Source organism: Engystomops pustulosus, chromosome 4, assembly GCF_040894005.1.
Source record: "Engystomops pustulosus chromosome 4, aEngPut4.maternal, whole genome shotgun sequence".
Taxonomy (NCBI): domain Eukaryota; kingdom Metazoa; phylum Chordata; class Amphibia; order Anura; family Leptodactylidae; genus Engystomops; species Engystomops pustulosus.
This window is the reverse complement of record NC_092414.1, coordinates 490,415-618,428: the sequence shown is the minus strand read 5'-3', so window position 1 is coordinate 618,428 and position 128,014 is coordinate 490,415. Positions and strand designations below refer to the sequence as shown.

At 47.0% G+C, this 128,014-nt stretch overlaps 1 protein-coding gene across 1 annotated transcript; it reads left to right on the top strand.

The window, feature by feature from the left end:
• The first annotated feature begins 36,517 nt into the window (after nucleotides 1-36,517).
• Nucleotides 36,518-102,554, top strand: LOC140125882 (solute carrier organic anion transporter family member 1C1-like). The gene is made up of 15 exons (XM_072144763.1): nucleotides 36,518-36,623; nucleotides 41,452-41,580; nucleotides 76,385-76,526; nucleotides 76,600-76,732; nucleotides 76,814-76,929; nucleotides 77,017-77,166; nucleotides 77,364-77,462; nucleotides 77,591-77,797; nucleotides 83,083-83,247; nucleotides 86,000-86,195; nucleotides 86,271-86,436; nucleotides 100,124-100,308; nucleotides 100,954-101,018; nucleotides 101,102-101,219; nucleotides 101,303-102,554. Exons 2-15 carry the CDS (start codon nucleotides 41,467-41,469, stop codon nucleotides 101,472-101,474), a joined length of 2,028 nt encoding a protein of 675 aa, XP_072000864.1. The 5' UTR covers nucleotides 36,518-36,623; nucleotides 41,452-41,466; the 3' UTR covers nucleotides 101,475-102,554.
• The last annotated feature ends 25,460 nt before the right edge of the window (nucleotides 102,555-128,014 follow it).

The following is a 128,014-nucleotide window of genomic DNA, read 5'->3' as shown; positions in this document are numbered from 1 at the left end:
ACAAAACACGATGAAACAGGAGCCAGAAAACAACACTTAGTGCCAAAATAATAAACGCCCCCGTTTTGTAGAGAGTGATGGTGGTGACCTATATAGAAGCATAACGGAGAGACAAGGGTCACTCCTATAGTGTAGCACCAACAGATTAAAGAAAGCGTAGAATTGAAACTACTAACCTGAAAAGGTCACGTAATCGTGCACAACTCCGAACGCTGTTGTCCGAGTTCTTGAAAAAAACTAAAAGTGGCCAGGAGAGGGCTGGTTAAAAAAAAATAAAGTCCGACTTACCTTCCGGTGCCCTCCGGTATCCAGTGCTGCTGTCACTCAGGTCCGGGCACCATGTAAACAAACATGGCCGCCGGAGCAGCGCTGGACTCAGCTTCCGTCCGGCCGTGGCCTGGCACGCCTACCCATCCCTATTCACAGCATTGTGTATGGGGGCTGGAAGGTTGTCGGGTCCGGCCGGAAGCTGAGTCCAGCGCTGCTCCGGCGGCCACGTTTGTTTACATGGCGCCCGGAACGGAGTGACAGCAGCACTGGATACCGGAGGGCACCGGAAGGTAAGTAGATCTTTATTTTTTTTTAAACACTTTTTTTTTAAACAGCCCTCTCCTTGCCACTTTTAGTTTTTTTCAAGAACTCGGACAACCCCTTTAATTGTCCTCCTGCTGCCTCACTCGTGAGAATTTTCCTTCTCCGGATTGAAAACAGCTCCCAATTTTGTATTAATATTCCAAAAGGTTTTCTTGTGAACCCTGAATGGCGCTGGGGGACCATGATGGGAAGTTTAAGAATGGTTTATTTTACGAAATAGATTTACATAAAAAAAATAATAAGAAAAAATCGCAGATTACAAAAGGTTTACAGACATTATGAATACACCAGCAGTGTGTACTATGTGCAGGGTGTGTACTATGTGCCGGGGTGTACTATGAGCAGGGGGTGTACTATGTGCAGGGGGTGTACTATGTGCAGTGTCCTGTGTACTATGTACAGTGTCCTGTGTACTATGTGCCAGGGTGTGTACTATGTGCAGTGTCCTGTGTACTATGTGCAGAGTGTGTACTATGTGCAGGGGGTGTGCTATGAGCAGGGTGTGTACTATGTGCAGTGTCCTGTGTACTATGTGCAGAGTGTGTACTATGTGCAGGGGGTGTACTATGAGCAGGGGGTGTACTATGTGCAGTGTGTACTATGTACAGTGTCCTGTGTACTATGTGCAGGGTGTGTACTATGTGCAGTGTCCTGTGTACTATGTGCAGGGTGTACCATGTGCAGGGGGTGTACTATGTGCAGGGGGTGTACTATGTGCCGGGGTGTACTATGTGCAGGGGGTGTGTACTATGTGCAGGAGGTGTGTACTATGTGCAGGAGGTGTGTAATATGAGCAGGGGGTGTACTATGTACAGGGGGTGTACTATGAGCATGGGGTGGACTATGTGCAGGGTATGTACCATGTGCAGGGGTGTGTGCTATGTTCACTGTGCACTATGTGCAGGAAGTATACTATGTGCAGTGTCCTGTGTACTATGTAGCGAGGTGTATTATGTGCAGGGTGTACACTATGTGCAGTGTCCTGTGTACTATGTGCAGTGTCCTGTGTACAATGTGCCGGGGTGTACTATGTGCGGGGTGTACACTATGAGCAGGGTCCTGTGTACTATGTGCCGGGCTGTACTATGTGCAGGGTGTGTACTATGTGCAGTGTGTACTATGTGCAGTGTCCTGTGTACTATGTACAGGGGGTGTACTATATGCAGGTCTTGTGTACTATGTGCTGGGTCCTGTGTACTATGTGCAGGGAATGTACTATGTGCAGTGTCCTGTGCATTATGTGCCAGGGTGTACTATGTGCAGTGTGTGTAATATCTGCAGGGTGTACTATGTGCAGTGTGTACTATGTGCAGGGTGTGTACTATGTGCAGGGTGTACTATGTGCAGGGTCCTGTGTACTATGTGCAGGGTGTCCTGTGTACTATGTGCAGGGTCCTTTGTTCTATGTGCAGGGAGTGTACTATGTGCAGTGTCCTGTGTACTATGTGCAGTGTGTACTATGTGCAGGGTGTGTACTATTTGCAGGGTGTGTACTATGTGCAGGAGGTGTGTACTATGTGCAGGGGGTGTGTACTAGGTGCAGGGGTTGTACTATGTGCAGGTCTTGTGTACTATGTGCAGGGTCCTGTGTGCTATGTGCAGGGAATGTACTATGTGCAGTGTCCTGTGCATTATGTGCCAGGGTGTACTATGTGCAGTGTGTACTATGTGCAGGGTGTGTACTATGTGCAGGGGGTGTATACTATGTGCAGGGGGTGTATACTATGTGCAGGGGGTGTATACTATGTGCAGGGTGTGTACTATGTGCAGGGTGTGTACTATGTGCAGGGTGTACACTATGTGCAGTGTCCAGTGTACTATGTGCCGGGCTGTACTATGTGCAGGGTGTGTACTCTGTGCAGTGTGTACTATATGCAGTGTCCTGTGTACTATGTGCAGGGGGTGTACTATATGCAGGTCTTGTGTACTATGTGCAGGGAATGTACTATTTGCAGTGTCCTGTGTATTATGTGCCAGGGTGTACTATGTGCAGTGTGTGTAATATCTGCAGGGTGTACTATGTGCAGTGTGTACTATGTGCAGGGTGTGTACTGTGTGCAGGGTGTACTATGTGCAGGGTCCTGTGTACTATGTGCAGGGGGTGTACTATGCACAGGGGGTGTGTACTATGTGCAAGGGGTGTGTACTAGGTGCAGGGGGTGTACTATGTGCAGGGGATGTACTATGTGCAGGTCCTAAGTACTATGTGCAGGGTCCTGTGTACTATGTGCAGGGAATGTACTATGTGCAGTGTCCTGTGTACTATGTGCAGGGGGTTTACTATGTGCAGGGGGTTGTCTTCTATGTGCCGGGGGTGTACTATGAGCAGGGTGTGTGTACTATGTGCAGTGTGTACTATGTGCAGGGTGTGTACTATGTGCAGTGTCCTGTGTACTATGTGCAGGGTGTGTACTATGTGCAGTGTCTTGTGTACTATGTGCAGGGTGTACTATGTGCAGGGTGTGTACTATGTGCAGTGTCCTGTGTACTATGTGCAGGGTGTGTACTATGTGCAGTGTCCTGTGTACTATGTGCAGTGTGTACTATGTGCAGTGTGTACTATGTGCAGTGTCCTGTGTACTATGAGCAGTTTCCTGTGTACTATGTGCAGGGGTCCTGTGTACTATGTGCAGGGTCCTGTATACTATGTGTAGTGTGTACTATGTGCAGTGTGTACTATGTGTAGTATGTACTATGTGCAGTGTGTACTATGTGCAGTGTCCTGTGTACTATGTGCAGGGGGTGTTCTATTTACAGGGTCCTGTGTACTATGTGCAGTGTGTACTATGTGTTGTGTGTACTATGTGCAGTGTTCTGTGTACTATATGTAGTGTCCTGGGTACTATGTGTAGTGTCCTGTGTACTATGTGCAGTGTGTACTATGTGCAGGGTCCTGTGTACTATGTGCAGTGTCCTGTGTACTATATGTAGTGTCCTGTGTACTATGTGCAGTGTGTACTATGTGCAGGGTCCTGTGTACTATGTGCAGTGTCCTGTGTACTATGTGCAGGGTCCTGTGTACTATGTGCAAGGGGTGTACTATGCGCAGGGTGTGTAGGGATGTGTAGTGTGTACTATGTGCAGTGTCCTGTGTACTATGTGCAGTGTGTACTATGTGCAGTGTCCTGTGTACTATATGTAGTGTCCTGTGTACTATGTGTAGTGTGTACTATGTGCAGTGTGTACTATGTGTAGTGTGTACTATGGGCAGTGTCCTGTGTACTATGTGCAGGGTCCTGTGTACTATGTGCAGGGTCCTGTGTACTATGTGCAGGGGGTGTACTATGTGCCGGGGTGTACTATGAGCAGGGGGTGTACTATGTGCAGCGGGTGTGTACTATGTGCAGTGTCCTGTGTACTATGTGCAGGTGGTGTACTATGTGCAGGGGGTGTACTATGTGCAGGGGGTGTACTATGTGCAGGGGGTGTGTACTATGAGCAGGAGGTGTGTACTATGTGCAGGAGGTGTGTAATATGAGCAGGGGGTGTACTATGAGCAGGGGGTGGACTATGTGCAGGGTATGTACCATGTGCAGGGGTGTGTGCTATGTTCACTGTGCACTATGTGCAGGGGGTATACTATGTGCAGTGTCCTGTGTACTATGTAGCGAGGTGTACTATGTGCAGGGTGTACACTATGTGCAGTGTACTATGTACAGTGTGTAATTTGTGCAGTGTGTACTATGTGCAATGTGCAGTTTGTACTATGTGCAGGGGTCCTGTGTACTATGTGCAATGTGTAGTTTGTACTATGTGCAGTGTCCTGTGTACTATGTGCAGTGTCCTGTGTACTATGTTCAGTGTGTACTATGTGCAGTGTGTACTATGTGCAGTGTCCTGTGTACTATGTGCAGTGTGTACTATGTGCAGGGTCCTGTGTACTATGTACAGTGTGTAATTTGTGCAGTGTGTACTATGTGCAAGGTCCTGTGTACTATGTGCAGGGTCCTGTGTACTATGTGCAGGGGTCCTGTGTACTATGTGCAGTGTCCTGTGTACTATGTGTAGTGTGTACTATGTGCAGGGGTCCTGTGTACTATGTGCAGGGTCCTGTGTACTATGTGCAATGTGTAGTTTCTACTATGTGCAGTGTCCTGTGTACTATGTGCAGTGTCCTGTGTACTATGTTCGGTGTGTACTATGTGTAGTGTGTACTATGTGCAGTGTCCTGTGTACTATGTGCAGTGTGTACTATGTGCAGGGTCCTGTGTACTATGTACAGTGTGTAATTTGTGCAGTGTGTACTATGTGCAGGGTCCTGTGTACTATGTGCAGGGTCCTGTGTACTATGTGCAGAGGTCCTGTGTACTATGTGCAGTGTCCTGTGTACTATGTGTAGTGTGTACTATGTGCAGGGGTCCTGTGTACTATGTGCAGGGGTCCTGTGTACTATGTGCAGTGTCCTGTGTACTATGTGCAGTGTGTACTATGTGCAGGGTCCTGTGTACTATGTACAGTGTGTAGTTTTTGCAGTGATTACTATGTGCAGTGTGTAATTTGTGCAGTGTGTACTATGTGCAATGTTCAGTTTGTACTATGTGCAGTGTGTACTATGTGCAGTGTCCTGTGTACTATGTGCAGTGTGTACTATGTGCAGGGTCCTGTGTACTATGTACAGTGTGTAATTTGTGCAGTGTGTACTATGTGCAGGGTCCTGTGTACTATTCCTGTGTACTATATGCAGTGTCCTGTGTACTATGTGCAGTGTCCTGTGTACTATGTGCAGTGTCCTGTGTACTATGTGCAGGGTCCTGTGTACTATGTGCAGGGGTCCTGTGTACTATATGCAGTGTCCTGTGTACTATGTGCAGGGTCCTGTGTACTATGTGCAGGGGTCCTGTGTACTATATGCAGTGTCCTGTGTACTATGTGTAGTGTGTACTATGTGCAGTGTCCTGTGTGCTATGTGCAGGGTCCTGTGTGCTATGTGCAGGGTCCTGTGTACTATGTGCAGGGTCCTGTGTACTATGTGCAGGGGTCCTGTGTACTATATGCAGTGTCCTGTGTACTATGTGTAGTGTGTACTATGTGCAGTGTCCTGTGTACTATGTGCAGTGTGTACTATGTGCAGTGTCCTGTGTACTATATGTAGTGTCCTGTGTACTATGTGTAGTGTGTACTATGTGCAGTGTGTACTATGTGTAGTGTGTACTATGGGCAGTGTCCTGTGTACTATGTGCAGGGTCCTGTGTACTATGTGCAGGGTCCTGTGTACTATGTGCAGGGGGTGTACTATGTGCCGGGGTGTACTATGAGCAGGGGGTGTACTATGTGCAGCGGGTGTGTACTATGTGCAGTGTCCTGTGTACTATGTGCAGGTGGTGTACTATGTGCAGGGGGTGTACTATGTGCAGGGGGTGTACTATGTGCAGGGGGTGTGTACTATGAGCAGGAGGTGTGTACTATGTGCAGGAGGTGTGTAATATGAGCAGGGGGTGTACTATGAGCAGGGGGTGGACTATGTGCAGGGTATGTACCATGTGCAGGGGTGTGTGCTATGTTCACTGTGCACTATGTGCAGGGGGTATACTATGTGCAGTGTCCTGTGTACTATGTAGCGAGGTGTACTATGTGCAGGGTGTACACTATGTGCAGTGTACTATGTACAGTGTGTAATTTGTGCAGTGTGTACTATGTGCAATGTGCAGTTTGTACTATGTGCAGGGGTCCTGTGTACTATGTGCAATGTGTAGTTTGTACTATGTGCAGTGTCCTGTGTACTATGTGCAGTGTCCTGTGTACTATGTTCAGTGTGTACTATGTGCAGTGTGTACTATGTGCAGTGTCCTGTGTACTATGTGCAGTGTGTACTATGTGCAGGGTCCTGTGTACTATGTACAGTGTGTAATTTGTGCAGTGTGTACTATGTGCAAGGTCCTGTGTACTATGTGCAGGGTCCTGTGTACTATGTGCAGGGGTCCTGTGTACTATGTGCAGTGTCCTGTGTACTATGTGTAGTGTGTACTATGTGCAGGGGTCCTGTGTACTATGTGCAGGGTCCTGTGTACTATGTGCAATGTGCAGTTTCTACTATGTGCAGTGTCCTGTGTACTATGTTCGGTGTGTACTATGTGTAGTGTGTACTATGTGCAGTGTCCTGTGTACTATGTGCAGTGTGTACTATGTGCAGGGTCCTGTGTACTATGTACAGTGTGTAATTTGTGCAGTGTGTACTATGTGCAGGGTCCTGTGTACTATGTGCAGGGTCCTGTGTACTATGTGCAGAGGTCCTGTGTACTATGTGCAGTGTCCTGTGTACTATGTGTAGTGTGTACTATGTGCAGGGGTCCTGTGTACTATGTGCAGGGGTCCTGTGTACTATGTGCAGTGTCCTGTGTACTATGTGCAGTGTGTACTATGTGCAGGGTCCTGTGTACTATGTACAGTGTGTAGTTTTTGCAGTGATTACTATGTGCAGTGTGTAATTTGTGCAGTGTGTACTATGTGCAATGTTCAGTTTGTACTATGTGCAGTGTGTACTATGTGCAGTGTCCTGTGTACTATGTGCAGTGTGTACTATGTGCAGGGTCCTGTGTACTATGTACAGTGTGTAATTTGTGCAGTGTGTACTATGTGCAGGGTCCTGTGTACTATTCCTGTGTACTATATGCAGTGTCCTGTGTACTATGTGCAGTGTCCTGTGTACTATGTGCAGTGTCCTGTGTACTATGTGCAGGGTCCTGTGTACTATGTGCAGGGGTCCTGTGTACTATATGCAGTGTCCTGTGTACTATGTGCAGGGTCCTGTGTACTATGTGCAGGGGTCCTGTGTACTATATGCAGTGTCCTGTGTACTATGTGTAGTGTGTACTATGTGCAGTGTCCTGTGTGCTATGTGCAGGGTCCTGTGTGCTATGTGCAGGGTCCTGTGTACTATGTGCAGGGTCCTGTGTACTATGTGCAGGGGTCCTGTGTACTATATGCAGTGTCCTGTGTACTATGTGTAGTGTGTACTATGTGCAGTGTCCTGTGTACTATGTGCAGTGTGTAATTTGTGCAGTGTGTACTATGTGCAGTGTGTACTATGTGCAGTGTCCTGTGTGCTATGTGCAGGTCCTGTGTACTATGTGCAGTGTGTACTATGTGCAGGGTCCTGTGTGCTATGTGCAGGGGGTGTGTACTATGTGCAGGGTCCTGTGTACTATGTGCAGGGGGTGTACTATGTGCAGGGTCCTGTGTACTATGTGCAGGGTCCTGTGTACTATGTGCAGGGTCCTGTGTACTATGTGCAGGGTCCTGTGTACTATGTGCAGTGTGTACTATGTGCAGGGTCCTGTGTACTATATGTAGTGTCCTGTGTACTATATGCAGTGTGTCCTGTGTACTATGTGCAGGGTCCTGTGTACTATGTGTAGTGTGTACTATGTGCAGTGTGTACTATGTGCAGTGTGTACTATGTGCAGGGTCCTGTGTACTATAAGCAGTGTTTACTATGTGCAGGGTCCTGTGTACTATGTGCAGTGTGTACTATGTGCAGGGTCCTGTGTACTATATGTAGTGTCCTGTGTATTATATGCAGTGTGTCCTGTGTACTATGTGCAGGGTCCTGTGTACTATATGTAGTGTGTACTATGTGCAGTGTGTACTATGAGCAGTGTGTACTATGTGCAGTGTGTACTATGTGTAGTGTTTTCTATGTGCCGTGTGTTCTATGTGCAGTGTGTACTATGTGTAGTGTGTACTATGTGTAGTGTGTACTATGTATATTGTGTACTATGTGCAGTGTGTACTATGAGCAGTGTGTACTATGTGCAGTGTGTACTATGTGTAGTGTTTTCTATGTGCCGTGTGTTCTATGTGTAGTGTGTACTATGTGTAGTGTGTACTATGTGTAGTGTGTACTATGTATAGTGTGTACTATGTGCAGTGTGTACTATGAGCAGTGTGTACTATGTGCAGTGTGTACTATGTGTAGTGTTTTCTATGTGCCGTGTGTTCTATGTGTAGTGTGTACTATGTGTAGTGTGTACTATGTGCAGTGTGTACTATGTATAGTGTGTACTATGTGCAGTGTGTACTATGTGCAGTGTATTTCTCCTTATTTCTCTGTATTTAAATGATCTATTGAAGGTTCTCCTTCTGATGTTCCTAGTTCTTCAGTGACGATATTTCTTGGTGTAGGACACACGATCATCTAGTCGTACTCATGGATTGATAGTCAGAGTTACTGTGATTTGGGAATAACATCTTCAGGCCGATCTTCAATTCAAAGTTTTTGACCCCATTTTGTCAGTTCCCCAGAGGTCCAGTTATAGATCGGGTTATGTGGTGCTGACAGGACATAGACATGGAATGGCATCGGGAGACAAAACCTCTGCCCACTCCGCGTGAATGGACCCAACCTGCAGAGATCAAAACGAACCCTCTTTTATAGGAGAGGGGTCACCCCCGGTTACCAGGAAGGGAGCGTCCACGAAATCTAAGCCAAGAGCCGTCACAAAATTCCCATTGACAAACTTAACAGCAGACAAATGACTGGATTCCAGGTCACAAAACCTTAAAAACCGGTACGGGAAATACTTGTGCACCAAACAAAGGAGGAAGAGCCGCCATGACCTCACATACACCAGTTATGGCTACAAGGGGCACCGTAACCCTATGCACATGAGCTCTGAGTGGCTACACCTGCATCCCCAATGCATCACAGCACCTGGTCACCTAGTGGTTAAGTTCTTTGTTCCGTCCATCCTAATCAATAGTCACTCATGAGTGGCCACCACCCTTGGAACGTGCACACGAGGACATAACAGGCGGCTTTAGGTCTATATTTTTATGGATACAGAAATCCTTACTACACACAGGTCACATAAATGTCGGTCAGATATCCTCTTCATCCAGGGCAGAGGGTTCTCAGCCTTGTTTTCTTGGGCAGCAGCCGGTGCACAGCAGCTTCCATGACCCTGTGCGTGTGCCAGCGCTCGTACAGGGGAACGGGACGGCGGAGGAGCAGAGAAGGGTCTCTTCATGTTTCCTTCTTTCCTCCACCGTCCCATTCCCCTCTATGAGCGCCGTCTCGTGCACGCCAGAGGTAAGTATGAATATGTAATGAGCCGTTCCAATTCCCTGGAACAGTAAACAGCTTTTATTCTTCTTCTTCTCCTGGAGTTTTCCTGCCTTTGTTCAGAATCACAACTAATCCGGAAACGGCTTCAGACGCTATTTATCAGGACTTTCACTTACTCGCCAATTTCCATATAAACACCTGAAAATCGGTGGCCTTAAATATCCCATTATCACGTGGTTAGGTAGGTCAAATCTCATAGTTTCATAGTTTATACGGTTGAAAAAAGACACTTGTCCATCAAGTTCAACCAAGGAAGGGTAGGGAATGGATGAGGAAGGGATTTAGGGAAAACAATCCTATATAGCATAACAATCAATGTTATTTAGGTGTGAAAAGGCATCTAGACCCTTCTTGAAGCTCACTGCTGTCCCTGCTGTGACCAGCGCCTGAGCTCTCTGCTGTCCCTGCTGTGCTCTGCTCCTGAGCTCTCCGCTGTCCCTGGTGTGACCAGCGCCTGAGCTCTCTGCTGTCCCTGCTGTGCTCTGCTCCTGAGCTCTCCGCTGTCCCTGGTGTGACCAGCGCCTGAGCTCTCCGCTGTCCCTCCTGTGCTTTGCTCCTGAGCTCTCTGCTGTCCCTTCTGTGACCAGTGCCTGAGCTCTCTGCTGTCCTTGCTGTGACCAGCGCCCGAGCTCTCTGCTGTCCCTGCTGTGACCAGCACCTGAGCTCTCTGCTGTCCCTGCTGTGCTCTGCTCCTGAGCTCTCTGCTGTCCCTGCTGTGACCAGCGCCTGAGCTCTCTGCTGTCCCTGCTGTGACCAGCGCCTGAGCTCTCTGCTGTCCCTGCTGTGACCAGCGCCTGAGCTCCGCTATTCCACAGATTGACAGTTCTCATAGTAAAAAAGCCCTGTCGCCTCCGTTGATTAAACCTTGTTTTCTCCAGATGGAGACAGTGCCCCCCTCGTCTTTTGATTTGATCTAATCTGAAACAACTTACCACCATATTTTTTGTATGGACCATTCATATATTTAAATAAATTAATCATGTCCCCTCGTAGTCGTCTCTTTTCCAGACTAAATAAATCTAGTTGTTTTAATCTTTCCTCATAACTGAGACCCTCCATACCCCTTATCATTTCTGTGGCTCTTCGTTGAACCCTCTCCAGCTCCAGGGCATCCTTTTTATGGACCGGTGCCCAGAACTGGACAGCATATTCCAGGTGTGGCGGAACCAGTGCCATGTATAGTGGTAATATTACATCCCTATCACGAGAGTCCAGACCACTTTTGATACATGACATGATCCTACTAGCTTTAGAGGCAGCTGATTGACATTGCATGCTGTTATTCAATTTATGATCTACTAGTACCCCCAGGTCCTTCTCAACAAGGGACTCTCCCAGATTTACTCCCCCAAGGACATATTTTGCCTTTGGATTATTGGCCCCCAGGTGCATAACATTACATTTATCCACATTAAACCTCATTTGCAAGTGGATGACCAAACATTCAGTTTGTCCAAGTCACCCTGCAGCCTATGAACATCCTCCATAGACTGTATTACACTACACAGTTTGGTGTCATCTGCAAAAATAGACACTTCCCCACAATGGAAGTTAAGCTTACAGGCCTGTAATTGCCTGGCGAAGTTCTAGAGCCCTTTTTATATATTGGCACCACATTTGCCTTGCGCCAGTCACTTGGCACCACACCAGACATTACGGAATCCCTGAAGAATCCTCAAAATGTTTGTGATCCCCAAGATTAGCTACCTAATGCAGACCCTTCCCGCATTCCTACCCAACACACATCTTTACCACGGTGAGGCTACTTCTTCTCTGTTACCTCTGGAAAGAGACAGACCCCAGGCTTTCCCAAGCCATTATTTGGAGTGGGTTCCCTGACATCTACGCCTGTATGAATGGCTGCAGGAGGCTTTACAGGGGGCAGGAGACAAGACTGGTGGCATCGCTCACCTTGTCTTCTCCCAACAATCGGAAAGGGGATTCATTATAGACAGTGGGGCTCATTTACTAAGGGCCCGATTCGCGGTTTCCCTACGTGTTACCTGAATATTTCCGATTTGCGCCGATTTCCCCTGAATTGCCCTGGGATTTTGGTGCACGCAATCGAATTGTGGCGCATCGGCGCTGGCATGCACGCAACAGAAATCGGGGGGGCGTGGCCAAACAAAAACCCGACGGATTCGTAAAAAACGCCGAATTTTAAAAAAAATCTGTTGCGGATCGCGAATGGACCGGGTAAGTAAATGAGCCCCAATGACTTTCCCCCAGTCCTCAGCTGTCCACTCCCTGTACCTTTTGCAGGACCTATCAGTCTGTCCCGGATGTTTTTTTCTGGAGAAAAGTGGCTTCTTTGCTGCCCTCTTGGACACCAGGCCTTGCACCAAGAGTCTCCGCAATCCCACAGTGTGTGCAGATGAACTCACACCTGCCTGCTGCCTGTCCCTTGGGACTAAAGTCAGTGGACTCCCTGGACCACCGCGGGGGATAAAGATGCTAGCCGCAACCCAGGAGTGGACTCCTGGTCTTCGCCAGAGCCACTAGGTCACTCCACGGGTCCGAGTAGGCCCGTTGTGGCAGCCAAGGTAGGGACACAGGGCAGGTAGGACCGAGAACGTCCAGGCGGCTGCACTTAGGAAAATAATATGATGTGCAGTCACGCTATCATTCACACCCTTTCATGTATTCACATGCCTCTGATGACACGATACCCATATAATGGGATCGTAGAAACGCGTCAGGCGTAGAATGTGTTAGGCAGATTAGGATTGCTGACTGATCAAGGCATAGTCAGTATCCAATGTATAATCAATACTCGAGTGCTAAGATCTAAAACGGAAGTGATATGTAGCACCACTTTCACTTTATGTTAGCACTTTAGTTCATTGTGTGTACGGGCACCTAAGAGGAGCGTTTTTTTTACAAGCTATTTTTACAAGTATCCCGCTGGCCGCCGCACATGATGAATTAGTCAACACTACACAATAGCACTTTATTTCAGTGTGCAACCTTTGTTCTGATATATACACTGAAAGCCTGAAATTATCAGTCTTTGGCTGAAGAGTGGCCTTCATTTTAATATTTGTAATAAAAGCTTAATTTTAAGTGTTCTTATTTCAGGCAGACAAAAGGACCACGGGAAGGCAGGACCATGGGATGGCAGGACCTTGGGATGGCAGGACCTCGGGATGGCAGGACCTCGGATGGATGGCTGGCAGGACACTGGACCGCCAAAGGATAACCGGACTGCCACAGGATTAAAGGACCGCCACAGGATTAGAGGACAGGATCCGCAACATGGATCGCGGAGGCACCTGCACCACGACTCCGGACCAGGGTCGGGCAGCACATGGGTGCATCCGCGATCCGAGACATGAATCGCAGAGTCACCCGTGACAGTACCCCACCCCACCCCCTTAGGACCCCTCTTCTCTTCTTCTTCAGCCCGCTGTTCTTCTTTCTTCACCTCCTCCAATTTTTCTTGGTGATGAGACACCTTAGGAGGAGAGCAGGCACCGAGAAGACTTGGGAAGCCGCAGGCTGGGTCGGGTCTTGGCACAATGGAGCGGAGACTCTGGAGCGGCCTCAGGGGAGGCCGGTGGAGACTCTGGAGCGCCTAGAGGCCGGTGGAGACTCTGGAGCGGCCTCAGGGGAGGCCGGAGCAGCTGTGGGAGGCTGCAGAGTCACCAGAGCAGCCGTGGGAAGCTGCGGAGTCACCGCTGCGGCTTCTGGAAAAGCCGGAGCAGTCTGGCAAGCTGCGGAGGCTGAGGCGACTTCTGGAGAGCCACTGGAGCAGCACTGGCAAGCTGCGGTGGCTGGAGCGCCACTGGAGCAGCTCTAGGAAGATGCAGAGTCGCTGGAGCAGCTCTGGGGAGCTGTGGAGTCGCTGGAGCAGCTTTGGGAAGCTGCGGAGCCACTGGAGCAGCTCTGGGAAGCTGGGGAGGCTGAGGCCGCTGGAGCAGCTTTGGGAAGCTACAGAGGCTGAGGCGCCGCTGGAACAGCTCTGGGAAGCTACAGAGGCTGAGACGCCGCTGGAGCAGCTCGGGGAAACTGCGGAGGCTTAGGCACTACTGGAACAGCTCTAGGAAGCTGCAGAGTCACGGTAGCAGCTCTAGGAAGCTTCAGAGTCACAGGAGCAGCTCTGGGAAGTTTCAGAGTCACGGGAGAAGCTCTGGGAGGCTGTGGAGACAGGCGAGGTAGCCGAACTTAAGACGGTTCAAACCTGGACTGTATTTTTGCCAGGAACTTGGTATGGGAGACCATGTCGGGGTCACCAGTCTCCCATAGAGGAGTAGCCCAGGCCACGGCCTCTCCAGAGAGCAAACAATAGACGAACACCACCTTAGAGCGTTCGGTGGGGAACTGGGAGGACATCAGTTCAAGATGCTGCAAACACTGGGAAACGAATCTCCTGCAAAATTTGGGATAGCCATCAAATTTGTCAGGCAAAAAATTTTTGGGTGCCAGAAAACATAGCGGGGTGACTGAAGCAACGGGAGGAATTGCAGGAGCCTGCTGTGGGAGGCAATCATCCGAAGAGTGGCAGCAAGTTTGTCCAAGAGTTCCTTTTGGGCAGCAATCTCTTGGGAATGCTGGGCAATTGCGCTGGGGAAGTCACCCAGTAGCAGGTACAGATCCTTGGGACTGTCCAGGGCTTTTGTAGGATACAAGACCTTGGCGGAGTCCATGGACGGATGTTACTGTCACAGTCTATGGGAATAGTCCCTCGGGACTAAAGTCTGTGGACTCCCTGGACCACCACAGGGGATAAAGATGCTAGCCGCAACCCGGGAGCATAGTCTAAGTGGACTCCTGGTCTTCGCCAGAGCCACCAGGTCTCTCCACGGGGCCGACTAGGCCCGCAGTGGCAGCCAAGGTAGGGACACAGGGCAGGCAGGACCACGGGAAGGCAGGACCATGGGAAGTAAGGACCACAGGATGGCAGGACCTCAGGATGGCAGGACCGCGGGATGGAAGGACCTCAGAATGGCAGGACCTTGGATGGATGGCTGGCAGGACACCAGACCGCCACAGGATAACCGGACCGCCACAAGATTACAGGACCGCCACAGGATAACAGGACCGCCACAGGACATGGGAACACCACAGAAACACCACAGGATCATGGGGACACCACAGGAACACCACGGGAACACCGCAGAAACACAGGAACGCGGAGGCATCTGGAAACGCTCGGGAGGCTTTCTCTTCAGCAGAAAGACCTGAAGATCCAGCAGGGGATGCTGGGAGGCGCCAGGCTACATAGCAGAGCCGGGATGCCAGCGCCAATAAGAAGGACGCTGGCCCTTTAAATTCTTGGAGAGTCGGGTGTGAGCGCCAAAGTGAGCAGGGATGCGCACTAGCTCGTCCAACAGCAGGAGCGCTGCCATACGGGCCGGAGCCAGGAGATGTAAGTATCGAGCTGGGGAAGCGGGGACAGCAGCAGCAGGCAGCGAAACACGGGTGCACCCGCGATCCGAGACATGGATCATGGGGTCATCCGTGACACTGCTATTCCTGAGCAAGCTCTGCACTGCTGGTAGCCCCATCCCCAAGCTGAAAGACTTGGAAGAGACGGTCCTGGCGCTTGCTGGTCCTTCTTGGGCGCCTGGAGCCTTTTTGGTAACTATGGAGCCTCTCTCCTTGGATTCCTTGAAGAAGCGATAGATTGGTGACTGAGGTGCAATCTTTCTAGCTGCGATACTCTTCCCTGTTGGGCCAGGTTTGTGAAGTTCAATGATGACTGTACGTGTTTCTGTAGAGATAACCATGGGTAACAGAAGAGAAACAATGATGCCAAGCACCAGCCTCCTTGTAAAGTGTCCAGTTGTCACAGGCACCCCCGCGATCCATACCACGGATCGCGGGTGCACCCGTGCCTCTCTCCGCCCCCCTGGCCCGCTCCCGACCGGACTAGGTCCCGCGCAGCCCCGCTCCCTAGGAAGCGCGCACAGCAGTGTCTCCAGATTTAAAGGGCCAGCGCGCAGGTGATTTCCGCTGGTCACTTCCTGTTCTGTATTTAACCCTATGACTCCAATCATTCCCTGCCAGATCTTTCTGTGTATTCCATGGTGAAAGCTCCCCTGCAATATTCCTGCGTTCCTGCGTTTTCTGCATTACCTGTGTCGCTCCGTGTTGCCGTGTTACCTGAGTTCCTCCGTGTTGCTGTATTCCAGTGTCCCTCCTGCCTGTTCTCCCGTTCCCTCCTGCCTGGACCTCCCGTTGCTGATCCCAGATTCGGACTTGACCTTGCATCTCTGCCGTCTGCCCTGACCTTCTGCTTGGACCTGACCACTAGACTATCATCCACTAAGGGCTAGTCGCACCTGTGGAACGACCTGGTGGTATCCAGCCGCAGCAAGTCCAACCCGCTTTGTGGCGGACTCTGGTGAAAACCAGGTGCCAGTTAGACTCCGGTCCCAGGTGTAGGCTAGTACCATCTCCCGCGGTGGTCCAGAGGATCCACTGATCCTGACACCAGGGGTGTGATTGTTACTTAATCCTGACAGATTGTCCCCAGCCCTGTCCCCATCAGCCCCCGCACCTGTGTTACTGGGGACATCACTGACACCATGTTACCTGCTCCTATTATACTGCCCAGTGGTGATTGTTACTTACACATGACACATTGTCCCCAGCCCTGTCCCCATCAGCCCCCGCACCTGTGTTACTGGGGACATCACTGACACCATGTTACCTGCTCCTATTATACTGCCCAGTGGTGATTGTTACTTACACATGACACATTGTCCCCAGCCCTGTCCCCATCAGCCCCCGCACCTGTGTTACTGGGGACATCACTGACACCATGTTACCTGCTCCTATTATACTGCCCAGTGGTGATTGTTACTTACACATGACACATTGTCCCCAGCCCTGTCCTCATCAGCCCCCGCACCTGTGTTACTGGAGACATCACTGACACCATGTTACCTGCTCCTATTATACTGCCCAGTGGTGATTGTTACTTACACATGACACATTGTCCCCAGCCCTGTCCCCATCAGCCCCCGCACCTGTGTTACTGGAGACATCACTGACACCATGTTACCTGCTCCTATTATACTGCCCAGTGGTGATTGTTACTTACACATGACACATTGTCCCCAGCCCTGTCCCCATCAGCCCCCGCACCTGTGTTACTGGAGACATCACTGACACCATGTTACCTGCTCCTATTATACTGCCCAGTGGTGATTGTTACTTACACATGACACAATGGGGGTCATTTACTAAGGGGCCGATTCGCGTTTTCCCGACGTGTTACCCGAATATTTCCGATTTGCGCCGCTTGTACATGAATTGCCCCGGGTTTTTGGCGCACGCGATCGGATTGTGGCGCATCGGGGCCGGCATGCGCGCGACAGAAATCGGGGGGGCGTGGCCGAACGAAAACCCGACGTATTCGGAAAAACCGCCGCATTTAAAAACCGAAAATGTGTCGCTTGGGGAGCGCTCACCTTCACCTTCTATGGGATGGTGCATTCCGGGGCGTTAAGATTATTTTCGGCGCTGCAGCGCCACCTGGTGGACGGCGGAGGAACTACCATCTTAAATCCCAGCCGGACCCGAATCCTGTGCAGAGAACGCGCCGCTGGATCGCGAATGGGCCGGGTAAGTAAATGTGCCCCATTGTCCCCAGCCCTGTCCTCATCAGCCCCCGCACCTGTGTTACTGGAGACATCACTGACACCATGTTACCTGCTCCTATTATACTGCCCAGTGGTGATTGTTACTTACACATGACACATTGTCCCCAGCCCTGTCCCCATCAGCCCCTGCACCTGTGTTACTGGAGACATCACTGACACCATGTTACCTGCTCCTATTATACTGCCCAGTGGTGATTGTTACTTACACATGACACATTGTCCCCAGCCCTGTCCTCATCAGCCCCCGCACCTGTGTTACTGGAGACATCACTGACACCATGTTACCTGCTCCTATTATACTGCCCAGTGGTGATTGTTACTTACACATGACACATTGTCCCCAGCCCTGTCCCCATCAGCCCCTGCACCTGTGTTACTGGAGACATCACTGACACCATGTTACCTGCTCCTATTATACTGCCCAGTGGTGATTGTTACTTACACATGACACATTGTCCCCAGCCCTGTCCCCATCAGCCCCCGCACCTGTGTTACTGGAGACATCACTGACACCATGTTACCTGCTCCTATTATACTGCCCAGTGGTGATTGTTACTTACACATGACACATTGGGGGTCATTTACTAAGGGCCCGATTCGCGTTTTTCCGACGTGTTACCCGAATATTTCCGATTTGCGCCGCTTGTACATAAATTGCCCCGGGTTTTTGGCGCACGCGATCGGATTGTGGCGCATCGGGGCCGGCATGCGCGCGACAGAAATCGGGGGGGCGTGGCCGAACGAAAACCCGACGTATTCGGAAAAACCGCCGCATTTAAAAACCGAAAATGTGTCGCTTGGGGAGCGCTCACCTTCACCTTCTATGGGATGGTGCATTCCGGGGCGTTAAGATTATTTTCGGCGCTGCAGCGCCACCTGGTGGACGGCGGAGGAACTACCATCTTAAATCCCAGCCGGACCCGAATCCTGTGCAGAGAACGCGCCGCTGGATCGCGAATGGGCCGGGTAAGTAAATGTGCCCCATTGTCCCCAGCCCTGTCCCCATCAGCCCCCGCACCTGTGTTACTGGAGACATCACTGACACCATGTTACCTGCTCCTATTATACTGCCCAGTGGTGATTGTTACTTACACATGACACATTGTCCCCAGCCCTGTCCCCATCAGCCCCTGCACCTGTGTTACTGGAGACATCACTGACACCATGTTACCTGCTCCTATTATACTGCCCAGTGGTGATTGTTACTTACACATGACACATTGTCCCCAGCCCTGTCCCCATCAGCCCCCGCACCTGTGTTACTGGAGACATCACTGACACCATGTTACCTGCTCCTATTATACTGCCCAGTGGTGATTGTTACTTACACATGACACATTGTCCCCAGCCCTGTCCTCATCAGCCCCCGCACCTGTGTTACTGGGGACATCACTGACACCATGTTACCTGCTCCTATTATACTGCCCAGTGGTGATTGTTACTTACACATGACACATTGTCCCCCAGCCCTGTCCTCATCAGCCCCCGCACCTGTGTCACTGGAGACATCACTGACACCATGTTACCTGCTCCTATTATACTGCCCAGTGGTGATTGTTACTTACACATGACACATTGTCCCCAGCCCTGTCCCCATCAGCCCCCGCACCTGTGTTACTGGAGACATCACTGACACCATGTTACCTGCTCCTATTATACTGCCCAGTGGTGATTGTTACTTACACATGACACATTGTCCCCAGCCCTGTCCCCATCATCCCCCGCACCTGTGTTACTGGAGACATCACTGACACCATGTTACCTGCTCCTATTATACTGCCCAGTGGTGATTGTTACTTACACATGACACATTGTCCCCAGCCCTGTCCCCATCAGCCCCCGCACCTGTGTTACTGGAGACATCACTGACACCATGTTACCTGCTCCTATTATACTGCCCAGTGGTGATTGTTACTTACACATGACACATTGTCCCCAGCCCTGTCCCCATCATCCCCCGCACCTGTGTTACTGGAGACATCACTGACACCATGTTACCTGCTCCTATTATACTGCCCAGTGGTGATTGTTACTTACACATGACACATTGTCCCCAGCCCTGTCCCCATCAGCCCCTGCACCTGTGTTACTGGAGACATCACTGACACCATGTTACCTGCTCCTATTATACTGCCCAGTGGTGATTGTTACTTACACATGACACATTGTCCCCAGTCCTGTCCCCATCAGCCCCCGCACCTGTGTTACTGGAGACATCACTGACACCATGTTACCTGCTCCTATTATACTGCCCAGTGGTGATTGTTACTTACACATGACACATTGTCCCCAGCCCTGTCCTCATCAGCCCCCGCACCTGTGTTACTGGGGACATCACTGACACCATGTTACCTGCTCCTATTATACTGCCCAGTGGTGATTGTTACTTACACATGACACATTGTCCCCCAGCCCTGTCCTCATCAGCCCCCGCACCTGTGTCACTGGAGACATCACTGACACCATGTTACCTGCTCCTATTATACTGCCCAGTGGTGATTGTTACTTACACATGACACATTGTCCCCAGCCCTGTCCCCATCAGCCCCCGCACCTGTGTTACTGGAGACATCACTGACACCATGTTACCTGCTCCTATTATACTGCCCAGTGGTGATTGTTACTTACACATGACACATTGTCCCCAGCCCTGTCCCCATCAGCCCCCGCACCTGTGTTACTGGAGACATCACTGACACCATGTTACCTGCTCCTATTATACTGCCCAGTGGTGATTGTTACTTACACATGACACATTGTCCCCAGTCCTGTCCCCATCAGCCCCCGCACCTGTGTTACTGGAGACATCACTGACACCATGTTACCTGCTCCTATTATACTGCCCAGTGGTGATTGTTACTTACACATGACACATTGTCCCCAGCCCTGTCCCCATCAGCCCCCGCACCTGTGTTACTGGAGACATCACTGACACCATGTTACCTGCTCCTATTATACTGTCCAGTGGTGATTGTTACTTACACATGACACGTTGTCCCCAGCCCTGTCCCCATCAGCCCCTGCACCTGTGTTACTGGAGACATCACTGACACCATGTTACCTGCTCCTATTATACTGCCCAGTGGTGATTGTTACTTACACATGACACATTGTCCCCAGTCCTGTCCCCATCAGCCCCTGCACCTGTGTTACTGGAGACATCACTGACACCATGTTACCTGCTCCTATTATACTGCCCAGTGGTGATTGTTACTTACACATGACACATTGTCCCCAGTCCTGTCCCCATCAGCCCCCGCACCTTTGTTACTGGGGACATCACTGACACTATGTTACCTGCTCCTATTATACTGCCCAGTGGTGATTGTTACTTACACATGACACATTGTCCCCAGTCCTGTCCCCATCAGCCCCTGCACCTGTGTTACTGGGGACATCACTGACACCATGTTACCTGCTCCTATTATACTGCCCAGTGGTGATTGTTACTTACACATGACACATTGTCCCCAGTCCTGTCCCCATCAGCCCCTGCACCTGTGTTACTGGAGACATCACTGACACCATGTTACCTGCTCCTATTATACTGCCCAGTGGTGATTGTTACTTACACATGACACATTGTCCCCAGCCCTGTCCCCATCAGCCCCCGCACCTGTGTTACTGGAGACATCACTGACACCATGTTACCTGCTCCTATTATACTGCCCAGTGGTGATTGTTACTTACACATGACACATTGTCCCCAGCCCTGTCCCCATCAGCCCCCGCACCTGTGTTACTGGGGACATCACTGACACCATGTTACCTGCTCCTATTATACTGCCCAGTGGTGATTGTTACTTACACATGACACATTGTCCCCAGCCCTGTCCCCATCAGCCCCTGCACCTGTGTTACTGGAGACATCACTGACACCATGTTACCTGCTCCTATTATACTGCCCAGTGGTGATTGTTACTTACACATGACACATTGTCCCCAGCCCTGTCCCCATCAGCCCCCGCACCTGTGTTACTGGAGACATCACTGACACCATGTTACCTGCTCCTATTATACTGCCCAGTGGTGATTGTTACTTACACATGACACATTGTCCCCAGCCCTGTCCCCATCAGCCCCCGCACCTGTGTTACTGGAGACATCACTGACACCATGTTACCTGCTCCTATTATACTGCCCAGTGGTGATTGTTACTTACACATGACACATTGTCCCCAGCCCTGTCCCCATCAGCCCCCGGCACCTGTGTTACTGGAGACATCACTGACACCATGTTACCTGCTCCTATTATACTGCCCAGTGGTGATTGTTACTTACACATGACACATTGTCCCCAGCCCTGTCCCCATCAGCCCCCGCACCTGTGTTACTGGGGACATCACTGACACCATGTTACCTGCTCCTATTATACTGCCCAGTGGTGATTGTTACTTACACATGACACATTGTCCCCAGCCTTGTCCCCATCAGCCCCAGCACCTGTGTTACTGGAGACATCACTGACACCATGTTACCTGCTCCTATTATACTGCCCAGTGGTGATTGTTACTTACACATGACACATTGTCCCCAGCCCTGTCCCCATCAGCCCCTGCACCTGTGTTACTGGGGACATCACTGACACCATGTTACCTGCTCCTATTATACTGCCCAGTGGTGATTGTTACTTACACATGACACATTGTCCCCAGCCCTGTCCCCATCAGCCCCCGCACCTGTGTTACTGGAGACATCACTGACACCATGTTACCTGCTCCTATTATACTGCCCAGTGGTGATTGTTACTTACACATGACACATTGTCCCCAGCCCTGTCCCCATCAGCCCCCGCACCTATGTTACTGGGGACATCACTGACACCATGTTACCTGCTCCTATTATACTGCCCAGTGGTGATTGTTACTTACACATGACACATTGTCCCCAGCCCTGTCCCCATCAGCCCCTGCACCTGTGTTACTGGGGACATCACTGACACCATGTTACCTGCTCCTATTATACTGCCCAGTGGTGATTGTTACTTACACATGACACATTGTCCCCAGCCCTGTCCCCATCAGCCCCCGCACCTGTGTTACTGGAGACATCACTGACACCATGTTACCTGCTCCTATTATACTGCCCAGTGGTGATTGTTACTTACACATGACACATTGTCCCCAGCCCTGCCCCCATCAGCCCCCGCACCTGTGTTACTGGAGACATCACTGACACCATGTTACCTGCTCCTATTATACTGCCCAGTGGTGATTGTTACTTACACATGACACATTGTCCCCAGCCCTCTCCCCATCAGCCCCTGCACCTGTGTTACTGGAGACATCACTGACACCATGTTACCTGCTCCTATTATACTGCCCAGTGGTGATTGTTACTTACACATGACACATTGTCCCCAGCCCTGTCCCCATCAGCCCCCGCACCTGTGTTACTGGAGACATCACTGACACCATGTTACCTGCTCCTATTATACTGCCCAGTGGTGATTGTTACTTACACATGACACATTGTCCCCCAGCCCTGTCCCCATCAGCCCCTGCACCTGTGTTACTGGAGACATCACTGACACCATGTTACCTGCTCCTATTATACTGCCCAGTGGTGATTGTTACTTACACATGACACATTGTCCCCAGCCCTGTCCCCATCAGCCCCCGCACCTGTGTTACTGGAGACATCCCTGACACCATGTTACCTGCTCCTATTATACTGCCCAGTGGTGATTGTTACTTACACATGACACATTGTCCCCAGCCCTGTCCCCATCAGCCCCTGCACCTGTGTTACTGGGGACATCACTGACACCATGTTACCTGCTCCTATTATACTGCCCAGTGGTGATTGTTACTTACACATGACACATTGTCCCCAGCCCTGTCCCCATCAGCCCCCGCACCTGTGTTACTGGAGACATCACTGACACCATGTTACCTGCTCCTATTATACTGCCCAGTGGTGATTGTTACTTACACATGACACATTGTCCCCAGCCCTGTCCTCATCAGCCCCCGCACCTGTGTTACTGGGGACATCACTGACACCATGTTACCTGCTCCTATTATACTGCCCAGTGGTGATTGTTACTTACACATGACACATTGTCCCCAGTCCTGTCCCCATCAGCCCCCGCACCTGTGTTACTGCAGACATCACTGACACCATGTTACCTGCTCCTATTATACTGCCCAGTGGTGATTGTTACTTACACATGACACATTGTCCCCAGCCCTGTCCCCATCAGCCCCCGCACTTGTGTTACTGGGGACATCACTGACACCATGTTACCTGCTCCTATTATACTGCCCAGTGGTGATTGTTACTTACACATGACACATTGTCCCCAGTCCTGTCCCCATCAGCCCCCGCACCTGTGTTACTGGAGACATCACTGACACCATGTTACCTGCTCCTATTATACTGCCCAGTGGTGATTGTTACTTACACATGACACATTGTCCCCAGCCCTGTCCCCATCAGCCCCCGCACTTGTGTTACTGAGGACATCACTGACACCATGTTACCTGCTCCTATTATACTGCCCAGTGGTGATTGTTACTTACACATGACACATTGTCCCCAGCCCTGTCCCCATCAGCCCCCGCACCTGTGTTACTGGGGACATCACTGACACCATGTTACCTGCTCCTATTATACTGCCCAGTGGTGATTGTTACTTACACATGACACATTGTCCCCAGCCCTGTCCCCATCAGCCCCCGCACCTGTGTTACTGGAGACATCACTGACACCATGTTACCTGCTCCTATTATACTGCCCAGTGGTGATTGTTACTTACACATGACACATTGTCCCCAGCCCTGTCCCCATCAGCCCCCGCACCTGTGTTACTGGAGACATCACTGACACCATGTTACCTGCTCCTATTATACTGCCCAGTGGTGATTGTTACTTACACATGACACATTGTCCCCAGCCCTGTCCCCATCAGCCCCCGCACCTGTGTTACTGGGGACATCACTGACACCATGTTACCTGCTCCTATTATACTGCCCAGTGGTGATTGTTACTTACACATGACACATTGTCCCCAGCCCTGTCCCCATCAGCCCCCGCACCTGTGTTACTGGAGACATCACTGACACCATGTTACCTGCTCCTATTATACTGCCCAGTGGTGATTGTTATTACACATGACACATTGTCCCCAGCCCTGTCCCCATCAGCCCCCGCACCTGTGTTACTGGAGACATCACTGACACCATGTTACCTGCTCCTATTATACTGCCCAGTGGTGATTGTTACTAACACATGACACATTGTCCCCAGTCCTGTCCCCATCAGCCCCCGCACCTGTGTTACTGGAGACATCACTGACACCATGTTACCTGCTCCTATTATACTGCCCAGTGGTGATTGTTACTTACACATGACACATTGTCCCCAGCCCTGTCCCCATCAGCCCCCGCACCTGTGTTACTGGAGACATCACTGACACCATGTTACCTGCTCCTATTATACTGCCCAGTGGTGATTGTTACTTACACATGACACATTGTCCCCAGCCCTGTCCCCATCAGCCCCCGCACCTGTGTTACTGGGGACATCACTGACACCATGTTACCTGCTCCTATTATACTGCCCAGTGGTGATTGTTACTTACACATGACACATTGTCCCCAGTCCTGTCCCCATCAGCCCCTGCACCTGTGTTACTGGGGACATCACTGACACCATGTTACCTGCTCCTATTATACTGCCCAGTGGTGATTGTTACTTACACATGACACATTGTCCCCAGCCCTGTCCCCATCAGCCCCCGCACCTGTGTTACTGGAGACATCACTGACACCATGTTACCTGCTGCTATTATACTGCCCAGTGGTGATTGTTACTTACACATGACACATTGTCCCCAGCCCTGTCCCCATCAGCCCCCGCACCTGTGTTACTGGAGACATCACTGACACCATGTTACCTGCTCCTATTATACTGCCCAGTGGTGATTGTTACTTACACATGACACATTGTCCCCAGCCCTGTCCTCATCAGCCCCCGCACCTGTGTTACTGGAGACATCACTGACACCATGTTACCTGCTCCTATTATACTGCCCAGTGGTGATTGTTACTTACACATGACACATTGTCCCCAGCCCTGTCCCCATCAGCCCCCGCACCTGTGTTACTGGAGACATCACTGACATCATGTTACCTGCTCCTATTATACTGCCCAGTGGTGATTGTTACTTACACATGACACATTGTCCCCAGCCCTGTCCCCATCAGCCCCTGCACCTGTGTTACTGGAGACATCACTGACACCATGTTACCTGCTCCTATTATACTGCCCAGTGGTGATTGTTACTTACACATGACACATTGTCCCCAGCCCTGTCCTCATCAGCCCCCGCACCTGTGTTACTGGAGACATCACTGACACCATGTTACCTGCTCCTATTATACTGCCCAGTGGTGATTGTTACTTACACATGACACATTGTCCCCAGCCCTGTCCCCATCAGCCCCCGCACCTGTGTTACTGGGGACATCACTGACACCATGTTACCTGCTCCTATTATACTGCCCAGTGGTGATTGTTACTTACACATGACACATTGTCCCCAGCCCTGTCCCCATCAGCCCCCGCACCTGTGTTACTGGAGACATCACTGACACCATGTTACCTGCTCCTATTATACTGCCCAGTGGTGATTGTTACTTACACATGACACATTGTCCCCAGCCCTGTCCCCATCAGCCCCGGCACCTGTGTTACTGGGGACATCACTGACACCATGTTACCTGCTCCTATTATACTGCCCAGTGGTGATTGTTACTTACACATGACACATTGTCCCCAGCCCTGTCCCCATCAGCCCCCGCACCTGTGCTACTGGAGACATCACTGACACCATGTTACCTGCTCCTATTATACTGCCCAGTGGTGATTGTTACTTACACATGACACATTGTCCCCAGCCCTGTCCCCATAAGCCCCCGCACCTGTGTTACTGGAGACATCACTGACACCATGTTACCTGCTCCTATTATACTGCCCAGTGGTGATTGTTACTTACACATGACACATTGTCCCCAGCCCTGTCCTCATCAGCCCCCGCACCTGTGTTACTGGAGACATCACTGACACCATGTTACCTGCTCCTATTATACTGCCCAGTGGTGATTGTTACTTACACATGACACATTGTCCCCAGCCCTGTCCCCATCAGCCCCCGCACCTGTGTTACTGGGGACATCACTGACACCATGTTACCTGCTCCTATTATACTGCCCAGTGGTGATTGTTACTTACACATGACACATTGTCCCCCAGCCCTGTCCTCATCAGCCCCTGCACCTGTGTTACTGGGGACATCACTGACACCATGTTACCTGCTCCTATTATACTGCCCAGTGGTGATTGTTACTTACACATGACACATTGTCCCCAGCCCTCTCCCCATCAGCCCCTGCACCTGTGTTACTGGAGACATCACTGACACCATGTTACCTGCTCCTATTATACTGCCCAGTGGTGATTGTTACTTACACATGACACATTGTCCCCAGTCCTGTCCCCATCAGCCCCCGCACCTGTGTTACTGGAGACATCACTGACAGCATGTTACCTGCTCCTATTATACTGCCCAGTGGTGATTGTTACTTACACATGACACATTGTCCCCAGCCCTGTCCCCATCAGCCCCTGCACCTGTGTTACTGGAGACATCACTGACACCATGTTACCTGCTCCTATTATACTGCCCAGTGGTGATTGTTACTTACACATGACACATTGTCCCCAGCCCTGTCCTCATCAGCCCCTGCACCTGTGTTACTGGGGACATCACTGACACCATGTTACCTGCTCCTATTATACTGCCCAGTGGTGATTGTTACTTACACATGACACATTGTCCCCAGCCCTGTCCCCATCAGCCCCCGCACCTGTGTTACTGGAGACATCACTGACACCATGTTACCTGCTCCTATTATACTGCCCAGTGGTGATTGTTACTTACACATGACACATTGTCCCCCAGCCCTGTCCCCATCAGCCCCCGCACCTGTGTTACTGGGGACATCACTGACACCATGTTACCTGCTCCTATTATACTGCCCAGTGGTGATTGTTACTTACACATGACACATTGTCCCCAGTCCTGTCCCCATCAGCCCCCGCACCTGTGTTACTGGAGACATCACTGACACCATGTTACCTGCTCCTCTTATACTGCCCAGTGGTGATTGTTACTTACACATTGTCCCCAGCCCTGTCCCCATCAGCCCCCGCACCTGTGTTACTGGAGACATCACTGACACCATGTTACCTGCTCCTATTATACTGCCCAGTGGTGATTGTTACTTACACATGACACATTGTCCCCAGCCCTGTCCCCATCAGCCCCCGCACCTGTGTTACTGGAGACATCACTGACACCATGTTACCTGCTCCTATTATACTGCCCAGTGGTGATTGTTACTTACACATGACACATTGTCCCCAGTCCTGTCCCCATCAGCCCCTGTACCTGTGTTACTGGAGACATCACTGACACCATGTTACCTGCTCCTATTATACTGCCCAGTGGTGATTGTTACTTACACATGACACATTGTCCCCAGCCCTGTCCCCATCAGCCCCCGCACCTGTGTTACTGGAGACATCACTGACACCATGTTACCTGCTCCTATTATACTGCCCAGTGGTGATTGTTACTTACACATGACACATTGTCCCCAGCCCTGTCCCCATCAGCCCCTGCACCTGTGTTACTGGGGACATCACTGACACCATGTTACCTGCTCCTATTATACTGCCCAGTGGTGATTGTTATTACACATGACACATTGTCCCCAGCCCTGTCCCCATCAGCCCCTGCACCTGTGTTACTGGAGACATCACTGACACCATGTTACCTGCTCCTATTATACTGCCCAGTGGTGATTGTTACTTACACATGACACATTGTCCCCAGCCCTGTCCCCATCAGCCCCTGCACCTGTGTTACTGGAGACATCACTGACAGCATGTTACCTGCTCCTATTATACTGCCCAGTGGTGATTGTTACTTACACATGACACATTGTCCCCCAGCCCTGTCCCCATCAGCCCCCGCACCTGTGTTACTGGAGACATCACTGACACCATGTTACCTGCTCCTATTATACTGCCCAGTGGTGATTGTTACTTACACATGACACATTGTCCCCAGCCCTGTCCCCATCAGCCCCCGCACCTGTGTTACTGGAGACATCACTGACACCATGTTACCTGCTCCTCTTATACTGCCCAGTGGTGATTGTTACTTACACATGACACATTGTCCCCAGCCCTGTCCCCATCAGCCCCTGCACCTGTGTTACTGGAGACATCACTGACACCATGTTACCTGCTCCTATTATACTGCCCAGTGGTGATTGTTACTTACACATGACACATTGTCCCCAGCCCTGTCCCCATCAGCCCCCGCACCTGTGTTACTGGGGACATCACTGACATCATGTTACCTGCTCCTATTATACTGCCCAGTGGTGATTGTTACTTACACATGACACATTGTCCCCAGTCCTGTCCCCATCAGCCCCCGCACCTGTGTTACTGGAGACATCACTGACACCATGTTACCTGCTCCTATTATACTGCCCAGTGGTGATTGTTACTTACACATGACACATTGTCCCCAGCCCTGTCCCCATCAGCCCCCGCACCTGTGTTACTGGAGACATCACTGACATCATGTTACCTGCTCCTATTATACTGCCCAGTGGTGATTGTTACTTACACATGACACATTGTCCCCAGTCCTGTCCCCATCAGCCCCCGCACCTGTGTTACTGGGGACATCACTGACACCATGTTACCTGCTCCTATTATACTGCCCAGTGGTGATTGTTACTTACACATGACACATTGTCCCCAGCCCTGTCCCCATCAGCCCCTGCACCTGTGTTACTGGAGACATCACTGACACCATGTTACCTGCTCCTATTATACTGCCCAGTGGTGATTGTTACTTACACATGACACATTGTCCCCAGCCCTGTCCCCATCAGCCCCTGCACCTGTGTTACTGGAGACATCACTGACACCATGTTACCTGCTCCTATTATACTGCCCAGTGGTGATTGTTACTTACACATGACACATTGTCCCCAGCCCTGTCCCCATCAGCCCCTGCACCTGTGTTACTGGAGACATCACTGACACCATGTTACCTGCTCCTATTATACTGCCCAGTGGTGATTGTTATTACACATGACACATTGTCCCCAGCCCTGTCCCCATCAGCCCCCGCACCTGTGTTACTGGAGACATCACTGACACCATGTTACCTGCTCCTATTATACTGCCCAGTGGTGATTGTTACTTACACATGACACATTGTCCCCAGCCCTGTCCCCATCAGCCCCTGCACCTGTGTTACTGGGGACATCACTGACACCATGTTACCTGCTCCTATTATACTGCCCAGTGGTGATTGTTACTTACACATGACACATTGTCCCCAGCCCTGTCCTCATCAGCCCCGCACCTGTGTTACTGGAGACATCACTGACACCATGTTACCTGCTCCTATTATACTGCCCAGTGGTGATTGTTACTTACACATGACACATTGTCCCCAGCCCTGTCCCCATCAGCCCCCGCACCTGTGTTCCTCTAGACATCACTGACACCATGTTACCTGCTCCTATTATACTGCCCAGTGGTGATTGTTACTTACACATGACACATTGTCCCCAGCCCTGCCCCCATCAGCCCCTGCACCTGTGTTACTGGAGACATCACTGACATCATGTTACCTGCTCCTATTATACTGCCCAGTGGTGATTGTTACTTACACATGACACATTGTCCCCAGCCCTGTCCTCATCAGCCCCGCACCTGTGTTACTGGAGACATCACTGACACCATGTTACCTGCTCCTATTATACTGCCCAGTGGTGATTGTTACTTACACATGACACATTGTCCCCAGTCCTGTCCCCATCAGCCCCCGCACCTGTGTTACTGGAGACATCACTGACACCATGTTACCTGCTCCTATTATACTGCCCAGTGGTGATTGTTACTTACACATGACACATTGGGGCAAATTTACTTACCCGGTCCATTCGCGTTCCAGCGGCGGCTTCTCCGCTCTGGATTCGGGTCCGGCCGGGATTTAATAAGGTAGTTCTTCCGCCGTCCACCAGGTGGCGCTGCTGCGCTGAAAGTAAACTCATCGCGCCGGAATGCACCGAGCTGGACCAGGTGAAGGTAAGCGGTCCTTATGCGACACATTTTCGGTTTTTAAATGCGGCGGTTTTTCCGAATACGTCGGGTTTTTGTTCGGCCACGCCCCCCGATTTCCGTCGCGCGCATGCCAGCGCCGATGCGCCACAATCCGATCGCGTGCGCCAAAATCCCGGGGCAATTTAAGTACAAGCGGCGCAAAACGGAAAAATTCGGGTAACACGTCGGGAAAACGCGAATCGGGCCCTTAATAAATGACCCCCATTGTCCCCAGCCCTGTCCTCATCAGCCCCCGCACCTGTGTTACTGGAGACATCACTGACACCATGTTACCTGCTCCTATTATACTGCCCAGTGGTGATTGTTACTTACACATGACACATTGTCCCCAGCCCTGTCCCCATCAGCCCCCGCACCTGTGTTACTGGAGACATCACTGACACCATGTTACCTGCTCCTATTATACTGCCCAGTGGTGATTGTTACTTACACATGACACATTGTCCCCAGCCCTGTCCCCATCAGCCCCCGCACCTGTGTTACTGGAGACATCACTGACACCATGTTACCTGCTCCTATTATACTGCCCAGTGGTGATTGTTACTTACACATGACACATTGTCCCCAGCCCTGTCCCCATCAGCCCCCGCACCTGTGTTACTGGGGACATCACTGACACCATGTTACCTGCTCCTATTATACTGCCCAGTGGTGATTGTTACTTACACATGACACATTGTCCCCAGTCCTGTCCCCATCAGCCCCCGCACCTGTGTTACTGGAGACATCACTGACACCATGTTACCTGCTCCTATTATACTGCCCAGTGGTGATTGTTACTTACACATGACACATTGTCCCCAGCCCTGTCCCCATCAGCCCCCGCACCTGTGTTACTGGAGACATCACTGACACCATGTTACCTGCTCCTATTATACTGCCCAGTGGTGATTGTTACTTACACATGACACATTGTCCCCAGCCCTGTCCCCATCAGCCCCTGCACCTGTGTTACTGGAGACATCACTGACACCATGTTACCTGCTCCTATTATACTGCCCAGTGGTGATTGTTACTTACACATGACACATTGTCCCCCAGCCCTGTCCCCATCAGCCCCCGCACCTGTGTTACTGGAGACATCACTGACACCATGTTACCTGCTCCTATTATACTGCCCAGTGGTGATTGTTACTTACACATGACACATTGTCCCCAGCCCTGTCCCCATCAGCCCCCGCACCTGTGTTACTGGAGACATCACTGACACCATGTTACCTGCTCCTATTATACTGCCCAGTGGTGATTGTTACTTACACATGACACATTATCCCCAGTCCTGTCCTCATCAGCCCCCGCACCTGTGTTACTGGGGACATCACTGACACCATGTTACCTGCTCCTATTATACTGCCCAGTGGTGATTGTTACTTACACATGACACATTGTCCCCAGCCCTGTCCTCATCAGCCCCCGCACCTGTGTTACTGGAGACATCACTGACACCATGTTACCTGCTCCTATTATACTGCCCAGTGGTGATTGTTACTTACACATGACACATTGTCCCCCAGCCCTGTCCCCATCAGCCCCCGCACCTGTGTTACTGGAGACATCACTGACACCATGTTACCTGCTCCTATTATACTGCCCAGTGGTGATTGTTACTTACACATGACACATTGTCCCCCAGCCCTGTCCCCATCAGCCCCCGCACCTGTGTTACTGGGGACATCACTGACACCATGTTACCTGCTCCTATTATACTGCCCAGTGGTGATTGTTACTTACACATGACACATTGTCCCCTGCCCTGTCCCCATCAGCCCCCTGCACCTGTGTTACTGGGGACATCACTGACACCATGTTACCTGCTCCTATTATACTGCCCAGTGGTGATTGTTACTTACACATGACACATTGTCCCCAGCCCTGTCCCCATCAGCCCCCGCACCTGTGTTACTGGGGACATCACTGACACCATGTTACCTGCTCCTATTATACTGCCCAGTGGTGATTGTTACTTACACATGACACATTGTCCCCAGCCCTGTCCCCATCAGCCCCCGCACCTGTGTTACTGGAGACATCACTGACACCATGTTACCTGCTCCTATTATACTGCCCAGTGGTGATTGTTACTTACACATGACACATTGTCCCCAGCCCTGTCCCCATCAGCCCCCGCACCTGTGTTACTGGGGACATCACTGACACCATGTTACCTGCTCCTATTATACTGCCCAGTGGTGATTGTTACTTACACATGACACATTGTCCCCAGCCCTGTCCCCATCAGCCCCCGCACCTGTGTTACTGGAGACATCACTGACACCATGTTACCTGCTCCTATTATACTGCCCAGTGGTGATTGTTACTTACACATGACACATTGTCCCCAGCCCTGTCCTCATCAGCCCCCGCACCTGTGTTACTGGGGACATCACTGACACCATGTTACCTGCTCCTATTATACTGCCCAGTGGTGATTGTTACTTACACATGACACATTGTCCCCCAGCCCTGTCCCCATCAGCCCCCGCACCTGTGTTACTGGAGACATCACTGACACCATGTTACCTGCTCCTATTATACTGCCCAGTGGTGATTGTTACTTACACATGACACATTGTCCCCAGCCATGTCCCCATCAGCCCCCGCACCTGTGTTACTGGAGACATCACTGACACCATGTTACCTGCTCCTATTATACTGCCCAGTGGTGATTGTTACTTACACATGACACATTGTCCCCAGCCCTGTCCCCATCAGCCCCCGCACCTGTGTTACTGGAGACATCACTGACACCATGTTACCTGCTCCTATTATACTGCCCAGTGGTGATTGTTACTTACACATGACACATTGTCCCCAGCCCTGTCCCCATCAGCCCCCGCACCTGTGTTACTGGGGACATCACTGACACCATGTTACCTGCTCCTATTATACTGCCCAGTGGTGATTGTTACTTACACATGACACATTGTCCCCAGTCCTGTCCCCATCAGCCCCCGCACCTGTGTTACTGGAGACATCACTGACACCATGTTACCTGCTCCTATTATACTGCCCAGTGGTGATTGTTACTTACACATGACACATTGTCCCCAGCCCTGTCCCCATCAGCCCCCGCACCTGTGTTACTGGAGACATCACTGACACCATGTTACCTGCTCCTATTATACTGCCCAGTGGTGATTGTTACTTACACATGACACATTGTCCCCAGCCCTGTCCCCATCAGCCCCCGCACCTGTGTTACTGGGGACATCACTGACACCATGTTACCTGCTCCTATTATACTGCCCAGTGGTGATTGTTACTTACACATGACACATTGTCCCCAGCCCTGTCCCCATCAGCCCCCGCACCTGTGTTACTGGGGACATCACTGACACCATGTTACCTGCTCCTATTATACTGCCCAGTGGTGATTGTTACTTACACATGACACATTGTCCCCAGCCCTGTCCCCATCAGCCCCCGCACCTGTGTTACTGGGGACATCACTGACACCATGTTACCTGCTCCTATTATACTGCCCAGTGGTGATTGTTACTTACACATGACACATTGTCCCCAGCCCTGTCCCCATCAGCCCCCGCACCTGTGTTACTGGGGACATCACTGACACCATGTTACCTGCTCCTATTATACTGCCCAGTGGTGATTGTTACTTACACATGACACATTGTCCCCAGCCCTGTCCTCATCAGCCCCCGCACCTGTGTTACTGGAGACATCACTGACACCATGTTACCTGCTCCTATTATACTGCCCAGTGGTGATTGTTACTTACACATGACACATTGTCCCCAGCCCTGTCCCCATCAGCCCCCGCACCTGTGTTACTGGAGACATCACTGACACCATGTTACCTGCTCCTATTATACTGCCCAGTGGTGATTGTTACTTACACATGACACATTGTCCCCAGCCCTGTCCCCATCAGCCCCCGCACCTGTGTTACTGGAGACATCACTGACACCATGTTACCTGCTCCTATTATACTGCCCAGTGGTGATTGTTACTTACACATGACACATTGTCCCCAGCCCTGTCCCCATCAGCCCCCGCACCTGTGTTACTGGGGACATCACTGACACCATGTTGCCTGCTCCTATTATACTGCCCAGTGGTGATTGTTACTTACACATGACACATTGTCCCCAGCCCTGTCCCCATCAGCCCCCGCACCTGTGTTACTGGGGACATCACTGACACCATGTTACCTGCTCCTATTATACTGCCCAGTGGTGATTGTTACTTACACATGACACATTGTCCCCAGCCCTGTCCCCATCAGCCCCCGCACCTGTGTTACTGAAGACATCACTGACACCATGTTACCTGCTCCTATTATACTGCCCAGTGGTGATTGTTACTTACACATGACACATTGTCCCCAGCCCTGTCCCCATCAGCCCCCGCACCTGTGTTACTGGAGACATCACTGACACCATGTTACCTGCTCCTATTATACTGCCCAGTGGTGATTGTTACTTACACATGACACATTGTCCCCCAGCCCTGTCCCCATCAGCCCCCCCACCTGTGTTACTGGAGACATCACTGACACCATGTTACCTGCTCCTATTATACTGCCCAGTGGTGATTGTTACTTACACATGACACATTGTCCCCAGCCCTGTCCCCATCAGCCCCTGCACCTGTGTTACTGGAGACATCACTGACACCATGTTACCTGCTCCTATTATACTGCCCAGTGGTGATTGTTACTTACACATGACACATTGTCCCCAGCCCTGTCCCCATCAGCCCCCGCACCTGTGTTACTGGAGACATCACTGACACCATGTTACCTGCTCCTATTATACTGCCCAGTGGTGATTGTTACTTACACATGACACATTGTCCCCAGCCCTGTCCCCATCAGCCCCCGCACCTGTGTTACTGGAGACATCACTGACACCATGTTACCTGCTCCTATTATACTGCCCAGTGGTGATTGTTACTTACACATGACACATTGTCCCCAGCCCTGTCCTCATCAGCCCCCGCACCTGTGTTACTGGGGACATCACTGACACCATGTTACCTGCTCCTATTATACTGCCCAGTGGTGATTGTTACTTACACATGACACATTGTCCCCAGCCCTGTCCCCATCAGCCCCCGCACCTGTGTTACTGGGGACATCACTGACACCATGTTACCTGCTCCTATTATACTGCCCAGTGGTGATTGTTACTTACACATGACACATTGTCCCCAGCCCTGTCCCCATCAGCCCCCGCACCTGTGTTACTGGGGACATCACTGACACCATGTTACCTGCTCCTAATATACTGCCCAGTGGTGATTGTTACTTACACATGACACATTATCCCCAGCCCTGTCCCCATCAGCCCCCGCACCTGTGTTACTGGAGACATCACTGACACCATGTTACCTGCTCCTATTATACTGCCCAGTGGTGATTGTTACTTACACATGACACATTGTCCCCAGCCCTGTCCCCATCAGCCCCCGCACCTGTGTTACTGGAGACATCACTGACACCATGTTACCTGCTCCTATTATACTGCCCAGTGGTGATTGTTACTTACACATGACACATTGTCCCCAGCCCTGTCCCCATCAGCCCCGGCACCTGTGCTACTGGAGACATCACTGACACCATGGCCGCTGCTCCGCCTAAGGCGCCTGCAATGAAGGTGAAATGTGTTTTGGGGGAAAAAGTTCATTTTCTAGGCAAATATTGACTTTGTAATTAATTGCTGTTACGCTGATCCCTCTTTATAACATTCTGGAGAATATGCAAATTACCATTATAACACCTGATGCAGGAGACTTTGTAACAATTACCATTTGTACCATTCTCATAACTTATGGCCATGACTGTACACATATATCCATCGCACGTTACACGTGTACGCGAGGACATACACACAGGTTACATAGTGTAGCTGGGGGCCCCCTGCCCTCTGGGTCCCCGTGTAGCTGCACAGTCTGTAGTAATGTGTTAGTGGTCTGATAACTCCCAGAATTCCTCATACTTGGAGGCAGGATATGTGATCCGTGTCTCGGATCCTTCTGTATACCTTTCTTATTATCAGAGTCACTTGATTTACTGCGGTTGGAGGCTGTTTGTAAAGTAAAGACATGAATGTATAAGACGTCTCCTGACTGTCCTGGGTGTCACCTCCTCTCCCTGAGCTTCTCCTGCTGTAAGTATCTTCTCACCTTTCCCTTATGTTGGACTCTTTATCTACTGCTTGTCCATCAAGTTCAACCAAAGGAGGGTAGGGATTGGATGAGGAAGGGATTTAGGGGTCCTTGCATCCTTTAGCAGGGGCTGTATCTCCAGGACTTCTATATATTTGCTCCGGATATTCCGGGGTTTTATAATATGGGGACAGGGTGGATGGGGCACCCGCAGGTTTCTGGGGTCCCGCACCCCTGGATGATGGCCAGGAGCCCCCGTAATGTTCTCTACATCTTTCTGGTCTTCCCTTTGGTGGTGGCTGTTAGTATGTAAGTGTCTCTGACCTGAATACAGTAAGTGATTGTCTCCCACTTCTCTATTCCTCACACATGACTAATAGTGGAAATGCTGAGATATCACTAGAATACCCAATAAGTCATGACCCTGATAGAGGTGAACCTCAGGGTCACATCCAGGGTGCGATGCTCTGCTCGGTACAATCCTAAAGAACCGATGAGGTGGTACCGATAGGGGGACCTCAAAATATCAGTATAAGTAAGTGCCCCCTCCCTTGAATTTTCCTCTACATATCTAAAACCAGGCCAGGATGCTTGGGCAATAAAACCAGTATATCCAAGAACCAGATCCTATTGTATAACCTACTGTCCTAATGGGGGGGATTAGCAAGGTCAGTGAGAGGTCATGACCTGTATAGCGGAGGTCACATCTACAAACCCCCAAAGCTTTATGTGGCGTCATTCATATTTCAGCCACATACTTTCCCCTCATCCAGGTCTCTGCTGTTCTGTATCCAGGGCCACAGGGGAGCGCCAAAACGACAAGGGGCAATTATATAATTACTACTGTTATACTGTTATGTTTAGTCTGTATCCGTGCAGGACATAACGAGGGAATCGATGGAAGTAAAATGTAGGAAGCCCTCAGGGCAATATATCTTCATATAAAGAGTCTAAGGGTTATATGGGATCTTAAAACCAGAGTCCTAAAAAAGCAATAAACACGCACTGAGCCGTAGTCGTGTCATAGCGGGTGGGGGAGGGGGGATGCCTGGTGGATAGATCTGTCGTGTACTTCTGCTTCCCCAGACGCCAGACTTATACGTTGAAAAAATGAATATGTTGTAGCTCCCCTGTTGGTGTAAGCAGCCTCTCCTTGGCATGGACTCTGCATGGTCTGATGGGTTGTAATCACTGAAGAACACGAAAATGAATCCAACGTAGAAGGTCGTCCATTTGACAAGAAAATCCAACTATATTCCCACATGATACATATCCAAAATTATTTCATATTGTAAAAAAAACCCGCTTCCTATATAACAAACTTTACAGCTGTCTTTTTCATTCAGTAAATTGGGATAAAGTTGGATGTTCTTGAATTGCACGGCCTTCCACGTTAGATTCACTCTCGTGTTCTTCACTAGACTTATAACCTCATGCAATGTATTAAGTTTGGATTTTATCCCTTTATGCATATGTCTGTTTATGACACCTTTTGTATGATAAGCCCTCGGTGTGTAAGCGCTGCCCCTTTTGATATTAAATCTTCACTGTAATTAGATCCGTCTTGTGTTCTAATGATTCCATGAAGTCAGAAGAGAAGTTACCTGAATAATTAATTGTGTAACTAGTGGAATGTTGTATGTAAGGCATCTGCGCAGCCTGATATGTGTGATATAAGTGCTGGATGCTAACCTCCCTTACCTCCAGCCCCCCAGTAGCCCTGCCTGCTTCCCTCTACATATCCTATTGATATACAACAACCACAAAGACAATCCCTTCCTAGGCTACTGTGCAGACACATAACAAGACAAACAAATAGAAAAATAGAATAAAGGCTGCTAAACAATCCAGGTCACAACTGAGAGCACATACAAGAGCAGAAAAGAGTAGTCACTAGGCAAGCCAAGAACCAAATACCAAGACATAAGAAGAAGCAAAAACAGAGCAGAGCAGAGCAAAAAGAAGAACAAAAAAATAATTTAACCAGGGGGAAAATATCATAATGAGGAGTAACTCTGCCCCAGGTGGTAAGAGCAGGCACTCGCACTCACATGCTGTTAACTCTTGACAGCACAGAGCCAGGCTGCAGAGAGATGGGGGTGGTGAGCACAATTCACAGCCAGCGACTTGAAGATAGTTCACACTGCTGGGTGGGAGGAAAGCACAGAGACAGTCAATGCCTCCTCAACTTATTAGTGCAAATCGAAGGAAGACGCAGGCGTAACATATGAGTCTTCTATATGGGGTCTATATAAGGCAGGGATCAATGCAAGGTCATACTATATGGGTTGTATATGTGTTACACTTAATCATTTTATTAGGGGTGTATAGAGTCAGGGTCCCTGTATATGGGGTGTATAGAAAGGTCTATACATGATCATTCTATATGGAGTGTATATAGGGGATCTATACAGGGTCACTCTATACGGGGTGTGATTATAGCTTATGGATCTACATTTGGTCATTCTATATGGGGTATATAGTGCATATAGTGCGGGCATCTAAACATACTCCTTTTATATGGGGTGTAAATAGGTGGAGCTATACAGGGTCATTCTATATGGGGTGTATAGAGTGGTCTATACAGGGTCATTCTATATGGGGTGTATAGAGTGGTCTATACAGGGTCATTCTATATGGGGTGTATAAAGGGGTCTATACAGGGTCATTCTATATGGGGTAAATAGTGCATATAGTGCGGGCATCTAAACATACTCCTTTTATATGGGGTGTACATAGGTGGAGCTATACAGGTTCATTCTATATGGGGTGTATAGAGCTGGCTATATGGGGTCATTCTATATGGGGTGTATAAAGGGGTCTATACAGGGTCATTCTATATGGGGTGTATAGAGCTGGCTATATGGGGTCATTCTATATGGGGTGTATAAAGGGGTCTATACAGGGTCATTCTATATGGGGTGTATAGAGGGGTCTATACAGGGACATTCTATATGGGGTGTATAGAGGGGTCTATACGGGGACATTCTATATGGGGTGTATAGAGGGGTCTATACAGGGACATTCTATATGGGGTGTATAGAGGGGTCTATACAGGGACATTCTATATGGGGTGTATAGAGGGGTCTATACAGGGTCGTTCTATTTGGGGTGTATAGAGGGGTCTATACAGGGTCGTTCTATTTGGGGTGTATATAGGTGGAGCTATACAGGGTCATTCTATATGGGGTGTATAGAGTGGTCTATACAGGGTCATTCTATATGGGGTGTATAAAGGGGTCTATACAGGGTCATTCTATATGGGGTAAATAGTGCATATAGTGCGGGCATCTAAACATACTCCTTTTATATGGGGTGTACATAGGTGGAGCTATACAGGTTCATTCTATATGGGGTGTATAGAGCTGGCTATATGGGGTCATTCTATATGGGGTGTATAAAGGGGTCTATACAGGGTCATTCTATATGGGGTGTATAGAGCTGGCTATATGGGGTCATTCTATATGGGGTGTATAAAGGGGTCTATACAGGGTCATTCTATATGGGGTGTATAGAGGGGTCTATACAGGGACATTCTATATGGGGTGTATAGAGGGGTCTATACGGGGACATTCTATATGGGGTGTATAGAGGGGTCTATACAGGGACATTCTATATGGGGTGTATAGAGGGGTCTATACAGGGACATTCTATATGGGGTGTATAGAGTGGTCTATACAGGGACATTCTATATGGGGTGTATAGAGGGGTCTATACAGGGGCAGTCTATATGGGGTGTATAGAGGGGTCTATACGGGGACATTCTATATGGGGTGTATAGAGGGGTCTATACAGGGACATTCTATATGGGGTGTATAGAGGGGTCTATACGGGGACATTCTATATGGGGTGTATAGAGGGGTCTATACAGGGACATTCTATATGGGGTGTATAGAGGGGTCTATACAGGGACATTCTATATGGGGTGTATAGAGGGGTCTATACAGGGTCGTTCTATTTGGGGTGTATAGAGGGGTCTATACAGGGTCGTTCTATTTGGGGTGTATATAGGTGGAGCTATACAGGGTCATTCTATATGGGGTGTATAGAGTGGTCTATATGGGGTCATTCTATTTGGGATGTGATTATAGGCTATGGATCTATATGACGTATATAGTGTGGGGATCTAAACATACTCCATTTATATGAGGTGCATATAGGGGTCTATACAGGGACCTTCTATTTGGGGTGTATATAGGTGGAGCTATACAGGGTCATTCTATATGGGGTGTATAGAGGGGTCTATACGGGGACATTCTATATGGGGTGTATAGAGGGGTCTATACAGGGTCGTTCTATTTGGGGTGTATATAGGTGGAGCTATACAGGGTCATTCTATATGGGGTGTATAGAGGGGTCTATACGGGGACATTCTATATGGGGTGTATAGAGGGGTCTATACAGGGTCATTCTATATGGGGTGTATAGAGGGGTCTATACAGGGTCATTCTATATGGGGTGTATAGAGGGGTCTATACAGGGTCGTTCTATATGGGGTGTATAGAGGGGTCTATACAGGGTCGTTCTATATGGGGTGTATATAGGTGGAGCTATACAGGGTCATTCTATATGGGGTGTATAGAGGGGTCTATATGGGGTCATTCTATTTGGGATGTGATTATAGGCTATGGATCTATATGACGTATATAGTGTGGGGATCTAAACATACTCCATTTATATGAGGTGCATATAGGGGTCTATACAGTGACCTTCTATTTGGGGTGTATAGAGATTTCCCAGCAGATGTGACCCCATATTTGGGTGAGATGTAACTGGAGTGTGGAGCGTCCCTACGGCTGAATATTTCTACTTCTTGTTCATTATGTTTAGGAACTTTTGTGCATTATGGAGGATGAGAGCAACAAACTGAACCTGATCCCCAGCACAGCCGCCCAGGATGGGGTCACGCCGGCCCCCCGGAATAAGAAGAAAGCAGCGTCCTGCTGTGATTCCCTAAAGGTAACCCATGTGACCCTCAGGGGGATGAGACTTTACCCCGGAAGGTTTGCTGAGGATGAGAGACGTGGGAAGAGTCACATCTTCAAAGCAACAAGTGACTATTTACCTCCCCCACCTATGAAAATCTTCAACCCTGCCCCATGAACCCCCTCCTATCGAATCCTTCATCCCTGCCCCATGAACCCCCTCCTATCAAATCCTTCATCCCTGCCCCAGGAACCCCCTCCTATCCAATATTTCACCCTTTCTCCAAGATACTCCAGTGGTAGTATAGGAAGATTGCATTCCTTCATTGTTTGCATAACATAATATTCAGCATAGTATAATATTCTGACAAGTATGCTGCTGCAGTTATAGATTGCAGTATAATATTCTGACAAGTATGCTGCTGCAGTTATAGATTGCAGTGTAATATTCTGACAAGTATGCTGCTGCAGTTATACATTGCAGTATAATAATCTGACAAGTATGCTGCTGCAGATATACATTGCAGTATAATATTCTGACAAGTATGCTGCTGCAGTTATACATTGCAGTATAATATTCTGACAAGTATGCTGCTGCAGTTATACATTGCAGTATGATATTCTGACAAGTATGCTGCTGCAGTTATACATTGCAGTATAATATTCTGACAAGTATGCTGCTGCAGTTATACATTGCAGTGTAATATTCTGACAAGTATGCTGCTGCAGTTATACATTGCAGTATAATATTCTGACAAGTATGAGACTGCAGTTATAGATTGCAGTGTAATATTCTGACAAGTATGCTGCTGCAGTTATACATTGCAGTATGATATTCTGACAAGTATGAGACTGCAGTTATACATTGCAGTATAATATTCTGACAAGTATGCTGCTGCAGTTATACATTGCACTATAATATTCTGACAAGTATGCTGCCGCAGTTATACATTGCAGTATAATATTCTGACAAGTATGCTGCTGCAGTTATACATTGCAGTATAATATTCTGAGAAGTATGCTGCTGCAGTTATACATTGCAGTATAATATTCTGACAAGTATGCTGCTGCAGTTATACATTGTAGTATAATATTCTGACAAGTATGCTGCTGCAGTTATACATTGCAGTGTAATATTCTGACAAGTGCTGCTGCAGTTATACATTGCAGTATAATATTCTGACAAGTATGCTGCTGCAGTTATACATTGCAGTATGATATTCTGACAAGTATCCTGCTGCAGTTATACATTGCAGTATAATATTCTGACAAGTATGCTGCTGCAGTTATACATTACAGTATAATATTCTGACAAGTATGCTGCTGCAGTTATACATTGCAGTATAATATTCTGACAAGTATCCTGCTGCAGTTATACATTGCAGTATAATATTCTGACAAGTATGCTGCTGCAGTTATACATTGCAGTATAATATTCTGACAAGTATGCTGCTGCAGTTATACATTGCAGTGTAATATTCTGACAAGTATGCTGCTGCAGTAATACATTGCACTATAATATTCTGACAAGTATGCTGCTGCAGTTATACATTGCAGTGTAATATTCTGACAAGTATGCTGCTGCAGTAATACATTGCACTATAATATTCTGACAAGTATGCTGCTGCAGTTATACATTGCAGTATAATATTCTGACAAGTATGCTGCTGCAGTTATACATTGCAGTATAATATTCTGAGAAGTATGCTGCTGCAGTTATACATTGCAGTATGATATTCTGACAAGTATGCTGCTGCAGTTATACATTGCAGTATGATATTCTGACAAGTATGAGGCTGCAGTTATACATTGCAGTATAATATTCTGACAAGTATGCTGCTGCAGTTATACATTGCAGTATGATATTCTGACAAGTATGCTGCTGCAGTTATACATTGCAGTATAATATTCTGACAAGTATGCTGCTGCAGTTATACATTGCAGTATAATATTCTGACAAGTATGCTGCTGCAGTTATACATTGCAGTATAATATTCTGAGAAGTATGCTGCTGCAGTTATACATTGCAGTTAGAGATGAGCGAACATGCTCGTCCGAGCTTGATGCTCGGTCGAGCATTAGGGTACTCGAAACTGCTCGTTACTCGGACGAATACTTCGCCCGCTCGAGAAAATGGCAGCTCCCGCCGTTTTGCTTTTTGGCGGCCAGAAACAGAGCCAATCACAAGCCAGGAGACTCTGCACTCCACCCAGCATGACGTGGTACCCTTACACGTCGATAGCAGTGGTTGGCTGGCCAGATCAGGTGACCCTGGGATAGACTAGCCGCTGGCCGCGCTGCTCGGATCATTCTGTGTCTGGATGCCGCTAGGGAGAGAGCTGCTGCTGGTCAGGGAAAGCGTTAGGGTGTTCTATTAGCTTACTGTTAGGCAGGAGTGATTCTCAAAGAACCCAACAGCCCTTCTTAGGGCTACAATAACGTTCTACTTTTTTTATTTTAATTTGCATCTTTTACCATTTTGTGAGGAATTAGCAGGGGGACTTGCTACCGTTGTGTTTAGCTCTTAGTGGCACACATATCCATAGCAAAGACCGAAGTGGCAAAATTCAGTAGGGGTTGGATTTCTATTAGGCAATAACTCAGTGTCATCTCATCTGGCATAGTAGTGTGCTTCCTTTGATACTTGGCTAGAAAATAGCCATAGGAGAATACAAACAGCTTCTTGAAGCCTACAGTAGCGTTCTATATATTTGATTTCTGGTTGATCTGCTGGTGGCTGTAGTTTCTGCAGTGCATGTACTTGCCAATTCTGAGCAATTTGTAGTGAGACTTGCGACCGCTGTGTTCTGCGCTTAGTGGCGCACATATCCATAGCAAAGGCCGAAGTGGGAAAATTCAGTAGGGGTTGGATTTCTATTAGGCAATAACTCAGTGTCATCTCATCTGGCATAGTAGTGTGCTTTGATACTTGGCTAGAAAATAGCCATAGCAATAGGATAGGATTGTTTGGTTTTAAAAACACAAAAAAAAAAAAAAACACAAAAAAACACAAAAAAAAACAAAAAGAAGTAAAAAAAAAAAAAAAGTTATAACTCTCATTTTAAAAATGTTTAACCCGAGGGCTAGGGGTAGAGGACGAGGGCGGGGACGTGGGCGTCCAACTACTGCAGGGGTCAGAGGCCGTGGTCCTGGGCGGGGTGAGACACCACCTGCTGATGAGGGAGCAGGGGAACGCCGCAGAGCTACACTCCCTAGGTTCATGTCTGAAGTTACTGGGACTCGTGGTAGAGCACTGTTGAGGCCAGAACAGTGCGAACAGGTGATGTCGTGGATTGCTGACAATGCTTCGAGCAATTTGTCCACCACCAGTCAGTCTTCCACGCAGTCCACCCATGTCACCGAAATCCCCACTCCTCCAGCTCCTGCACCTCAGCCTCCTCCCCCCCAGTCTGCCCCCTCCCAGGAAAATTTGCCATTTGAACCGGCATACTCTGAGGAACTGTTTTCTGGACCCTTCCCACAGTCACAAACCACTTGTCCGGTTGCTGCTGAGCAATTTTCCGATGCCCAGGTTTTCCACCAGTCACAGTCTGTGGGTGATGATGACCTTCTTGACGTAGTGGAAGTGTGTAAAGAGGTGTCCGACGATGAGGAGACACGGTTGTCAGACAGTGGGGAAGTTGTTGTCAGGGCAGGAAGTCCGAGGGGGGAGCAGACTGAGGGATCGGAGGATGATGAGGTGACAGACCCAAGCTGGGTTGAGAGGCCGGGTGAACACAGTGCTTCTGAGACGGAGGAGAGTCCTCGACCAGAACAGGTTGGAAGAGGCAGTGGTGGGGCCAGACGGAGAGGCAGGGCCAGAGCTGGTGCATCAGCGCCAAATGTGTCAACTAGTGAAGCTCCCGTGGCGAGGGCTCCTGCGGCGAGGGCTAGATTTTCAGAAGTCTGGAGGTTCTTTAAGGAAACACCGGATGACCGACGGACTGTGGTGTGCCACATTTGCCAAACCAGGATCAGCAGGGGTTCCACCACTACTAGCTTAACTACCACCAGTATGCGCAGGCATATGAATGCTAAACACCCCACTCAGTGGCACCAAGCCCGTTCACCTCCGGCCGTGCACACCACTGCTCCTTCCCCTGTGTCAGCTGCTAGTCAGCCCCCTGCCCAGGACCCTGCCACAAAAACCCCATCGTCGCCTCCACGATCCTCCACAGCATCCACCAGCGTTCAGCTCTCCATACCCCAGACGCTGGAGCGGAAACGCAAATATAGTGCAACCCACCCACCCGCACGCCCAAGCCCTCAACGTCCACATCTTCAGATTGCTAAGCCTGGAGATGCTGCCCTATAGGCTAGTAGAGACCGAGGCCTTTCGCAACCTCATGGCGGCGGCCGCCCCTCGGTATTCGGTCCCCAGCCGCCACTACTTTTCCCGATGTGCCGTCCCAGCCCTGCACAAGCACGTGTCAGAGAACATCATCCTTGCCCTGACCAACGCCGTTTCTGACAAGGTCCACCTGACCACGGACACGTGGACGAGTGCTGCCGGGCAGGGCCACTATATGTCGCTGACGGCACATTGGGTTAACTTGGTGCAGGCTGGGACCGAGTCTGACCCTGGGGCTGCTCATATACTGCCGACGCCAAGGATTGCGGGGCCTACCTCGGTCCAGGTCTCAAAGGCCTACTATGCCTCCTCCTCCTCCCACCCCTCCTCCACCTCCTCCTCCGAACTACCATCCGTGGGCACGGCGCCATCAGTCGGTAGCTCTAGGCACAGCAGCAGTGCCGTCGCTAAGCGACAGCAGGCGGTGCTCAAACTGCTGAGCCTAGGCGACAAAAGGCACACCGCCCAAGAGCTATTACAGGGCATCACGGCGCAGACTGATCTGTGGCTGGCACCGCTGAACCTCAAGCCGGGAATGGTTGTGTGTGACAACGGCCGTAACCTGGTGGCGGCTCTGCAACTCGGCAGACTGACACATGTGCCATGCCTGGCCCATGTGTTAAATCTGATAGTGCAGCGTTTCCTCAAGACATACCCCAATCTGTCTGATTTGCTCACGAAGGTGCGCCGCATCTGTGCGCATTTCAGGAAGTCCAGCCCAGATGCTGCCACTCTCAGGGCAGCGCAGCGCCGCCTCCAACTGCCCGCTCACCGACTGTTGTGCGACGTGCCCACGAGGTGGAATTCAACACTGACCATGTTATCCAGAGTTTACCAGCAGCGCAGAGCGATTGTAGACTGCCAGATGTCAACTTCCACCAGAACTGGTAGTCAGGTCAGTCAGCTTCCTCAAGTCTACAATGAGGAGTGGACGTGGATGTCTGATATCTGTCAGGTGCTGAGTAACTTTGAGGAGTCAACACAGATGGTCAGTGGCGATGCCGCCATCATCAGCCTCACCATCCCGCTGCTTGGCCTGTTGAAAAACTCTCTGGTCAGCATGAAGTCGGAAGCTTTGCGCTCGTCACAAGAGACGGGGGAAGAATATTCCCTTGTTGATAGCCAAAGCACCCTGAGGTCTGTTTCTCAGCGCATATCGGAGGAGGTGGAGGTGGAGGAGGATGAGGAGGAAGAGGAGGAGAATGTTGGCGAGACACAAGAGGGGACCATTGTTGAGTCCTTCACTGTTCAGCGTGTATGGGCAGAAGAAGAGGAGTTGGAGGAGGAGGAAATGGACAGTCAGGCCAGTGAGGGGAGTGAATTCTTACGCGTTGGTACTCTGGCGCATATGGCAGATTTCATGCTAGGCTGCCTATCCCGTGACCCTCGCGTTCAAAGAATTTATTCCAGCACCGATTACTGGGTGTTCACTCTCCTGGACCCACGGTACAAGCAAAATCTTTCCACTCTCATCCCTGCAGAGGAAAGGAGTGTGAGAATGCATGAATACCAGCAGGCCCTGGTGCACAAGCTGAAACAGTATTTCCCTTCTGACAGCGCTAGCGGCAGAGTGCGTAGTTCTGCGGGACAAGTAGCGAGGGAGAGTAGGCGAGCAGGCAGCTTGTCCAGCACTGGCAAGGGTACGCTTTACAAGGCTTTTGCCAGCTTTATGTCACCCCAGCAAGACACTGTCACCTGTCCCCAGTCTCGGCAGAGTAGGGCTGATCTTTACAGAAAGATGGTGAGGGAGTACGTAGCTGACCATACCATCGTCCTAAATGATCACACAGCTCCCTACAACTACTGGGTTTCAAAGCTGGACATGTGGCACGAACTGGCGCTGTACGCCTTGGAGGTTCTTGCCTGCCCTGCCGCTAGCGTCTTGTCCGAGCGGGTTTTCAGTGCAGCTGGTGGCATCATCACCGATAAGCGTACACGCCTGTCGACTGACAGCGCTGACAGGCTGACGCTTATTAAAATGAATAAAGGCTGGATTTCTCAGAATTTCCAATCTCCACCAGGTGAAGGAAGCTCAACCTGAATAATTGATCCACTCCTCCTCCTCATTTTCCTCCTTCTCCTCCTCTTTGTACAGTAAAGCAGAGGAAAATGGCTATTTTTTGACAGGGCCCACTGGCTCTTGCTATAGTACTTCATGCATTTAATTTTTCTGGAGGGCAACCTACCCGGTCCTCTGTTTGAAACAATTTTTGTGAGTGCCACATACAGGCACTCAATCTATTCCATTTTTCTGGAGGGCCACCTACCCGGTCCTCTGTTTTAAAAAATTTTTGGGACTGCCACATACAGGCACTCAATCTATTCCATTTTACTGGAGGGCCACCTACCTGCTCCTCTGGTTTGAAACATTTTTGGGACTGCCACATACAGGCACTCAATCTATTCCATTTTACTGGAGGGCCACCTACCTGCTCCTCTGGTTTGAACAATTTTTGGGACTGCCACATACAGGCACTCAATCTATTCCATTTTACTGGAGGGCCACCTACCTGCTCCTCTGGTTTGAAGAATTTTTGGGACTGCCACATACAGGCACTCAATCTATTCCATTTTACTGGAGGGCCACCTACCTGCTCCTCTGGTTTGAAACATTTTTGGGACTGCCACATACAGGCACTCAATCTATCCCATTTTACTGGAGGGCCACCTACCTGCTCCTCTGGTTTGAAGAATTTTTGGGACTGCCACATACAGGCACTCAATCTATTCCATTTTACTGGAGGGCCACCTACCTGCTCCTCTGGTTTGAAACATTTTTGGGACTGCCACATACAGGCACTCAATCTATCCCATTTTACTGGAGGGCCACCTACCTGCTCCTCTGGTTTGAAAAATGTTTGGGACTGCCACATACAGGCACTATCCAAATTAAATTGTCTCCATAGCAGCCTCCACACGTTGTCTCCATTGCTACCTCCAAAAGTCGTCCATATAGCTGCCTCCATACATCGTCCCTTTATCAAACGAGGTGTGTCAGGCAGAAATTTGGGTTGTTTTCATGGATTCCACATCAAAGTTGTTAACTTTGTCGCCACCCTGCTGTGTTATCCACAAAATATACTGGCAAACTTTTACCATTTAGGGATATTATTTCAGCGCTTCTTGCGCATCTGTTTACATTCCCCTCACCCGGCATATCCTAAACTTATAAGAACGCTACTACACTTGATCTTATACAAAAGGTTCTTAGAAGTGCTGTTTGGGGAGTAGCCTAGAGACAGGGGCTTGGATTGGCGAAAGCTCGCCTGGCAGCGGAACGCCAGCTCCATGCGCATCATGCGCTTCTTGCGCATCTGTTTACATTCCCCTCACCCGCCATATCCCAAACTTATAAGAACGCTACTACACTTAACTTGGTGCAGGCTGGGACCGAGTCTGACCCTGGGGCTGGTCATATACTGCCGACGCAGAGAATTGCGGGGCCTACCTTGGTCCAGGTCTCAAAGGCCTACTATACCTCTTCCCAACCCTCCTCCTCCTCCGAATTACCATCCGTGGGCATGGCGCCATCAGTCGGTAGCTCTAGGCACAGCAGCAGTGCCGTCGCTAAGCGACAGCAGGCGGTGCTCAAACTGCTGAGCCTAGGCGATAAAAGGCACACCGCCCAAGAGCTATTACAGGGCATTCCACATCAAAGTTGTTAACTTTGTCGCCACCCTGCTGTGTAATCCACAAAATATACTGGCAAACTTTTATCATTTACCGATATCTTGATCTTATACAAAAGGTTCTTAGAAGTGCTGTTTGGGGAGTAGCCTAGAGACAGGGGCTTGGATTGGCGAAAGCTCGCCTGGCAGCGGAGCGCCAGCTCCATGCCAAGATCCAACTAACATAGTTTTAACTGCAGCACCTTTAATCTACTACTAGTTCACTGCCTCCATACATGGTCCCCTTATCAAACGAGCTGTGTCAGGCAGAATTTTGGGTTGTTTTCATGGCTTCCATGTTAACTTTGTCGCCACCCTGCTGTGTAATCCACAAAATATACTGGCAAACTTTTATCATGTACCGATATTATTTGAGCGCTTCTTGCTCACCTCCTTTGGTTCCTCTCTGCCACCCATTGGTTTGAAGCCTGAGTCCATTTAGGGTATGTCGCCATGCCACTCTCTAGCCTTCCGCTGCTGCCGCTGCCTCTGCATGCCGTCCCCTATAGTGTCAGGGTCAATTATTGGATGTTTTAGATGCTATCTAGCTTCATTCGGTCACTCTGTCATGGCCATGCTGTTGCCCATAATTTTGGCATAATGGTGCGATTAGGCAGCCTCAGAGGCATCCATGCATGCTGCCCCTGCTGTTTCCTGTCCATTTCCGTGGTGTTTCCATCCTTTTCTGAGGTTCCCAGGTGTTTGGCCAAGCTTCCCTGTGCAGAGCCTTGGTCCCCTTGAAAAATGCTCGAGTCTCCCATTGACTTCAATGGGGTTCGTTATTCGAGACGAGCACTCGAGCATCGGGAAAAGTTCGTCTCGAATAACGAGTACCCGAGCATTTTAGTGTTCGCTCATCTCTAATTGCAGTATAATATTCTGACAAGTATGCTGCTGCAGTTATACATTGCAGTGTAATATTCTGACAAGTATGAGACTGCAGTTATACATTGTAGTATAATATTCTGACAAGTATGCTGCTGCAGTTATACATTGCAGTGTAATATTCTGACAAGTATGAGACTGCAGTTATACATTGTAGTATAATATTCTGACAAGTATGCTGCTGCAGTTATACATTGCAGTGTAATATTCTGACAAGTATGAGACTGCAGTTATACATTGCAGTATAATATTCTGACAAGTATGCCGCTGCAGTTATACATTGCAGTATAATATTCTGACAAGTATGCTGCTGCAGTTATACATTGTAGTATAATATTCTGACAAGTATGCTGCTGCAGTTATAGATTGCAGTATGATATTCTGACAAGTATGCTGCTGCAGTTATACATTGCAGCATAATATTCTGACAAGTATGAGACTGCAGTTATACATTGCAGCATAATATTCTGACAAGTATGCTGCTGCAGTTATACATTGCAGCATAATATTCTGACAAGTATGCTGCTGCAGTTATACATTGCAGCATAATATTCTGACAAGTATGCTGCTGCAGTTATACATTGCAGTATAATATTCTGACAAGTATGCTGCTGCAGTTATACATTGCAGCATAATATTCTGACAAGTATGCTGCTGCAGTTATACATTGCAGCATAATATTCTGACAAGTATGAGACTGCAGTTATACATTGCAGTATAATATTCTGACAAGTATGCTGCTGCAGTTATACATTGCAGCATAATATTCTGACAAGTATGCTGCTGCAGTTATACATTGCAGCATAATATTCTGACAAGTATGCTGCTGCAGTTATACATTGCAGTATAATATTCTGACAAGTATGAGACTGCAGTTATACATTGCAGCATAATATTCTGACAAGTATGCTGCTGCAGTTATACATTGCAGCATAATATTCTGACAAGTATGCTGCTGCAGTTATAGATTGCAGTGTAATATTCTGACAAGTATGCTGCTGCAGTTATACATTGCAGTATAATATTCTGACAAGTATGATGCAGTTATACATTGCAGTATAATATTCTGACAAGTATGCTGCTGCAGTTATACATTGCAGTATAATATTCTGACAAGTATGAGACTGCAGTTATACATTGTAGTATAATATTCTGACAAGTATGCTGCTGCAGTTATACATTGTAGTATAATATTCTGACAAGTGTGCTGCTGCAGTTATACATTGCAGTATAATATTCTGACAAGTATGCTGCTGCAGTTATGCGTTGCAGTATAATATTCTGAGAAGTATGCTGCTGCAGTTATACATTGCAGCATAATATTCTGACAAGTATGAGACTGCAGTTATACATTGCAGCATAATATTCTGACAAGTATGCTGCTGCAGTTATACATTGCAGTATGATATTCTGACAAGTATGAGACTGCAGCTATACATTGCAGCATAATATTCTGACAAGTATGAGACTGCAGTTATACATTGCAGTATAATATTCTGACATGTATGCTGCTGCAGTTATACATTGCAGTGTGATATTCTGACAAGTATGAGACTGCAGTTATACATTGCAGTATAATATTCTGACAAGTATGCTGCTGCAGTTATACATTGCAGTATAATATTCTGACATGTATGCTGCTGCAGTTATACATTGCAGTATAATATTCTGACAAGTATGCTGCTGCAGTTATACATTGCAGTATAATATTCTGACATGTATGCTGCTGCAGTTATACATTGCAGTATACTATTCTGACAAGTATGCTGCTGCAGTTATACATTGCAGTGTAATATTCTGACAAGTATGAGACTGCAGTTATGCATTGCAGCATAATATTCTGACAAGTATGCTGCTGCAGTTATACATTGCAGTATAATATTCTGACAAGTGTGCTGCTGCAGTTATACATTGCAGTATAATATTCTGACAAGTGTGCTGCTGCAGTTATACATTGCAGTATAATATTCTGACAAGTGTGCTGCGGCAGTTATACATTGCAGTATAATATTCTGACAGGTATCCTGCTGCAGTTATACATTGCAGTATAATATTCTGACAAGTATGCTGCTGCAGTTATGCATTGCAGTATAATATTCTGACAAGTATGCCGCTGCAGTTATACATTGCAGTATAATATTCTGACAAGTATGCTGCTGCAGTTATACATTGTAGTATGATATTCTGACAAGTATGCTGCTGCAGTTATACATTGCAGTATAATATTCTGACAAGTATGAGACTGCAGTTACACATTGCAGTATGATATTCTGACAAGTGTGCTGCGGCAGTTATACATTGCAGTATAATATTCTGACAAGTATGATGCTGCAGTTATACATTGCAGTATAATATTCTGACAAGTATGCTGCTGCCGTTATACATTGCAGTATAATATTCTGACAAGTATGCTGCTGCCGTTATACATTGCAGCATAATATTCTGACAAGTATGCTGCTGCAGTTATACATTGCAGTATAATATTCTGACAAGTATGAGACTGCAGTTATACAATGCAGTATAATATTCTGACAAGTATGCTGCTGCAGTTATACATTGCAGCATAATATTCTGACAAGTATGCTGCTGCAGTTATACATTGCAGCATAATATTCTGACAAGTATGCTGCTGCAGTTATACATTGCAGTATAATATTCTGACAAGTATGCTGCTGCAGTTATACATTGCAGTATAATATTCTGACAAGTATGCTGCTGCAGTTATACATTGCAGTGTAATATTCTGACAAGTATGAGACTGCAGTTATACATTGTAGTATAATATTCTGACAAGTATGCTGCTGCAGTTATACATTGCAGTGTAATATTCTGACAAGTATGAGACTGCAGTTATACATTGTAGTATAATATTCTGACAAGTATGCTGCTGCAGTTATACATTGCAGTGTAATATTCTGACAAGTATGAGACTGCAGTTATACATTGCAGTATAATATTCTGACAAGTATGCCGCTGCAGTTATACATTGCAGTATAATATTCTGACAAGTATGCTGCTGCAGTTATACATTGTAGTATAATATTCTGACAAGTATGCTGCTGCAGTTATAGATTGCAGTATGATATTCTGACAAGTATGCTGCTGCAGTTATACATTGCAGCATAATATTCTGACAAGTATGAGACTGCAGTTATACATTGCAGCATAATATTCTGACAAGTATGAGACTGCAGTTATACATTGCAGCATAATATTCTGACAAGTATGCTGCTGCAGTTATACATTGCAGCATAATATTCTGACAAGTATGCTGCTGCAGTTATACATTGCAGTATAATATTCTGACAAGTATGAGACTGCAGTTATACATTGCAGCATAATATTCTGACAAGTATGCTGCTGCAGTTATACATTGCAGCATAATATTCTGACAAGTATGCTGCTGCAGTTATAGATTGCAGTGTAATATTCTGACAAGTATGCTGCTGCAGTTATACATTGCAGTATAATATTCTGACAAGTATGATGCAGTTATACATTGCAGTATAATATTCTGACAAGTATGCTGCTGCAGTTATACATTGCAGTATAATATTCTGACAAGTATGAGACTGCAGTTATACATTGTAGTATAATATTCTGACAAGTATGCTGCTGCAGTTATACATTGTAGTATAATATTCTGACAAGTGTGCTGCTGCAGTTATACATTGCAGTATAATATTCTGACAAGTATGCTGCTGCAGTTATGCGTTGCAGTATAATATTCTGAGAAGTATGCTGCTGCAGTTATACATTGCAGCATAATATTCTGACAAGTATGAGACTGCAGTTATACATTGCAGCATAATATTCTGACAAGTATGCTGCTGCAGTTATACATTGCAGTATGATATTCTGACAAGTATGAGACTGCAGCTATACATTGCAGCATAATATTCTGACAAGTATGAGACTGCAGTTATACATTGCAGTATAATATTCTGACATGTATGCTGCTGCAGTTATACATTGCAGTGTGATATTCTGACAAGTATGAGACTGCAGTTATACATTGCAGTATAATATTCTGACAAGTATGCTGCTGCAGTTATACATTGCAGTATAATATTCTGACATGTATGCTGCTGCAGTTATACATTGCAGTATAATATTCTGACAAGTATGCTGCTGCAGTTATACATTGCAGTATAATATTCTGACATGTATGCTGCTGCAGTTATACATTGCAGTATAATATTCTGACAAGTATGCTACTGCAGTTATACATTGCAGTATAATATTCTGACAAGTATGAGACTGCAGTTATGCATTGCAGCATAATATTCTGACAAGTATGCTGCTGCAGTTATACATTGCAGTGTAATATTCTGACAAGTATGAGACTGCAGTTATGCATTGCAGCATAATATTCTGACAAGTATGCTGCTGCAGTTATACATTGCAGTATAATATTCTGACAAGTGTGCTGCTGCAGTTATACATTGCAGTATAATATTCTGACAAGTGTGCTGCTGCAGTTATACATTGCAGTATAATATTCTGACAAGTGTGCTGCGGCAGTTATACATTGCAGTATAATATTCTGACAGGTATCCTGCTGCAGTTATACATTGCAGTATAATATTCTGACAAGTATGCTGCTGCAGTTATGCATTGCAGTATAATATTCTGACAAGTATGCCGCTGCAGTTATACATTGCAGTATAATATTCTGACAAGTATGCTGCTGCAGTTATACATTGTAGTATGATATTCTGACAAGTATGCTGCTGCAGTTATACATTGCAGTATAATATTCTGACAAGTATGAGACTGCAGTTACACATTGCAGTATGATATTCTGACAAGTGTGCTGCGGCAGTTATACATTGCAGTATAATATTCTGACAAGTATGATGCTGCAGTTATACATTGCAGTATAATATTCTGACAAGTATGCTGCTGCCGTTATACATTGCAGTATAATATTCTGACAAGTATGCTGCTGCCGTTATACATTGCAGCATAATATTCTGACAAGTATGCTGCTGCAGTTATACATTGCAGTATAATATTCTGACAAGTATGAGACTGCAGTTATACAATGCAGTATAATATTCTGACAAGTATGCTGCTGCAGTTATACATTGCAGCATAATATTCTGACAAGTATGCTGCTGCAGTTATACATTGCAGCATAATATTCTGACAAGTATGCTGCTGCAGTTATACATTGCAGTATGATATTCTGACAAGTATGCTGCTGCAGTTATACATTGCAGTATGATATTCTGACAAGTATGCTGCTGCAGTTATAGATTGCAGTATAATATTCTGACAAGTATGCTGCTGCAGTTATACATTGCAGTATGATATTCTGACAAGTATGCTGCTGCCGTTATACATTGCAGTGTAATATTCTGACAAGTAAGCTGCTGCAGTTATACATTGCAGTATAATAATCTGACAAGTATGCTGCTGCAGTTATACATTGCAGTATAATATTCTGACAAGTATGCTGCTGCCGTTATACATTGCAGTGTAATATTCTGACAAGTAAGCTGCTGCAGTTATACATTGCAGCATAATATTCTGACAAATATGAGACTCCAGTTATACATTGCAGTATAATATTCTGACAAGTATGAGACTGCAGTTATACATTGCAGTATAATATTCTGACAAGTATGCTGCTGCAGTTATACATTGCAGCATAATATTCTGACAAGTATGCTGCTGCAGTTATACATTGCAGCATAATATTCTGACAAGTATGCTGCTGCAGTTATACATTGCAGCATAATATTCTGACAAGTATGCTGCTGCAGTTATAGATTGCAGTGTAATATTCTGACAAGTATGCTGCTGCCGTTATACATTGCAGTGTAATATTCTGACAAGTAAGCTGCTGCAGTTATACATTGCAGCATAATATTCTGACAAGTATGCTGCTGCAGTTATACATTGCAGTATAATATTCTGACAAGTATGCTGCTGCAGTTATACATTGCAGTGTAATATTCTGACAAGTATGCTGCTGCAGTTATACATTGCAGTATAATATTCTGACAAGTATGCTGCTGCAGTTATACATTGCAGTATAATATTCTGACAAGTAGGAGGCTGCAGTTATACATTGCAGTATAATATTCTGACAAGTATGCTGCTGCAGTTATACATTGCAGTATAATATTCTGACAAGTATGCTGCTGCAGTTATACATTGCAGTATGATATTCTGACAAGTAGGAGGCTGCAGTTATACATTGCAGTATAATATTCTGACAAGTATGCTGCTGCAGTTATACATTGCAGTATAATATTCTGACAAGTATGCCGCTGCAGTTATACATTGCAGTGTAATATTCTGACAAGTATGCTGCTGCAGTTATACATTGCACTATAATATTCTGACAAGTATGCTGCTGCAGTTATACATTGCAGCATAATATTCTGACAAGTATGCTGCTGCAGTTATACATTGCAGTGTAATATTCTGACAAGTATGCTGCTGCAGTTATACATTGCAGTGTAATATTCTGACAAGTATGCTGCTGCAGTTATACATTGCAGTATAATATTCTGACAAGTATGCTGCTGCAGTTATACATTGCAGTGTAATATTCTGACAAGTATGCTGCTGCAGTTATACATTGCAGTATAATATTCTGACAAGTATGCCGCTGCAGTTATACATTGCAGTATAATATTCTGACAAGTGTGCTGCGTCAGTTATACATTGCAGTATAATATTCTGACAAGTATGCTGCTGCAGTTATACATTGCAGTATAATATTCTGACAAGTATGATGCAGTTATACATTGCAGTATAATATTCTGACAAGTATGCTGCTGCAGTTATACATTGCAGTATAATATTCTGACAAGTATGAGACTGCAGTTATACATTGTAGTATAATATTCTGACAAGTATGCTGCTGCAGTTATACATTGTAGTATAATATTCTGACAAGTGTGCTGCTGCAGTTATACATTGCAGTATAATATTCTGACAAGTATGCTGCTGCAGTTATGCGTTGCAGTATAATATTCTGAGAAGTATGCTGCTGCAGTTATACATTGCAGCATAATATTCTGACAAGTATGAGACTGCAGTTATACATTGCAGCATAATATTCTGACAAGTATGCTGCTGCAGTTATACATTGCAGTATGATATTCTGACAAGTATGAGACTGCAGCTATACATTGCAGCATAATATTCTGACAAGTATGAGACTGCAGTTATACATTGCAGTATAATATTCTGACATGTATGCTGCTGCAGTTATACATTGCAGTGTGATATTCTGACAAGTATGAGACTGCAGTTATACATTGCAGTATAATATTCTGACAAGTATGCTGCTGCAGTTATACATTGCAGTATAATATTCTGACATGTATGCTGCTGCAGTTATACATTGCAGTATAATATTCTGACAAGTATGCTGCTGCAGTTATACATTGCAGTATAATATTCTGACATGTATGCTGCTGCAGTTATACATTGCAGTATAATATTCTGACAAGTATGCTACTGCAGTTATACATTGCAGTATAATATTCTGACAAGTATGAGACTGCAGTTATGCATTGCAGCATAATATTCTGACAAGTATGCTGCTGCAGTTATACATTGCAGTGTAATATTCTGACAAGTATGAGACTGCAGTTATGCATTGCAGCATAATATTCTGACAAGTATGCTGCTGCAGTTATACATTGCAGTATAATATTCTGACAAGTGTGCTGCTGCAGTTATACATTGCAGTATAATATTCTGACAAGTGTGCTGCTGCAGTTATACATTGCAGTATAATATTCTGACAAGTGTGCTGCGGCAGTTATACATTGCAGTATAATATTCTGACAGGTATCCTGCTGCAGTTATACATTGCAGTATAATATTCTGACAAGTATGCTGCTGCAGTTATGCATTGCAGTATAATATTCTGACAAGTATGCCGCTGCAGTTATACATTGCAGTATAATATTCTGACAAGTATGCTGCTGCAGTTATACATTGCAGTATAATATTCTGACAAGTATGCTGCTGCAGTTATACATTGCAGTATAATATTCTGACAAGTATGAGACTGCAGTTACACATTGCAGTATGATATTCTGACAAGTGTGCTGCGGCAGTTATACATTGCAGTATAATATTCTGACAAGTATGATGCTGCAGTTATACATTGCAGTATAATATTCTGACAAGTATGCTGCTGCCGTTATACATTGCAGTATAATATTCTGACAAGTATGCTGCTGCCGTTATACATTGCAGCATAATATTCTGACAAGTATGCTGCTGCAGTTATACATTGCAGTATAATATTCTGACAAGTATGAGACTGCAGTTATACAATGCAGTATAATATTCTGACAAGTATGCTGCTGCAGTTATACATTGCAGCATAATATTCTGACAAGTATGCTGCTGCAGTTATACATTGCAGCATAATATTCTGACAAGTATGCTGCTGCAGTTATACATTGCAGTATGATATTCTGACAAGTATGCTGCTGCAGTTATACATTGCAGTATGATATTCTGACAAGTATGCTGCTGCAGTTATAGATTGCAGTATAATATTCTGACAAGTATGCTGCTGCAGTTATACATTGCAGTATGATATTCTGACAAGTATGCTGCTGCCGTTATACATTGCAGTGTAATATTCTGACAAGTAAGCTGCTGCAGTTATACATTGCAGTATAATAATCTGACAAGTATGCTGCTGCAGTTATACATTGCAGTATAATATTCTGACAAGTATGCTGCTGCCGTTATACATTGCAGTGTAATATTCTGACAAGTAAGCTGCTGCAGTTATACATTGCAGCATAATATTCTGACAAATATGAGACTCCAGTTATACATTGCAGTATAATATTCTGACAAGTATGAGACTGCAGTTATACATTGCAGTATAATATTCTGACAAGTATGCTGCTGCAGTTATACATTGCAGCATAATATTCTGACAAGTATGCTGCTGCAGTTATACATTGCAGCATAATATTCTGACAAGTATGCTGCTGCAGTTATACATTGCAGCATAATATTCTGACAAGTATGCTGCTGCAGTTATAGATTGCAGTGTAATATTCTGACAAGTATGCTGCTGCCGTTATACATTGCAGTGTAATATTCTGACAAGTATGCTGCTGCAGTTATACATTGTAGTATAATATTCTGACAAGTATGCTGCTGCAGTTATACATTGCAGTATAATATTCTGACAAGTATGCTGCTGCAGTTATACATTGCAGTATAATATTCTGACAAGTATGCTGCTGCAGTTATACATTGCAGTGTAATATTCTGACAAGTATGCTGCTGCAGTTATACATTGCAGTATAATATTCTGACAAGCATGATGCTGCAGTTATACATTGCAGCATAATATTCTGACAAGTATGCTGCTGCAGTTATACATTGCAGTATAATATTCTGACAAGTAGGAGGCTGCAGTTATACATTGCAGTATAATATTCTGACAAGTATGCTGCTGCAGTTATACATTGCAGTATAATATTCTGACAAGTATGCTGCTGCAGTTATACATTGCAGTATGATATTCTGACAAGTAGGAGGCTGCAGTTATACATTGCAGTATAATATTCTGACAAGTATGCTGCTGCAGTTATACATTGCAGTATAATATTCTGACAAGTATGCCGCTGCAGTTATACATTGCAGTGTAATATTCTGACAAGTATGCTGCTGCAGTTATACATTGCACTATAATATTCTGACAAGTATGCTGCTGCAGTTATACATTGCAGCATAATATTCTGACAAGTATGCTGCTGCAGTTATACATTGCAGTGTAATATTCTGACAAGTATGCTGCTGCAGTTATACATTGCAGTGTAATATTCTGACAAGTATGCTGCTGCAGTTATACATTGCAGTATAATATTCTGACAAGTATGCTGCTGCAGTTATACATTGCAGTGTAATATTCTGACAAGTATGCTGCTGCAGTTATACATTGCAGTATAATATTCTGACAAGTATGCCGCTGCAGTTATACATTGCAGTATAATATTCTGACAAGTGTGCTGCGTCAGTTATACATTGCAGTATAATATTCTGACAAGTATGCTGCTGCAGTTATACATTGCAGTGTAATATTCTGACAAGTATGCTGCTGCAGTTATACATTGCAGTATAATATTCTGACAAGTATGAGACTGCAGTTATACATTGCAGTATGATATTCTGACAAGTGTGCTGCGGCAGTTATACATTGCAGTGTAATATTCTGACAAGTATGCCGCTGCAGTTATACATTGCAGTGTAATATTCTGACAAGTATGCTGCTGCAGTTATACATTGCAGTATAATATTCTGATAAGTATGCTGCTGCAGTTATACATTGCACTATAATATTCTGACAAGTATGCTGCTGCAGTTAAAGATTGCAGTGTAATATTCTGACAAGTATGCTGCTGCAGTTATACATTGCAGTATAATATTCTGACAAGTATGATGCTGCAGTTATACATTGCAGTATAATATTCTGACAAGTATGCTGCTGCAGTTATACATTGCAGTGTGATATTCTGACAAGTATGCTGCTGCAGTTATACATTGCAGTATAATATTCTGACAAGTATGCTGCTGCAGTTATACATTGCAGTGTGATATTCTGACAAGTATGCTGCTGCAGTTATACATTGCAGTATAATATTCTGACAAGTATGCTGCTGCAGTTATACATTGCAGTATAATATTCTGACAAGTATGCTGCTGCAGTTATACATTGCAGTATAATATTCTGACAAGTGCTGCTGCAGTTATACATTGCAGTATAATATTCTGACAAGTATGCTGCTGCAGTTATACATTGCAGTGTGATATTCTGACAAGTATGCTGCTGCAGTTATACATTGCAGTATGATATTCTGACAAGTATGCTGCTGCAGTTATACATTGCAGTATAATATTCTGACAAGTATGCTGCTGCAGTTACACATTGCAGTATAATATTCTGACAAGTATGCTGCTGCAGTTATACATTGCAGTGTAATATTCTGACAAGTATGCTGCTGCAGTTACACATTGCAGTATAATATTCTGACAAGTATGCTGCTGCAGTAATACATTGCACTATAATATTCTGACAAGTATGCTGCTGCAGTTATACATTGCACTATAATATTCTGACAAGTATGCTGCTGCAGTAATACATTGCACTATAATATTCTGACAAGTATGCTGCTGCAGTTACACATTGCAGTATAATATTCTGACAAGTATGCTGCTGCAGTAATACATTGCACTATAATATTCTGACAAGTATACTGCTGCAGTTATACATTGTAGTATAATATTCTGACAAGTATGCTGCTGCAGTTATACATTGCAGTATAATATTCTGACAAGTATGCTGCTGCAGTAATACATTGCACTATAATATTCTGACAAGTATGCTGCTGCAGTTATACATTGCAGTATAATATTCTGACAAGTATGCTGCTGCAGTAATACATTGCACTATAATATTCTGACAAGTATGCTGCTGCAGTTACACATTGCAGTATAATATTCTGACAAGTATGCTGCTGCAGTTATACATTGCAGTATAATATTCTGACAAGTATGCTGCTGCAGTTATACATTGCAGTATGATATTCTGACAAGTATGCTGCTGCAGTTATACATTGCAGTATAATATTCTGACAAGTATGCTGCTGCAGTTATACATTGCAGTATAATATTATGACAAGTATGCTGCTGCAGTTATACATTGCAGTATAATATTCTGACAAGTATGCTGCTGCAGTTATACATTGCAGTATAATATTCTGACAAGTATGCTGCTGCAGTTATACATTGCAGTATAATATTCTGACAAGTGCTGCTGCAGTTATACATTGCAGTATAATATTCTGACAAGTATGCTGCTGCAGTTATACATTGCAGTGTGATATTCTGACAAGTATGCTGCTGCAGTTATACATTGCAGTATGATATTCTGACAAGTATGCTGCTGCAGTTATACATTGCAGTATAATATTCTGACAAGTATGCTGCTGCAGTTACACATTGCAGTATAATATTCTGACAAGTATGCTGCTGCAGTTATACATTGCAGTGTAATATTCTGACAAGTATGCTGCTGCAGTTACACATTGCAGTATAATATTCTGACAAGTATGCTGCTGCAGTAATACATTGCACTATAATATTCTGACAAGTATGCTGCTGCAGTTATACATTGCAGTATAATATTCTGACAAGTATGCTGCTGCAGTTATACATTGCAGTATAATATTCTGACAAGTATGCTGCTGCAGTAATACATTGCACTATAATATTCTGACAAGTATACTGCTGCAGTTATACATTGTAGTATAATATTCTGACAAGTATGCTGCTGCAGTTATACATTGCAGTATAATATTCTGACAAGTATGCTGCTGCAGTAATACATTGCACTATAATATTCTGACAAGTATGCTGCTGCAGTTATACATTGCAGTATAATATTCTGACAAGTATGCTGCTGCAGTAATACATTGCACTATAATATTCTGACAAGTATGCTGCTGCAGTTACACATTGCAGTATAATATTCTGACAAGTATGCTGCTGCAGTTATACATTGCAGTATAATATTCTGACAAGTATGCTGCTGCAGTTATACATTGCAGTATGATATTCTGACAAGTATGCTGCTGCAGTTATACATTGCAGTATAATATTCTGACAAGTATGCTGCTGCAGTTATACATTGCAGTATAATATTATGACAAGTATGCTGCTGCAGTTATACATTGCAGTATAATATTCTGACAAGTATGCTGCTGCAGTTATACATTGCAGTATAATATTCTGACAAGTATGCTGCTGCAGTTATACATTGCAGTATAATATTCTGACAAGTATGCTGCTGCAGTTATACATTGCAGTATAATATTATGACAAGTATGCTGCTGCAGTTATACATTGCAGTGTAATATTCTGACAAGTATGCTGCTGCAGTTATACATTGCAGTATAATATTCTGACAAGTATGCTGCTGCAGTTATACATTGCACTATAATATTCTGACAAGTATGCTGCTGCAGTAATACATTGCACTATAATATTCTGACAAGTATGCTGCTGCAGTTATACATTGCACTATAATATTCTGACAAGTATGCTACTGCAGTTATACATTGCACTATAATATTCTGACAAGTATGCTGCTGCAGTTATACATTACAGTATATTATTCTGACAAGTATGCTGCTGCAGTTATACATTGCAGTATAATATTCTGACAAGTATGCTGCTGCAGTTATACATTGCAGTATAATATTCTGACAAGTATGCTGCTGCAGTTATACATTGCAGTGTAATATTCTGACAAGTATGCTGCTGCAGTTATACATTGCAGTATAATATTCTGACAAGTATGCTGCTGCAGTTATACATTGCAGTATAATATTCTGACAAGTATGCTGCTGCAGTTATACATTGCAGTATAATATTCTGACAAGTGCTGCTGCAGTTATACATTGCAGTATGATATTCTGACAAGTATGCTGCTGCAGTTATACATTGCAGTATAATATTCTGACAAGTGCTGCTGCAGTTATACATTGCACTATAATATTCTGACAAGTATGCTGCTGCAGTTACACATTGCAGTATAATATTCTGACAAGTATGCTGCTGCAGTAATACATTGCACTATAATATTCTGACAAGTATGCTGCTGCAGTTATACATTGCAGTATAATATTCTGACAAGTATGCTGCTGCAGTAATACATTGCACTATAATATTCTGACAAGTATGCTGCTGCAGTTACACATTGCAGTATAATATTCTGACAGGTATGCTGCTGCAGTAATACATTGCACTATAATATTCTGACAAGTATGCTGCTGCAGTTATACATTGTAGTATAATATTCTGACAAGTATGCTGCTGCAGTTATACATTGCAGTATAATATTCTGACAAGTATGCTGCAGTTATACATTGCAGTATGATATTCTGACAAGTATGAGACTGCAGTTATACATTGCACTATAATATTCTGACAAGTATGCTGCTGCAGTTATACATTGCAGTATAATATTCTGACAAGTATGCTGCAGTTATACATTGCAGTATAATATTCTGACAAGTATGCTACTGCAGTTATACATTGCACTATAATATTCTGACAAGTATGCTGCTGCAGTTACACATTGCAGTGTAATATTCTGACAAGTATGCTGCTGCAGTTATACATTGCAGTATAATATTCTGACAAGTATGCTACTGCAGTTATACATTGCAGTATAATATTCTGACAAGTATGCTGCTGCAGTTACACATTGCAGTGTAATATTCTGACAAGTATGCTGCTGCAGTTATACATTGCAGTATAATATTCTGACAAGTATGCTACTGCAGTTATACATTGCAGTATAATATTCTGACAAGTATGCTGCTGCAGTTACACATTGCAGTGTAATATTCTGACAAGTATGCTGCTGCAGTTATACATTGCAGTATAATATTCTGACAAGTATGCTGCTGCAGTTACACATTGCAGTGTAATATTCTGACAAGTATGCTGCTGCAGTTATACATTGCAGTATAATATTCTGACAAGTATGCTGCTGCAGTTATACATTGCAGTATAATATTCTGACAAGTATGCTGCTGCAGTTATACATTGCAGTGTGATATTCTGACAAGTATGCTGCTGCAGTTATACATTGCGGTATAACATTCTGACAAGTATGCTGCTGCAGTTATACATTGCAGTATAATATTCTGACAAGTATGCTGCTGCAGTTATACATTGCACTATAATATTCTGACAAGTATGCTGCTGCAGTTATACATTGCAGTGTAATATTCTGACAAGTGTGCTGCTGCAGTTATACATTGCAGTGTAATATTCTGACAAGTATGCTGCTGTAGTTATACATTGCAGTATAATATTCTGACAAGTATGCTGCTGCAGTTATACATTGCAGTGTAATATTCTGACAAGTATGCTGCTGCAGTTATACATTGCAGTGTAATATTCTGACAAGTATGCTGCTGCGGTTATACATTGCAGTATAATATTCTGACAAGTATGCTGCTGCAGTTATACATTGCAGTGTAATATTCTGACAAGTATGCTGCTGCAGTTATACATTGCAGTATAATATTCTGACAAGAATGCTGCTGCAGTTATACATTGCAGTATAATATTCTGACAAGTATGCTGCTGCAGTTATACATTGCAGTATAATATTCTGACAAGTGCTGCTGCAGTTATACATTGCAGTATGATATTCTGACAAGTATGCTGCTGCAGTTATACATTGCAGTATAATATTCTGACAAGTGCTGCTGCAGTTATACATTGCACTATAATATTCTGACAAGTATGCTGCTGCAGTTATACATTGCAGTATAATATTCTGACAAGTATGCTGCTGCAGTTATACATTGCAGTATGATATTCTGACAAGTATGCTGCTGCAGTTATACATTGCAGTGTAATATTCTGACAAGTATGCTGCTGCAGTAATACATTGCACTATAATATTCTGACAAGTATGCTGCTGCAGTTATACATTGCAGTATAATATTCTGACAAGTATGCTGCTGCAGTTATACATTGCAGTATGATATTCTGACAAGTATGCTGCTGCAGTAATACATTGCACTATAATATTCTGACAAGTATGCTGCTGCAGTTACACATTGCAGTATAATATTCTGACAGGTATGCTGCTGCAGTAATACATTGCACTATAATATTCTGACAAGTATGCTGCTGCAGTTATACATTGTAGTATAATATTCTGACAAGTATGCTACTGCAGTTATACATTGCACTATAATATTCTGACAAGTATGCTGCTGCAGTTATACATTGCAGTATAATATTCTGACAAGTATGCTGCTGCAGTTATACATTGCAGTATAATATTCTGACAAGTATGCTACTGCAGTTATACATTGCAGTATAATATTCTGACAAGTATGCTGCTGCAGTTACACATTGCAGTGTAATATTCTGACAAGTATGCTGCTGCAGTTATACATTGCAGTATAATATTCTGACAAGTATGCTGCTGCAGTTACACATTGCAGTGTAATATTCTGACAAGTATGCTGCTGCAGTTATACATTGCAGTATAATATTCTGACAAGTATGCTGCTGCAGTTATACATTGCAGTATAATATTCTGACAAGTATGCTGCTGCAGTAATACATTGCACTATAATATTCTGACAAGTATGCTGCTGCAGTTATACATTGCAGTATAATATTCTGACAAGTATGCTGCTGCAGTTATACATTGCAGTATGATATTCTGACAAGTATGCTGCTGCAGTAATACATTGCACTATAATATTCTGACAAGTATGCTGCTGCAGTTACACATTGCAGTATAATATTCTGACAGGTATGCTGCTGCAGTAATACATTGCACTATAATATTCTGACAAGTATGCTGCTGCAGTTATACATTGTAGTATAATATTCTGACAAGTATGCTACTGCAGTTATACATTGCACTATAATATTCTGACAAGTATGCTGCTGCAGTTATACATTGCAGTATAATATTCTGACAAGTATGCTGCTGCGGTTATACATTGCAGTATAATATTCTGACAAGCATGCTGCTGCAGTTATACATTGCAGTATAATATTCTGACAAGTATGCTGCTGCAGTTATACATTGCAGTGTAATATTCTGACAAGTATGCTGCTGCAGTTATACATTGCAGTATAATATTCTGACAAGTATGCTGCTGCAGTTATACATTGCAGTGTAATATTCTGACAAGTATGCTGCTGCAGTTATACATTGCAGTATAATATTCTGACAAGTATGCTGCTGCAGTTATACATTGCAGTATAATATTCTGACAAGAATGCTGCTGCAGTTATACATTGCAGTATAATATTCTGACAAGTATGCTGCTGCAGTTATACATTGCAGTATGATATCCTGACAAGTATGCTGCTGCAGTTATACATTACAGTATAATATTCTGACAATATGATGCTGCAGTTATACATTGCAGTGTAATATTCTGACAAGTATGCTGCTGCAGTTATACATTGCAGTATAATATTCTGACAAGTGTGCTGCTGCAGTTATACATTGCAGTATAATATTCTGACAAGTATGCTGCTGCAGTTATACATTGCAGTATAATATTCTGACAAGTATGCTGCTGTAGTTATGCATTGCAGTATAATATTCTGACAAGTATGCCGCTGCAGTTATACATTGCAGTATAATATTCTGACAAGTATGCTGCTGCAGTTATACATTGCAGTATGATATCCTGACAAGTATGCTGCTGCAGTTATACATTGTAGTATAATATTCTGACAAGTATGCTGCTGCAGTTATACATTGCAGTATAATATTCTGACAAGTGTGCTGCTGCAGTTATACATTGCAGTATAATATTCTGACAAGTATGCTGCTGCAGTTATACATTGCAGTATAATATTCTGACAAGTATGCTGCTGTAGTTATGCATTGCAGTATAATATTCTGACAAGTATGCCGCTGCAGTTATACATTGCAGTATAATATTCTGACAAGTATGCTGCTGCAGTTATACATTGCAGTATGATATCCTGACAAGTATGCTGCTGCAGTTATACATTGCAGTATAATATTCTGACAAGTATGCTGCTGCAGTAATACATTGCACTATAATATTCTGACAAGTATGCCGCTGCAGTTATACATTGCAGTATAATATTCTGACAAGTATGCTGCTGCAGTTATACATTACAGTATAATATTCTGACAAGTATGCTGCTGCAGTTATACATTGCAGTATAATATTCTGACAAGTATGCTGCTGCAGTTATACATTGCAGTATAATATTCTGACAAGTATGCCGCTGCAGTTATACATTGCAGTATAATATTCTGACAAGTATGCTGCTGCAGTTATACCTTGCAGTATAATATTCTGACAAGTATGCTGCTGCAGTTACACATTGCAGTGTAATATTCTGACAAGTATGCTGCTGCAGTTATACATTGCAGTATAATATTCTGACAAGTATGCTGCTGCAGTTATACATTGCAGTATAATATTCTGACAAGTATGCTGCTGCAGTTATACATTGCAGTATAATATTCTGACAAGTATGCTGCAGCAGTTATACATTGCAGTGTAATATTCTGACAAGTATGCCGCTGCAGTTATACATTGCAGTATAATATTCTGACAAGTATGCTGCTGCAGTTATACCTTGCAGTATAATATTCTGACAAGTATGCTGCTGCAGTTACACATTGCAGTGTAATATTCTGACAAGTATGCTGCTGCAGTTATACATTGCAGTGTAATATTCTGACAAGTATGCTGCTGCAGTTATACATTGCAGTATAATATTCTGACAAGTATGCTGCAGTTATACATTGCAGTATGATATTCTGACAAGTATGCTGCTGCAGTTATACATTGCAGTATAATATTCTGACAAGTATGCTGCTGCAGTTATACATTGCAGTATAATATTCTGACAAGTATGCTGCTGCAGTTATACATTGCAGTATAATATTCTGACAAGTATGCTGCTGCAGTTATACATTGCAGTGTAATATTCTGACAAGTATGCTGCTGCAGTTATACATTGCAGTATAATATTCTGACAAGAATGCTGCTGCAGTTATACATTGCAGTATAATATTCTGACAAGTATGCTGCTGCAGTTATACATTGCAGTATAATATTCTGACAAGTATGCTGCTGCAGTTATACATTGCAGTATAATATTCTGACAAGTATGCTGCTGCAGTTATACATTGCAGTATAATATTCTGACAAGTATGCTGCTGCAGTTATACATTGCAGTATAATATTCTGACAAGTATGCTGCTGCAGTTATACATTGCAGTATGATATCCTGACAAGTATGCTGCTGCAGTTATACATTACAGTATAATATTCTGACAATATGATGCTGCAGTTATACATTGCAGTATAATATTCTGACAAGTATGCTGCTGCAGTTATACATTGTAGTATAATATTCTGACAAGTATGCTGCTGCAGTTATACATTGCAGTATGATATTCTGACAAGTATGCTGCTGCAGTTATACATTGCAGTATGATATCCTGACAAGTATGCTGCTGCAGTTATACATTACAGTATAATATTCTGACAAGTATGGTGCTGCAGTTATACATTGCAGTATAATATTCTGACAAGTATGCTGCTGCAGTTATACATTGCAGTATAATATTCTGACAATATGATGCTGCAGTTATACATTGCAGCATAATATTCTGACATGTATGCTGCTGCAGTTATACATTGCAGTATAATATTCTGACAAGTATGCTGCTGCAGTTATACATTGCAATATAATATTCCGACAAGTATGCTGCTGCCGTTATACATTGCAGTATAATATTCTGACAAGTATGCTGCTGCAGTTATACATTGCAATATAATATTCTGACAAGTATGCTGCTGCAGTTATACATTGCAGTATGATATTCCGACAAGTATGCTGCTGCAGTTATACATTGCAGTATAATATTCTGACAAATATGAGACTGCAGTTATAGATTGCAGTGTAATATTCTGACAAGTATGCTGCTGCAGTTATACATTGCAATATAATATTCCGACAAGTATGCTGCTGCAGTTATACATTGCAGTATAATATTCTGACAAGTATGCTGCTGCAGTTATACATTGCAGTATGATATTCTGACAAGTATGCTGCTGCAGTTATACATTGCAGTATAATATTCTGACAAGTATGTTGCTGCAGTTATACATTGCAGTATGATATTCTGACAAGTATGCTGCTGCAGTTATACATTGCAGTATAATATTCTGACATGTATGCTGCTGCAGTTATACATTGCAGTATAATATTCTGACAAGTATGCTGCTGCAGGTATACATTGCAGTGTAATATTCTGACAAGTATGCTGCTGCAGTTATACATTGCAGTGTGATATTCTGACAAGTATGCTGCTGCAGTTATACATTGCAGTATGATATTCTGACAAGTATGCTGCTGCAGTTATACATTGCAGTATAATATTCTGACAAGTATGCTGCTGCAGTTATACATTGCAGTATAATATTCTGACAAGTATGCTGCTGCAGTTATACATTGCAGTATAATATTCTGACAAGTATGCTGCTGCAGTTATACATTGTAGTATGATATTCTGACAAGTATGCTGCTGCAGTTATACATTGCAATATAATATTCCGACAAGTATGCTGCTGCAGTTATACATTGCAGTATAATATTCTGACAAGTATGCTGCTGCAGTTATACATTGCAGTGTAATATTCTGACAAGTATGCTGCTGCAGTTATACATTGCAGTGTAATATTCTGACAAGTATGCTGCTGCAGTTATACATTGCAGTATAATATTCTGACAAGTATGCTGCTGCAGTTATACATTGCAGTATAATATTCTGACAAGTATGCTGCTGCAGTTATACATTGCAGTATAATATTCTGACAAGTATGCTGCTGCAGTTATACATTGCAGTATAATATTCTGACAAGTATGCTGCTGCAGTTATACATTGCAATATAATATTCCGACAAGTATGCTGCTGCAGTTATACATTGCAGTATAATATTCTGACAAGTATGAGACTGCAGTTACACATTGCAGTATAATATTCTGACAAGAATGAGACTGCAGTTACACATTGCAGTATAATATTCTGACAAGAATGCTGCTGCAGTTATACATTGTAGTATAATATTCTGAGAAGTATGCTGCTGCAGTTATACATTGTAGTATAATATTCTGAGAAGTATGCTGCTGCAGTTATACATTGTAGTATAATATTCTGACAAGTATGCTGCTGCAGTTATACATTGCAGTATAATATTCTGACAAGTATGCTGCTGCAGTTATACATTGCAGTGTAATATTCTGACAAGTATGCTGCTGCAGTTATACATTGCAATATAATATTCCGACAAGTATGCTGCTGCAGTTACACATTGCAGTATAATATTCTGACAAGTATGCTGCTGCAGTTATACATTGTAGTATAATATTCTGAGAAGTATGCTGCTGCAGTTATACATTGCAGTATAATATTCTGACAAGTATGCTGCTTCAGTTATACATTGCAGTGTAATATTCTGACAAGTATGCCGCTGCAGTTATACATTGCAGTATAATATTCTGACAAGTATGCTGCTGCAGTTATACATTGCAGTGTAATATTCTGACAAGTATCCTGCTGCAGTTATACATTGCAGTATAATATTCTGACAAGTATGCTGCTGCAGTTATACATTGCAGTGTAATATTCTGACAAGTATGATGCTGCAGTTATACATTGCAGTATAATATTCTGACAAGTATGCCGCTGCAGTTATACATTGCAGTATAATATTCTGACAAGTATGCTGCTGCAGTTATACATTGCAGTATAATATTCTGACAAGTATGGTGCTGCAGTTACACATTGCAGTATGATATTCTGACAAGTATGCTGCTGCAGTTATACATTGCAGTATGATATTCTGACAAGTATGCTGCTGCAGTTATACATTGCAGTATAATATTCTGACAAGTATGCCGCTGCAGTTATACATTGCAGTGTAATATTCTGACAAGTATCCTGCTGCAGTTATACATTGCAGTATAATATTCTGACAAGTATGCTGCTGCAGTTATACATTGCAGTGTAATATTCTGACAAGTATGCTGCTGCAGTTATACATTGCAGCATAATATTCTGAGAAGTATGCCACAGTTATACATTGCAGTATAATATTCTGACAAGTATGCCGCTGCAGTTATACATTGCAGTGTAATATTCTGACAAGTATGCTGCTGCAGTTATACATTGCAGCATAATATTCTGAGAAGTATGCCACAGTTATACATTGCAGTATAATATTCTGACAAGTATGCCGCTGCAGTTATACATTGCAGTATAATATTCTGACAAGTATGCCGCTGCAGTTATACATTACAGTATAATATTCTGACAAGTATGCTGCTGCAGTTATACATTGCAGTATAATATTCTGACAAGTATGCTGCTGCAGTTATACATTGCAGTATAATATTCTGACAAGTATGCTGCTGCAGTTATACATTGCAGTATGATATTCTGACAAGTATGCTGCTGCAGTTATACATTGTAGTATAATATTCTGACAAGTATGCTGCTGCAGTTATACATTGCAGTATAATATTCTGACAAGTATGCTGCTGCAGTTATACATTGCAGTATGATATTCTGACAAGTATGCTGCTGCAGTTATACATTGCAGTATGATATTCTGACAAGTATGCTGCTGCAGTTATACATTGCAGTATAATATTCTGACAAGTATGCTGCTGCAGTTATACATTGTAGTATAATATTCTGACAAGGATGCTGTTACATATGCAGTTATACATTGCAGTATAATATTCTGACAAGGATGCTGTTACATATGCAGTTATACAATGTAGCTAGAGATGGGCAAATCAATTCTAATGAAGTGAATTAGTTTAGAATTTCAAGAAAACTTCGGTTCAGCACGAATCGAAAGTTTACGGTGATTTGAGGGAACAAATTTCTTTCCCCTCTATTATCAAAATGGTTGCGAGCACAATGGGGGCCATTTACTAAGGGCCCGAATCATGTTTTTACGTTGGGTTACACAAATTTTTCCGTTTTGCTCCGATTTTCCCTGAATTGCCCCGGGATTGTGGCGCACGCGATCGAATTGTGGCGTATCGGTGCCGTCATGCACGCGACGGAAATCGGGGGTGTGGCTGAAGGAAAACCCGTCAGATTCGGAGAAACCACTGTATTTTTTTTTTTAAAAATGTGTCACTTGACACGCACTTACCTGCACCCGGCCTGGCTTTGTGAACTTCAGTGCAGAAGTGACACCAGGTGGACAACAGGCGCACTGCCTTAGTGAGTCGCCGGAAGACCCGAATCCTGCACAGAGAACGTGCCGCTGGATCGAGACAGGAACACCCTCGATCACATGTGCAGACCTGTAAGCCAATCAGTGACCGGAAGGCTTATGTGATGTCACAGCCCTATAAAAACAGGCGGCCAAGGTGTCAGTTTTTGTGGTTTTTGACCTCATGCTGCTGCTGCCACCGCCACACTCTGTCATTGTGCCACTCTGTGGCCTACGATGTGGCTGCCAGCTCCAGAATTTGTCATTGTGCCACTCTGCAGCTACTCATGCTGCTGCCAACTGACCGCTGTCTCCCTGGAACACCCTGTGATTTCCATAATGCTGTTTTCACCCTCCATCGCTCTATGGCGTTGCCACTATGTTTGGTTTTCCCCTTCATTTCATCTGCCAGAAGGATGAAAAGCCTCAGGATTTAGCCAAAAGCAGAAGTGGATACAGAACACACAGGACATGCAAGTATCACATTTATTGCTCATCTCTGTTCTTGATCCACTCCTGTTTGATTTTGGCTTTAGCAATACTGATGGATTATTGACCGATTGAAAGCGGACACTAACGGATGAAATGAAAGGGCAAAATGATCAGTGACGTCAATGCAGAATTACTGCAGACATCCTCTGTACTCATTAGGGGGGTTTCTACATTTATCATGTAACAGAACAATGTCAAGGGTGGTCCCGCGACCCATATCACGGGTTGCGGGCTCACCTGTGCTCCTCTGCCCCCACCAGTGCAGAGCACCTTACCCATCCCTGACTCCTAAGGCGTGGATGCGCCGGCTTCTCTAAATTTAAAGGGCCAACGCGCCATTAATTGGGGCTGGTCAATTTCACAAATTCTATTTAAGCCTGCCTCTTCCTGCAAACCCTGCCGGATCTTTGTGCTTCACCGCCTTAGAAAAAGCTCCCTAGCGATTATCCTGTGTTCCTGTGTCTCCTGCTTTCCTGTATCTCCGGCGTTACTGCTCCTGTGTTTTCCTGCTCCTGAGTTCCTGTGTCCTATGTTCCCGTTCCCATCTGCTTCTTGACGTTGCATCTCTGCCACCTGCCCTGACCTTGCACATGACCTGACCTTGAGACTGTCTCCTGCTAAGGTACCTCAGCCTCACCTGCCACCTCGGGCTAGTTGCACCTGTTGAACGACCTGGTGGTATCCTGCCGCAGCAATTCCAACCCGCTTTGTGGCGGGCTCTGGTGAAAACCTGGTGCCACTTAGACTCCGGTCCAGGTGTTGGCTAGTACCACCTCCCGCGGTGATCCAGTGGATTCACGCATCCCGAATCCTGATAAACAGGTTCTGTCGTAATCTATGGAATCATCTGATGTCAGTGTAAAAAGAGTGCACTCTGGGATGTTATAGTGGGATCTTGGCCCTCAGCTCTGTCCTTTCGAGCTGGCACAGACGTTACCTTGTCAGGCTGTGTTCCCGCTTCGCTTATTTGGGAAGTTGGCCTCTGTAAGTGCACACGGAAGTGAAGAGTGACGACTCTAAGAGCAGCGGCTGTCATGTGTGTGTCATACTAAAACACAGCATTATTTGTAGACCAAAAAACGCTCCCTATGCATATTTAAGCATGGCACAACATTCTACAACACCCTACAGGCTCTCTGCAGCCAGGAAATACGTGATTCATCATGATTCGATTCGGGTCGAAACTAATTTTGATAGAAAATTGGGCGAACTCGGCGAATCGAATTTGTGATAATCTCTAGTGTTGAGGGAATACAAGAGAACAAATAGGAAAGTGGTGAGTGACTACAAGAGAACAGACAAACTTCACAGAATCTCTCACCACAGACAAAGTAACTAGAAAGTAAAGATATTTTAACAGAACAAAGCCAGGGTGAAGCTGCAGATACAGCAATACCTAGCAAATACTGAATGATAGAACCAGCCTTATATCCTGATAAGATAATATAAATGACCATAGCTGAGACATAAAAACCCCAGCAGGTAATGCAGAAACACTAACAAGGCCACATAGCCCAGCACAAATCCTGACAGTATCCCCTCTTCTCCTCCACCCGTAACCCCTTTTTAATGTGCCCTATAGAAGCCCACTCTGTGCGCAATAAACTAGAATCTCTTCCTTTCTAAGTCCTTTAACCTGCTGGCCATCAGTGAAACCAGCAGGATGGATCTGGCAGGATGACTCTGCCTCCCTTGCGGCTTTGTCTTATGGCGGTTTACACTTTTCTCACTGTTCCAGACCTGAGAATAGGCAGGGAGGAGGGGAAGGCACTTTCCAGGTCATTCCTCCTGTTCCCTCTCTCACTTTCCCATCTTTTGAGGCCCACATCCTGAGACTTTTCCGCCCAGTCTCTCGTCATGTGGCTATAGTATACCGTCCTCCTGGCTCACCCTATCAGTTCCTTGACCACTTTGCCTCTTGGCTCCCGCACTTTCTATCCTGTAAGATGATGGGAGACTTTACCATCCCTCTTAACACTCCCATTTCCCCTCCGGCCTCTCAGGTCTTAGCGCTAACTACTTCTCTAGGTCTCTCACAACTCTGCAATTCCCCTTTCTTTTACTTTCAATAATCCAACACCTTCTCAGAATCCGTCCACCCATCGCTCATACCGGAACCCACGTGCAATAGATACTCACCAAAACACCTTACAGTCTGCACTGTCCCCCATCCATCACCTGTCCTCCCCTACTAACCACTATAATCACAGCGTCAGCGTCACGCCTTTACATCCTCCTACCACCCCTCCCATGGCCTTCCTGAGCCCCGTGTCACTGGTCATAGGATGTCACTGTCTCCCATCGTCATCCTACTCCTCATCCTGCTTTTCTTTATTATCATTCTCTTTGTGATTATCCCCATCAACTTTCTCTTGATCACCCACTGTCACCTCCTCTTTATAATTATTTTCCTCTTCCTGTTGGAGTGGGGTACTGTGGACCCACTAGAAGTTCTTATACAATGGGTCCCTCATCCTCTTCCTCCATTTTATTGCCATCATCATCTTCATCACAATACTCGTCCTCATCTTTCTCCTATCTTCTTCCTCCTCTTCATCCTCCTCCTCATTCTTCTCTTTTCCTCCTCCACAGATCTTCTTCTTCGCTCTCTGCTTCTCTTACTTCACCAAGGCATTCTCAGGCAGTTACATGAAGAGCTCCATCACGCAGATTGAGCGACGCTTTGACCTTTCCTCTTCTACGGTTGGGTTTGTGGACGCAAGCTTTGAATATGGTGAATATGACTTCCTCTCATTATGTTTGTGGTTTTTTTCAAATTAATTTTTAACCCTATGTTCTGCACACAGGAAACCTTCTGGTCATCGTCTTTGTCAGTTACTTTGGGGCGAAGCTTCACAGACCGCGGATTATCGCCGCCGGCTGCTTTGTGATGGCGTTAGGCAGTTTCCTTTCAGCCATGCCGCACTTCTTCATGGGGCCGTATGTACCGCGCCATCGCACAGCGTAATATTCTGACCACGTCCCCAGTGTGGTCCTCACCCCATGATTGTCTATTCACAGTTATAAATATGAAACAGTGAGGTCACATGTAGCTCCGCTCAACAATCTAACAGGCTCCGCCGACAGCATCTCTCCATGTCTGGCCAACAGGACACTGACCGAGGACATCAGACCGGGTAAGAAAATGGAGCAAGGGAAAACTAACATCACCAGCAGATTGTGTAGTGAATAGCGACAGCTACATGAGTCTGTTGTGTTTTTAGCAGAGTGCGTAAAGGAGACAAGCTCACACATGTGGGTTTACGTCATGGTCGGGAATATGCTACGAGGAATCGGAGAGACGCCCATTATTCCTCTTGGGGTCTCCTACATCGATGACTTTTCTGACCCAGGGAATACTCCCCTCTACATAGGTAATGATGATGTTATAGATCAGTAGATATCAGGAGTGGGAAGAGCCCAGGGTTGGACATTCCTACTTCTCAATCATAGGACCTCCCCCGAGGAGCTGGTGTTATGTAGGAGGTTCCTAATGAGACGGTTATTGGGTTTTGTGCTGCTCTCCATCCCCTCATAATTAGGCTTTACCCCTCTGTTCTCTTCTCCCCAGCTTGTCTGCACACTGTGGCGATGTTTGGACCAATAATTGGCTTTATGCTCAGTTCATATTTCGCAAAACTTTATGTGGATATTGGATTTGTGAATTTGGGTAAGTAAATTAATGTCACAAGGCGAGGATGTCATATACAATCCTCAGGGGAGGGAGAGGCTTCTGGACATCCCACTGCCTTACCCATCATTCTCCAGTCCCATGACCTCCATGTCTCTCTCCTGTAGACACTGTGACTATTACACCACAAGACACCCGTTGGGTGGGCGCCTGGTGGCTCGGATTTTTGGTGTCTGGAGCACTTGCATTGGTTTCGGGGATCCCATTCTGCTTTCTGCCTAAGAGTATTGAGGGGGAGGAGACTCAGCCATCCCCCGAGGAACAGAAGCTGGAGACATCACAGGAGAAGCACCACAACAAAGCTTCAGTGAAAGGTGAGATTATCCTGTGAATCTATTTTCTAATATAACAACAATGACAACAAAAATATGAAATAATAGAAACACAATGATTTCCCCCTCCATATTATATACATTGGGTCACATTTACACAGTCTGCACCAGATTTCTGTCTGACTTTGCCCTGAAAAGACCGTGCACTGCGTCAGTGTTTGTGTTGTGGCTGCTCTGTGCCCGATGTGCCACAATATTCGGCACATAGAGGGGCGCCTCCTGTTGGACCGTGCACCATGTTTATTACTGGGACTCAACAGAATTGTGTCAAATGATTTATGTTAAAGGGGCACCAAAAAAAATGGTGACACTTGCCGAGTAGAGCAGGGGGCGCCAGATCAATGAAGAACCTCATCAGTTTTGGTGAATCTTCCCTACTCTGCACATTTCACAGGCAAACTGATGAAGACGAGGAGGATGCTAAATCCCCCTCCAACCGTGACACCAGCATAACTTCTGGCAGGAGCTGCCACTGCTGGGGAGACAACAGGACCAGATTTCACAGAAGTTCCCCCACCCAAAGCCAACCCCTCACTAACAGCAACACATCCCAACACAGCAGAACCTCCCGCCAAAACATCCACACTAGCCACAGCGATACCTCTGGTCACCTCAGCTTCTCCACTCACAGCCCCCCCATACTCAACAGCTTCTCCACTCACAGCCCCCCCCCCATACTCAACAGCTTTTCCACTCAAAGCCCCCCCATACTCAACAGCTTCTCCACTCACAGCCCCCCCATATTCAACAGCTTCTCCAATCACAGCCCCCCCATACTCAACAGCTTCTCCACTCACAGCTCCCTCCCCATACTCAACAGCTTCTCCACTCTCAGCCCCCCCATACTCAACAGCTTCTCCACTCACAGCCCCCCCATACTCAACAGCTTATCCACTCACAGCCCCCCCATACTCAACAGCTTCCCCACTCACAGCCCCCCATACTCAACAGCTTCTCCAATCACAGCCCCCCCATATTCAACAGCTTCTCCAATCACAGCCCCCCCATACTCAACAGCTTCTCCACTCACAGCCCCCCCATACTCAACAGCTTCTCCACTCACAGCCCCCCATACTCAACAGCTTTTCCACTCAAAGCCCCCCCATACTCAACAGCTTCTCCAATCACAGCCCCCCCATATTCAACAGCTTCTCCAATCACAGCCCCCCCATACTCAACAGCTTCTCCACTCACAGCTCCCTCCCCATACTCAACAGCTTCTCCACTCTCAGCCCCCCCATACTCAACAGCTTCTCCACTCACAGCCCCCCCATACTCAACAGCTTCTCCACTCACAGCCCCCCCATACTCAAGAGCTTCCCCACTCACAGCCCCCCATACTCAACAGCTTTTCAACTCACAGCCCCCCCCTACTCAACAGCTTCTCCACTCTCAATCCCCCTCCACTCAACAGTTTCTCCACTCACAGCCCCCCCATACTCAACAGCTTCTCCACTCTCAGCACCCCCATACTCAACAGCTTCTCCACTCACAGCCCCCCCCCAGAGTCAACAGCTTCCCCACTCACAGCCCCCTCCCCATACTCAACAGCTTCTTCACTCTCAGCCCCCCATACTCAACAGATTCCCCACTCACAGCCCCCCCTAACTCAACAGCTTCTCCACTCTCAGCACCCCCATACTCAACAGCTTCTCCACTCACAGCTCCCCCCCCCATACTCAACAGTTTCTCCACTCACAGCACCCCCACACTCAACAGTTTCTCCACTCACAGCCCCCCCCAATACTCATCAGCTTCTGCACTCACAGACCCCCCCCATACTCAACAGCTTCTCCACTCTCAGCCCCCCCATACTCAACAGCTTCTCCACTCACAGCCCCCTCCCCATACTCAACAGCTTCTCCACTCACAGCTCCCCCCCCATACTCAACAGCTTCTCCACTCTCAGCACCCCCATACTCAACAGCTTCTCCACTTACAGCTCCCTCCCCATGCTCAACTGCTTCTTCACTCTAAGCCCCCCATACTCAACAGATTCCCCACTCACAGCCCCCCCATACTCAACAGCTTCTCCACTCACAGCCCCCCCCATACTCAAGAGCTTCCCCACTCACAGCCCCCCATACTCAACAGCTTTTCAACTCACAGCCCCCCCCTACTCAACAGCTTCTCCACTCTCAATCCCCCTCCACTCAACAGTTTCTCCACTCACAGCCCCCCCATACTCAACAGCTTCTCCACTCTCAGCACCCCCATACTCAACAGCTTCTCCACTCACAGCCCCCCCCCAGAGTCAACAGCTTCCCCACTCACAGCCCCCTCCCCATACTCAACAGCTTCTTCACTCTCAGCCCCCCATACTCAACAGATTCCCCACTCACAGCCCCCCCTAACTCAACAGCTTCTCCACTCTCAGCACCCCCATACTCAACAGCTTCTCCACTCACAGCTCCCCCCCCATACTCAACAGTTTCTCCACTCACAGCACCCCCACACTCAACAGTTTCTCCACTCACAGCCCCCCCCCAATACTCATCAGCTTCTGCACTCACAGACCCCCCCCATACTCAACAGCTTCTCCACTCACAGCTCCCCCCCCCATACTCAACAGCTTCTCCACTCTCAGCACCCCCATACTCAACAGCTTCTCCACTTACAGCTCCCTCCCCATGCTCAACTGCTTCTTCACTCTAAGCCCCCCATACTCAACAGTTTCTCCACCCACAGCACCCCCACACTCAACAGTTTCTCCACTCACAGTTCCCTCCCCATACTCAACAGCTTCTCCACTCACAGCCCCCCCCCAATACTCAACAGCTTCTGCACTCACAGCCCCCCCTCCCCATACTCAACAGATTCCCCACTCACAGCCCCCCCTCCCCATACTCAACAGTTTCTCCACTCACAGTTCCCTCCCCATACTCAACAGCTTCTCCACTCACAGCCCCCCCCCAATACTCAACAGCTTCTGCACTCACAGCCCCCCCTCCCCATACTCAACAGCTTCTCCACTCACAGCAACAACATCACCTGCGTTTTCTTCCTCTGATAATATCCAAGCTGGAAAAGCTTTTTGAGTCTGGTCGGCAAATGTCCTCCAGACAGAAAACAAAGACACATAGAAAATAATCACAGAGCGCAGTGCTCTTATAGTATTGTAAGACAATTAGCAATTAGCAGTAGGTGGGACTCTCACCTTGCTGTGTGTTTTAACAATGTGGATGGCAGCCGACGTCCTCCTATCAGCGAATCCCTTCCAGATGCGGGATAGAAGGTCGCAGGACACTAGTGACCCCACAGAAGGGAAAGGAGATTCCCGGCTCTCGGCAAGGCAAAGCAATACCCAAATAGTTGATTTATTGATAAAAAAAAACTGCAACACGTTTCACCTCAGCAACTGGGCCTTCATCAGGCATTGGAGCCGAAATGCATAGATGTTTTTTATGAATAAATCATCTATTTGAGTTCTGCCTTTGCTTCTCAAGGATGTCTTTGAGCGTCGGGAATCTCCTTTATTAGTTTCCTTATAATAATGAGACTACAGTTTTTGCATGACTAATGCCCCAACCAAAACATCACTCAGGGTGCGTTCACATGATGCGTTGCGTCATGTTTTTTGACACATTCCAGAGGCTTCAGCCCTGAACACATTCTAAAGTAACACTGCGGTTTAGCAAATTCAATAGAAATGCAATGTGACCTCAGCGTGTGATCCATGTTGGAATGCGTAAAAAAACGCAGTGCATTGTGTGAACGCGCCCTTACACTTGCTGGTCCAACAATAGCCATGGACTGCAGGACAGCCTCAGCATCTCTGGGCATAGCACCCTCCACAGGACCAATGCCACCCTCAGGGGTACTCCGGGCCTGCAGGGACTGTCTACAGGTGACTGCAACCCCAGATCTGTTATTGCACTCTGCTTCTTTAGTTGACATTGAGAATCAGAACCGCCACCAGCACCAGGATCCCCCCAGGCCACAGTCCCAGTGGAGCACCCCCCACTCGCTGGAAATGCTTTCCTTGCTCCATCTCCACTACTTCAAGAAGGAGACCTGCGCCTCGCCACCTGGCTCTGTAATCTCACTGTTCCTTTGTGCAGGGTCCACTGCAGACCTCGGGCAGGACTTGTACAGTGAGCTGACCCGGCGGCCTCAGGGGCACTAACAGCAGGTATCTTACCGCTTCTTGCTACTTTGGCCTAGTCTTCTCCAAAAGAAAAGTTCTCCATGTGCACTGGGCACTCGAGCAGCCGGATCTGTGCCAAGAGCGCCCCTGCTAATCTTCCTGCAGGCCACCAGGTGTGTCCTGCTGCTCGTCATCATCATCCTCCTCCTCCACCTGGCTCGCAGGCTGCAACCCCATCAGCCTTTGCTCTCGTTATCAGCCTTTGATTCCTCGTCCAGCCATGTCTCTTAAGCTTCATCATTTACCAATTGTTCCATAAAAGGACCACTTTTTTCTCTAATGACATTTCTCCGCTGCTCCAGCTGCTTGTTTCCGCCCTTTATTCCTTGTATTTCAGCCAGGACATCCACCCTTTGTCTCTTTTGGACCCCACCAGCCCTGGCACAGGTGGATTGCAGTTCCTGATGGTTTTTTTAGCTTCTTTGTACTCATGGACGTGGCTTATGAGTTGGGGGTTGTGTGAGTGTTCAGGGGCTCCCATGGCCTTAGCAGAGCCTAGCTTTTCCCTGCAGGGCTAGCCTCACCTTTGAGAGCACTCTACTGGAAGGACCACTCTCAGCCTGTTTCACTTGACCTATATTTACGCCTAAAGTGTTTCGGCTTCACCGAGATTACACGGTGGGGGAGAGCAACATCTCACCCCTGAGTCCTCCACTGCACTGGCTACCAGTTACTCTTGCCCCCCTTTGGCCTAGTCCGGGTGCTGGTCCTGGTGCCTGAAAACCCACCCCGTCCCTGGCTTCCAGTGTTACTGTCCTTTCCCGAGGTGTTACCACTGCCTGCTGGTCTATCTGGTAACTCCTGCCGGCCTGGCCCGGGAAGCAGGAGCCTGGGACTTACCTGAAAAACCGTTCCCTCCCTGGGTGAGGCGCTAGCGGGCCTCATGTGGAGATGGATCTTGCTTGGAGAACAGAGCAGCCGGTCATTACCCTGGACCTGCAGCTGGAGATACAATGGAGGAGCAACCCAATGGAAGATGATCCTCTCAGAGTCCTCATCTCTGTGTCTGTACTGATACACTATCTTAACATATGGAGGGCAAGGGGAGATGGGTGAGAAATAACGAGAATATTGTATGAAAGGGGCGTGGCTATCCTGATGACTCTCCCCTTCCCCGCAGGCTTCTTCCTCGCCCTGAAGTCTCTGGCCGGTAATCGCCTCTACGTTATATTGATGATCACCAACCTCCTGCAGATGAACGGCATTGTGGGATTCGTAACTTACAAACCCAAGTACATGGAGCAGCAGTACGGCCAGACCGTCGCCAGGTCCAACTTCCTCACTGGTGAGTGGTCAATGCAGGTCACATGACCGTTAGGATTGGCTAATAATCATAATAACAAATATATATGTACAGTATATAGCGGCATCTTATTCGTTTTACAACTAGACAGTGACCTCCCCTCATGCCCCCATGCTCTCCCCTCTTCATTCATTGACCTCCCCTGATGTCCCCCATGTTCTCCCCTCTTCATTCAGTGACCTCCCCTCATGCCCCCATGCTCTCCCCTCTTCATTCAGTGACCTCCCCTGATGTCCCCCATGTTCTCCCATCTTCATTCAGTGACCTCCCCTCATGCCCCCATGCCCTCCCCTATTCATTCAGTGACCTCCCCTCATGCCCCCATGCTCTCCCCTCTTCATTCAGTGACGTCCCCTCATGCCCCCATGCTCTCCCCTCTTCATTCAGTGACCTCCCCTCATGTCCCCCATGTTCTTCCCTCTTCATTCAGTGACCTCCCCTCATGTCCCCCATGTTCTCCCCTCTTCATTCAGTGACCTCCCCCATGTCCACCATGTTCTTCCCTCTTCATTCAGTGACCTCCCCTCATGTCCCCCATGTTCTTCCCTCTTCATTCAGTGACCTCCCCTCATGTCCCCCATGTTCTCCCCTCTTCATTCAGTGACCTCCCCTCATGTCCACCATGTTCTCCCCCTCTTCATTCAGTGACCTCCCCTCATGTCCCCCATGTTCTTCCCTCTTCATTCAGTGACCTCCCCCCATGTCCCCCATGTTCTTCCCTCTTCATTCAGTGACCTCCCCCCATGTCCACCATGTTCTCCCCTCTTCATTCAGTGACCTCCCCTCATGTCCCCCATGTTCTCCCCTCTTCATTTAGTGACCTCCCCTCATGTCCCCCATGTTCTCCCCTCTTCATTCAGTGACCTCCCCTCCTGCCCCCAAATTTACTTAGACTCCAGATGATATTTTCAAATGAAGACCCCGGAATAGAATTTTAGCCAGATTGGATCAGGACATCTGTATTGTGAATTAAAAGATCATGTTGACTAGCATCTAAGTCTAGAGCGCTGGTCTCTGACATATTCCTCTCAATACTTTGTAGGAGACATGACCTACCTCTAATCCCTTATTGTTGTCTGATCTGACCGCAGGAGTTCTCTGTCTGGATTGAAATCTCAAAACTCAATAAAACCCCAAACTAGACCTTCAAACTCCTCCAGTCCTCAGACCAGACCTTCAAACTCCTCCAGTCCTCAGACCAGACCTTCAAACTCCTCCAGTCCTCAGACCAGACCTTCAAGCTCATTCAGTCCTAAGACCAGACATTCAAACTCCTCCAGTCATCAGACCCGACCTTCAAACTCCTCCAGTCCTCAGACCAGACCTTCAAACTCCTCCAGTCCTCAGACCAGACCTTCAAACTCATTCAGTCCTCAGACTAGACCTTCAAACTCCTCCAGTCCTCAGACCAGACCTTCAAGCTCATTCAGTCCTCAGACCAGACGTTCAAACTCCTCCAGTCATCAGACCCGACCTTCAAACTCATCCAGTCCTCAGACCAGACCTTCAAGCTCATCCAGTCCTCAGACCAGACCTTCAAACTCATCCAGTCCTCAGACCAGACCTTCAAACTCCTCCAGTCCTCAGACCAGACCTTCAAGCTCATTCAGTCCTCAGACCAGACGTTCAAACTCCTCCAGTCATCAGACCCGACCTTCAAACTCATCCAGTCCTCAGACCAGACCTTCAAACTCATCCAGTCCTCAGACCAGACCATCAAACTCATCCAGTCCTCAGACCAGACCTTCAAACTCCTCCAGTCCTCAGACCAGACCTTCAAACTCCTCCAGTCCTCAGACCAGACCTTCAAACTCCTCCAGTCCTCAGACCAGACCTTCAAGCTCATTCAGTCCTCAGACCAGACGTTCAAACTCCTCCAGTCATCAGACCCGACCTTCAAACTCCTCCAGTCCTCAGACCAGACCTTCAAACTCCTCCAGTCCTCAGACCAGACCTTCAAACTCATTCAGTCCTCAGACCAGACCTTCAAACTCCTCCAGTCCTCAGACCAGACCTTCAAGCTCATTCAGTCCTCAGACCAGACGTTCAAACTCCTCCAGTCATCAGACCCGACCTTCAAACTCATCCAGACGTTCAAACTCCATAAACTCATTTAGACCTCACAAATGACCTCTATTGTCATTAAGTCTCCAGACAAGACCTGTAAACCCATTCAGAGCCCAAGACTAGACCCTTAGACCATTCAGACCCCAGACAAAGATTTGGAAACCCAATCCAACCCCTGACTATATCTCTAAACTAATTGAATCCCTAGGCCTGATAATAAACTCATGGATATACTAGATCAAGCCTGTAAACTAATACAACCTCAGACCAGACCACTAAAGTGTTTCAGATCCGAGACCAGACCCTAAATATATGTACAGTCTGGTCCGGGTTTGGACTTTGTTTTTCCAAAAAAGGCTTTAAAAATTATGCAAATGATCCTGAGGGGCTCAAGACTCCACAGCTTTAATTGAGCCCAGAGCCCCTCGGGCTCATTTACATCATTTTTAAAGCCTTTTTTTTGTGGAAAAACAAGGGCATTAGAGGATAAAAGAAGAGCGTGTCCTGCCACAGGGAGCACCCACCAGCATCTCAGTGCTTATTTTACAAACCTTCATCCTAGTGGTAGATGTCCTTTAACTGTGCTTTAAATGGTATGGAAATTAAATTTCACTAGAATGTTAAAGGAGAGGACAACCCCTTTAAGCACAAATTTTACTATGTGCAGGAGCTTCGTCACTCCCGGCATCTGCTCTGGGGATGTTGCTGGGGGGTCTCCTGGTGAAGAGGTACAAGATGGGGCTATTGTCGGCCTCTAAGTTGGTCTTCGTTTTCTCCTTTGTGGCCTTCATCATGTCTCTGCCCGTCTTCATGTTGGGCTGTGAGAACGGTGATGTGGCGGGGATCACAGTGTCTTATAACGGGTAAGTCCTGGGGTTATTATATACATGAGGGGGGCAAATAATGAGGGGTCGCTGAGCTGTAATATTCTATCACAGTAGCAAAGTGGAGACCTGGGGAAAGCAGCAGCTCCTCTCCTCCTGTAACGCCGACTGCAGCTGCTCCTCCCAGCAGTGGGATCCCGTGTGCGGAGCCAATAACATCACCTACGTGTCCGCCTGTCTGGCCGGCTGCAAGTCCTCCACCGGATCCGGAAAGCACATAGTGAGTGCGAGGGGGACAACAGATAAAAAAATAATAGGACACCTCTCTGTACTGTCTCTCCCCTCTCCCTGTTCTTCTATCCTGATACACGGGACACTTCTCTGTACTGTCTCTCCCCCTCCCCTGCTCTTCTATTCTGTTACATGACGACACTTCTCAGTATTGTCTCTCCCCCTCTCCCTGCTCTTCTATCCTGCTACACAGGACACTTCTCTGTACTGTCTCTCCCCCTCCCCCTGCTCTTCTATCCTGATACACAGGACACTTCTCTGTACTGTCTCTCCCCCTCTCCCTGCTCTTCTATCCTTTTACACGAGGACCCTTCTCTGTACTGTCTCTCCCTCATCTCCCTGCTATTCTTTCCTCCTACACAGGACACTTCTCTGTACTGTCTCTCCCTGCTCTTCTATCCTGCTACACGAGGACAATTATCTGTACTTTCTCTCCCCTATCTCCCGGCTCTTCTATTCCACTACACAGGACACTTCTCTGTACTGTTTCTCCCCCTCTTCCTGCTCTTCTTTCCTGATACACAGGACACTTCTCTGTGCTGTCTCTCCCCCTCTCCCTGCTCTTCTATCCTGCTACACAGGACACTTCTCTGTACTGTCTCTCCCCCTCTCCCTGCTCTTCTATCCTGCTACACAGGACACTTCTCTGTACTGTTTCTCCCCCTCTTCCTGCTCTTCTTTCCTGATACACAGGGACACTTATCTGTAATTTCTCTCCCCTATCTCCCTACTTTTTTATTCTTCTACACAGGACACTTCTCTGTAATGTTTCTCCCCCTCTCCCGATCTTCTTTCCTGATACACAGGACACTTCTCTGTATTGTCTCTCCCCCATCTCCCTACTTTTCTATTCTTCTACACAGGACATTTCTCTGTAATGTTTCTCCCCCTCTCCCTGCTCTTCTATCCTGCTACAAAGGATACTTCTCTGTACAGTTTCTCCGCCTCTCCCTGCTCTTCTATCCTAATACACGATGGCACTTCTCTGTACTGTTCCTCCCTCTCTCTCTGCTCTTCTATCCTGCTACATGAGGAAACTTCTCTAAACTGTCTCTCCTCCATCTTCCTGCTCTTCTATTCTTCTTCATGGGACACTTCTCTGTACTGTCTCTCCCGCTCTCCCTGCTCATCTATCCTGATACACAGGGAAATTTCTCTGTATTGTCTCTCCCCTCTCTCTGCTTTTCTATCCTGCTACACGGGACACATCTCTGTACTGTCTCTCCCCCTCCCCCTGCTCTTCTATCCTGCTACACAGGACACTTCTCTGTACTGTCTCTCCCCCTCTCCCTGCTCTTCTATCCTGATACACAGGACACTTCTCTGTACTGTCTCTCCCCCTCTCTGCTTTTCTATCCTGCTACACGGGACACATCTCTGTACTGTCTCTCCCCCTCTCACGGCTCTTCTATCCTGATACATGGGGACATTTCTCTGTACTGTCTCTCCTTCTCTACCCGCTCTTCTATGCTGCTACACAGGGATACTTCTCTGTACTGTTTCTCCCCCATCTCCCTGCTCGTCAATTCTTCTACATGGGACACTTCTCTGTAATGTTTCTCCCCCTCTTCCTGCTCTTCTATCCTGATACATAGGGACACTTCTCTGTACTGTCTTTCCCCATCCCTGCTCTTCTATTCTTCTACACAGGACACTTCTGTGTACTCTTTCTCCCTCTCTCCCTACTTTTCTATGCTGATACACAGGACACTTTTCTGTACTGTCTCTCCCCTCTCCCTGCTTTTCTATCCTGATACACAAGGACACTTCTCTGTACTGTCTCTCCCCCTCTCCCTGCTCTTCTATCCTGATACACTGGACACTTCTCTGTACTGTCTCTCCCCTCTCCCTGCTTTTCTATCCTGATACACAAGGACACTTCTCTGTACTGTCTCTCCCCCTCTCCCTGCTCTTCTATCCTGATACACGGGGACACTTCTCTTTACTGTCTCTCCCCCTCTCCCTGCTCTTCTAATCCTGTTACATGACGACACTTCTCAGTATTGTCTCTCCCCCTCTCCCTGCTCTTCTATCCCACTACACAGGACACTTCTCTGTACTGTCTCTCCCCCTCTCCCTGCTCTTCTATCCTGATACACGGGGACACTTCTCTTTACTGTCTCTCTCCCTCTCCCTGCTCTTCTAATCCTGTTACATAACGACACTTCTCAGTACTGTCTCTCCCCCTCTCCCTGCTCTTCTATCCCGCTACACAGGACACTTCTCTGTACTGTCTCTCCCCCTCTCCCTGCTCTTCTATCCTGCTACACAGGACACTTCTCTGTACTGTCTCTCCCCCTCTCCCTGCTCTTCTATCCTGCTACACAGGACACTTCTCTGTACTGTATCTCCTCCTCTCCCTGCTCTTCTATCCTGATACACGGGACACTTCTCTGTACTGTCTCTCCCCTCTCCCTGCTCTTCTATCCTGCTACACAGGGCACTTCTCTGTACTGTCTCTCCCCCTCTCCCTGCTCTTCTATCCTGCTATACAGGACACTTCTCTGTACTGTCTCTCCCCCTCTCCCTGCTCTTATAACCTGCTACACAGGACACTTCTCTGTACTGTTTCTCCCCCTCTCCCTGCTCTTCTATCCTGCTATACAGGACACTTCTCTGTACTGTCTCTCCCCCTCTGCCTGCTCTATCCTGCTACACAGGTACTCTTCTCTGTACTGTCTCTCCCCCTCTCCCTGCTCTTCTATCCTGCTACACAGGACACTTCTCTGTACTGTCTCTCCCCCTCTCCCTGATCTTCTATCCTGATACACGGGGACACTTCTCTTTACTGTCTCTCCCCTCTCCCTGCTCTTCTATCCTGCTACAGAGGACACTTCTCTGTACTGTCTCTCCCCCTCTCCCTGATCTTCTATCCTGCTACACGGGGACACTTCTCTGTACTGTCTCTCCCCTCTCCCTGTTCTTCTTCTCTGCTACAGAGGGATACTTCTATGTACTGTCTGCTTTCAATTTCCCTGCTCTTCTATCTAGCTACACAAGATAATTCTCTGATTTACTCTCTGTCTCTCCTTGTGCTTCTATCCTGCTACACGAGAAACCCTTCTTTACTGTGGTTTCCCATTTCCCTGATCTTGTTTTCTGCTAAATGGTACACTTCTCTGTACGGTCTTTCTCCCTACCCCTGCTATTCTATTGTTCTACACGGGACAATTCTCTGTAATGTTTAACCCTCCTCTCCCTGCTCTTCTTTCCTGATAGACACGGCTACTTTTTTTTACTGTCTTTCCCTATCCCTGCTCTTCTATCCTGCTACACGAGGATACTTCTCACACCCCCATCTCCCTGCTTTTCTATTCTTCTACATGGAACACTTCTCTGTACTGTTTCTCCCCCTCTTCCTGCTCTTCTATCCTACTACACAGGACACTTCTCTGAACTGTCTCTCCCCCTCTCCCTACTTTTCTATTCTTCTACACAGTAAACTGTTCTGCATTACCCTCTCCCTGCTCTTCTATTCTTCTGCACAGGATACTTCTGTGTACTGTTTCTCCCCCTGCTCTTCTATCCTGATGCATGGGGACTCTTCTTTGTACTGTCTTTCCCTTTCCCTGCTCTTCTATCCTGTTACATGACGACACTTCTCAGTACTGTTTCTCCCCCTCTCCCTGCTGTTCTATCCTGATACACGGGGACACTTCTCTGTACTGTCTATCCCCCATCTTTATGCTCTTCTATTCTTCTACATGGGACACTTCTCTGTACTGTTCCTCCCCCTCTCCTTGCTCTTCTATCCTGCTACACGAGAAGACTTCTCTGTACTGTTTCTCCCCCTCGCCCTGCTCTTCTATCCTGATACACGGGGACACTTCTCTGTACTGTCTATCCCTCTCCTTGCTCTTCTTTCCTGCTACACGGGGCACTTCTCTGTACTGTCTTTGCCTCTACCTGCTCTTCTATCCTGCTACATGAGGACAATTCTCTGTAATGTCTCTCCCATATCTTCCTGCTTTTCTATTCTCCTACACGGGAAACTTCTCTGTACTGTCTCTCTCCCTCTCACTGCTCTTCTACTGTTCTACACGGGACACTTCTCTGTACAGTCTCTCCTCCTCTCCCTGCTCTTCTATCCTGCTACATTAGGACACTTCTCTCTACTGTCTCTCCCCTATCTCTGCTCTTCTATCCTGCTAAACAGGGACACATCTCTGTACTGTTTCTCCCCTCCCCTGTTCTTCTCCTCTGCTACAGAAGGATACTTCTATGTACTGTCTGCTTTCAATTTCCCTGCTCTTCTATCCAGCTACACAAGATAATTCTCTGATTTACTCTCTGTCTCTCCTTGTGCTTCTATCCTGCTACACGAGAAACCCTTCTTTACTGTGGTTTCCCATTTCCCTGATCTTGTTTTCTGCTGAATGGTACACTTCTCTGTATGGTCTTTCTCCCTACCCCTGCTATTCTATTGTTCTACACGGGACACTTCTCTGTACTGTCTCCCCCCCTCTCCCTGCTCTTCTATCCTGCTACACAGGACACTTCTCTGTACTGTCTCCCCTCCTCTCCCTGCTCTTCTATCCTTTTACACGAGGACCCTTCTCTGTACTGTCTCTCCCCCTCTCCCTGCTCTTCTATCCTCCTACACAGGACACTTCTCTGAACTGTCTTTCCCTCACCCTGCTCTTCTATACTGCTACACAGGACACTTCTCTGTACTGTCGCTCTCCCTCTCTCTGCTCTTCTATCCTGCTACACAGGACACTTCTCTGTACTGTCTCTCCCCCTCCCCCTGCTCTTCTATCCTGCTACACAGGACACTTCTCTGTACTGTCTCTCCCCCTCTCCCTGCTCTTCTATCCTGCTACACAGGACACTTCTCTGTACTGTTTTTCCCCCTCTCCCTGCTCTTCTATCCGGATACACTGGGTCACTTCTCTGTACTGTCTTTCCCTCTCCCTGCTCTTCTATCCTACTACACAAGGACACTTCTCTGTACTGTATCTCCCTCATGTCCCTACTTTTCTATTCTTCTACACAGGACATTTCTCTGTAATGTTTCTCCCGCTCTCCCTGCTCTTCTATCCTGATACACTGGGACTCTTCTCTGTACTGTCTTTCCCTCTCCCTGCTCTTCTATCCTGCTACACAGGACACTTCTCTGTACTGTCTCCCCCTCTCCCTGCTCTTCTATCCTGCTACAAAGGACACTTCTCTGTACTGTCTTTCCCTCTCCCTGCTCTTCTATCCTGCTACAAAGGATACTTCTCTGTACAGTTTCTCCGCCTCTCCATGCTCTTCTATTCTAGTACATGGGGGCACTTATCTGTACTGTTCCTCCCTCTCTCTCTGCTCTTCTATCCTGCTACATGAGGAAACTTCTCTAAACTGTCTCTCCCCCATCTTCCTGCTCTTCTATTCTTCTTCACGGGACACTTCTCTGTACTGTCTCTCCCGCTCTCCCTGCTCATCTATTCTGATACACAGGGAAATTTCTCTGTACTGTCTCTAGCCCTCCCTCTGCTCTTCTATCCTGCTACACGGGACACATTTCTGTACTGTCTCTCCCCCTCTCACGGCTCTTCTATCCTGCTACACAGGACACCTCTCTGTACTGTCTCTCCCCCTCTCACGGCTCTTCTATCCTGATACACGGGGACACTTTTCTGTACTGTCTCTCCTTCTCTACCTGCTCTTTTATCCTGCTACACAGGGATACTTCTCTGTACTGTCTCTCCCCCATCTCCCTGCTTGTCAATTCTTCTACATGGGACACTTCTCTGTAATGTTTCTCCCCCTCTTCCTGCTGTTCTATCCTGATACATAGGGACACTTCTCTGTACTGTCTTCCCCCTCCCTGTTCTTCTATCCATCTACACAGGACACTTCTGTGTACTCTTTTTCCCTCTCTCCCTGCTTTTCTATGCTGATACACAGGACACTTTTCTGTATTGTCTTTCCCTCTCCCTGCTCTTCTATCCTGAAACACAAGGACACTTCTCTGTACTGTCTCTCCGCTATCTTCCTGCTCTTCTGTTCTACTACACAAGACACGTCTCTGTACTGTTTTTCCCTTTCTCCCTGCTCATCTAGCCTTATACACGGGGAAACTTCTCTGTGCTTTCTTTCCCCTTTTTCATGCTTTTTTATCCTGTGACATGGAGAGACTTCTCAGTACTATCTCTCCCACTCTCCCTGCTCTTCGATCCTTAAACACTGGGACATTTCTCTGTACTGGTTCTCCTTCTCTACCTGCGTGCTCTTCCATGCCAATACACGGGGACACTTCTCTGTACTGTCTCTCCCCCTCTCCCTGCTCTTCTATCCGGATACATGGGGACATTTCTCTGTCCTGTTTCTCACCATCCCTGCTCTTTTATCCTGCTACACGAGGATACTTCTCTGTACTGTCTCTCCCCCATCTCAATGCTCTTCTATTCCTCTACGCGGGACACTTTTCTGTACTGTCTCTCCCCTCCCCCTGCTCTTTTTCCTGATACACGGGGACACTTCTCTGTACTGTCTTTCCCCCTCCCTGCTCTTCTATCCTGCTACACGAGGATACTTCTCTGTACTTTCTCTCCCCCATCACCCTGCTCTTCTATTCTTATATATGGGACATTTCTCTGTAATGTTTTTTCCCTCTCCCTGCTGTTCTATCCTGGTACATCGGGACACTTCTCTGTCCTGTCTTTCCCTCTCCCTATTCTTCTATCCTTCTACACGAGGACACTTCTCTGTACTGTCTCTCCCCCATCTCCCTACTTTTCTATTCTTCTACACAGGACAATTCTCTGTACTCTTTCTCCCTCTCTCCCTGCTTTTCTATGCTGATACACTGGACACTTTTCTGTGCTGTCTTTCCCTCTCACTGCTCTTCTATCCTGCTACACAGGACACTTCTCTGTACTATTTTTCCCTTTCTACCTGCTCATCTATCCTGATACACGGGGAAACTTCTCTGTGCTTTCTCTGGCTCTTTTCCTGCTCTTTTATCCTGCGACATGGGGAGACTTCTCTGTACTATATCTCCCACTCTCCCTGGTCTTCTATCCTGCTACACAGGACACTTCTCTGTACTGTCTCTCCCACTCTCCCTGCTCTTCTATCCTGATACACGGGGACACTTCTCTGTACTGACCCTCCCCTCTCCCTGCTCTTCTATCCTGCTACACAGGACACTTCCCTGCACTGTCTCTCCCCCTCTCCCTGCTCTTCTATCCTGATACACAGGACACTTCTCTGTACTGTCTCTCCCCCTCTCCTTGCTCTTCTATCCTGCTACACAGGCACACTTTTCTGTGCTGTCTCTCCCCCTCTCACGGCTCTTCCATTCTGATACACGGGGACATTTCTCTGTGTTGGTTCTTCCCCTCTCCCTGTTCTTCTATCCTGATACATGGGGACACTTCTCTGTACTTTCTCTCCCCCATCTCAATGCTCTTCTATTTGTCTACATGGGACACTTTTCTGTACTGTCTCTCCCCTCTCCCTGCTCTTTTTTCCTGATACACAGGGACACTTCTCTGTACTGTTTTTCCCTCTCCCTGCTCTTCTATCCTTCTACATGAGGACACTTCTCTGTACTGTCTCTCCTCCATCTCCCTACTTTTCTATTCTTCTACACAGGACATTTCTCTGTATGGTTTGTCTCCCTCTCCCTACTTTTCTAAACTTCTACACGAGGACACTTCTCTGTACTGTCTCTCCCCCTCCCTGCTCTACTATTCTTCTACACAGGACACTTCTCTGTACTGTTTTTCCCTTTCTCTCTGCTTATCTATCCTGATACATGGGGGAAACTTCTCTGTGCTTTCTCCCCCCCATTTCCTGCTCTTCTATCCTGCGACATGGGGACACTTCTCTGTACTGTCTCTCCCCCTCTCCCCCTGCTCTTCTATCCAGCTTTATGGGACAATTCTCTGTACTGTCTCTCCCCATTCCCTAATCTTCTATCCTGCCACACGGACACTTCTCTGTAGTGTCTCTCCCTCTCCCCCTGTTCTTCTATCCTGCTACTTGGGGATACTTCTATGTACTGTCTCTCCCCCTCTCCCTGCTCTTCTATCCACCTATATGGGACACTTCACTGTATTGTCTCTCCACCTCTCCCTGCTCTTCTATCCTGCTGCACAGAGACACTTCTCTGCACTGTCTCCTCCCCATTCCCTAATCTTCTATCCTGCCACATGGGGACACTTCTCTGTAAGGTCTCTCCACCTCCCCTGCTCTTTTATCCTGCTACACGAGGATACTTCTCTGTACTGTCTCTCCCCCATCTCAATGCTCTTCTATTCCTCTACGCGGGACACTTTTCTGTACTGTCTCTCCCCTCCCCCTGCTCTTTTTCCTGATACACGGGGACACTTCTCTGTACTGTCTTTCCCCCTCCCTGCTCTTCTATCCTGCTACACGAGGATACTTCTCTGTACTTTCTCTCCCCCATCACCCTGCTCTTCTATTCTTATATATGGTACATTTCTCTGTAATGTTTTTTCCCTCTCCCTGCTGTTCTATCCTGATACATCGGGACACTTCTCTGTCCTGTCTTTCCCTCTCCCTATTCTTCTATCCTTCTACACGAGGACACTTCTCTGTACTGTCTCTCCCCCATCTCCCTACTTTTCTATTCTTCTACACAGGACAATTCTCTGTACTCTTTCTCCCTCTCTCCCTGCTTTTCTATGCTGATACACTGGACACTTTTCTGTGCTGTCTTTCCCTTTCCCTGCTCTTCTATCCTGCTACACAGGACACTTCTCTGTACTATTTTTCCCTTTCTACCTGCTCATCTATCCTGATACACGGGGAAACTTCTCTGTGCTTTCTCTGGCTCTTTTCCTGCTCTTTTATCCTGCGACATGGGGAGACTTCTCTGTACTATATCTCCCACTCTCCCTGGTCATCTATCCTGCTACACAGGGACAATTCTCTGTACTGTCTCTCCCACTCTCCCTGCTCTTCTATCCTGATACACGGGGACACTTCTCTGTACTGACCCTCCCCTCTCCCTGCTCTTCTATCCTGATACACAGGACACTTCCCTGCACTGTCTCTCCCCCTCTCCCTGCTCTTCTATCCTGATACACAGGACACTTCTCTGTACTGTCTCTCCCCCTCTCCTTGCTCTTCTATCCTGCTACACAGGCACACTTTTCTGTGCTGTCTCTCCCCCTCTCACGGCTCTTCCATTCTGATACACGGGGACATTTCTCTGTGTTGGTTCTTCCCCTCTCCCTGTTCTTCTATTCTGATACATGGGGACACTTCTCTGTACTTTCTCTCCCCCATCTCAATGCTCTTCTATTCGTCTACATGGGACACTTTTCTGTACTGTCTCTCCCCTCTCCCTGCTCTTTTTTCCTGATACACGGGGACACTTCTCTGTACTGTTTTTCCCTCTCCCTGCTCTTCTATCCTTCTACATGAGGACACTTCTCTGTACTGTCTCTCCTCCATCTCCCTACTTTTCTATTCTTCTACACAGGACATTTCTCTGTATGGTTTGTCTCCCTCTCCCTACTTTTCTAAACTTCTACACGAGGACACTTCTCTGTAGGTCTCTTCCCCATATCCCTGCTTTTTTATCCAGATACACAGGACACTTCTCTGTACTGTCCCTCTCTCTCTCTCTGCTCTTCTATCCTGCTGCACAGGGACACTTCTCTGTACTGTCTCTCCCCCTCCCTGCTCTACTATTCTTCTACACAGGACACTTCTCTGTACTGTTTTTCCCTTTCTCTCTGCTTATCTATCCTGATACACGGGGGAAACTTCTCTGTGCTTTCTCCCCCCCATTTCCTGCTCTTCTATCCTGCGACATGGGGACACTTCTCTGTACTGTCTCTCCCCCTCTCCCCCTGCTCTTCTATCCAGCTTTATGGGACACTTCTCTGTACTGTCTCTCCCCATTCCCTAATCTTCTATCCTGCCACACAGGGACATTTCTCTGTAGTGTCTCTCCCTCTCCCCCTGTTCTTCTATCCTGCTCCTTGGGGATACTTCTCTGTACTGTCTCTCCCCCTCTCCCTGCTCTTCTATCCACCTATATGGGACACTTCACTGTATTGTCTCTCCACCTCTCCCTGCTCTTCTATCCTGCTGCACAGAGACACTTCTCTGCACTGTCTCCTCCCCATTCCCTAATCTTCTATCCTGCCACATGGGGACACTTCTCTGTAAGGTCTCTCCACCTCCCCTGCTCTTTTATCCTGCTACACGAGGATACTTCTCTGTACTGTCTCTCCCCCATCTCAATGCTCTTCTATTCCTCTACGCGGGACACTTTTCTGTACTGTCTCTCCCCTCCCCCTGCTCTTTTTCCTGATACACGGGGACACTTCTCTGTACTGTCTTTCCCCCTCCCTGCTCTTCTTTCCTGCTACACGAGGATACTTCTCTGTACTTTCTCTCCCCCATCACCCTGCTCTTCTATTCTTATATATGGGACATTTCTCTGTAATGTTTTTTCCCTCTCCCTGCTGTTCTATCCTGATACATCGGGACACTTCTCTGTCCTGTCTTTCCCTCTCCCTATTCTTCTATCCTTCTACACGAGGACACTTCTCTGTACTGTCTCTCCCCCATCTCCCTACTTTTCTATTCTTCTACACAGGACAATTCTCTGTACTCTTTCTCCCTCTCTCCCTGCTTTTCTATGCTGATACACTGGACACTTTTCTGTGCTGTCTTTCCCTTTCCCTGCTCTTCTATCCTGCTACACAGGACACTTCTCTGTACTATTTTTCCCTTTCTACCTGCTCATCTATCCTGATACACGGGGAAACTTCTCTGTGCTTTCTCTGGCTCTTTTCCTGCTCTTTTATCCTGCGACATGGGGAGACTTCTCTGTACTATATCTCCCACTCTCCCTGGTCTTCTATCCTGCTACACAGGGACAATTCTCTGTACTGTCTCTCCCACTCTCCCTGCTCTTCTATCCTGATACACGGGGACACTTCTCTGTACTGACCCTCCCCTCTCCCTGCTCTTCTATCCTGATACACAGGACACTTCCCTGCACTGTCTCTCCCCCTCTCCCTGCTCTTCTATCCTGATACACAGGACACTTCTCTGTACTGTCTCTCCCCCTCTCCTTGCTCTTCTATCCTGCTACACAGGCACACTTTTCTGTGCTGTCTCTCCCCCTCTCACGGCTCTTCCATTCTGATACACGGGGACATTTCTCTGTGCTAGTTCTCCCCCTCTCCCTGTTCTTCTATCCTGATACATGGGGACACTTCTCTGTACTTTCTCTCCCCCATCTCAATGCTCTTCTATTCGTCTACATGGGACACTTTTCTGTACTGTCTCTCCCCTCTCCCTGCTCTTTTTTCCTGATACACGGGGACACTTCTCTGTACTGTTTTTCCCTCTCCCTGCTCTTCTATCCTTCTACATGAGGACACTTCTCTGTACTGTCTCTCCTCCATCTCCCTACTTTTCTATTCTTCTACACAGGACATTTCTCTGTATGGTTTGTCTCCCTCTCCCTACTTTTCTAAACTTCTACACGAGGACACTTCTCTGTAGGTCTCTTCCCCATATCCCTGCTTTTTTATCCAGATACACAGGACACTTCTCTGTACTGTCCCTCTCTCTCTCTCTGCTCTTCTATCCTGCTGCACAGGGACACTTCTCTGTACTGTCTCTCCCCCTCCCTGCTCTACTATTCTTCTACACAGGACACTTCTCTGTACTGTTTTTCCCTTTCTCTCTGCTTATCTATCCTGATACACGGGGGAAACTTCTCTGTGCTTTCTCCCCCCCATTTCCTGCTCTTCTATCCTGCGACATGGGGACACTTCTCTGTACTGTCTCTCCCCCTCTCCCCCTGTTCTTCTATCCAGCTTTATGGGACACTTCTCTGTACTGTCTCCTCCCCATTCCCTAATCTTCTATCCTGCCACACAGGGACACTTCTCTGTAGTGTCTCTCCCTCTCCCCCTGTTCTTCTATCCTGCTACTTGGGGATACTTCTCTGTACTGTCTCTCCCCCTCTCCCTGCTCTTCTATCCACCTATATGGGACACTTCACTGTATTGTCTCTCCACCTCTCCCTGCTCTTCTATCCTGCTGCACAGAGACACTTCTCTGCACTGTCTCCTCCCCATTCCCTAATCTTCTATCCTGCCACATGGGGACACTTCTCTGTAATGTCTCTCCACCTCCCCTGCTCTTCTATCCTGCTACACGGGACACTTCACTGTATTGTCTCTCCACCTCTCCCTGCTCTTCTATCCTGCTACACAGAGACACTTCTCTACACTGTCTCTCCCCCTCTCCCTGCTCTTTTATCCTGATACACAGGACACTTCTCTGTACTGTCTCTCCCTGCTCTTCTATCCTGCTACACAGGACACTTCTCTGTACTGTCTCCCCCCCCTCCCCCTGCTCTTCTATCCTGATACACAGGACACTTCTCTGTACTGTCTCTCCACCTCCCCTGCTCTTCTATCCTGCTACACAGGAACACTTCTCTGTACTGTCTCTCCCCCTCTCCCTGCTGTTCTATCCTGCTACACAGAGGCACTTCTCTGCACTGTCTCTCCCCCTCTCCCTGCTCTTCTATCCTGATACACAGGACACTCCTCTGTACTGTCTCTCCCTGCTCTTCTATCCTGCTACACAGGACACTTCTCTGTACTGTCTCTCCCCTCTCTCTGCTCTTCTATCCTGATACACAGGACACTTCTCTGTACTGTCTCTCCCCTCTCTCTGCTCTTCTATCCTGATACACAGGACACTTCTCTGTACTGTCTCTCCCCTCTCTCTGCTCTTCTATCCTGCTACACAGGACACTTCTCTGTACTGTCTCTCCCCCTCTCCCTGCTCTTCTATTCTGCTACACAGGACACTTCTCTGTACTGTCTCTCCCCCTCCCCCTGCTCTTCTATCCTGCTACACAGGACACTTCTCTGTACTGTCTCTCCTCCTCTCCCTGATCTTCTATCCTGATACACAGGACACTTCTCTGTACTGTCTCTCCCCCACTCCCTGCTCTACTATCCTGATACACAGGACACTTCTCTGTACTGTCTCTCCCCCTCTCCCTGCTCTTCTATCCTGCTACACAGGACACTTCTCTGTACTGTCTCTCCCCCTCTCCCTGCTCTTCTATCGTGCTACACAGGACACTTCTCTGTACTGTCTCTCCCCCTCTCCCTGCTCTTCTATCCTGATACATAGGACACTTCTCTGTACTGTCTCTCCCCGTCTCTCTGCTCTTCTATCCTGATACACAGGACACTTCTCTGTACTGTCTCTCCCCCTCCCCCTGCTCTTCTCTCCTGCTACACAGGACACTTCTCTGTACTGCCTCTCTCCCTCTCTCTGTACTTCTATCCTGATACACAGGACACTTCTCTGTACTGTCTCTCCCCCTCTCCCTGCTCTTTTATCCTGCTACACGGGACACTTCTCTGTACTGTCTCTCCCCCTCTCCCTGCTCTTCTATCCTGATACACAGGACACTTCTCTGTACTGTCTCTCCCCCTCCCCTGCTCTTCTATCCTGCTACACAGGACACTTCTCTGTACTGTCTCTCTCCCTCTCCCTGCTCTTCTATCCTGCTACACAGGGACACTTCTCTGTACTGTCTCTCCCCTCTCCCTGCTCTTCTATCCAGCTACAATAATCAGTGAGTTGAGTAATAATCAGTGAGTTGTGTAATAATCAGGGTCTTGTACATTATAATCAGTGATGTCTCTGGGTTATTACAGGTTTATCAGAGCTGCTCCTGCATTGAGTCCATGGGTGTCCCCTCAGTAAATTCTTCCGTGGTCCTCGGCTCGTGTCCTCGCAGTGAAAGTTGTGACACAATGTTTATAATCTACGTCGTTGTTCAAGGAATTATTATTTTCACATATTCCGGTGGAATTACTCCGGCCTATGTCATACTCCTGTGGTGAGTTCTCGCAGATTTCAGACTTTTCTTACCAACTTCATCTATATTAATTTAGTTTAGGGAGCAGAACTATTTGTATATACAGGGAGATACCAGGGAGCAGTACTATCTGTATATACAGGGAGATACTAGGCGGCAGCACTATCTGTATATACAGGGAGATACTAGGGAGCAGTACTATCTGTATATACAGAGAGATACTAGGGATCAGTACTATCTGTATATACAGGGAGATACCAGGGAGCAGTACTATCTGTATATACAGGAAGATACTAGGGAGAAGTACTATCTGTATATACAGGGAGATACTAGGAGGCAGTACTATCTGTATATACAGGGAGATACCAGGGAGCAGTACTATCTGTATATACAGGGAAATACTAGGAGGGAGTACTATCCGTATATATATATAGGGAGATACTAGGAGGCAGTACTATCTGTATATACAGGTGCATTATATATAGGGATATACTAGGGAGCAGTACTATCTGTATGTGCAGCTAGAGACTAGGGAGCAGTACGATCTGTATATACAGGGAGAGACCAGGGAGCAGTACTATGTGTATACTAATATCTGCTGATCTGTAGGTCGTCCTTTGTGTAGATGTGATGGATGATTGTCGTTGCCTCTTTATACCTCTGCAGGTGCCTCCCTTCAGAGCTGAAATCCCTGGGGGTTGGGGTCTACATGTTACTCATCAGGACTTTAGGTGAGTGGACATCTTGGTGGTAACGTGTGTCGCCTTGCAGGAAGCCCTAGTGGCATCTAATCCGGTGTCCTCTTCTTCTACAGCCGGAATCCCATCTCCTATTTACTTTGGGGCTCTCATCGATAGAACCTGCCTGAAGTGGGGGACCACACCATGCGGAGGGCGGGGGGCTTGTCGCATGTATGACAACCACTCCTACAGGTAACGAGGCATAAAGCTCACCAAAATCAGGCTCAGCCGGGCCTGTGACACAATGGATCATGTCCCTCCTTCCTCTCCTGCAGGAACACCTTCCAGGGACTCATCAATGGGCTCTGGGCCCCGTCCTTCATCTTCTTCCTCTGCTTTATATCTATGGTGAAGAAGAAGTATCCAGCGAAGAAAGGGAACGAGGCCAATAGACTGATGCACCCCAAAGATTGTGGGAAAGGGGCAAATGATGCCTCTGAAATATAGGAACAGTCTTTGATTTAATGACCCCCAACCCAAGATCAACCCAAGATCATAAGTCCTAGGAGAAGATGTGGGACGCAACAACCAGTTACGCAAACCAACTGATGGGTTTGTAGTGTTATCAGCCACAAAGACCTTCCCAACCAAACTCTTCTCCTACACACATATCACAAGGAGAAGGACCCCGGGAGAGACCCCTGTGCTCCTCCCCCTCTGATATCTGTCCTTCAGCCAACTGACCGATCCTCATTCCTATTCTTCATATATAACATGACTTGTGGTGGTTGGAAGGACCATCCAAGTCCCTGGATCTTGGCCAACTGGGCGGTCACTGGCCAACTACCATCCTGCTGTCCTGTCATTGCTTCTGATTTTACAGCCACCAAGTCTGTGCCTCCTCGTAGATTGGCCATTCCCCTCTGTACCTTAAAAAGAGGCACCACCAAGCGCCTGCCTCACCAATAGCCTAAAGTCTGTGTGTTGTGTGTGCTGCTCATTCCTCTAGTCGGGTAGTCAATGTCTCACCACCTTACTCATTTCTCTCTCTTGCACAATATGGTGGCAGGGGGATGATTATACTGCTCTTCCACACATGCAGGCCCGGTATGAGAGGAACTTCATCCATGGTCCAGAAGGATGATCCTGACTTGTATTGTCCTCCTGGGTGCTCAGCAGTTCTGCCCGTTCCACTGTCCTTCTCTTATCATCAACTTTTCAGGTCGCTGGTTTCTTGCCATTTATCATCTGCCTCTTCTCTTATATACTGTTAGTTATACGTGACCATCCCAACCCAATATTGTGCAAATACATCAAGCAAAAGAGCAGCACTCACCAGAGGGTATCTCCCAATTCCTTAGCTCTTCTTACTCATGACTCGGTGGCCAGGATGTGGGCATGGTCGGTGCACTGCTACATTTGCTTTACTCGATATGAAGAAGCTTAGTGTCCTAAGACACCAGGAGACAGGGTCCTGAAGTCTTCCAACAGGCATCCAACATGGTCATTACTCTAGACTGGAGGGAAACATAGCCCCTTATGTGAACCAACTGTTTGGGCCCTTTAATAAATTATCCGTAACACAAATGTGTAACTTATATAAATGTCTTCTTGCTGGGTGGAAAATTAGGTTAAAGTTCTATTTTTAATATATTAACTAGAGATGAGCGAGCACTAAAATGCTCGGGTACTCGTTATTCGAGACAAACTTTTCCCGATGCTCGAGTGCTCGTCTCGAATAACGAGCCCCATTGAAGTCAATGGGAGACTCAAGCATTTTTCAAGGGGACCAAGGCTCTGCACAGGGAAGCTTGGCCAAACACCTGGGAACCTCAGAAAAGGATGGAAACACCACGGAAATGGACAGGAAACAGCAGGGGCAGCATGCATGGATGCCTCTGAGGCTGCTTAATCGCACCATTATGCCAAAATTATGGGCAACAGCATGGCCATGACAGAGTGACAGAATGAGGCTAGATAGCATCTAAAACATCCAATAATTGACCCTGACACTATAGGGGACGGCATGCAGAGGCAGCGGCAGCAGCGGCAGGCTAGAGAGTGGCATGGCGACATACCCTAAATGGACTCAGGCTTCACCAAAGGAGGTGAAATGATTTCCTATGTGAACAAAAGGTTGACGGTATATTTAGTCGATAACACAGCATGGTGGCGACATAGTGACCAAGTTCCATAACGTATCTGGTGAAACACCCGAAAAATGAGCCTGACACAGCTCTTTTGATAAGGGGACGACATGTGGAGGCAGCCATGGAGACGACGTCCATGATTAAGAGCGACAGTATGGGGCATTCATATTGCGCTGCTATGATTGCAACTTCAGGTCTCCAGCATGGCGGCGACAGATGGGCCGAGTTCCACTATGTATCTGGTGAAACACCTGAAAATTCTGCCTGACACAGCTCGTTTGATAAGGGGATGATGTGCTGCATATCCTCTCGTGCTCCAGCGTCTGGGGTATAGAGAGTTGAAATGAGACATTGGTGGACGCTGTGGAGGATCGTGGAGGCAAAATGGACAGGAAACAGCAGGGGCAGCATGCATGGATGCCTCTGAGGCCGCCTAATCTTGGGATGGAGCTGGCGGTCCACTGCCAGGAGAGCTTTCGCCTGTCCAAGCCCCTTGTCTCTCGGCTCCTCCCCACCCAAAATGGGCCTGGGGGCCAGAAGCGTTTACTTTGAAAAAATTATAATTTTCAAATCAGGCGGGGTCGTTTGAATATTTCACCTAGGAATAATGGAATAGCATAGTGGTTCTATTTTTAATTGTTTTTACGGAAATGGTTCCATGATTAAGAGCGACAGTATGGGGCATCCATATTGCGCTGCTATGATTGCAACTTCAGGTCTCCAGCATGGCGGCGACAGATGGGCCGAGTTCCACTATGTATCTGGTGAAACACCTGAAAATTCTGCCTGACACAGCTCGTTTGATAAGGGGACCATGTATGGAGGCAGTAAACTAGTAGTAGATTAAAGGTGCTGCAGTTAAAACTATGTTAGTTGGATCTTGGGATGGAGCTGGCGCTCCGCTGCCAGACGAGCTTTCGCCAATCCAAGCCCCTGTCTCTAGGCTACTCCCCAAACAGCACTTCTAAGAACCTTTTGTATAAGATCAAGTGTAGTAGCGTTCTTATAAGTTTAGGATATGGCGGGTGAGGGGAATGTAAACAGATGCGCAAGAAGCGCTGAAATAATATCGGTAAATGATAAAAGTTTGCCAGTATATTTTGTGGATTACACAGCAGGGTGGCGACAAAGTTAACAAGTTTGATGTGGAATCCATAAAAACAACCCAAAATTCTGCCTGACACAGTTCGTTTGATAAGGAGACAATGTATGGAGGCAGCTATATGGACGACTTTTGGAGGCAGCTATGGCGATGACGTGTGGAGGTAGCAATGGAGACAACGTGTGGAGCCAGCTAAAAAGACGACGTGTGGAGGCTGCTATGGAGACAATTTAATTTGGATAGTGCCTGTATGTGGCAGTCCAAAAAAGTTTTCAAACCAGAGGAGCAGGTAGGTGGCCCTCCAGAAAAATTAAATAGATTGAGTGCCTGTATGTGGCACTCCCAAAAATTGCTTAAAACAGAGGACCGGGTCGGTGGCCCTCCAGAAAAATTAAATACATAGAGTGCTATAGCTAGAGCCAGTTGGCCCTGGCAAAAAATAGCCAGTTTCCTCTGCTTTAGTGTACAAAGAGGAGGAGAAGGAGGACAATGAGGAGGAGGAGTGCATACATTATTCAGGTTGAGCTTCTTTCTCCTGGTGGAGAATGGAAATCCGGAGAAATCCAGGCTTTATTCATCTTGATAAGCGTCAGCCTGTCAGCGCTGTCAGTCGACAGGCGTGTACGCTTATCGGTGATGATGCCACCAGCTGCACTGAAAACCCGCTCGGACAAGACGCTAGCGGCAGGGCAGGCAAGAACCTCCAAGGCGTACAGCGCCAGTTCGTGCCACATGTCCAGCTTTGAAACCCAGTAGTTGTAGGGAGCTGTGTGATCATTTAGGACGATGGTATGGTCAGCTACGTACTCCCTCACCATCTTTCTGTAAAGATCAGCCCTACTCTGCCGAGACTGGGGACAGGTGACAGTGTCTTGCTGGGGTGACATAAAACTGGCAAAGGCCTTGTAAAGCGTACCCCTGCCAGTGCTGGACAAGCTGCCTGCTCGCCTACTCTCCCTCGCTACTTGTCCCGCAGAACTACGCACTCTGCCGCTAGCGTTGTCAGAAGGGAAATACTGTTTCAGCTTGTGCACCAGGGCCGGCTGGTATTCATGCATTCTCACCCTCCTTTCCTCTCCAGGGATGAAGGTGGAAAGATTTTGCTTGTACCGTGGGTCCAGGAGAGTGAATACCCAGTAATCGGTGCTGGAATAAATTCTCCTCCACCTCCTCCGATATGCGCTAAGAAACAGACCTGAGGGTGCTTTGGCTATCAACAAGGGAATCTTCTTCCCCCGTCTCTTGTGACGAGCGCAAAGCTTCCGACTTCATGCTAACCAGAGAGTTTTTCAACAGGCCAAGCTGCGGGATGGTGAGGCTGATGATGGCGGCATCGCCACTGACCATCTGTGTTGACTCCTTGAAGTTACTCAGCACCTGACAGATATCAGACATCCACGTCCACTCCTCATTGTAGACTTGAGGAAGCTGACTGACCTGACTACCAGTTCTGGTGGAAGTTGACATCTGGCAGTCTACAATCGCTCTGCGCTGCTGGTAAACTCTGGATAACATGGTTAATGTTGAATTCCACCTCGTGGGCACGTCGCACAACAGTCGGTGAGCGGGCAGTTGGAGACGGCGCTGCGTTGCCCTGAGAGTGGCAGCATCTGTGCTGGACTTCCTGAAATGCGCACAGATGCGGCGCACCTTCGTGAGCAAATCAGACAGATTGGGATATGTCTTGAGGAAACGCTGAACTATCAGATTTAACACATGGGCCAGGCATGGCACATGTGTCAGTCTGCCGAGTTGCAGAGCCGCCACCAGGTTACGGCCGTTGTCACACACAACCATGCCTGGCTTCAGGTTCAGCGGTGCCAGCCACAGATCAGTCTGCGCCGTGATGCCCTGTAATAGCTCTTGGGCGGTGTGCCTTTTATCGCCTAGGCTCAGCAGTTTGAGCACCGCCTGCTGTCGCTTAGCGATGGCACTGCTGCTGTGCCTAGAGCTACCGACTGATGGCGCCATGCCCACGGATGGTAGTTCGGAGGAGGAGGTGGAGGAGGGGTGGGAGGAGGAGGAGGCATAGTAGGCCTTTGAGACCTGGACCGAGGTAGGCCCCGCAATCCTTGGCGTCGGCAGTATATGAGCAGCCCCAGGGTCAGACTCGGTCCCAGCCTGCACCAAGTTAACCCAATGTGCCGTCAGCGACATATAGTGGCCCTGCCCGGCAGCACTCGTCCACGTGTCCGTGGTCAGGTGGACCTTGTCAGAAACGGCGTTGGTCAGGGCAAGGATGATGTTCTCTGACACGTGCTTGTGCAGGGCTGGGACGGCACATCGGGAAAAGTAGTGGCGGCTGGGGACCGAATACCGAGGGGCGGCCGCCGCCATGAGGTTGCGAAAGGCCTCGGTCTCTACTAGCCTATAGGGCAGCATCTCCAGGCTTAGCAATCTGAAGATGTGGACGTTGAGGGCTTGGGCGTGCGGGTGGGTGGGTTGCACTATATTTGCGTTTCCGCTCCAGCGTCTGGGGTATGGAGAGCTGAACGCTGGTGGATGCTGTGGAGGATCGTGGAGGCGACGATGGGGTTTTTGTGGCAGGGTCCTGGGCAGGGGGCTGACTAGCAGCTGACACAGGGGAAGGAGCAGTGGTGTGCACGGCCGGAGGTGAACGGGCTTGGTGCCACTGAGTGGGGTGTTTAGCATTCATATGCCTGCGCATACTGGTGGTAGTTAAGCTAGTAGTGGTGGAACCCCTGCTGATCCTGGTTTGGCAAATGTGGCACACCACAGTCCGTCGGTCATCCGGTGTTTCCTTAAAGAACCTCCAGACTTCTGAAAATCTAGCCCTCGCCGCAGGAGCCCTCGCCACGGGAGCTTCACTAGTTGACACATTTGGCGCTGATGCACCAGCTCTGGCCCTGCCTCTCCGTCTGGCCCCACCACTGCCTCTTCCAACCTGTTCTGGTCGAGGACTCTCCTCCGTCTCAGAAGCACTGTGTTCACCCGGCCTCTCAACCCAGCTTGGGTCTGTCACCTCATCATCCTCCGATCCCTCAGTCTGCTCCCCCCTCGGACTTCCTGCCCTGACAACAACTTCCCCACTGTCTGACAACCGTGTCTCCTCATCGTCGGACACCTCTTTACACACTTCTTCCAGTACGTCAACAAGGTCATCATCACCCACAGACTGCGACTGGTGGAAAACCTGGGCATCGGAAAATTGCTCAGCAGCAACCGGACAAGTGGTTTGTGACTGTGGGAAGGGTCCAGAAAACAGTTCCTCAGAGTATGCCGGTTCAAATGGCAAATTTTCCTGGGAGGGGGCAGACTGGGGGGAAGGAGGCTGAGGTGGAGGAGCTGGAGGAGTGCTGATTTCGGTGACATGGGTGGACTGCGTGGAAGACTGACTGGTGGACAAATGGCTAGAAGCATTGTCCGCAATCCACGACATCACCTGTTCGCACTGTTCTGGCCTCAACAGTGCTCTACCACGAGTCCCAGTAACTTCAGACATGAACCTAGGGAGTGTAGCTCTGCGGCGTTCCCCTGCTCCCTCATAAGCAGGTGGTGTCTCACCCCGGCCAGGACCACGGCCTCTGACCCCTGCAGTAGTTGGACGCCCACGTCCCCGCCCTCGTCCTCTACCCCTAGCCCTCGGGTTAAACATTTTCCAAATTAAAGTGTAAACTTTTAATTTTTTATTTTTTTTGTGTTTATTTTTTTTTTTTTATTATTTTTTTTACAAAACGATGCTATCCTATTGCTATGGCTAGTTTCTAACCTACACTGACAGCACACAACTGGATTTTGTGCTGTGCCTGATGACTTTGAGCTATAAAATGAAATAAAGGTAAAAAAAAAATAAATCAGCAGACCCTGCCTAATTCTAATCAAACCCCTAATAAATTGTCCCACTTCGGTGTTTGAGGTGGATATGTGCGTCACTAAGAGCTAAACACAACGGTAGCAAGTCCCCCTGCAAATTCCTCACAATATGGTACTAGCTGCACTACTAGTGCCAGCAAGCCCAGCCACAAGCAAATAAAAAAAAAAATGTATAACGTTATTGTAGCCCTAAGAAGGGCTGTTGGGTTCTTGTAGAATCACTCCTGCCTAACAGTAAGCTAATAGAACAGCCTAACGCTTTCCCTGACCAGCAGCAGCTCTCTCCCTAGCGGCATCCAGACACAGAATGATCCGAGCAGCGCGGGCAGCGGCTAGTCTATCCCAGGGTCACCTGATCTGGCCAGCCAACCACTGCTATCCACGTGTAAGTGTACCACGTCATGCTGGGTGGAGTGCAGAGTCTCCTGGCTTGTGATTGGCTCTGTTTCTGGCCGCCAAAAAGCAAAACGGCGGGAGATGCCATTTTCTCGAGCGGGCGAAGTATTCGTCCGAGCAACGAGCAGTTTCGAGTACCCTAATGCTCGACCGAGCATCAAGCTCGGACGAGCATGTTCGCTCATCTCTAATATTAACCTGTAGTAGTCCAAAATCAGGCACTTGGGATAGACACACTTTTTAGCCCTGTAAGCTGAATGCTAATCTCCCAGCTGGCAAGTCGGCCAACTGAGCAACCATCTAAAATCTACAGATCTATGACCCCACTCAGCAAGAAGAAGCGTCTGCTCACCACAATGAGAAACCACATCTGGCCACGTTATATTGGAGGTGTTCGCCACCAACTCCCTGTGCCGCACTACAATCCCACACTTAGAGTAAACATAAAAAGGCCATCCTAGAATTAACAGTAAGAGTTGCATCAACTGTAACACATCCAATGTGATATATGCCATTATCTGCACAGATTGCGATTTAATGTACATTGGACAGACGGGACGTAAATTTAGAGTGAGATTTATAGAACGTTTAAATGACATTGGCAAAAAAGAGTGCAGAGGAATGTCTGGAGCATCCAGGCACTTCACCGATGTTCATCAAGGACATATTCGATCTCTTCGGACATTTGCATTTGAGAAGGTGTGCAGGCCCCCAAGAGGAGGAAGCTTAAAAAGCAAATGACACAAACGGGAGGCTTATTGGATCTTTCATTTAGACACACGCCATCCCAAGGGTTTGTATTTTTGTATCATTATTGAATCACTCTGGATCACCTCAAATCAGGTCCCTAGGCCCGCGGAGAAATAGGGATGTAAATAAACACAAACAAACAGGACAAAAATATGAAATTATTTTTTTGGAACCAAACAACACATTTTCCTCTCCACTCTGCACATGCTCAGAACTCTTCCTAGACTAATAATTATTATTACATTTATAGTCCCATTTGTATTCACATTCAATAGAACGTAGTAGTCCAATTGGCATGAGATTGTTTCGGTTTACTTTTGTCTTCTGTTTTTTCTTTAGATACATTTTACAAAAGAAAGATGCTCCGAGATTATCATGGCAACGAAGGCACCCCGAATTACATTACTAGCAAAACCGCACCAACGAACACATACCTTGTCGGGTCGCCGTGCGTGCCGCACCTGGAGGTTGCTGGGAAGTTTCTGCCCCCACAGCGGGGTCCTCCCCTGGCCGCGACACACTTAGCGAGCGCTGGTTACTTCACCACGGATCACATGATTGGATTTATCATGTGATCCACACCTCAAAATTTGACTCAACAACGCCTGTGTTGCCCTGGTAACCGGAAGCATCGGGGTCTTTTCTCTTCTCAACATATGCATTTCATTTTTAAAAACTATTGTCCTTTTCTTGTCTTGTATCAAATGCATTGTATGTGAAGCAAGTTATTTTTTGCATTTACTATTGTTACTTAGTACTCTGTCCAACCATAGTCTGACATGCAAACTTCCGGCCATAGATCCACCCCATTTTTCACACAGGTGAATCAATCTACTAGTGCATAAAGATGCCGACAAGACTTGGTTTGGACAGACCATGATTAAGGACGGTTAAGCCGTCGGAAACGCGTTGGTGGATGGAATCTACACTGCGGATGTTTTTTGATACACTTTGGAACTTGGCTGGACCACTGGATTATTGTTGATTGCTACCTTACCTTTCCAAACAAGGTGGGTCCCGTGCCGGCTCCATGCGTGAGACATAATGAGCTGGAGGGGAGCTGGAGTTTTATCCTGTTTTCAGAATTAACAGTACGCCTGACCCAACCCGCTCCACGGTACCAAACAATTCAAATTTTTTTAGACTATTTCTGGGAAGAAAGATGATAACCTCAATAAAACAGAACATTGACAGAGTAATAATTCAGCTACCCACCAGAAGCACCAAACATTTCCCTCCGAATGTAATGGACGCTGCCCCCAGAAGGACCTGAACCCTTTTTAGGCTCCTGATACCACTCTAATAAATCCACACTTTGAAACCCCAAAAACTCCTTCCTCCAGGGCCTCAAAATATGCAGAAACAACCCAGACGTCAGATAAAGGGGGGAATGTGGTTATCTGGCCCCAGGAATCCTACATAAAAGAAGCCAAGAGGCAACTTTTGAACACACAGGGGCAAATTTACTTACCCGGCCCATTCGCGATCCAGCGGCGCGTTCTCTGCTCTGGATTCGGGTCCGGCCGGGATTCATGAATGTAGTTCCTCCGCCGTCCACCAGGTGGCGCTGATGCGCTGAAAATCATCTCCACGCGCCGGAATGCACCACCTCGGACCAGGTGAAGGTAAGCGGTCACCAAGCGACACTTTTTCGGGTTTTAAATGCGGCGGTTTTTCCGAATACGTCGGGTTTTCGTTCGGCCACGCCCCCCGATTTCCGTCGCGCGCATGCCGGCGCCGATGCGCCACAATCCGATCGCGTGCGACACAATCCCGGGGCAATTCAGGTACAATCGGCGCAAATCGGAAATATTCGGGTAACACGTCGGGAAAACGCGATTCGGGCCCTTAGTAAATGACCCCCACAATGTTACAAACAACTGTGGAGTGATCCCACAAAGGACTTCCTGGTCAAATACCAGAATTTATTAAACAAAGGACGGCAGGATCGAGCCATCTCCACTCAATAGAGGGATTTTCTCACGGTCAGGCACCCGAAAGTGGCGACATTCTATATGTTGCCTAAGGTCCATAAGGACCTTAATGCTCCACCGGGCAGGCCCATCGTGTCCGGTATGTCTGACCGAGAGACTAAGTCGTTGGTTGGACAATGAATTGAGACACTGGGGGTCATTTACTAAGGGCCCGATTCGCGGTTTCCCGACGTGTTACCCGAATATTTCCGATTTGGGCCGATTGTACCTGAATTGCCCCGGGATTGTGGCGCACGCGATCGGATTGTGGCGCATCGGCGCCGGCATGCGCGCGACGGAAATCGGGGGGCGTGGCCGAACGAAAACCCGACGTATTCGGAAAAACCGCCGCATTTAAAAACTGAAAAAGTGTCGCTTGGGAACCGCTTACCTTCACCTGGTCCAGCTCGGTGCATTCCGGCACGTTGAGATGCTTTTCAGCGCAGCAGCGCCACCTGGTGGACGTCGGAGGAACTACCTTCATAAATCCCGGCCGGACCCGAATCCAGAACAGAGAACGCGCTGGGTAAGTAAATCTGCCCCACTATGTCCTAGATCTGTTCTCGTACACAAGAGATACCATGCAGATTTTGAAAGACTTAGAAGGCCCCTCTCTGGAACAGGACGAAATCCTTGTCACAGTAGATGTGGAAAGCCTGTATACCAGTATCGGTCAGCAAGTGGGGTGCGAGGCTGTCAAATATTTTTTAGAACGCCACAACAATAAAAGTCCAATGCGACAAAAATGTATTCTGGAAGCCTTGCTCTTCGTACTTCGCCACAACTACTTTGTCTTTGATGCCCGCTTCTTCCTCCAGACCCAAGGAACGGCGATGGGAGCAGCATGTGCGCCCACTATCGCCAACTTGTTCCTTGGGTGGTGGGAGGAGGAGCGGGTATTCTGTGACACTCTAGAGGAATCCACACATCATATTGTACTTTGGAAAAGGTACATAGATGACGTGGTGTTCATCTGGAAGGGATCAGAGGAGAATATGAGGGAATTCATCTTAATAACAATGATTGCAATATCAGACTTACCCTCATGCATGGTAAAACCTCCATTCCCTTTCTGCACATCAACATTGAGGTGGATAAAGATGGCTCAATCCAGACACGAATGTACAGAAAAGAGACGGCTACTAACAGCCTGCTACATGCAGGGAGTGCGCATTTACCCCGAACCATCAAGGGAATTCCTAAGATTAAGAAGGAATTGTTCCACTCTTGAAAGGTTTAAAGAAGGGGCAACGTCTACGTCAGAGATTTTACTCGGGTCGTTCTATAAAGAAAGCATATAATGCCGCACTCCACACTGACAGATCCTCACGGTTACAAGTAAAACCCAAAACTGTAGATTCACAGATTAGATTTATTACCACTCTACACGATAAATGGAATGAAATGAACCGGATCTTTAACCGTCACTGGCGGATACTTACCGTATATACTCGAGTATAAGCCAACCCGAGTATAAGCCGAGACACCTAATTTCAACACAAAAAACTGGGAAAACCCATTGACTCGAGTATAAGCCGAGGGTGGGAAATGCATTGGTTACAGCCTCCCAGTATATAGTCTGCCAGCCCCTGTAGCATACAGCCTACCCAACCCCTGTAGCATACAGCCTACCCAGCCCCTGTAGCATACAGCCTGCCCAGCCCCTGTAGTATACAGCCTACCCAACCCCTGTAGCATACAGCCTACCCAACCCCTGTAGCATACAGCCTACCCAACCCCTGTAGCATACAGCCTACCCAGCCCCTGTAGCATACAGCCTGCCCAGCCCCTGTAGTATACAGCCTGCCCAGCCCCTGTAGCATACAGCCTGCCCAGCCCCTGTAGCATACAGCCTACCCAGCCCCTGTAGCATACAGCCTGCCCAGCCCCTGTAGCATACAGCCTACCCAGCCCCTGTAGCATACAGCCTGCCCAGCCCCTGTAGCATACAGCCTACCCAACCCCTGTAGCATACAGCCTACCCAGCCCCTGTAGCATACAGCCTGCCCAGCCCCTGTAGCATACAGCCTGCCCAGCCCCTGTAGCATACAGCCTGCCCAGCCCCTGTAGCATACAGCCTGCCCAGCCCCTGTAGCATACAGCCTGCCCAGCCCCTGTAGCATACAGCCTGCCCAGCCCCTGTAGCATACAGCCTACCCAGCCCCTGTAGTATACAGCCTGCCCAGCGCCCTGTAGTATACAGCCTGCCCAGCCCCTGTAGCATACAGCCTACCCAGCCCCTGTAGCATACAGCCTACCCAACCCCTGTAGCATACAGCCTGCCCAGCCCCTGTAGTATACAGCCTACCCAGCCCCTGTAGCATACAGCCTGCCCAGCCCCTGTAGCATACAGCCTGCTCAGCCCCTGTAGCATACAGCCTACCCAGCCCCTGTAGTATACAGCCTGCCCAGCCCCTGTAGTATACAGCCTGCCCAGCCCCTGTAGAAGAAAACAAAATAACACTGTACTCATCTTTCCAACGTCCTCCATAGGTCCTCTTCTGTCTCAGACTGTCTCAGACAGAAGAGGACCTATGGGTGACGTCAGAAAGGTGAGTTTTGTCTTTATGTTTTTAGTTGACTCGAGTATAAGCCGAGTTAGGGGTTTTGAGCACAAATTTTGTGCTGAAAAACTAGGCTTATACTCGAGTATATAAGGTACCCTAGATCCTGAATTAGCCAAAGTGGTAGGTGAAAGGGTCTCACGCGGATACCGAAAGGGTTCCTCTATAGGCAATATGCTGGTACAGAGCCACTTCTGTAAGACCAAGAAGGCAACACACCACAAATATGCCGGATTTTATCCATGTGGACTCTGCATGGCGTGCCAGATCCTGGTACGAACAACAAAATTTGAGGACAAGGACGGACATAACTATAACATCAAGGAACATATTACCTGCTCCTCACTTGGAGTAATTTACGCCCTCCAATGCCCTTGTAAGCTGATATACGTGGGGAAAACCATCCGAGAGATGAGAACAAGGATTAGAGAGCATATATACTCCATAAAAAACTATGACAAAATGCAGAAGGAAGCCGAGAGACAGAAAAAAATCTTCCAACCCACACCCATCGCAGAACACTTTCGAAAATTCCAGAACTGTAACCATAAGGGCCTTAAAGGGTGGGCAATCACCCAAGTCACACTAGGAATTAGAGGTGGGGACTTGGATACTCTGCGTCTGCAAAAGGAGAGTTATTGGATCTACAGGATGGGCAGCCTTAAACACAGAGGCTTGAATGACAATTTTGGTTTTGGATGTTTCCTGTGAATCTCATGATATTTAGCATCTCTATGTACTGGTTTTTCTATAAACATCCATAATAGATAAATTGGGAATAAATAACTTCTGCTTCCTTGTCCTATCTCCAATTGATTCTACGAAATCAGTATTACTCCCTCTCCTGACCCTAATTGTATGATGAGAGGGGTGCTCCGGTACTTCTCTTTTTCTCTCTTCTTCTTCCTTTGTTATTTGTATCATAACTAAACACTCATCTCATACTAATGACATCCCATTGCGCTTTTTATCATCATTTATTTCCAATATTTAGTGACAACAAGTCACCATAAGGTAGAAGAATTACTTAAAAAAAGATTTGTGCATTTATCTGGATTCAATATTGTTGTATGTTTTTACTGGCCCCTCCTTTTCTCGATCTTGGAATGTTATGTCCCTTCTGATGAATTTTGTCTACACAATATAATATAAGGATATCATTAGAGGAAAGGACAATGATACACTCTCTTCATTATATCCCAAACACACTAAAAGTATTAGCTCAGGGATTGGCTCATTAAGCCGTCAATCACAAATGGTTCAATAAAAAGCGTCCGGAACCGGGCGTCTTTGCCCTTAGAAGACGCCGGGGAGACCCGGCGAAACACGTGTCGGGACGCTATTAGTTTATCCAGAGTCACATTCTAGGGCCAGATTATATCAGGGACAGCAGTAATCAGTAAATATAGTGACCAGTGTACTAAAGAGCTGCCAGTCTCGGCGGTGTGGACGCACGCAAGCCGAGGCGATTGTGTCCGCGCCACAGCAGTGAGGGAGACGCGGCATATGTTCTTCATGGCCGCGATCCTACTATTGCAATCTACTGCTGGCGCGACACAGTGCCACTAGTCAGGGAGCGACAAATCTTACTACACATCACGATCGCTCTCCTGACAGTGACAACATATATTAATATCATAGCAGCGCTCTAGGCTGCAGGGTAGCACTGGAACCGTACTAATCCTTAACCTCTGATACCCACAGTAGAAATAAGTGGGAGAAATACTAAACTCGGGAGGGTATAACAAAATATAAGGGCACCCATACCCGAGTGCAATCCCGGGGTGTATACACACCACCCCAGTGACTTGGATAATAGTAAAGCAGTTCACTATGCTGCTATGCTAACATTTGTTATACATGAGCAAGAATACCCACTCAAGAATTTTAAGTAATAAATAAAAGTTCATTTTTAAGACACACTCACACCTTTTCCTTCCCCTACATTCCCTATTCTTTTTCTTTTTTGCTGTTATCCAACCCAGAAGTCAAACACTTGGCCCGGGTCTAATATTAGATGGAAAACCTGAAAAACAAGACAAAAAAACCCTGGACAAACGTAACAAGCAAAGTATGTAGACCTTCAACGCCCAATCCCCATAACCTGTGAATCCGAGAGGCCGCCCCAGGTCATCTTTCAGCTGCCCCAATCTGGAAGAAATGGGTACAGTAAAAGAGCCCGTCCTCATGAACTATTAATAAGGACCCAAGACATGGAAAAGAATCAATGCATCCAGGCGCAGCGGGCCAGAGACAGCCACTACACAATCCAAGAGCCGCGGCCATGTAGATTGGTTTCGAATACTTTACCTGTATACAAGCAACACTCAGGCCTAAGTAAACATCATTCCTTAATAAACCCCTGGTGGGCGGCCTATGGGGCGACAAGCTTCCGGTTAGGAAGGCTCCAAAAAGGGCTAAGCTACCGGCTAAGGAAAACAATTGGGTCTCATATTCTGAGGAGCATCAAGTCAAGCACCAGGGGCATCACAGACCTTCTGAAGCCCCCGTCAGGTGTCGCTGGCAAGAACCTTGAAATTGAAACGGGACCAAGGTTCAGCCAAAGTATTAGACACACCCGATACACGTCTGGATAAGAAGGCGATGCTCAACTCTAAACTCCAAGTGATGCAACAGTGAGAGAATCAGAAGGAGACAGAAAAAGAAGACAACACCCAGGTTATCTGTGACAAACAGTGGCCCCAACACTAAATCACCACCACAGGTCGGAGAGCGGGAGAAAAGTCAGGTTCCAACCCAGGCCAGAGTCAGACCACGCCAGGGGCCAAGGCTCTGCAACCCATTCATCCCTAAAAATCATCCCAAAACCAGGGCCACCAAGTGTATAACGCCGACTGCAGCTACTCGCCAACACGTCCTACCAGTCACTCATCAGCTGAAAGGGGGACACCAAAGTGACGCATGAACAAATGGGCACAAACAGACGAATCAGCAGAACCTCCAAACAAAAATCATCCAAATAGGGGGTCACTGCGCTAAAACTGGATTCCTATCGGACAAACCCACTCCACAAAGAACTACCCGTAGGGAGGTAGGTAGCACAAAACTATAGCAGCCGCACAATAGCAGTCTGGGTGCACAGGTAACTAACGATTCGCAGATCCAGCATCTTCCATATGGGCCCTGCCCGGGAGCTGGAGGAGGAAAGACCAGTTAAAAGCCTCCAGCAGTTATTCATGGTCTACCATCATTTTTTGGTCCTGAGATCGGGTCATCAGAACAATTTCTTTCTAATCTCCAAATGGGCTCCAAGTGGCTGACACTACAACGTGCAGATTCTGTATAAACCAGCGTGCACAGGGTCCGGAGCCGCGATATCAGCTACCGAAGGAGGAAGGGAGAGCGTCTAATAAGACCATTAGAGAGGAGACTATTGTGACCCGGCCATGGATTCACTCCCACACCCTCACATTCAGTATTAGGTGCAGGAACCACAGAGGATGCGCAGGAACGCTTGAGGAGGGGGAACCAGGCCATGACCCCTGGGGAGCGCCACCTGGAAAGGCTTCCAACACCAGGGAGATCTATACTCTGCAGAGCCGTGGCGGGAGCACCTGCGTGACCCCTGGGAGGAGGGGATTAGGGGCTGTGGGGTCCATGACTCTGGGGCAATACTGACAAGACTGCAAACCCTGACACAAGGACTAGTAGGGGTAACTTTCCTAGGCAGCCAGGTGTTCCCCACAGTCTACCAGCAAGGACAGAGACCTCATGTCCAACAGATGCCCAGTGACGAATGATGGGGCAGTTGTGGGTCACACATACACGGGGGTAACACACCGCGCCCCTTGTTACCCTATAACATGGTAGGAGTTCAGTTGTTTGGTCACCACCATCGCTCTATACACAATGGGGCACATTTGCTTAGTCCGGTGCGATTCACCAACATCGTGCGTCCATTATCCTGCATCTGTCGCTTCCCCGCTCAGGTCCCCGGAGTTCACCTTCTTCTTCCCGGTGCTTGTAAGTGCATGTCTTGCAACACAATTTAGGATGTTAAATCCTGCACGTTGTCCGAATCCGTCGGACCGTCTGATGGCCCATCCCTGATGAAAGCCGGCATCAATGGGCCAAAATCTGACGCGCACGCCAAAAAGCCCTGTTAAATGCGACGCAAAACAGAAACCATCGGGAAACCTAATGAAAATGCGCTTCGCAGACCCTTAGTAAATGAGCCCCAATGCCCTCCCAGTGCCCCTCCAGCAGCCATAGGGTCCCCAGTAGCCACCGTGCCTCCTAGTGCCCCTCCTGCAGCCACCGTGCCTCCCAGTGCCCATCCAGCAGCCATAGGGCAGTCAGTAGCCACCGCGCCTCCCAGTGCTCATCCAGCAGGCATAGGGCCCCCACTAACCACAGTGCCTCCCATTTCCCCCCCAGCAGCCATAGGGCCTCCAGTACCCACCATGCCTCCCAGCACCCCTCCAGCAACCATAGCTCTTCCAGTTGCCACCGTGGCTCCCAGTGCTCCTCCAGCAGCCATAGCTCCTCCAGTTGCCATCGTGGTTGCCATATACCAACCTCATATATACTGAGAGTAAATACAGCTACAGACACACGAGAAGTCCCTACGTGTTCCCTCCAGATACTGAAGGTGACGTCTCCTCCATTAGGCATCACCACGTCTTATGTTCCTCACTGTCCATACATCTTGGTTCCCTCACCACGTTTTATGTTCCTCATTGTCCCTACATCTCGGTTCCCTCACCACGTGTTATGTTCCTCATTGTCCCTACATCTTGGTTCCCTCGCCACGTCTTATGTTCCTCATTGTCCCTACATCTTGGTTCCCTCACCGCGTCTTATGTTCCTCATTGTCCCTACATCCTGGTTCCCTCACCATGTCTTATGTTCCTCATTGTCCCTACATCTTGGTTCCCTCACCACGTCTTATGTTCCTCATTGTCCCTACATCTTGGTTCTCTCACCACGTCTTATGTTCCTCATTGTCCCTACATCTTGGTTCCCTCACCACGTCTCATGTTCCTCATTGTCCCTACATCCTGGTTGCCTCACCACGTCTTATGTTCCTCATTGTCCCTACATCCTGGTTGCCTCACCACGTCTTATGTTCCTCACTGTCCCTACATCTTGGTTCCCTCACCACGTCTTATGTTCCTCATTGTCCCTACATCTTGGTTCCCTCACCACGTCTTATGTTCCTTATTGTCCCTACATCTTGGTTCCCCCACGGTGTCTTATGTTCCTCATTGTCCCTACATCTTGGTTCCCTCACCACGTCTTATGTTCCTCATTGTCCCTACATCTTGGCTCCCTCACCACCTCTTATGTTCCTCATTGTCCCTACATCTTGGTTCCCTCGCCACGTCTTATGTTCCTTATTGTCCCTACATCTTGGTTCCCCCACCACGTCTTATGTTCCTCATTGTCCCTACATCTTGGTTCCCCCATGGCGTCTTATGTTCCTCATTGTCCCTACATCTTGGTTCCCTCACCACGTCTTATGTTCCTCATTGTCCCTACATCTTGGTTCCCCCATGGCGTCTTATGTTCCTCATTGTCCCTACATCTTGGTTCCCTCACCACGTCTTATGTTCCTCATTGTCCCTACATCTGGGTTCCGTCACCACGTCTTATGTTCCTCATTGTCCCTACATCTTGGTTCCCGCACCACGTCTTATGTTCCTCATTGTCCCTACATCTTGGTTCTCTCACCACGTCTCATGTTCCTCATTGTCCCTACATCTGGGTTCCCTCACCACGTCTTATGTTTCTCATTGTCCCTACATCCTGGTTCCCTCGCCACGTCTTATGTTCATCACTGTCCCTACATCTTGGTTCCCTCGCCACGTCTTATGTTTCTCATTGTCCCTACATCTGGGTTCCCTCACCATGTCTTATGTTCCTCATTGTCCCTACATCTTGGTTCTCTCACCACGTCTTATGTTCCTCATTGTCCCTACATCTTGGTTCCCTCACCACGTCTTATGTTTCTCATTGTCCCTACATCTTGGTTCCCTCACCACGTCTTATGTTTCTCATTGTCCCTACATCTTGGTTCCCTCACCACGTCTTATGTTTCTCATTGTCCCTACATCTTGGTTCCCTCACCACGTCTTATGTTTCTCATTGTCCCTACATCTGGGTTCCCTCACCATGTCTTATGTTCCTCATTGTCCCTACATCTTGGTTCTCTCACCACGTCTTAGGTTCCTCATTGTCCCTACATCTTGGTTCCCTCGCCACGTCTTATGTTCATCACTGTCCCTACATCTTGGTTTCCTCACCACGTCTTATGTTCATCACTGTCCCTACATCTTGGTTCCCTCGCCACGTCTTATGTTTCTCATTGTCCCTACATCCTGGTTCCCTCACCACGTCTTATGTTCATCACTGTCCCTACATCTTGGTTCCCTCGCCACGTCTTATGTTTCTCATTGTCCCTACATCTTGGTTCCCTCACCACGTCTTATGTTTCTCATTGTCCCTACATCTTGGTTCCCTCACCACGTCTCATGTTCCTCATTGTCCCTACATCTTGGTTCTCTCACCACGTCTTATGTTCCTCATTGTCCCTACATCCTGGTTCCCTCACCACGTCTTATGTTCATCACTGTCCCTACATCTTGGTTCCCTCGCCACGTCTTATGTTTCTCATTGTCCCTACATCTTGGTTCCCTCGCCACGTCTTATGTTTCTCATTGTCCCTACATCTTGGTTCCCTCACCACGTCTTATGTTTCTCATTGTCCCTACATCTGGGTTCCCTCACCATGTCTTATGTTCCTCATTGTCCCTACATCTTGGTTCTCTCACCACGTCTTATGTTTCTCATTGTCCCTACATCCTGGTTGCCTCACCACGTCTTATGTTCATCACTGTCCCTACATCTTGGTTTCCTCACCACGTCTTATGTTCATCACTGTCCCTACATCTTGGTTCCCTCGCCACGTCTTATGTTACTCATTGTCCCTACATCCTGGTTCCCTCACCACGTCTTATGTTCATCACTGTCCCTACATCTTGGTTCCCTCGCCACGTCTTATGTTTCTCATTGTCCCTACATCTTGGTTCCCTCGCCACGTCTTATGTTCATCACTGTCCCTACATCTTGGTTCCCTCATCACGTCTTATGTTCATCACTGTCCCTACATCTCGGTTCCCTCACCACGTCTTATGTTCCTCACTGTCCCTACATCTTGGTTCCCTCACCACGTCTTATGTTCATCACTGTCCCTACATCTCGGTTCCCTCACCACGTCTTATGTTCCTCACTGTCCCTACATCTTGGTTCCCTCACCACGTCTTATGTTCCTCATTGTCCCTACATCTTGGTTCCCTCACCACGTCTTATGTTCCTCATTGTCCCTACATCTGGGTTCCCTCACCACGTCTCATGTTCCTCATTGTCCCTAAATCTTGGTTCCCTCACCACGTCTTATGTTCCTCATTGTTCCTACATCTTGGTTCCCTCACCACATCTTATGTTCCTCATTGTCCCTACATCTTGGTTCTCTCACCACGTCTTATGTTCCTCATTGTCCCTACATCTTGGTTGCCTCACCACGTCTTATGTTCCTCATTGTCCCTACATCCTGGTTCCCTCACCACGTCTCATTTTCCTCATTGTCCCTACATCCTGGTTGCCTCACCACGTCTTATGTTCCTCATTGTCCCTACATCCTGGTTCCCTCACCACGTCTTATGTTCCTCACTGTCCCTACATCTTGGTTCCCTCACCATGTCTTATGTTCCTCATTGTCCCTACATCTTGGTTCCCTCACCACGTCTCATGTTCCTCATTGTCCCTAAATCTTGGCTCCCTCACCACCTCTTATGTTCCTCATTGTCCCTACATCTTGGTTCCCTCGCCACGTCTTATGTTCCTCATTGTCCCTACATCTTGGCTCCCTCACCACCTTTTATGTTCCTCATTGTCCCTACATCTTGGTTCCCTCACCACGTCTTATGTTCCTCATTGTCCCTACATCTGGGTTCCCCCATGGCGTCTTGTGTTCCTCATTGTCCCTACATCTTGGTTGCCTCACCACGTCTTATGTTCCTCATTGTCCCTACATCCTGGTTGCCTCACCACGTCTTATGTTCCTCATTGTTCCTACATCTTGGTTCTCTCACCACGTCTTATGTTCCTCACTGTCCCTACATCTTGGTTCCCTCACCACGTCTTATGTTCCTCATTGTCCCTACATCTTGGTTCCCTCACCACGTCTTATGTTCCTCATTGTCCCTACATCCTGGTTCCCTCACCACGTCTTATGTTCCTCATTGTCCCTACATCTTGGTTCTCTCACCACGTCTTATGTTCCTCATTGTCCCTACATCTTGGTTCCCTCACCACGTCTTATGTTCCTCATTGTCCCTACATCTTGGTTCCCTCACCACGTCTTATGTTCCTCATTGTCCCTACATCTTGGTTCCCTCACCACCTCTTATGTTCCTCATTGTCCCTACATCTTGGTTCTCTCACCACATCTTATGTTCCTCATTGTCCCTACATCTTGGTTCTCTCACCACGTCTTATGTTCCTCATTGTCCCTACATCTTGGTTCCCTCACCACGTCTTATGTTCCTCATTGTCCCTACATCTTGGTTCCCTCACCACGTCTTATGTTCCTCATTGTCCCTACATCTTGGTTCCCTCACCACCTCTTATGTTCCTCATTGTCCCTACATCTTGGTTCCCTCACCACGTCTTATGTTCCTCATTGTCCCTACATCTTGGTTCTCTCACCACATCTTATGTTCCTCATTGTCCCTACATCTTGGTTCCCTCACCACCTCTTATGTTCCTCATTGTCCCTACATCTTGGTTCCCTCGCCACGTCTTATGTTCCTCATTGTCCCTACATCTTGGCTCCCTCACCACCTCTTATGTTCCTCATTGTCCCTACATCTTGGTTCCCTCACCACGTCTTATGTTCCTCATTGTCCCTATATCTGGGTTCCCCCATGGCGTCTTGTGTTCCTCATTGTCCCTACATCTTGGTTCCCTCACCACCTCTTATGTTCCTCATTGCCCCTACATCTTGGTTCTCTCACCACGTCTTATGTTCCTCATTGTCCCTATATCTTGGTTCCCTCACCACGTCTTATGTTCCTCATTGTCCCTACATCTGGGTTCCCTCACCACTTCTCATGTTCCTCATTGTCCCTAAATCTTGGTTCCCTCACCACGTCTTATGTTCCTCATTGTCCCTACATCCTGGTTGCCTCACCACGTCTTATGTTCCTCATTGTTCCTACATCTTGGTTCTCTCACCACGTCTCATGTTCCTCATTGTCCCTACATCTTGGTTCCCTCACCACGTCTCATGTTCCTCATTGTCCCTACATCCTGGTTGCCTCACCACGTCTTATGTTCCTCACTGTCCCTACATCTTGGTTCCCTCACCACGTCTTATGTTCCTCATTGTCCCTACATCTTGGTTCCCTCACCACGTCTTATGTTCCTCATTGTCCCTACATCTTGGTTCCCTCACCACGTCTCATGTTCCTCATTGTCCCTACATCCTGGTTGCCTCACCACGTCTTATGTTCCTCACTGTCCCTACATCTTGGTTCCCTCACCACGTCTTATGTTCCTCATTGTCCCTACATCTTGGTTCCCTCACCACGTCTTATGTTCCTCATTGTCCCTACATCTTGGTTGCCTCACCACGTCTTATGTTCCTCATTGTCCCTACATCTTGGTTGCCTCACCACGTCTTATGTTCCTCATTGTTCCTACATCTTGGTTCTCTCACCACGTCTTATGTTCCTCATTGTCCCTACATCTTGGTTCCCTCACCACGTCTCATGTTCCTCATTGTCCCTACATCCTGGTTGCCTCACCACGTCTTATGTTTCTCACTGTCCCTACATCTTGGTTCCCTCACCACGTCTTATGTTCCTCATTGTCCCTACATCTTGGTTCCCTCACCACGTCTCATGTTCCTCATTGTCCCTAAATCTTGGTTCCCTCACCACGTCTTATGTTCCTCATTGTTCCTACATCTTGGTTCCCTCACCACGTCTTATGTTCCTCATTGTCCCTACATCTTGGTTCCCTCACCACGTCTTATGTTCCTCATTGTCCCTACATCTTGGTTCCCTCACCACGTCTTATGTTCCTTATTGTCCCTACATCTGGGTTCTCTCACCACATCTTATGTTCCTCATTGTCCCTACATCTTGGTTCCCTCACCACATCTTATGTTCCTCATTGTCCCTACATCTTGGTTCCCTCACCACGTCTTATGTTCCTCATTGTCCCTACATCTTGGTTCCCTCACCACGTCTCATGTTCCTCATTGTCCCTAAATCTTGGTTCCCTCACCACGTCTTATGTTCCTCATTGTCCCTACATCTTGGCTCCCTCACCACGTCTTATGTTCCTCATTGTTCCTACATCTTGGTTCCCTCACCACGTCTTATGTTCCTCATTGTCCCTACATCTTGGTTCCCTCACCACGTCTTATGTTCCTCATTGTTCCTACATCTTGGTTCCCTCACCACGTCTTATGTTTCTCATTGTCCCTACATCTCGGTTCCCTCACCACGTCTTATGTTCCTCATTGTCCCTACATCTTGGTTCCCTCACCACGTCTTATGTTCCTCATTGTTCCTACATCTTGGTTCCCTCACCACCTCTTATGTTCCTCATTGTCCCTACATCTTGGTTCCCTCACCACCTCTTATGTTCCTCATTGTCCCTACATCCTGGTTCCCTCACCACGTCTTATGTTCCTCATTGTCCCTACATCTTGGTTCTCTCACCACGTCTTATGTTCCTCATTGTTCCTACATCTTGGTTCCCTCACCACGTCTTATGTTCCTCATTGTCCCTACATCTTGGTTCTCTCACCACGTCTTATGTTCCTCATTGTCCCTACATCTTGGTTCCCTCACCACGTCTTATGTTCCTCATTGTTCCTACATCTTGGTTCTCTCACCACGTCTTATGTTCCTCATTGTCCCTACATCTTGGTTCTCTCACAACGTCTTATGTTCCTCATTGTCCCTACATCTTGGTTCCCTCACCACGTCTTATGTTCCTCATTGCCCCTACATCCTGGTTCCCTCACCACGTCTTATGTTCCTCATTGTCCCTACATCTTGGTTCCCTCACCACATCTTATGTTCCTCATTGTCCCTACATCCTGGTTGCCTCACCACATCTTATGTTCCTCATTGTCCCTACATCTTGGTTCCCTCACCACGTCTTATGTTCCTCATTGTCCCTACATCTTGGTTCCCTCACCACGTCTTATGTTCCTCATTGTCCCTACATCTTGGTTCCCTCACTACGTCTTATGTTCCTCATTGTCCCTACCTCTTGGTTCCCTCACCACGTCTTATGTTCCTCATTGTCCCTACATCTTGGTTCCCTCACCACATCTTATGTTCCTCATTGTCCCTACATCTTGGTTCTCTCGCCACGTCTTATGTTCCTCATTGTCCCTACATCTTGGTTCCCTCGCGACGTCTTAGGTTCCTCATTGTCCCTACATCTTGGTTCCCTCACCACATCTTATGTTCCTCATTGTCCCTACATCTTGGTTCCCTCACCACGTCTTATGTTCCTCATTGTCCCTACATCTTGGTTCCCTCGCGACGTCTTAGGTTCCTCATTGTCCCTACATCTTGGTTCCCTCACCACATCTTATGTTCCTCATTGTCCCTACATCTTGGTTCCCTCACCACGTCTTATGTTCCTCATTGTCCCTTCATCCTGGTTCCCTGATGTCATCCTGGTGCTGCCCCGATCCCTCTCCCCAAAGACACCAGACTTGTGTAGACCGGGCTTACAGTCGGAGAAACTGAAGTGGCGCCATTGCTCAACGCCAGTCGACGATGCCACTAAAACACGACTGTGGCTGAAATGTCGTAACCCAGGTTTGATGCTATGACCCTCGGTGACAAAGTTCCATGTTGTAAAATGCCCCCCCCCCCCCCGGTTATAGGGAATCTGAGGACGCTTTATGCTGAAATTGACTCATTGCTCCACTCAAGGAGTGAAGTGTGAAGTGATGGCAGGTACTCAGGAGCCTCTTATTCCACTCTATAAAGGGAAAACACAGAACTGATAAAGTCCATAATGAGCCTGAAATCGGGTCAGTGCTCCATTCAAGGTGGAAACTCAGGATCCTATAAGAAGCGTCCAGCTGAAGGTGCACGGAGAGACACGTCAGCCACTCCAGCACGTCCACGGGAGAAGTAAAATCACTTATAGGTGCGTGTAACATCACTTCATAGACAAGGACACAGCAACACCAAAGCCAACACGTGTCGTCCTAAGGGACTGAGTCATGGCAGCTCAGGGTCCTAATACTCCACTCTCTGTAGAAACATGGACTGCTGAGCCGTGTATCTAACCCTATCCTGTGTGATACTGTCTGCTGAGCCATGTATCTAACCCTATCCTGTGTGATACTGTCTGCTGAGCTGTGTATCTCATCCTCTCCTGTGTGATACTGACTGCTGAGCCATGTATCTAACCCTATCCTGTGTGATACTGTCTGCTGAGCCATGTATCTAACCCTATCCTGTGTGATACTGTCTGCTGAGCCATGTATCTAACCCTATCCTGTGTGATACTGTCTGCTGAGCCATGTATCTAACCCTATCCTGTGTGATACTGTCTGCTGAGCCATGTATCTAACCCTATCCTGTGTGATACTGTCTGCTGAGCTGTGTATCTCATCCTCTCCTGTGTGATACTGTCTGCTGAGCTGTGTATCTAACCCTATCCTGAGTGATACTGTCTGCTGAGCCATGTATCTCATCCTCTCCTGTGTGATACTGTCTGCTGAGCTGTGTATCTAATCCTCTCCTGTGTGATACTGTCTGCTGGGCCATGTATCTAACCCTATCCTGTGTGATACTGTCTGCTGAGCTGTGTATCTAATCCTCTCCTGTGTGATACTGTCTGCTGAGCCGTGTATCTAACCCTATCCTGTGTGATACTGTCTGCTGAGCTGTGTATCTAATCCTCTCCTGTGTGATACTGTCTGCTGAGCCGTGTATCTAACCCTATCCTGTGTGATACTGACTGCTGAGCCATGTATCTAACCCTATCCTGTGTGATACTGTCTGCTGAGCCATGTATCTAACCCTATCCTGTGTGATACTGTCTGCTGAGCTGTGTATCTCATCCTCTCCTGTGTGATACTGTCTGCTGGGCTGTGTATCTAACCCTATCCTGTGTGATACTGTCTGCTGAGCTGTGTATCTCATCCTATCCTGTGTGATACTGTCTGCTGAGCTGTGTATCTAGCCCTATCCTGTGTGATACTGTCTGCTGAGCTGTGTATCTAACCCTATCCTGTGTGATACTGTCTGCTGAGCCGTGTATCTAACCCTATCCTGTGTGATACTGTCTGCTGAGCTGTGTATCTAATCCTATCCTGTGTGATACAGTCTGCTGAGCTGTGTATCTAATCCTCTCCTGTGTGATACTGCCTGCTGATCTGTGTATCTAATCTCCTCCACTGTGATACTGCCTGCTGAGCCGTGTATCTAATCCTATCCTGTGTGATACTGCCTGCTGAGCTGTGTATATAATCCTATCCTGTGTGATACTGTCTGCTGAGCTGTGTATCTAACCCTATCCTGTGTGATACTGTCTGCTGAGCTGTGTATCTCATCCTCTCCTGTGTGATACTGTCTGCTGAGCTGTGTATCTAATCCTCTCCTGTGTGATACTGTCTGCTGGGCTGTGTATCTAACCCTATCCTGTGTGATACTGTCTGCTGGGCTGTGTATCTAATCCTATCCTGTGTGATACTGTCTGCTGAGCTGTGTATCTAATCCTATCCTGTGTGATACTGTCTGCTGGGCTGTGTATCTAACCCTATCCTGTGTGATACTGTCTGCTGGGCTGTGTATCTAATCCTATCCTGTGTGATATTGTCTGCTGAGCTGTGTATCTCATCCTATCCTGTGTGATACTGTCTGCTGAGCTGTGTATCTAATCTCCTCCAGTGTGATACTGCCTGCTGAGCCGTGTATCTAATCCTATCCTGTGTGATACTGCCTGCTGAGCTGTGTATATAATCCTATCCTGTGTGATACTGTCTGCTGAGCTGTGTATCTAATCCTCTCCTGTGTGATACTGTCTGCTGAGCTGTGTATCTAACCCTATCCTGTGTGATACTGTCTGCTGAGCTATGTATCTCATCCTCTCCTGTGTGATACTGTCTGCTGAGCTGTGTATCTAATCTCCTCCAGTGTGATACTGCCTGCTGAGCCGTGTATCTAATCATATCCAGTGTGATACTGCCTGCTGAGCCGTGTATCTA

Coding starts and splice junctions, on each gene's coding strand:
- LOC140125882 (XM_072144763.1), top strand. CDS start 41,467: ATGGAGGATGAGAGCAACAAACTGAACCTGATCCCCAGCACAGCCGCC. Junction 41,581..76,384: donor CCTGCTGTGATTCCCTAAAG/GTAACCCATGTG, acceptor CCTCCTCCACAG/ATCTTCTTCTTCGCTCTCTG. Junction 76,733..76,813: donor CCGCACTTCTTCATGGGGCC/GTATGTACCGCG, acceptor GTCTATTCACAG/TTATAAATATGAAACAGTGA.